At 39.2% G+C, this 144,179-nt stretch overlaps 1 pseudogene; it reads left to right on the forward strand.

Moving 5' to 3' along the window:
* The first annotated feature begins 22,927 nt into the window (after positions 1 to 22,927).
* LOC149162501 (pectinesterase pseudogene) lies at positions 22,928 to 66,485 on the forward strand (annotated as a pseudogene).
* The last annotated feature ends 77,694 nt before the right edge of the window (positions 66,486 to 144,179 follow it).

The raw sequence follows: 144,179 nt of genomic DNA on the forward strand, positions 1-144,179 counted from the left end.
GCCAACCTTACCGATCCGCTGGGGTAAATATGTGATGAAGGGTTACTATAATATGACTCAACTCCTGAAGTGGAGTTAAGGAAGTGGAACTGATGAACCAACACTTTACAGATCTCCCTTAGATGTTGCAGGACCCCCAAGAGCTAATCCACCACCCCAAGTGCCCAACCCTTGAGTTAATCTAGCCTTTCAATGAATTCAACCCCTAGTCGCTCCCATGGCATGGGAATGCATGCGACTGGGACCCTCCAGTTTCTCCCACAATGTCTGCAAGGGATAATCTGTAGCCTTTCTCAACTAGTTATATGCCAGAGACTGCGATATGTAAGCCACTTTTTTAGGGCTAGTCTCCAAACCACTGCCCATAACTTGATGAAAATTTCTGAGACAATAAATGACACAAAGACAAACCATCTAACACAAAACTTGATCAAGGAATTGACCTAACCAAGCCCAACCATGAAATTCATTTCATCAAACATATCACAAATATGAAATCTACATGTCATAATAACATATTTGAGTATATGGGTCTCGTACTTATCTGAGAATTGCTAAGAAGCATTGATGCCTTCTCACATTAGCTGCATTATCATATATTAGGTCACCTATTCATTGTTCATTAATCTAAAAATCAAAGCATGATGATAGCCATACATCGTCACAATCATAAAACATGCTCATAACCAACATATAACCAAAATAAATAACAAGGATATAACAACCATAAAAACCACATATAAACAAGTATATTTACCCATCATATATAAGAAGGAAGAAGTTATTATTAACATATGAAAAATGAAACTAGATCTAGGACTTCCATGAACCACCTGACCATAAACTAGGCCGAACCAAAACTCTCTTTCAACTATTCACCCCTGTGCCATATTCCAAGCATGAATATGGGATGTCATGGAATAAAGAAACTAAAATAAAACCAAGGTTTCCAAAGGGAAAACCACCTCAACCCTCAACCAGTGATTCCACCTCATGGTCAAAAATCACTAATTATCACTAGATCAGTCTTTACCCAAGTTGTCCGGGGCTCTAGAGCATTTGTTACAACTAGGGCTTCCAAGACTAACTCAACCCATAGTTTTCATCATGCTTCCAAAGCGTTTGTCGAACCAGGGATTACAAGACTAGTAACTCAACCCACCAAGGGCTTCCAGAGATTTTTTCCAACCAAGGCTTCCAAGCCTAGTAACTCAACCCAAGTTGTTACAAGGCTTCTAGAGCGTTTGTCCAACCAAGGCTTACAAAAACTATTAACTCAACCCACAACCAAAGGAACATGAGAACCAACCAAAAAACGAAAGTAAACCCACAACACCATGGCTATCCAAGAAATGGAAAGGCTAGGAGAAAACCACAGTCAATCTAGGTAGTCATCCATGTTAATTATAGATCATAACCAAATAACCACATACATATGCCATGTATGCCAAGACTAGCAAGGAAATCATACATGCAACTCAGTACCTACAAGAAAAACCTGTTGTAGCTCTTGATCCTGATGTCCTCTTACAATTTCCTCCTTTTCCTTTGCCTTCTTGCTCCACATTCCAAGTATGCCACACTCCTCCAAAAGTTCTCCAAGAAACTCTAAGTGTCCAAGAGTATGAGAGAGAGAGAGAGAGAATAGAAGATAGATCCACCAAAACCTGTCAAAATATTGCCAACTGATCCTTAGAAGCCTTTTTATTAATGAGGCATTTAATTTCTTCAATTATCCATTATTTTCCTTCATTTTCCTCCTCACGTGCAACCTATGACATTTCACCTTCCTTTTCTCCTAATTTCCTTTATTTTCATAAACAAATGCCAAAAATTGCCTCTTGTCTTTCCAAAGCATTTTCCATTTCCTTTTCCTTGAATTTCCTTAGCCATTAATAAATTGAAGTGACACCACACTAGGATGTTTTTCCCACCATTCAGCTTGGAATACGCGTCCCATGACCTTGGTCTTATAATTTTTTACATGAATTTTGACCAAGGTTGTTATAGAGACTAATCCTTATGATGACCTTTCTTGTGGGGCTTCTTTTTATTTATCTGTCTGTAATAACGCTAAGAAATTGCCTCTAGAAAACTATCAACATTTTCTAATCTACAAAGACACAAGAAGGTCCTCCTTGCCACTAAATTTTTTGAACTACTAGAAGAGGGAATATCAATAAAGGATGCACGTTCTTCAACACAACAAGATACTCCTCAAGAAACATTACATCATTTCAAGTTCATTCTACCGAGTCTTAGGAGAAAACTGCCACTACTTCAAAAACTCCAATAATTAATGATATTATCAAGGATTGGAAAATAGTTGAAGATATTACTTCAGATCTTGTTAAACCAATGAAAGAGGCAGCATTGCCTGAAACAAGTTCTATGGTTTTGGTTGAACAAAATTCAGTGGATGCTTCCCCTAATGCCTCTAAGACTATTCTTGGAGAATTAGGTGTTATTACTAAAACACTTATTAGTGTTTTGCCTTGTGTAGAGACAATTCCCTCATCTCCTACTGCTATTATTCAATTGGACATTGAAGAAATACCGCCTATAGAGGTATTTTATATCCTTGAGCACGTGGCTATTCTAAAAAAGAGCAGAAAAAAAAGGAAGGTGGTTGAGACACAGGTCTTGACAACAACTAACACTTGATCACCAACTCCTTTGGAGGTAGTTTAGAAAGGTACATCAACAACACCTGATGAGGAATTCAATGTATTGGCCTAGTATGAAAGGGCTTATACTATTGATAGTATGGATAAAGCAACTAAAGTGATGGAATTTATCAGGAAAAATGATGAAAGGATACAACAACTGGAAAAATGCTCTTCACGGGAAGACACCCAAATGAAAACTTAGATTTCCCTGGTCATAAGATAATATGAGTCTGAAATCAAATAGAGGGATGGTATGGTAAGTGGAAGAAGTTAATAAGTCTAAATAAAATGTTTTAGATCTCGTTAAATTCAATCATGAAGCTTATGACTTGAATCACTAACTTCGACATGAGCAACAAATTTCTTATAATCAATTAAGCACAATACATGCTCAAAAAAACTAGTAAATTATTTTCAGGATGATTTGCTTGATATGGAGAGTTAGTATGATGAATCCAAGTGCAAGGTTAATGAGATTTTGGCATGGCAAGAGGATCCAAAAAGGTTCTTTCTAAACTTTCCCGTAATCGACGAAACATAGAAGTCCAAAGTTCTTCAGTCTTAGGAGAAAACTGCCACTACTTCAAAAAATCCAATAATTAATGATATTATCAAGGATTGGAAAATAGTTGAAGAGATTACTTCAGATCTTGTTAAACCAATGAAAGAGGCAACAATGCCTGAAACAAGTGCTATGGTTTTGGTCGAACAAAATTCAGTTGATGCTTCCCCTAATGCCTCTAAGACTATTCTTTCAGAATTAGGTGTTATTACTAAAACACTTATTAGTGTTTTGCCTTGTGTAGATACGATTCCATCATCTCCTACTGCAATTATTCAATTGGACATTGAAGAAATACCTCCTATAGAGGTATATTATATCCCTGAGCAAGAGGCCATTCTAAAAAAGAGTAGGAAAAAGAGGAAGTTGGTTGAGACACAGGTCTTGACAACAACTAACACTTCATCACCAACTCGTTTGGAGGTAGTTTGGAAAGGTACATCAACAACACCTGATGAGGAATTCAATGTATTAGCCCAGTATGTAGGGGCTTATACTATTGATAGCATGGGTATAGCAACTAAAGTGAGGGAATTTATCAAGAAAAATGATGAAAGGATACAACAACTGGAAAAATGCTCTTCACAGGAAAAAACCCAAATGAAAACTCAGATTTCCCTGGTCAAAAGATAATATGAGTCTAAAATCAAATAGAAGGATGGTATGGTAAGTGGAGTATGAGAGAAGTTAAATAATTCTAAATAAAACGTTTTAGATCTCGTTAAATTGAAGCATGAAGCTCATGACTTTAATCACTAACTTCGACATGAGCAACAATTTTTTTATAATCAATTAAGCAAAATACATGCTCAATAAAAACCAGTAAATTCTTTTCAGGATGATTTTCTTGATATGGAAAGTTAGTATGATGAATCCAAGTGCAAGGTTAATGAGATTTTGGCATGGCAAGACGATCCAAAAAGGTTCTTTCTAAACTTTCCCGTAATCGACGAAACGTAGAAGTCCAATGTTCTTCAGTTTTGGAAGTCCAACATACACTTGGTCAAAGAATTGGTAAAATATGTTGAGATATTTTATAATTCTATTGCCCAATCAATCATTCAACCATTTAAAAATGCTAGAATTTTACGAGTTTATTAAGAAGAAAATATTCCAGAGGTAGAAGTACTAAAAGAAAAATGGAACAATGATAGGATAAATTTTCATGAAAGGATTGAACATCTATTAAAGGTAAATTTTGGGTCAACGTGAGAATACCTCATTAAATATCTTGGTTACCTTCAAGTAACCAAGGTCATTATTTAACATGCAACTTAGTTATTACCATCTTTGCAAGATCAAGTATATAGTTGTCAAGTTAGCATTATACCTCCCTCAGCTCCCAAGCTAGTTCATCTTCTAGAAGTCTAACAACAATGGTAAGCACCAACTGGCTTCGCATCAACAATGGTTCTTTCGAGTTGAATATTTCATTTTAGTTTTGAAATTGTAACAACATGTCTATTTTATTCAAGTTTGTTTTTTTTTTAGTTGAGAGAATTTCAGAGATATAATTGTTCTCTCTTTTTGTTTGAAAACTATTTAAATCATTTTGAGGCCCATGATTAAGGGTTCTAACTTTTTGCAAGAAAAGCCTTGTTACACTTTTGTACTTTGGTATTTCCTTAATATAAGCTCTAAACCACTTGTGGATTCCATGTTTCAAAGGAGTACAACAAAATTGGTACTTCTATTAGCGTTGTTTTCCTTCAATTCATAATTGGAATTTTTTCTCACGTATTGTTATTGATGCTTATGATTGATTGACTGAAATATTGTCACTTTTGATATATTATTGTATGCCAATTATTAGTGAAACGAAATCATATGTGAATGTTCTTATGAATTAATTCAATTAACTATTTAATTGAATTATTTAATTAATCTTCGAATTGTTTTAAATTAACGATATAGCTTCAAGATCTATATCTTTAGTTATAAGTTGTCATTTTTTTTTCACATATGTATATTAGCACCCAGGTTAATTAGGATATGATATAGTTTAGTTTATATTTTAGTTTACTATTTTCATTCAATTTTATCAATCTATTTCCATGATTTCCCTCTAGCCTTTACATCTTCTTAGTCTCCATCCATTGGAGCAACTTTCATTATGGATAACTAGACCCAATTTAAACTAGTCGGAACCACTAGCCCAAACAAAAAAGAGTCTAATTTGAGACTCTGACCGAGTGGTTTCCTAAATGTTGATAAGGTCAATTCTGACTATCAACACCTTTTTAAGGTCCTATAGAACATATACAAAATTAGTAGATGTTATTAATCATCATGATAATCATGAATATATTTGTTATTAATATTCCATAAGCATCTCCTTATGTTATAAATGTTTAAAGGCTATTTTACCTTTCTCTTCATTTGAACAATAACAACTTATTTTTAGGTTTACAATTTTTTTTCCATTAATTTTTTTTCTTAATATAAAATTCTAATTCTATATTTTAAAAATATTAAAATGAGTAAAATTGATTAATTATTTTTACAAATTTCATAGTTTATACACTATAATTATATATTTATATTTTAATATAATAACATTAATATCAATTTGATATTTGGCTTGCCTTTGATTGTGATCTAAAAAGTAGATTATTAGGATTATATTATTTATTTGTAAGCATTTTAAAGCTAATATTTTATTATATCATAAGGAAATTGAGAGTGCAAGTTGTGTTTGTTTGTGGTCTATTATTGATAGAATAACATAGAATATGTTCCAAAACCAACTTTAAATTTGAAATTGAGCAATACAAAAAAATATATATATATACAAGATAAACTAAGAATAAACTAATTCGAGGCATGTTTAGGAAGAGTGTGACAGGCATGCCTCTCCATTAAGAGCTTCTATGCCTAGTTGAGCTAGAGAACCAAAAACATTAAGTAAGAAAATGCATAAAAACTAAGGAGAATTCAAGATATTCACCTCAATGAGGCGGAGGTGTTCCTTGTAGTTGCTACTTAGTCCTAGACCTTGAAGAAACTACTCTTCAATGTGCTTGATGTGAATCCCTATCTCCTTCTAGTTCGTGGCCACCTTATCCACCATGAGAAGTGTCTCCTCTTTAGCCTCATTTATCTCCATGATAATCTTACCCAACTATATTTTGAGCTTCTAATAGAGGTATATGGTAAGAATATATTGATTTTTCCTTCTGATTATTTTCCATGGGTTAAAGACCCAATCTAAAATGTTTTCCAAAACCTTTTGAGTTTGTGGTGCATGCTCTGTCTACAACTACCATTTCCTTGAACTCCCTTATTTCCTTGCACACAATCTCTAGAATTTTCTCTGCATATGCCTTCACAATTTTTTTTTCTCATAAACAAGCTCATGAACTTGCATAACATCCTTTGTTGTTACTACCTTGGAGTCTTGCATCCTTTCCCTGACCATTGGTGGTTGCATAAGATACCAAATTATTGGATACAATTGACGCTTGTGCCTTAGATGATAGAAAGATAACTTGTGCAGATGAAGTGAGATGAAAATAATGGACAGAGGGTGAATGTGCTCTCCCTTGTTCATTGTGAGGTGAGACAAAGAGAGCACGCCACCAAGATGGAGAGCTATGAACCAACAAAAGGGAAGACAACAATGTTGAAGATGGAAACCACAACAACTTCATTATTCTGAGCTGAAATAACCCTGGAATGTTATATAACTAGATGAAAAGACAATTAAGTTTAGGGTAGGAATTCCAAATCTGAAACACCTATCAAATTTGACGGTTTTTGGAATTCTAGTACGTGTTTTGATAATTTTAACAAAGAATAATGATAAACAAGGAAATTTTTAGTGTTACCCAAATTTAAGAAAGATAACAATGAATCAACTGCTTGCTTTTAACCAACAGATTTAGTATTTTGGTATCTTGTAATTATATCTCCCGTGATGATCTGCCCGCCTTCATACATCTTACTTATCCTTTAGAGTCAAGCACCGTTCAAACACTTCACTCAACTGTGTGTTGCGTATGTGATAACATATTCATATTTTATATATTTTCCCAGTCTCTCATTCTACATGTAACCAATTCATGAGAACTATACAAGGCTAGATGAAAAAAATATCAGGGGGTTTACTATGTTACTCGAAATTAATATCGTGGCTTCGCTTCCCTTAATCACAATCCTCCTCCTCACTCTCTCTGATCAACTCTCCTCAGCCAATTATCTCTCAGACTTAGTTCAAAAAGTCTTCCACCAACCATAGCATAGAATTAGCGTGCCAGGCATCATAGTACCCATACCTCTGATGTCATATATGTAGGCCGATTCTAACATTAGTAAAAATGTAGGGCCAAAGGAAATCATTGGTGCAACCATGGTTCTCTCATCGCACCGAACCACACAAAGTTATCTTCACACTAAACAACTATTCACTACTTCGGATGAAAGGTCAAACTTCACGGGTGCTGTTAAGGATTGCCTAGAGTTCCTGGAGGGTGCCATAAGATATATTTGCAAGAGCAGGACTCAATAGCTAAACACAAGGAATATTAAATACAACAAGATCTAGATGAGCGCAGTGCTGAGTCATTAGAATGGCTGCAATTCGGCTCTCAAATATGTTAATACTACCCAGGAAATGGGAAGATCCATGCAAGAACTCGTTATAGTTATGAGCTTCACTAGTAATGCTCTTAGCATGTTCGATGCTCTGGATACATACGGTAAGAATATGGTCATATGGAGGCCTCCCAAAACAGAGAGACCATCCAATAAGTCATCTAGCACTGCAGATCATTCCCATCGTTATAATAAATTTTTTGGTGTATCAGAGGTAAATGAATTGGTTCCCAACATTACTATTTCCAAGGATAAATCCTCCATGAGCATTCAACAAGCAGTGAACAGTGCACTAGATTATTTTGAGCGGAGATTCGTGATGCATATCAACGCTGGGGTTTATCAGGAGATCGTTAGGATTACTCCCAATAAGACTAATATCATTTTTGTTGGTGATGGCATGGATAACATTGTGATTACGGGGTCTATGCGGGTGCCATCATTGCCTGGTGTTCCCTCTACATATGACTTTGCAACTGTTGGTAATACTCATCCTAGTTCCTCTTTCTTATCCTTCATATCAATTTGTAATTTTATTTTCCTGAGTTTGGTTTTGTTATAGTGTTTGATGATGGTGTGGTTTCTGGCTGATTTTAGATGCTTTGAATTCCATGCTTTAGACTTATGAACAAAAGGTGTACTAGTTGGAGTAGCTAAAACCTCTTTTATTTGTAAAACAAATACCCATTAAGTTAACTAGATTCCCTGGACAATTGCATGAACAAAATGGTGGTGCATTCTATAGTTTGAGTTGTGCCCACTGCCCCAAGCCCCCTACTCCCACCAAGGGTGCATTGAATCAAATCCATGCACCTAAAAGGGTGCATTAAATCAAATCCATGCATTTGGTGCATGGAATATGGATACTAGACCTAATGTGCAGCTTTGAAAATTCCAAATGTATATTTCCAGTTTATCCAAATCATGTAGTCTAACTCTTTTGCCTTTTGGTTCTTTTTTGGACATAATTTTTTGGGTGTCTTGGTTCTTTTTTGGTTATAGTTTTTGGTTTGTTTTGCCTGACATAGATTTAGTCTCCACTGATTACAAATCCTATGAATGACATTTGCAGTCTCTAAGTTCATTTCAAACCCAAGTTTATATGTGTTTGGGCCAGTATACAAAATTGAAATGAATGTGTAAATATAAAAGAAGAAGAGGAGAGAAATAGATACAATACAATTATAAATGTAAGAGATGGCCTATAATTTGAATGCTCTGGGTACGCATTGCGGACTATTTACTAGATATCGTCTTTAGGCCAAGGGTTGACCCTGGATATGGAAAAAAAGTCTCCATTATAGGCACTGGAGCTCCATGGCTACGAATGTGTAAATATAAAAGAAGAAGAGGAGAGAAACAGACACAATACAGTGATAACTGTAAGAGATGGCCTACAATTTGAATGCTCTGGGTATGCATTGCAGACTATTTACTGGATATCGTCTTTAGGCCAAGGGTTGACCGTGGTTATTGAAAAAAGTCTCCATTGTAGGCACTGGAGCTCCATGGCTACTAGCTTGTCCAACATGTTATTGTTGTTGTGGGGCAGGGTAATCTTTGAAATTTTTTGAGAGCAGAAAGGATTCCTCATGTAAAAGGGATGGATTAGTAGAGTGGAGGAGAGTAAGAACTTTTTGAACTCCCTTTATTAAAAGAGGCCAGAGGGTGGCTCAGTTTCCTTTAGTTTTTTTAGTTTGGTTATTATTCCATAAAAATAGCTTCTATTTCCTCTACATTCAAATTGTGGCGAAAATTATATTTTTTGAAGATTGCAATTTACATTGCTACAATGAAATTTTAAGGGTGTCTTTGTAAAAATGGCTTGTAGGTCTATCATGGTGAATTGTGCTGGCATGGCTTTGATTATGGGTTTGATTATAAGTTTTATACTTAATTTTGTTGGTTTTGAGAGTCTATAAAGAATTTTTGAATAACACATAATATTTAACTAATGAAATTTTGGCAGTTTATTAGTGAAATCTCCACTAGGCAAGGTAAGGTATTTTATTAATCAAGAAGGATTTTCAATCATGTTTACACCCTTGCAATCACTTTACAACCTTGCTATCACGCAGTAGCTTCATTCATGTTACTAGGAACATCGTGAGCATTGATGGGTCTATTTCTAGCTTCGGTGTGTCTTTGCTTCATGAAGTGGAGGCATCAGTGAAGCTCTTCCTACCTTCCATGAAGGTTTCCTTAGCGTGCTCTAAATCAAACTCTAGTTCTTTCGTAAGAGCCTTGCAAACCCAAGTACTATCTTCAGGTTGCTTGCCTTTATCATCCCCTGTCGTAATTCCACTTTAGAGCACAATGTTCATGTTAGGGTCTTCCTCACGTAGTTCAGACCTCATCATTTGTAGGTTCTGAGTCGAGGGAGGTTGGAGCGCTCCCTTGTCGCGCAGCCTTGCTATCAGTGTTGGACAATCCTCCGTCTCATGATCAAACAAGGTACAATACATACGTGATGGACGCATTGGATTCATACAATCACGAGCATAATGTCCTGACCCCCCACAATTGTAACATATCAGCTGTCTACGACCTCTTCCAGGTCCTCCTCCACGTCGGCCTCTTCCGCGCCCCTAAAATTTGGTTCACACCACTCCTGTGTTCTGGTCAAGGGGCCGTGTTTCAACCTAAACTCTATAGGTGGGAGTCCCATCCATCATCAACTCATAGCTTCTACAGGTGTGCCTACAGGTGCACTCATCATGTCCCACTGAACTACAGAAATTACAGAACAACTGTTGCGAATTCTGTGTGTACTTCTGCAACAAATGGCAGTTGTCCGTAGCATGCTTTCCTCCTATTTGAAAAATTGCGCACCACAATGTAAGCGTTGCGCGAGGCCCTGCTTGGGCCTCCAGTGTTAATGGCATCGATCCTCCTCCCACGAGGTAATTCACGAACACTGGGCAGTGGTCCTTGTCATGACCCTGACCCTTACATTTAACACACCATACCTCTTCACGCACTTCTGGGCGAGCTGTCCTGTCCTGTTTCAGACTCTGCATCTCAAGGCATAAGTTTTTCAACTGCATGTGGATCTGCTGAACTCCCAGGTTAGGATCATGTATCGAGGTCTCATGCAGCCTCATCACAATCTCCAAGGCCTCTACCTAAGTTGTTAACCTTTGCTATGACAATGCGTTCCTCAAATGCGGTGTTAGCGATGCTACAAACCATTCATAGTGTTGTCCATCCGTCAAAGTCATATTAGCTTCACGAACCGTGCACTTTAGTCTCTGATCTAATTCTTAGGGGGTCTTGCCTGGTAGCATCATGATCTCCTTAAACTCAATGATCGATTGTGCCTCTGACTTTGGCCTACTAAAGTCTCTGTTCAGCACAATTTGGATATCCGTGATCCCCTCATTCAGATTGTCATTAGAATGCTTAATATACCAGGTCAACGCGCAATCCTGCAGGGTGCTAACCAACATTGCTTTCTTTATATTGTCGTCTGTAACTCCCTATGCTTCCCATACAGCTTTTATTGTGAACCAAAACTGGTTCAGATCTTCATTTTCTACTCCCTTGAACATCGACAACTTTATCACGCTTGCCATATTGACTCACGGTGGTGGCGGAGGTGGTATGGATGAAGATGGGATTGAAGGCGGTGAAGCTAGTGGTGGTGTGGGTGGAGGTGTTATGCACGGAATCCTCTACCTTATCAAATTGATCGCACTTCTTGGTGAGACCTTCGCGAGCTCTTCCTCATACCCTCATGGAGGTGAAATCAAGGGGCTAGTTTCTAGTTCTGCACTACCTTCGTTTCTGTAAATTCTCCCACTTCACATAGCCCCGAACATTAATGTATTTGCATAATCTGCTTTTCACACAATAGAATTTTAATCCAAGTGTTCAGAGACTTAACATACTTACCTCACAATCCTTTGAGGAATCATTAGTTTGTCTCGCTATAGCTGACTGAAGTATCTACCGCGAACTCAGTAATGAATCCTCCTATAATTTGATCGAGCCAGTGATCAACAACGCACACAATCTTATCCTCCAATGCTTCCAATCTGCGCACCAACTCTATGGTCCACAAAATAGGACTATCGAGCTTGCACCTTCCTTGGCTATCTACTAACTTCGCCATCCACTCGTACATCTCAATAGGGAAATATGCAAAGAAAATTTTGTGGATCTTTGTGTACAGGTAGCAGTCTAACCACTCTTCTTTTGATAGTCACGGATTCCTGTTCTCCTACGCCACGAACTCGTGAATTCTCCTGTCCAACCAACCTTCAATTTCTTTCTTAGTTGGATTCCAAGGATACGACATCAGACATCTCTATGAAGATTCCAGTCCTAGCAATGGAACCATTTATTGGCTTATTGGGGCCTGACCCAGGTTCGGAGTTAATTAGCCAAACAAATCCTTGTACTACTGGCCCTTTTGACAACAATCTGTGGAGCACGGACTGAAGTCTCACCTGAAGCAGTGTGAGGGGGTATTGGAACTAGGTTTTCGCACCCTTGATATGTATGAGGGGTTGATTTAGTCCAACTGTGAGTGCCTATGCGCAACTTAGTTCGCACACTTCCCTGACCTGTGGGGCCTTCTCACCCTGTTATAGTCGTCTTCGTGCAGCCCTAACAAGGGGCTGTGGGGCTTTCGCGCTGCTGGAGTAGTGATCTGCACTATTTCCCCAAGTCACATCATGGATCTTACTTATCTTCTTATAATAGTTAGCTATCTTTGCATAAACAGATACCTTATATTATATTCACTTACTCAGCACATTTATATAAGTTCGTGCAGTAAATAAACAGTAAACTTGCAATTCATACCCAATATACTTCAATGCATAAAATAGGAAAAGATACACAGAAATATGGTAAAACTTCTCTTTATTAATGCTTCCAATGGTTACAGACTCAACTTGTCCTGCGCACTCAACTACAGGGGTCCGCGCACTCAACTGTGGACAACTAGGCCTCTACACACTCAGCTGTAGAGCCTTCTCCTACTCTATGATGCAAAGACATAACTCTACACTTCGACTCAATGCTTCATGGATTGATTTCCTTCTATTCTTGTCTAGATGTCTCTTTACACTTAGAGCCTCACTCTATTTATATAATCCCATGGTTCGCATACCATGGGTAGATCTCTCATACCGACACTACATTTACAAAAGTAAGTGCAGACAACCCTATGACTCTATTACAACTTCGTGCTCCGAGCCCACAAATCACGGAGTCTTTACAATAGACTTAGTCAAAACTTGGGCTTTAAGCCCCAAAACTTGCCTTGGGGGGATCCCACGCCCAATAAATCTGAAGCCAAGAGTTCTTCAAGATTTCATGGAAATCTCTTTTTCCATGCAATTCACTGCATCATATTGCCATAAACACATAATTTTCAGTGCGTAAATAAATATAACAATATACCAGTTAACTTACCTTATTGTGCTAAGCACACTTCCTTATAACTGAACAACGATCTGCATTATTTCCCCAAGTCACACCATGGATCTTACTTACCTTCTTATAACAGTTAGTTATCTTCGCATAAACAAATACCTTATATTATATTCACTTACTCAACACATTTATATAAGTTCATGCAGTAAATAAACAATAAACTTGCAATTCATACCAAATATACTTCAATGCATAAAATAGGAAAAGACACACAGAAATATGGTAAAACATCTCTTTACTAATGCTTCCAACGGTTACAGACTCAACCTGCCATGTGCACTCAGCTACAAGGGTCCATGCACTCAGCTTCAGACAACTAGGCCTCTACGCACTCCGCTACAGAGCCTTCTCCTACTCCACGATGCAAAGACACAACTCTACACTTCGACTCAATGCTTCATGGATTGCTTTCCTTCTATCCTTGTCCAGATGTCTTTTTACACTTAGAGCCTTGCTCTATTTATACTATCCCATGGTATGCGGACCATGGGTAAATCTCCCAAACCGACACTACATTTACAAAAGTAAGCGCGGACAACCCTATGACTCTATTACAACTTCGCGCTCCGCACCCACAAATCACAGAGTCTTTACAATGGACTTAGTCAAAACTTGGGCCTTAAGCCCCAAAACTTGCCTTGGGGGGATCCCACACTCAATAAAGCTCAACCCGGGACTCCTTCAACATTTCATGGAAATCTCTTTTTCCATGCAATTCACTACATCATATTGCCATAAACACATAATTGTCAGTGTGTAAATAAATATAACAATATACCAGTTAACTTACATTGTTGTGCCAAGCACACTGCCTTATAATTGAACATGTATATATATCATCTCTCAAGGGGCTCAAATTCCTTGACGTATCCTGCCATAACTGAAAACCAACTATCATACATGTCAAGTAACTGTTCATAAATATAACACATATCTACACAATATCACACAAAATCAAGGTTTATAAAACTTCCTGTATGCATTCATTTGTTTGGAATTACGATTACCAAACATAGCCAAAGGGATTCTCACCCAATTCCTTTCTTTTATCTTTACCTTGCTGCAATCGAGTCTTACTATGTATTCTTGCATCACCCAACTATTAGCTATGTAAACATATCAATTGTTACCTTGTCACGCTAATACCAAGCATGTTTCCTTCAACTATTTACACATGTCAGTCACATGTTCCACAAATCAAGGCACCATGTCTATGAATTCAAAATCAACATTTACCAAGACTAACAACCATGTCATACTCAAAAATCAACTCACATTCACCAGCCATAATATATAATTCTACAACTATCTCACACATATGTATTAGTACAACCATCATAAAACTAGATCATTTCTTCACGGAATCTTATAGACACATTATCATATCATGCAATTAATCAAACATTCAAATAACATATAGACGACATAATAGACACCAAACACCCAATCACAAAATAGATGACATAATCAAATATTCAAACACCAAGTAGATGACATAAGAAAATTCATACCCTAATATATCCCAGGGGAAACTATCACATCTACAAAATCAATCTAGATTAGTGTGATTTAACTTCAAAACATATCAACTCAAACATAAATAAGGTCATGATATCCATAATAGTAACTAGCTAACATGTTCACATCATAAACTCATAAATTGTCATTAATGCATAACAATCACCTATGCACAGTCATTATAGATTAGTACAACACAATATCACAAATATGTTGACTCATACCTGAATTTCATAACCCTAACCATATACATAGGCCAATCCAAATTAGTATGATACATATAACATCATGATCGTAGTTGTAATGACCATAACCTTCATGCATATGACCACAATGCATATAACATCCAGTTAACTACCATGCATGACTATCTCGTGAACATGAATATGACCATACCGATTCACTAACATCTATCACGCATATAAAAAAAAATAAAAAATAGAATGACAAACATGTATATAACCCTAATTCATATAACAATACATTAATTAACATACCTATATGTCGACATACAAATCTGTACAACAATATGCTCTTACCCCGAGGTCTAGTGCTCCAATCTCGTTCGATGATCTGCATCTCCTGCTTTATCTCAGCCAACACATTAGCATGATAACATACCAATGACATCATGATTACCTAATTGCATACTATGACCTTACGATGCATGTCCAACCTACTGTAAACGCATAACCATAACCATGACAATGCATGCATAACAACATATAAACACTGAGATGCATAACAAATGCATATACAACTAACATGCATTCATGACAAACACATCCCAACAACAACATTATCAACTCCTACATGGAAACACAACTGTGAAAATGACTACTACCATACATACATAACAAGCACATATACAACCTACATGCATGCATGACAAACACATTCCGCCCATCCAGTCGAAGGGGTGAACCTGGCTCTAATACCACTCTATAACACCCTCCTCCCACACTTACCCAACCTTACCTATCCACTGGGGTAAATATGTCATGAAGGGTTACTATAATATGATTCATCTCCCTAAGTGCAGTTAAGGAAGTGGAACTGACAAACCAACACTTTATAGACCTCACTTAGACATTGCAGGACCCCCAAGAGCTAATCCACCACTCTAGGTGCCCAACCCTTGAGTTAATCTAGCCTTTCAATGAATTAAACCCACAGTCACTCCCATGGTATGGGAATGCATGTGACTGGGACCCTCCAGTTTCTCCCACAATGTCTGCAAGGAAGAGTCTACAGTCTTTCTCAGCTAGTTCTATGCCAGAGATTTAAGCCACTTTTTTAGGGCTAGTCTCCAAAACACTACCCATAACTTGATGGAAATTTCCGAGACAATAAATGACACAAAGAGAAACCATCGAACACAAAACTTGATCAAGGAATTTACCTAACCAAGCCCAACCATGACAGTCATTTCGTCAAACATATCACAAATATGAAATCTACATGTCATAATAACATATTTGAGCATATGGATCTCATACTTATCTGAGAATCACTAAGAAGCGTTGATGCCTTCTCACATTAGTTGCATTATCATATATTAGGTCACCTATTCATTGTTCATTAATCTAAAAATAAAAACATGATGAGAGCCATACATCATCACAATCATAAAACAAGCTCATAACCAACATATAACCAAAAGAAATAACAAGGATATAACAACCATAAAAACCACATATAAACAAGTATATTTACCCATCATATATAAGAATAAAGAAGTTATTATTAACATATGAAAAATGAAACTAGGTGTGGGTCTTCCATGAACCACTCCACCATAGACTAGGCTGAACCAAAACTCTCTTTCAACCAGTCACCCCTGTGCCATATTCCAAGCATGAATGTGGGATCTCATGGAATAAAGCAACTAAAACCAAACCAGGGTTTCCAGAGGGAAAACCACCTCAACCCTCAACCAGTGATTCCACCTCACAGTCAGAAATCACTAACTATCACTAGATCGGTCTTTACCCAAGTTGTCCAGGGCTCTAGAGCATTTATTCCAACCAAGGCTTCCAGGTTTAGTAACTCAACCCACAGTTTTTGTCGTGCTTCTAGAGTGTTTGTCCAACAAGAGCTTACAGGACTAGTAACTCAACCCACCAAGGGTTTCTAGAGAGCTTTTCCAACCAAGGCTTTCGGGACTAGTAACTCAACCCAAGTTGTTACAGGGCTTCCAGAGCATTTGTCCAACCAAGGCTTACAGGGACTAGTAACTCAACCCGCATCCAAAGGAACATGAGAACCAACCAGAAAACAAAAGTAAACCCCACAACACCATGGTTATCCAAGAAATGAAAAGGCTAGGAAAAAACCATTTTCAATCTAGGCAGTCATCCATGTCAATTATAGATCATAACCAAATAACCACATGCATATGCCATGTATGCCAAAACTAGAAAGGAAATCATACATGCAACTCGGTACCTACAAGCAAAACCCGTTGTAGCTCCTGATCCTGATGTCCTCTTGCAATTTCCTTCTTTTCCTTTTCCTTATTGCTTCACATTCCAAGTATGCCACACTCCTCCAAAATTTCTCCAAGAAACTCTAAGTGTCCAAGAGTATGAGAGAGATAGAGAGAGAATAGAAGAGAGATCCACCAAAACCTATCAAAATTTTGCCAACTGATGCTCAGAAGCCTTTTTATTAATGAGGCCTTTAATTTCTTCAATTTTCCATTATTTTCCTTCATTTTTCCTCCTCACGTGAAACCTGTGACCTTTCACCTTCCTTTTCTCCTAATTTCCTTTATTTCATAAGTAAATGCCAAACAATGCCTCTTGCCTTTCCAAAGAATTTTCCATTTCCTTTTCCTTGAATTTCCTTAGCCATTAATAAACTGAAGTGACACCCCACTAGGAATTTTTTCCCACCATTCAGCTTGCAATATGCATACCATGACCTCGGTCTTATATTTTTTTACATGAATTTTGACCAGGTTTGTTACAGAGACTAATCCTTATGATGACCTTTCTTGTGGGGCTTGTTCTTATTTATCTATCTGTAATAACACTAAGAAATTACCTCTAGAAAACTATCAACATTTTCTAGTCGACAGAGACACAAGAAGGTCCTGCTTGCCACTAATTTTTTGGAACTACTAGAAGAGGGAATATCAATAAAGGATGCAAGTTCTTCAACACAACAAGACACTCCTCAAGCAACATTACATCATTTCAATTTCATTCTACGAGTCTTAGGAGAAAACTACCACTACTTCAAAAACTCCAATAATTAATGATATTAAGGAATTTAGACTTTTGTGATCCATAACATTGTTTAGATAATCTTCGGCGAAATCACATAACCAATCTTTTGTCGACGCGTTTCAAACCAACCAGTGTGGTTCATCGTCAGGACAAGTTGAAGAACCAATCCGGCTTAGCTTGTTTAAATAGAGTGTGCAGAGACTCCAACGGCTATATTGCCAACGGCTAATTTTGACCTAATGACCCTAGTCACACAACTAATAATTTTGTTATATTTAATTATTATTATTCTTAGAAAATAGCTAAATCAGGTAAATATATTAAAAGAATTCATTTGTTAATTTAAATAAATGTATATGTATATCTAAAAACAAATAATATATGTGATTTCGCCGAAGATTATCTAAACAATTAATGATATTATCAAGGATTGGAAAATAGTTGAAGATATTACTTCAGATCTTGTTAAACCAATGAAAGAGGCAGCATTGCCTGAAACAAGTTCTATGGTTTTGGTCGAACAAAATTCAATGGATGCTTCCCCTAATGCCTCTAAGACTATTCTTCGAGAATTAGGTGTTATTACTAAGACACTTATTAGTGTTTTGCCTTGTGTAGAGACGATTCCCTCATCTCCTACTGCTATTATTCAATTGGACATTGAAGAAATACCGCCTATAGAGGTATTTTTATCCTTGAGCACGTGGCTATTCTAAAAAAGAGCAGGAAAAAAAGGAAGGTGGTTGAGACACAGGTCTTGACAACAACTAACACTTGATCACCAAATCCTTTGGAGGTAGTTTAGAAAGGTACATCAACAACACCTGATGAGGAATTAAATGTATTGGCCCAGTATGCAAGGGCTTATACTATTGATAGTATGGATAAAGCAACTAAAGTGAGGGAATTTATCAGGAAAAATGATGAAAGGATACAACAACTGGAAAAATGCTCTTCACGGGAAGACACCCAAGTGAAAACTTAGATTTCCCTGGTCATAAGATAATATGAGTCTGAAATCAAATAGAAGGATGGTATGGTAAGTGGATTATGAGAGAAGTTAAATAAGTCTAAATAAAATGTTTTAGATCTCGTTAAATTCAAGCATGAAGCTTATGACTTGAATCACTAACTTTCACATGAGCGACAAATTTCTTATAATCAATTAAGCACAATACATGCTCAAGAAAAACTGGTAAATTATTTTCAAGATGATTTGCTTGATATGGAGAGTTAGTATGATGAATCCAAGTGCAAGGTTAATGAGATTTTGGCATGGCAAGAGGATCCAAAAAGGTTCTTTCCAAAATTTCTCAGAATCGACGAAATGTAGAAGTCCAAAGTTCTTCATGTTTGGAAGTCCAACATACACTTGGTCAAAGAATTGGTAAAATATGTTGAGATATTTTCTAATTCTATTGCCCAATCAATCATTCAACCATTTAAAAATGCTAGAATATTACAAGTTGAATAAGAAGAAAATATTCCAGAGGCAAAAGTACTAAAATAAAAATGGAAAAATGACAATATAAAGTTTCATGAAAGGATTGAACATCTATCAAAGGTAAATTTTGGGTCAACGTGAGAATTCCTCCTTAAATCTCTTGGTTACCTTCAAGTAACCAATGTCATTATTTAACAGGTGGCTCAATTATTACCATCTTTGAAAAATCAATTATATAATTGTCAAGTGAGCATTATACCTCGCTTAGCTCCCAAGCTAGTTCATCTTCTAGAAGTCTATCAACAATGGTAAGCACCAACTGGCTTCGTATCAACAATGGTTCTTTCGAGTTGAATATTTCATTTCAGTTTTAAAATTGCAACAATATGTCCATTTTATTCAAGTTTGTTTTTGTTTTAGTTGAGAGAATTAGAGAGATATAATTGTTCTCTCTTTTTGTTTCAAAACTATTTAAATCATTCTCAAACCCATGATTAAGGGTTCTCACTTTTTGCAAGAAAAACCTTGTTACACTTTTGTACTTTGGTATTTCTTTAATATAAACTCTAAACCACTTGTGGATTCCATGTTTCAAAGGAGTATGAAAAAATTGGTACTTTTATCAATGTTGTTTTCAGTGAATTCATAATTGGAATTTTTTCTCACGTATTGTTATTGATGCTTATAATTGATTGGCTGAAATATTGTCACTTTTGATGTATTATTGTATGTCGATTATTAGTGAAAGGAAATCATATGTGAATGTTCTTATGAATTAATTCAATTAACTATTTTGAATTATTTAATTAATCTTCAAATTGTTTTAAATTAACGGTATAGCTTCAAGATCTATATCTTTAGTTATAAGTTGTCATGTTTTTTTTGACATATGTATATTAGCACCCGGGTTAATTAGGATATGATATAGTTTATTTTATATTTTAGTTTATTGTTTTTACTAAGTTTTATCAATCTACTTCCATCATTTCCCTCTAGCCTTTATTCATTCATTGGAGCAAATTCCATTATGGATAACTAGACCCAATTTAAATTAGTCGGGACCACTAGCCCAAACAAAAAAAGAGTCTAATTTGTGACTCTGACTGAGTGGTTTCCTAAATGTTGATAAGGTCAATTCTGACTATCAACACCTTTTTAAGGTCATATAGAACATATCCAAAATTAGTAGATAATGTTAATCATCATGATAATCATGAATATATTTGTTATTAATATTCCATAAGCATCTCCTTATGTTATAAATGTTCAAAGGCTATTTTTCCTTTCTCTTCATTGGAACAATAACAACTTATTTTTAGGTTTACATTTTTTTCCATTAATTTTTTTCCTTAATATAAAATTCTAATTCTATATTTTAAAAATATTATAATGAGTAAAATTGATTAATTATTTTACGAATTTCATAGTTTATACAATATAATTATATATTTATATTTTAATATAATAACATTAATATCAATTTGATATTTGGCTTTCCTTTGATTATGATCTAAAAATTAGATTATTAGGATTATTATAATTTATTTGTAAATATTTTAAAGCTAATATTGTATTATATCATAAGGAATTTGAGAGTGCAAGTTGTGTTTGTTTGTGGTCTATTATTGATAAAATAACAGAGAATATGTTCCAAAACCAGCTTTAAGTTTGAAATTGAGCAATACAAAAAAAAAATTGTATACAAGATGAAACTGAGAATAAATTAATTCGAGGCATGTTTAGGAAGAGTGTGATAGGCATGCCTCTCTATTAAGAGCTTCTATGCCTAGTTGAGCTAGAGAACCAAAAATATTAAGTAAGAAAATGCATAAAAACTAAGGAGAATTCAAGATATTCACCTCAGTGAGGCAAAGGTGTTCCTTGCAGTTACTACTTAGACCTTGACCTTGAAGCAACTACTCTTCAATGTGCTTGAGGTGAATCCCTATCTCCTTCTAGTTCATGACCACCTTATCCAGCATGAGAAGTGTCTCCTCTTTAGCCTCATTTATCTCCATGATAATCTTTCCCAACAATATTTTGAGCTTCTAATAGAGGTATATGGTAAGAATATATTGATTTTTCCTTCTGATTATTTTCGATGGGCTAGGGAGCCAATCTAAAATGTTTGCCAAAACCTTTGAGTTTGTGGTGCATGCTCTATCTACAACTACCATTTCCTTGAACTCCCTTAGTTCCTTGCACACAATCTCTAGAATTTTCTTTGCATATGCCCTCACAAAATTTTTTGCTCATAAACAAGCTCATGAATTTCCCTAACATCCTTTGCTACTACTACCTTGGAGTATTGGGTCCTTTCCCTGACCATTAGTGGTTGCACAAGATACCAAATTGTTGGATACAATTGACGCTTGTGCCTTGGATGCTAGAAATATAACTTGTGCAGAAGCAGTGAGATGAAAATAATGGACAGAGGGTGAATGTACTCTCCCTTGCTCATTGTGAGGTGAGACAAACAGAGCACGCCACCAAGATGGAGAGCTATGAACCAACAAAAGGGAAAACAACAACATTGAAGATGGAAACCACAACAACTTCATTGTCCCGAGTTGAAATAACCCATGAATGTTATATAGCTAGATGAAAAGACAATTAAGTTTAGGAATTTCAAATCTGAAACACCTATCAAATTTGATGGGTTTTACAACTCTAATACCCGTTTTGAACAAAGAATGATAACAAACAAGAAATTTTTTTAATTGTATTTGAAGAGAAAAATACCTTGTCATAGAGAATTTGCCAATCAAATTACATCCCTAGGTAAGCTTATTGTGATGCTTTGATAATGGAGCTAGACGAAAAGACAACTGAGCTTGTTGCAATGCTTTGAGAATGGTGATGGGGAATGACGATCATCGCTTCCGCTGCCCCTTGTCCGAGCAACATTAACATTCTCCAACCCAGCCTAAGTCGGAGCCCCTCCCACCTACAAAGGTTACCTTCCACATATTGCAAAGATGATCTTAGTAATAAGACATGTCATGCTTAGTGATTGCATGGAGTGGTGGCGCCTCAATCCCTTCCTTTCCCTGCTCGCCCAATCCAGGTATTGATTATTTGTAACTAAAAATTCTTAAATTATTATTAATATCTTTGCTTATTATATATCCCTACCTTAAAAAGATAATAATACATGGCAATAATGAAGTAAATATTTCTCGCAGGGAAAGATTCCGTATAATAATGAATCAACTGCTTGCTTTTTAAATGACAGATTCAGTGTTTTAGAATCTTGTAATTATATCTCCCGTGATGATCTGCCCGCCTCCATACACCTTGCTTATTCTTAGGAGTCAAGCACCATTCGAACGCTTCACTCAATTGTGTGCTGCCTATGTGACAGCAGATTCATATTTCATATATTTACCCAGGCTCTCATTCTACATATAACCCATTCATGAGAACGATATAAGGCCAGATGAAAAAAAGGATGAGGGGGTTTACAATGTTACTCAGAATTAATATCGTTTCTTCGCTTCTCTTAATCACAATCCTCCTCACGCTCTCTGCTCAACTCTCCTCAGCCAACTATCTCTCAGACTTAGTTCAAAAGTCTTCCACGAGCCACAGGATAGAATTAGCGTGCCAGGCATCACAGTACCCGGACCTATGCATGTCATCTCTGCGGGCCAATTCTAATATTAGTGAAAATGCAGGGCCAGAGGAAATTATTGGTGCAGCCATGATTCTCTCATCGGACCGAACCACACAAAGTTATCTTCACACTAAACAGCTACTGACTACTTCGGATGAAAGGTCGAAGTTCACGGGTACCGTTAAGGACTGCCTGGAGTTCCTGGAGGGTGCCATAAGATATATTTCCAAGAGCAGGACTCAGCAGCTGAACCCAAGGAATATTAAAGACGTCAAGATCTGGATGAGCGCAGCGCTGAGTCATCAGAGTGACTGCAATTCGGCCCTCAAATATGTTAATACTACCCAGGCAGTGGGAAGATCCATGCAAGAACTCGTTATAGTTATGAACTTCACTAGTAATGCTCTCAGCATGGTCGATGCTCTGGATACATACGGTAAGAATATGGTCATATGGAGGCCTCCCAAAACGGAGAGATCATCCAATAAGTCCTCTAGCACTGTAGATCATTCCCATCGTTATAATAAAATTTTGGGTGTATCAGAGGTAAATGAATTGGTTCCCAACGTTACTGTTTCCAAGGATAAATCCTCCATGACCATTCAACAAGCGGTGAACAGTGCACCGGATTATTCTGAGCGGAGATTCGTGATACGTATCAAGGCTGGGGTTTATGAGGAGATCGTTAGGATTCCTCCCAATAAGACTAATCTCATGTTTGTTGGCGATGGCATGGATAACACTGTGATTACGGGGTCTATGCAGGTGCCGTCCTTGCCTGGTGTTCCCTCTACATATGACTCTGCAACTGTTGGTAATGGTTCCTCTTTTTTCTCCTTCATATCAAGTTGTAATTTTATTTTCCTGAGTTTGGTTTTGTTATAGTGTTTGATGATGGTGTGATTTCTGGCTGATTTTAGATGCTTATGAACCACAGGTGTACTAGTTGAAGTAGCTAAAACCTCTTAAAACCTCTTTGATTTGAAAAACAAATACCCATTAAGCTAAGTAGATTCCCTGGATACTTGCATGAACAAAATGGTGGTGCATTCTACAGTTTGAGTTGTGCCCACTGCCCCAAGCACCCTGCTCCCACCCAGGGTGTACTGAATCAAATCCATGCATTAGGTGCATGGAATATGGATACTGGACCCAATGTGCAGCTTTGCAAATTCCAAATGTATATATCCAGTTTATGCAAATCCCGTAGTCTAACTTTTCTGCCTTTTGGTTCTTTTCTGGACATAAGGGTGTCTTGGCTCTTTTCTGGTTATAGTTTTTGGTCTATTTTACCTGACAGAGGTTTAGTCTTAGTCTGCACAGATTGCAAATCCTATGAAATTTGCAGTCTCTAAGTGCATATCAGACCCAGGTTTATATGCGTTTGGACCAGTATACCAAAGTGAAATGAATGTGTAGTTATAAAGAAGAAGAGGAGATAAATAGACACAATACAGTTATAACTGTAAGAGATGGGCTGCAATTTGAATGCTCTGGGAACGCATTGTGGACTATGTGCTGGATATCGTCTTTAGGCGAAGGGTTGACCCTAGCTATGGAAAAAAAGTCTCCATTGGAGTCACTGGAGCTCCATGGCTACTAGCTTGTCCAACATGTTATTGTTGCTGTGGGGCAGTGTAATCTTTGAAATTTCTTGAGAACAGAAAGGATTCCTCATGCAAAAAGGATGGATTAGTAGAGTTGAGGAGAGAGAACTTTTTGAACTCCTTTTATTAAAAGAGGCCAGAGGATGACTGAGTTGCCTTTAGTGTTTTTAGTTTGGTTATTATTCCATAAAAATAGGTTCTATTTCCTATACATTCAAATTGCAGCGAAAATTATATTTTTTTGAAGATTGCAATTTATATTTTAAGGGTGTCTTTGTAAATATGCCGTGTAGTTCTATCATGGAGCATTGTGCTGGCAGGGCTTTGATTATGAGTTTGATTCCTAATTTGGTTGGTTTTGAGTTTCAATATTTAAATGATGAAATTTTGGTAGTTTACTAGTGAAATCTCCATTGGGCAAGGTAAGGTATTTTATTAATCAAAGAGGGATTTAAATATATATTTTTAATTAATTGTTGTCTTATTTTCACGATCTCCACCTTTCTCCACCTATTTAACGATTTATCTAATACCTTGCCAAGCTCATTTATCACCTTTATTACAAGCCAAGAGAAGCCAAACACCATCACATCTTCTCTAACAACATTGGCTTTGTAAACATGTCTACACAATTTTCTTTAGTGTGGACCTTTTTAAGATCTACTACACCTCCATCAACGATTTGTGTTACAAAATGGTACTTATATCAATATGTTTAGTTTTACTATAATATGCTGGATTCGTAGCCAAATTAATAGCACTATGACTATTACATAATACATTTATATTGTTTTGTGCTCGTCCAAGCTCACCCAAAAGACCCTTCAACCAAATTGGCTCTTTCCAAGCATGGGAGGCAATGATATATTCTACCTCTATAGTTGTTAAGAAATAGTTTCTTGAAGCTTTGACAACTAGCTAATGGATCCTCCTACAAGAGTAAATACATAACCTAAAGTAGACCTCTTCTTGTCCAAATCACCTATAAAATCTGAAATGTAACCACATACAGAATCACGTGTGCCTCTAAGATACTAAATCACCCATTTCACTGCATTCCAATGTTCTTTTCCTGGATTTTCCATGCCCCTGCTGACAATGCCTATTGCATTTAAAATATTTGGTCTATTACATACCACCACATACATCAGAATTCCTACTATATTAGCATAAGATACTTAAGACATGCAATCCTTTTCTTCCTTGCTACTAGAACATAAATCTGAACAAAGATTAAAAATGGGAATCAAAAGGGTATTTATAGGTTTCACATTATCACCCTAAATTTTACAAGTATTTTCTCAACACGCATGCTTACCTTATTCTCTATCTCTGTGTATTTCAATGCCCAAGATTTGTTTCGTTGCTCCTAGATCCTTCACATCAATGGTCCTAACCATTTGATTCTTCAACCTGTTGATTTTGTCCATGGTTTTTCTTGCAACAAGCATATTGTCAACATATCATGCCAAGATAATGAATATACCATTCAAACTTTTAAAGTAGACACAATGGTTATACTTACTTTTGGTATAATTCTCACTCATCATGAAGGAATCAATCTTCTTGTACCATTGCCTCAATGATTCCTTCAAGCCATACAATGAGTTTTTGAGTTTGCAAACTAACTTTTTTTTTGTTTGTTGCACAAAACCTTCAAGTCAATCTACGTATATCTCCTCATCTAAATATCCATTTAGGATTATTATTTTAGCATCTATTTACTCTAGCTTCAAATCAAGTAAAGCAACTAGTGCCAACACAATACGAACATAGACAAGCTTAACAACTATTGGAAAGATTCAATGGAAATATATACCTTCCATTTGAGAATAACCTTTTGTGACGAATATGCATTTATATCCTTCAACATTACCATCAATGTCTTTCTTCGATTTGGAGATCCATTTACATCGAACAACCTGTCTATTTTTAAGAAGCTATATTTGGTCATATATTTGGTATTTCTCCAAGGCATCCATTTCTTATTTCATTGCCACCTTCAATTTGGCATATTGATATCATCTATTACTTCTTAATAACGAGGTTCCCCATTATTAGTACCAAAAGCAACAAATGAAGTAAAATCAATATACTTTTTAGGAGGATTTCTCTCCTGTGTAGATCTTCTTGGCATTGGTTGTGGAATTTTCATATTTTCTTGAATATCTTTAATATTACAACTTATATATCATCATATGCTTCTTCTTTATTCCTTGTGTTTGTAGATCGTTGAGTCTCAAACTAAACATTTTGATTTAATGGTACATGTTCTTGTTTCAAATCATCTTCTACATTTCCTAATTTAATTAGAGAAGATTCATCACATATCAAAACTCTAATAATAATTATTTTTTGGGAAATAGGATCTCAAACTCTATACCCCTTAGCTACATCATCATAACCAATGAAGATATATTTCTTTGATCGAAGGTCTAACTTAGAATGTTAATTCTTAGGAGTAAGCGTGTAAACTTCACAACCAAACACACTTAAATTTGAATGATCATAGGGTTGACATGTCCAAACCTCTTAAGGGATTTACAATTTATTGCAACTAATGGTGATTGTTTTACAAGATAACGACCAACTATGATTGCTTTCTCACATAACTCTTATTGCAAATTGGCATTTCTAAGGATGCTTCTTTCTCTTTCTAGGAAAGTCCTATTTATGTATTCTATTACACCATTTTGTTGGGGAGTATATAAAGTGGTTATGTGTCTTATGACCTTAACTTCTTTGAAATACCTTTTGAATTGTATAAAAATGAACTCGTCTCCATTATTCATTTTTAAACATTTAAATGTTATTGTATCTTTCTTTTTCTACCATAAATTTAAATTGTTTAAATGTATTAAACACATTAACTTTTTTCCAAAACATAAACTCACATTTTTCTAGAGAAATTATCTATAAATGTTACAAAATATGACAATCCTCTGAAAGAAGCTCTAGGGGATGGCAGCCAATCATTAGAATGGATATGATAAACAATACTTTTATTAACATTATTCCCTACCTTAAACTTTTGTCTACACTATTTTCCAAATATACATTGTTTGTTGAAATTCAAATTTAGAGATTTTAAATTTGGAAGTAATTTGAGGTTTATTAGTACATGTAGTCCTTTCTCACTCATATCACCTAATCATTGATGCCATAAACAAGTGAATTCAAATTCCTCCTCAGATACCACCATTGCTTCATTTATTTGAGTACTTTCATCTAGCTTGTAAATGTTTCCCAACTTAATAGCCTTCATAACCGCTAAAGCACCCTTGGACATATTTAGTGTTCAACCTAGACCTATAAACTTATGACCTCCAGATTTCAAAGCTCCCAAAGATATTATATAATTTTTAAGTTGTAGCACAAGTCTAACATTTGTTAATGCTCTTATAATACCATCAAATATTTTAATTTTGACACTCCCAACCTCAACAATCCTATAAGAAATTTTATTTCCCATAAGAACAATTTTGCCATCAACAACTTCATATGAATAAAACCATTTTTCTTGTGGAAACATATGATGAGAAGTACTATAATCTAAAAAATCATTCTTCATGGTATTAAGGAACATTACTAATAAACAATAATTCATCAATTATACATGAACTTGATTCAACATGATTTGCCTCTTTTTTGGAGTTTCCTTTGGATTCATGTCTCGTCTAACAATAGTTTTTCGGATTCTTTGTCTTGTTACCATACGAACATCTGACTTTTCTATTCTTTCCTTTTGAACTTTATTGGATGTACCCCTTGAACTTTATCCTCTTTCTTTGTATTGACCTCTAGCCATTGCTTCTAGTGTGGAGGTTTCAATAATTTATTTCCTCCTCACCTCCTCAAACAACATTGTTCCCAAAACATAATCAAATTCAAGAGTCTCGGCTCTACTAAAGCTAATAGAAGTTACTAAATGATCCCACAATTCATGTAATGAACACAATGATATAAATGTCTTATATTCACCATCAAGTTTAACATCCATGCTACTCAATTGGAAAATAAAAATATTAATTGAATTCAAATGATTTGCAATTTTTGTACCTTCTTTCATTTTTAGACTGTATAACTACCTCTTTAGGTGGATGATTCATTAAGGACTTTATCATATAAATGCTTTCCATCTTGCTTCATAAGTTCGTTGTTATTTCTTCTTTCATAATTTTAAACAAAACATCATCTACAAGACATAATCAAATAGTGGTTAGGGTTCTACCATTCGGATCTTCCCACTCTTCATCGGTCATGGTTGTAAATTTTCTCCTCCACCCATTTAACACCTTTATTCTTGTACTAATATTTTTTTCATTTTTAGTTTTCCATAATCCAAAATTATTTTTATCATTAAAATTTTCAACCTTGAATTTCGTATTCAACACCTTTTCCATTATTCTCTACACACATAATCTCCCTCCAAATCAATTTTTTTCTTTTTTAAATATGCCATTCAAATTTATATATATATATATATATATAGATATATATATATATATATATATATATATATATATATATATATATATATATATATATATATATATATCATCATCATCATCATCATCATCATCATCTTGAAAAATCATAAATTGTGGTCTCCACTAGATTTATTTTCCAGACCAAATTAATTTTTCTTTTTATATATGCTTTCATCGATTGAATACATGCATATGCGCCAGCACACGTGCACACGCACACACACACACACACCCCTTCAAAGCTACTCCTCCTGAGCCCACTTGGCCTCATCTCGTCAATGGTTATGGTTTTGACAAATTGAGACCATTACTTTACGGACAACCTATAATCCCTCAACTTTCATGACATAATCTATTTAAGATTTTGGCAAATATCACTCTCCTCCATTTCGATTTTACCTTGTACGATGACCCCAAAAATATACTCAAACAAACTGCACCCTAATGACTCGATATTTGTGCAACTTGGACTTCTTAATGCTTGACTCTCATGACGACTCAACTTCCTCCTTTGTACAAACTTGGCCCTTATTTCCTGTGGTTATCCTCTACCTACAGGTTATTTGACCCTGACATGATGTAGCCTTGTATTTTATGTTTGATGGCTTTTTTCTCGTCATGGATTCAACATTTTCTAGTTTCTCGAGTCACTCCCTCTGCACACAACATGCTAAAAAAATGACTTTAACTTGGTTCGACTCTATAGCTATGACACCACTTGTTGGTTTTCAAAGTTTGTAAAGAACATTTAAATGAGAAAAGAAGTAATGACGCAATTCAAAATAATAGAGAATACAAAAAATATACAGGTAAAACCCTAACAATTTATCAGGGAAATCTCCATGGGTCAAGGTAAGGTATTTTATTAATGAATAGGAATTTAGAATCAAGCTTAGAGCACTTGAACTCTTGGGCTTCAGTGATAAAATAAGGTAGGCATGGTTACAAAACTATCATTATATATGTAAACCAACACCGTTAATCTAACCATCAAATAGTTACCTCAATAAATTTTAGTTTTTACATTTTATCTTAATTAATTGTTGTCATATTTTGACAACCTTGTCCAATTGTCAATAAGTTGTAGTTCGAACTTAAAATATGAAAGTACAAAATGTGGGTAGACAAACTACTTAGGAATCACTAAGCATAGAATGGATTCAAAGTTGAATATAAACATTTGGTGTGAAATAAGAGAAATAGGAAATTAACTATCTCCTTGAGAAAATGCTTTAGGGACTACTTGCCAACCTACTTTTTCTATCCAAGACTTTATCTTCTTTCTTGGTTATTTTTGGAAAGAATGCAGTTGATTGTTGGAAACTCAACCTAAACACTAGGTACAAGTCTAGAAGAATATCAATGAGATCTTATGTATTATCTTGGAGAAGTCACTTGATATCCTGCTAACGAATCATTACCCAGTCCATCCCACACTAGTCCCTAAAGGGTTGGCATCCCTCTCAAAAGTCTACAAGTATGAATAACAAATCAAATACCTTTGACAAATTTGTATATTCTTTTATGTACCTTCTGAATGAGCCAAAATGGCTATAATCACTTGTCCAATTTTGTATCCAATGAATCCACTACCATTTCTTACAATTCTTGCTGCAATGACATGGGGTGTGCCTTTTCCACCATGTTTCTTAAAACTATTTCCTAAAATGCCAAAATCGAATGTTGAATTCTTGCATGTTGGATAAGTTAATTGAAAATTGAAGAAAGGCATGGATATGGATGAAAATACCTCCTTCTAGAGAATCAAATGGAAAATGACTCTTGAATATTCAATTAACAAGTTAGAAATTCACCACTAAAGTTCAACCTAGATAAAATCGCTTGCTAGAAAATGTTGATCTAGAAAGCATCAACAATAATTAAAATGGGAGAAGAGAACAATCAAAATCCAAGATTGCTTTGAATGCAAATGATCATTTTTTGGAACAAGAATAATGTTTTTCTTAAGATTGTGGGTTGTTCAAGAGAGGAGAACTATAAAATTTATGTCTTTAGGTTTTGCCTTTTTGCATATTCTACCTTCCTCCTATGGCATTTAAATCATAACAAATTTAAATATAGTCTTACACAGTAGGAAGGGTTTAGTCAATAAATTAAATTTAAGCTCTCTCCGTGAAATAAATGACTCATAGATGAGGTGAGGGAGGTTTTTGAAAATGTAATATACTGCTAGATATTTTTTGGTGTTTTTATTTCAAGTATATTTCATTTTCTTTAAAATGGCTCTTTTATTAGGAACTAATTACTAAAACCTTATTTTCCATCCTGAGAGACCACCTAAGAAACACCTTGATGTCACCTTGCTAAAGCACCACTTTTCCACCTCGAGGAAAAATGTTCAACAAGTTCATTGCTCCTTATACATTGACAAGGAGTGATGCATTTCCATTTTCCTTACTACAAGGAGATATGATTTCTTAATTCCCTTCAATAACAAGCGATGGCCTAGTCAAGATTATATACTTTCTCATTTTTTATGGGATGAATTTGAAAATGTTTGAATTGCCTCATCTAAATGCATGGGAATGTGTACTAGACTCTCATTTCACTACGAAATAGGGGTCTAGGTTCATCCTCTCCTCTCCTCACCAAGTCTATATAATGAATTCATTCCTAAGGGGGAGAGATAGATAGAGATATGTAACTACATGATGTTGAAAAATCTTAGAAATATCTTTCTTGTTGCCATAAGTTTTCCCAGGGTAGCAAGAAAACTTTCTCTAGGAATTTTCAACAAAATCTAGTTACATCTCTCTCTCTTATGTTAAACTATGCGACTAGGGTTAATTCCAGTTTGGACAACTCATTTGATGAAGATAATTGTTGCATTAAATTCCTCTCCTCGAGCGGACCAAAATTGACCTAAAGATCACCCATTTTGGAAAAGAAAAAGTTGGAATTTTAATTTATTTACACTCATGTAAAATTGTTAAGGTCAACCTCACATTTATTTAGGCTCATGATGCCCATTCGACTTGTCTTTTCACCCACATGGATTCATATAAATATATGAGACGTCAAACCTCATTAGGAATCTCATTCACTCAACACACATCCTCTCTCTCCTTCTTTTATTGGTTCGTACAACTCAGAAGTGAAAGACCTCTCTCTCCCATGCGAAGTACAGGTGATTGTCTTTAATTGGGCTGACTACAGGACATTGACCAACATTGACTTGAGCTTAAATAACATGATATGATTGTGTTTTTGGGTGACTTCCTTATGTTTTAGTAGGCCACGGACTTTGGTGTCAAAATCAAAGCAATCCAAGCTCTTTGACCAAAGACCTAAATTGCTAAAGTTGACCATTGGCACCATTTTTGTATTGACTAAGTTTGACTATTCTAATTCAGACCGTTTTGGACTCAATTTGTTTAGTAAATAAGGCTACATAAATCCCTCCAAGACCAAGCTCCTTTGATGATCATTGTACTTCTGTACTATCTCTAGTTATGGCATTCTTTGATAATAGTTGACTGATGTTGACTTGAGCAAACTACAGGCAAAACATATTTGACTACAGTTGACTCCATTGCTTGGCATTTTTACACTATTTGGATATTGAAATTGAATGATGTACTCTTCGTGCTGAATATTTGAAGACAATCTAATAAGAAGAAGATTTGCAAGGGTTTTCCTCACAGTGGGTTTTGCCCTCGCATTTGACCAAATTTGTGTCTCTTGTCTCTTTGTTGTATTTCTATGTGCATTTTTTTTATTTGTTCTATCTATTATTGCTCTACTGTCATTGGAAATTTGAAGAAGTGAAATTGAGAAATTGAATGCTATTAAATATTGTTGAAGTAATAATTGCAACATAGAACAAGTGATGAAAAATTAACATCTTATCCCCTTAGTAATGGCTTCATTATATAGATTTGGTGATGAGAAGAGACAATGAATCTAGACCACTAGATCCTAGTAAATTCATAGTCTAGTATGAGTTCTTAGGATAATAGATGAGGTAATTCAAACTCATCCCCTCGAAAATGAGCAAATCTAGAAACTTAACCAATTCATCACTTGTTTCTAAAGGGCATTAACCAATCATTCCTCCTTGTAGCAAGGAAAAAATTGATACATTGCTCCTTTTCAATTTATTATGAACAATGGACATGTTAATCTATGTTGGAGGAAAGAGTCCTCCCACCCCCCAATACTAAGTGCATTTCGGTATGATAACTCTAAAACACACCTGAAACACATTTTACGGGGGGTGAAATGCATTTCACGAGTTTGAAACATGTTTCGCCCCTTGGAAATGTGTTCCATGCATTGTATACCATATTTATGTGCTCCTACAATATGTTTCAAGCTTAACAATGTGCACTTGTGGTCCACAATTTTGCTCAAGACCCACATAAATTGTTTTTTAATGGTTTAAAAATTGTATTTAGTTAGTTAATTTTAATAATAGTTTTAGACATTAGGGAAATTTTGAGGTAAAATTGGTCTCAAAACAAAAAAATGTACTAACAAGCTTAACTTTAAAAGAACCAATAATATTCAAGATAAATATGTCATCCTCAGGGGTAAATATTTTAGAAGGAAAAGAAGAAAACTACTTTTTAAAAATTGTATTTATGCTTATCTCTTTATAGGTTTACTCAAATGTCAAGTATAGAAACATGTTGAATGTGGAATCAAAATATTACACCCAACAAGTATCCACTCTACATACTTCTGAGTAGACCCATATCGAACAAAAATCAAAATACATGAAAAAACATATGTTCAATATGTTTTTTTTCATGTATTCTCAAATTTTCTTTTATGTGGGTGTACTTAGAAGTATGCAAAGTGGGTACTCGTTGGGTGTGGGATTTTGATTCCACATCCAACGAGTGTCTACACTTGACATTTGAGTAAACCTATAAGGATATAAACTAAAAATACAATTGAAAAATAGTTTCTTTTTTTCTTTTAAAAATTCATAACTCTTATTTTATTATTTTCTTTAGGAGGAAAATTTTTGACATCAAAATTTCTATTATGCAACCAGCTCACAAAATAGAAGAAAAGATAGACGAATGCCTTCAAAATCAGCCTCTTCGAGGGGGCAGCCTCCTTTACATTACACAAATGAACAATTCTTGGATGCTACAAATGAAAATACCTCCTTTCTATATATAGGAGTCTAAGGGGTCATAATATAATCAGATCCGACATAACAATAATAATATAAGGGCACAAAAATAACAATAGTGGGCTTCTATGGGGCACAATAATAACAATATGGAGACTACATGGGCACAAAAATATAATAAGGGGGTTGCACTAATAACAATAGGGGTTACACTAGTAGTATAGGGACCTAACATGCCCCTCTCCTTCAAAAAGTGTTGTCCTCAATGCTTGAGTAGTTCTGGATTCTTCTGTATAAAGTTATCATCCATCCATGTGGAATCTTCAGCAGGTAAGTTCTTCCACTTGATGAGATACTCTGAAATTGATCAATTTCATAGCTGTTGATTTCTCGGTTCTGTGACTGCTTCAAGTTCCAATATGATTTTTCCTTCCTTGTCAAGTTCTAGAAATATTGTTTGAACTGGGATCTTCTACAACTTTTGAATGAGTTCCCACCCTGCTTCATCATTCTTCCATTCATCCCTTGCTTTGTTTATCAAATTTGGTTGGATAATTATACCAACCTCTAGCATTTTTGCAACCATACGTTCAATTTCACTCCTTTGGGCATATGGATATCTGTAAGGCCTAATTTTTGGAGGAACACTTCCTAGAATCAAATGAATAGCATGATCATGATCACGAATAGGTGGGAGGCATTTGGGAGTCTCAAATACCTTGGAATGATTGTCCAATATTTTTTGGAGATCTAGAGAAATAGATGATTTCGATGTGGGAACCTTTAGCGAACATAATTATGCAATTACGCTTCTTTGTTCTTTCTTTAGAATCTTTTTCATTCCATTAGAGCTAATTATCTTTCCTAGTTTCCCTGTGATACCCCTTAATTCAACTTCCTTTCCTTTCGAATAAAATTTCATGAAAAGTTCTTGAAAATTAAAAGTTATTGTACCCAAGGATTGTAGCCATTGTACAACATCAGCAACACCCATTGGAATGGAAATCATTGGGCTATTCAATACATATTCTCCCATGGATAGCTTGATATTATGGCACTTTCCAGAGAAATTTATGGCTCCTCCACTTGCAATCAACACTTGACACTTTGGTGCTGGATATAGGAAGCAATTCAATTCCTTGGCTATCTTACAATGAAAAAAATTATGGGTACTGCCCAAATCAATCAACACTATTACCTTTTTCTTATTGATATGTCCTTCTATCTTTATAGTTTGAGGAGTGGTAATTTCGGCCAATGCATTACAAGATATGGTCGGATTCATTTCTTCTTTCTCTAGGGTTTGTTTCTGATGTATAGCCTCTTCTTTTGACATTTCTTGTTCCTTTTCTTCATCCTCTTCACAATCTATGTAAATTAATTTCTTCTCAACACACTTATGACCTTTAGTGTATTTTCTATCACAACTGTAACAAATCCCTTTTTCTCTTTTTTCTTCCAATTGTTGTGGTGTCAAACTTGTAGGTTGTGTAAGGCTAGGGGCAACAACACTTCCATGGTTGTGAGTGGTAGGATTCCTTGTTGCCATAATTTTTCTTTCCATCTTTCTTGCCAAACTTAATGCCTTCTCCAATGAATAAGTTCCCAAAGGCGAACCTCATATTGGATGTTATCCTTTAAAGTCCCTATGAACACATCAATCCTATGCTCCTATGGAATATCTTTTACCCTTACGTTCAACTTTTGGAAGTCCTCAATGTGCTCCATCATTGAACCCTTTTGTTTGAGATTTATCAATTTGCTAAAAAAGGTGTTGCTTTTTGTATCCTCATAATGTGCTATCATTTCTTCCGTAAAAATTTCCCAAGTGACAATTTGTTTATGAGAGTAAAGCCATCGATACCATACAAACTAATTTGGTTCCAAATATTAATTTGCAATACGTACCTTTTGTGCGTTTTGCACATTATGGAGATCGAACAATTGCTCCATCTGTAGTATCCATGTTCCAGGATCCTTGCCATCAAACTTCCTCATATCGATATTTGGAACATGGTGGGTCTTCAATCCAATGTTAGAGTCTATGAAATCATGATTAACATTTATTTTTTTCTCATCATGAGTTTCCTTTACTACCTATTCAATGTTCGTAAACATTTCTTGTAGCAATTTTGTCAAATTTGTCTTCAAATCGTCCATTTTGTCTTCCATCTTAGCTTCCAAACCATCCATCTTAGCTTCCATGTCTTTCTCTAAACCATCCATTTTATCTTCCACATCTTTCATTAAACCATCCATCTTAGATTCTGTTACTTTTTGTGAGAGTGAATTTTGTTGCACTTGGTCTCATAATTTTGATATATCATGTTGCATTTCTTCCTCTTCATCATGAGTCATGCTAGAGCTTTCCGATTGCTTACTAGGTGTTTCCATTTTCTTTCTTTGGGGCATCAATTAATGTTAATAATGCTTCACTATGCCCTTTGAATTCCTTAAAACTATTTTTTCAAACCAATCTTATGCAAAATAAAAATAAAAATAAAAAAACCACACACATTTTTTCACTTTGTAAGAGCTCAATATTGAATCTATTGTTTCTATGTAATTTCGGCTCTCTAGGATCTGAAATTGCTATGTATGGTAGTTCTCTGAGTCCTATTTTCAATGCCACCAGTCTTATCAAAATTGGATTCTGCAAGAAAGAGTTATTCCCAATCTCCTAAGATGACTTGATTATATAATGTTTCAGTAGAGAGAACTTGTACGACGTGCCACGTATCACTGTTTCGACCTTCAGATATAAAAAATATACACAGAAAATTGCAGTCTGTCCTCTTTCTATAATTTCTTATGAAATTTCATTCTGACGCTCAGAGAGAAATCTAGGATGATTTTCCCAACATCACCTGTTTAGAATTCGGGATTTTTAAAAAAACCTAACTTCCTCAGATTATATCTTTGAAAATATAGTGACACAAGATCTGAAATTTAGACCCGACCTTCACCAAGATTTCGGCCCAAATGGGTTTTAATTTCAAAGTCTGACCCTTCGTAGAAAAAAAATTATAGAAAAAATTCCACAATGACCTGTTTGAGATGAAATTCTAGAGCTTGCAAAAAACCCTAACTTGCTCAGATCATATCTCTGAAAATATAGCGAGACAAGATCTAAAATTCGGACCCGAGGTTTAGACTGAATTCTTCTCAAATGAATTTTTGTTAGCTTCTCAAACTTCGTAGCAAAAATTTATAGCGAACATGCCACGATGACCTATATAGAGAAGTGAAACCCTAGAATCCAAAGCTTTGATACCAAATGTTATGAAACCAGCTCACAAAATAGAAGAAAAGATAGATGAACGCCTTCAAAATTAGCCTCTTCGAGGTAAAAACCTCCTTTACATTACACAAATGAAAAATTCTTGGATGATACAAATGACAAGACCTCCTTTCTATATATAGGAGTCTAAGGGCTCATAATATAATCAGAGCCGACATAACAATAATAATATAAGGGCACAACAATAACAATAGTGGGCTTCTATGGGGCACAATAATAACAATATGGAGACTACATGGGCACAAAAATATAATAAGGGGGTTGCACTAATAACAATAGGGGTTACACTAGTAGTATAGGGACCTAACAATTCCCCTAATGTAGATTTCGTGAAGCTTCTAGAAATCAAAATTTTCTGTTAAAAGAGATTTTCGCTTTCATTTGTCCTCACATTTTTTGAGGCTTGAGCAAGGGTAAATTGAGCACTCAACAAAGGAAATTGAGCAAGGGTGATTACAACAATGTGGATTTGAGAAATAACGATTTCAACAAGAGATGATTTAGATTATTAGGTTGCTATAACCACCATGTTGTTTTGTGGTGTTTTGGGCAACTACAACCATAGTTTTCGACTTTTTGTGGTGTTTTGGGCAATTATATCCATAGTTTTCCATTGTTTTGTGGTGTTTTTGGACAACTACAACCATCCTTCTTGTTGTTTTGTGGTGTTTTTAGATAGCTACAATTAACACCCAGGTTGTTCCCTATGACTCCCAAGGGAATACGGCCGGGGTAACCACTAACCAATCTTTGGATTACAGCTTCTAGCCAAACTGTAATCAGAGAGGGCTCTCTCTTTATAATTTGTCTCTGTTCTGATAGTATTTTAGGCTAGCTATGTTGTTCAAACTTTTGTTTTTTGTGTTTGGTTGGAGAATGTTTCAGTCAAGATATGTATGCTCTCACTAGAATGTTATATGTCATTGGGCAATGGAGTCAGTGGTCCTTTAGCTATTTTGAGGTGCTGTGTGATGTCGTAGTGATGCTGCAGAGCAAGGTTCGTGTCTGAGGAACAAACGTTCATAAAGTGATTGGGTGGGTTGTATCCAGTTTATGCAAGGCAATCAAGAATCTTACAGTAAACTGCTAGAGAAAGACAGTGAGAATTTTGACCTAGAAGCAATTAAGAATTTCTAGATAACATTCATACATATAGAATTAACAGCTACATGAGCAATTAAGAATTCATGTCCATGGTTAATTCTGAAGACAAACATTTACAGCAGTAAAAATTGAGTACAAGGTGTAGTAAAACAATTCCTGCACTATTCTTTTTCTTTACTGCTAGTTTAGTGTAACTTGAATATGATTTGATAAATATAAGAAAGACAAGAACAAAGATTAAGGAAAAAACTTGTTATTTCATCAGACAGCACAGGAATTCTGCATCAACACATGAATCATCAGCAAGACACCATAGTTCCAGGAAATCACTGAGCTGATCTAGCTCTTTGTATTAAACAATTCTGAAGGTAAACAGTATACATGCCTCAGAGTGAAAAATTACCAACCCCTTATGCGTTACTAAGGGGAGTATATATACAAAGTTTACATAAGAAAATATCTGAATGGAGAGTAAATGCTTCATTAATAGCATGCCAACCGCTGGAGGGTAGCAGCTGAGAAAGTTAATGTTGTAATAACTTTGGTTCCCTTAGCTGTCAAAAATGGTCAGAACCTGTTGACTTGGTGGCAGTTGGAGTCGGCTGATGATACGCTGTCAAAATTTGCGCATTTTTTTACCTTTTGGGCTAGCCGTCGTAGTCCATGTGTTGAGTCACATTTCAGCTGCTTTTAATGCTGACTTTATCATGCTGTTTGTCTTGTAGTGACCTGGAGTTGGCAGTGACCGAACAGCTGAAGCTACCGTGGCAAAATTTGAAGCATTGCTTGCCACCAATCCTCTTTTGGCATTTGATGCCTCCTAATCTTTATCAAGGTCTCATCGGCCTCTGTATATCTGTAGAAATTAGGAGGAGTCTCAAAAAGATGATTCACTTCATTCTCAATAAAGAACAGGCCTTCCAGTTTGTCATACAAGCTCTGTCCTGAGGGAGGCCCTGTTTGTTCAGATGTACTGCCAGATGCAGTAATCTGATTCTCAATGTATGTTGCCATTCTGTTGGCAAATTGATCCCGGGAGACTAGTTTTCCTGCACCAGTTAGGAGGCTGGGCAGGCCTTTTGCTTGCAGCACTGCCAACTTGACTTTAAATTCCTCCACATCTGCTGTGATCTCATAGCACTTCCTCTCCACAGTTTGTACATAGTTCCTGAGAGTTAGCACCTTCTTGGCAGTGAGGACAGCCTCTGTTCTGTTGGGAATGCCTATGGCTACCAGTTCCTCCTTTTCCTGCCTGTTTAGGAAGTCTATCATTCTGTTGGCCTGCTCTGGTCTGTTTTGCAGCAGTGTTTTTGCCTTATTGATTTCTGTTTGTGCTTGGCCCAACAAGTCCATCTGTTCATGCATTGTTTTTATTGATCTCCATTGTTGAGTGATGGATTGGCCTATTTTGGCCCATAGAATCCTTTTTATGTCGGCCATGGTTGTTTCTAGATTCAGCTCTTTTTCTAAGGCCTTTATCTTGTCCTTGAGGGCCTTTATCTCTCTGCCCTGTTCTGCCACAGTTACCTTCGACTTGTCATATTTGGCATCCAGTTCTGCCAATTTTTCCTTGGCCTTCTTTATTTCATTGGCCTGGAGCTCCATTTCCTTGATGGCCTTGGTCAATTCCTCTACACTTTTGCTAGCTTCTGGAGCTGTTGTTGTTCCTGTTGCTTCTGTTGTGGGGGCCACTGCTGCCCCTGAAGTTGTTGTTGTTGTTGAAGTAGTTGGAGGAGCTTGGGAAGTGGATTCTCCCTGTTTATCTTGTAATGCTCCTTCCAGCTCTTTCTCCAAATCCCTGATCCTCTGGTCTTGCTGCATTAAGAGGTCTAATTGGTCATCAACCTGTTTTTGCTTTTGAAGCTCTGCGGTTTGAGGGTGCTCTGTGGGCTGTAGCTTCAACCTTTTCTTTAATGCATTCAGGTCATCATCTTTCTTCTTCATAAGGGCCTTCACACCCTTTGGATCACTAGGATCATGTCCTAGATCAATGATGATCTCCTCAAGAGACTTTATTCTATTGTCTTTGGCCAGAGAGGACATTCTCTCAAAATCCAACTGAGTGTTGGTATTTTTGAGTGATTCTTTCAGTTCATGTGCCATGGTGGCCTTCTCCACCAAGGTTGCATAGACCATCTCCCCAGTCTGTTTATGGAGTTCAATCTGGTCCATGGGATGTATATCTCTGGATAGGACCTCCACCCTTGTCTTCACAAAATCTGCAGCTGACTTAGGCTGCGGCCCTTTGGGCTTAAAATGGCTGAGGAGCAATTTTTCCTCCTGAATGTCATATACCGACATCAGGGAAAATTTTAAGAACCCCCCTAAATTTATAAATATAATAAATGGGCGAATCTCCTTGGTATATAGGAAAAATGGAAGGCGATTTTATCAATAATATAATATGTATATATAATTTTTTGGCGAATCTCTCACCAGGCATGGCGAATATTTTACTCAATTATAAAACCTTGTAAGATCTTGGCAAGTCTTTCACTAAATAATAAAACTTTGTAAATTCCTAGTGAATCTTAGCATAGGCTACATGCTGGTTTAATTCCCCCATTTAAATAGGCTACATTCCAGGTGAATACCATGGGTCAATACCATGTGCCATTTTGGTGAATACCATGGGTCAATACCATGTGCCATTTTTATTTTTATTAATTCTAATATTAGGGTTAATAATGGTTTTGCATGGTATTAATAACAATCTAGTCCATGGTATTTGTCCCATAGTATTTTGGCCATAGGTTTCACCTAAATATAACCCATTTTTTGAGTGTTCGTAAATATAAGGTGACTTATGGAGTAAATATAAAAAAATGTTTTATTTGTTTACCATAGCTCTCGTTTATTTATATTTTTATTAATTTACCATACCTCTTTTATAAATATGGTATTTGGCCCATAGGATTCACTTAAATAAAACCTCTTTCTTGAGCCTTCATAAATAGAACGAGGGTTATGGACTAAATATAAAAAGAGGTTTTATTTATTTACGATACGTCTAGTTTATTTATATTTTTATTTATTTACCATACCTTTTGAGTAAGTATAAAAAGACGTTTTATTTATTTACCATACCTCCACTTTACTTATATTTTTATTTGTTTACACCCTTACATGTATATAAGGTGACTTATGGAGTAAATATAAAAAATGTTTTATTTATTTACCATACCTCTCATTCATTTATATTTTTATTAATCTACCATACCTCTTTTATAAAATATGGTATTTGGCCCATAGGATTCACTTAAATAAAACCTATTCTTGAAAATGGGCGAATGGATTCACTTAAATAAAACCTATTCTTGAAAATGGGCGAATGGATTCACTTAAATAAAACCTATTCTTGAAAATGGGCGAATGGAAGGTTGTAAGTCCTAATTTCAAGGGCTAAATTTACCATTTTTACCCTCTCCCTTAAAATAAGGTGGGCTATTTGAGGTGATTTGTAAAAAAGTACTATGATACAAAATATTCGCCCACTAAAAATTTAAAACCCCTTAATTTCGCCAAAGGGCGAACATTCGCCCCTAAAATTATCCTTGACCGACATTAGCCTATCTTGCTGGGCTGGGGTTGCATCAAGAAAATGTTTATAAACCTCTACCCTCAGCAGATCATTCTGAGCTTTTATTTGTTTGAAAGAAGCCTTAGTGCTCTTGGGCTTCTTGCTCTGCTGGGAAGAGGAGGACACCTCTAAGCCAAGTTGTAAACCTTGCTCCTGCTGAAAGGAGCTTGTTCCTGTGTGCTGGCTGCCCTCCCTGTTTTTCCTTGAGCTGTCAAGGAATTCTTCAGTGATGTCTTCCACCTCTGGGGAGTCTAGCCTTTGCCTTTTGGCTCCTGGTTGCTGGGAGGATCCACTAAGAGGAGTGGACAATTCTCTATCTCTTTTTGTACCCCTTTCCTCATGTGCTGGGGTCTACAAAATTGGGGCAGTCAATGGCTCAGTTTGAGGTGGTGGTGTTTGCATTATTGGAGCTTCTGGCAGCCCAGTTTGTGGCAGGACAGTTTGCCCTTGCTGCTGTTCTGGCTGCTGCCCTGTTTGCTGCCCTTGTTGGGGCTCTGTTTGCTGCTCATTTACAGGGGCGGGCTTTTCTTTCACTGCTTCCTCCTCTGCACCCATTATCCCTTTGCCTTTGTCTGTCACTGGTGCTGATGTGGAAGGTGCCTGTATGACTGGTGCAGTCCTTGTGGCCGAGGTCCCTTCTCCTTCTAAGTGAGGCTGTTTGACGGGTACCTGTTGCACAGAGTCTAGGTCAATGGTCTTTTCAAGCTCCTTCATATTCTTTAGCATTATCTCTTCTTCAGTTAGCTTTTCAACTAAAGTACCCTGCTGCCATTCTTGCTGGTTGGCATATTTTTCAATGTGTTGGTATTGACAATGCCTATAACCTAGAAGCCTGTATTTGTTTCTTCTTGCAGTGATGAAGCCCTCAGGGTCATAAGGGACCCACCGAAAACTATATGATAGTTTATATTTGTCCTTGAGGATGAGGTCAGCATCTTCCCATCCTTATTTTTTATTCATGATGAAGGGGCCCAACTGGTGTTTGAACTTGAGGTGGGCCTTCTTTCTGGAGCTGTGGAAATGGGTGAGGTCAGACTGAATCAATTGCCTATAATATTCCAAGGCAAATATTTTCATGGGCACATACTTTGGGAGTCTGAAAGGACAGAGCTCACAGCCATAGACCCTGATGACTGTGTGTTCCTCATATAGGTACCAATCACCTATTTTACATTTTTTGGAAAGCTGCAGAGCCTTCTGTATCTCAGTTGACATCCTGGGAGGAGGGGACCTCATCAATAGGCAAGATACTGGATACACAAATTGGTCAACAAACTCACAATAGGAATAGGGTGAGTTTGTGACTTTGTGGTAGACAGAGGTCCAGAAGATAACAAACCTTCTTTCCCCTCTATAATCCAGCTTTTTGATATAGCATGGAAAATCCTCAGACTGATAATACATGAAGAGGTGATAGATATAGGCCGAGTATTTGAAGACCCCCTGCCTATCCACTGCACCCAGCTGATCGTGGATTTTGTTAGCAATGAACTTGGCAAAGTTGTATTTGCGGGCAGGGGGTTGGCCTGGGCTGTAAACAGCTAGTAATACTAGCATTGTCTCATCCACATGTTCACTGGTTTTGTATCCCAGCACATAAGCAATCATGTCCAAGAGCAATCTTCCTACTTTAGTGAAGTGGACATCTAAATAAGGAGGTGACCCTGCAGGCTGGCACTCAGGTCTCATGAATGTCCTGGTGACCTTTTGAATCTCCTCACTGGTCATCTTAGCACCAGTGTCCAGCAGATAGTTCATAGAGAATGGGAACAGCAGCTCTGTCTGATCAAAATGTAGCATTTTGTTGATGGACTCTGGATTAATGTAGAAGAGGATCCTCCCAGATGGGGTGCTGATGGCTCTGTGCTGTACATCATAGTTTTCAGCACATAGTCGAATGACTTCAGGAAACACATTTACCGAGGGGAGACAATAGTATGGCAGGTTAGACTCCCATATGCCATATGTATCATGACCATTCAGGTAGTCCTCTCTCAACTGCCTGAAGGTCTGCAGAAAGTCCCTATCTACCATACAGTCTTCAATAAGGTAGTCTTTGTCAGCAAGAGGCAAGGACTGCAAGTCTTTGTTGGGTGGATTTAGTGGAGCAACACTGAGAGCTGTGGGTGCAGGGGCAGCCATTGTATGGTTTGATTTTGAGTGATATGAGTGCACTGGTTTGCAAAGCTTTTAAGAGCTTAAGTGATAGGCCAACTGTGGACAAAGTCTGAAATGCTTTTTTATAGTGAAAAAACAGGCTTGCTTCTGCAGTCTTGGTAGGTTCACAGAGATTGTGAATTGCTAGGGGTGAATTGCAGAGGGTGAGTGAGATTTACTTTGGTGGACAAAATGATGTTGGTCTGCACCCGACAAAAGGGAACAATGCCGAGCAGCTCAAAGATAATTTCACAATTTCTGCAGCGAATTGACTGTTTCAATGCTGAATTTGTGGTTCTGGGGGCAAGCAGGTTAGCTTGGCTTACTTTAGGTAGTAGGTGCAGAGTTTATGTGGAATTCAACAGGTATTTTAATGGCAACAGAGAAATGGTATGCATGGGCCAAACAGAGGAATTACGGTGAATACCTGGATGAAACGCTTGAAAATCCTGCGGGCCGAACTCTGGAGGTTGAATTGATGAATTGGAACGGTTGCAATTTGAATTTGGAGGCCTGTAGGCGCTTTGGCAGCTGCAACAGCTATCTCTTCCTTTACGCGAAAATGACAAAAAAACTGCCCAAAACGTGACTTTAACGACAAAATTCAGAAAAAATAGGTAATTGGCGCCTTTCCGCCGATGACGTCAGCATGACATCATGGCGGGCCCAGGTACGGAGGATGACGTGGCTGCTGAGGTGTAGGCCAGGGTGGCAGGACACGGTGGCGGGTGGATAAGGTGGCAGGATTACGTGGAGGGCCACACGGCGCGGGGGCGGGGAAGGGCGCTACGTCATGCTGACATATTGATGACACAAGGGGGAGGCGGTAACAGGATGGTGGTAAGCGGGTTCCCCGCACCACCTTTGGGCAAAGGCAGTATCGGGGAGGGGGGCTCCGAACAACCCCACCGCCTGCCACGCGTCCCTTGTACGGGGCGGAAAACCACTTTCCCCGGACGCTAAAGGTCGGTAGGTCGAGGAGTGAAAATGACCGCCCACCGTTAGATCTGGGCGGCGGAGATCGGACGGCTGGCGGGTCCTCTGACGGATCGTGTAGGTTGGGGGGGTCTCGCTGGCCTATTAAAATATTCAATTAAATACTTTTGGGCAGAGAACCTTAGGGTTAAGGCTTCTTGTATGTATTTTCGGGATTTTTGGGTTTTTCCAGGGTTTTATAAGGAAAAAGAGGTTTAAGAGTGGGTTTAGCAAGGGGAAAGGGGTTTTCTGTGGCATTTTGAGCAGAGGGAAGGTGAGAGCTTAGGGGAAAGGTTATCACTCCAACCAAAGGTTGAAGCAATCCCATTACAGGGTTGACCATAGTCCCTGTTGGACCAAAGTCTCCCTAAACAACTTATTTAGCTATAGTGCCAAGGGGAGGGATATTTATACCATGTTTGGGGTTTATACACCATGGTGCTATAATAGTAGGGAAAGGGCAGTTTAGGGGATTTAGATAATAGAAGTTAGGGGTTAATGTGAGTGAGGAAAGTGAATGAGGAGTGATGTCATTAAGTGCATTTGAAAGTCACTTAGTTTAGGGAGTAGATCAAAATGAAAAGATTTTTAGACAAGAAATGTGGCTTTTAAAGGAACAAGAACCACCATAAAACCTCAGATCTTCTCACCAATCTCAATAGATGAAGGGATGTTAGTAATGAGAGTGAAAGGGGAAATTTGGGAAGTTAGACATGCTTCCTTGCTTTGCTGCAACCTGATGGAGAAGAGAAGCTTCTCAACCATTGATTCTGCTTTGTGAAATAGGTTAGCACACCTTCCATTATAAGGAATGTCACTTCTGCAACCCCATCTGCCTACCCATCTATTTGCCTAGCATTTTTTGTTTCTTCTTGGAGGGTGCACTTAGTCTTGCAGACCCTTATTTGCCTTTTCTTTTCTTTGGCTTTTTCTTTTGATTTTCTATCTACTGCTACCCTTATTGCTTCCAAGGTCCCAGATTAAGCAGTTGGGAGCCTTACTTCTCTACCTAAGCTACTTGTCTGCCAAGATTAAACAGTTTGGACAGACTTCTTTCTCTATTCTACAACTGAAAATTTAAAACATGGCATGATCCAGATTAGGCTGTTGGACCATCCATCAAAATTGAGTCCACATCAAGCTATATGCACAGATTGTTTTCTCTTGGAAATATGTGATCTTTGCATGATCAAAGCAGAGCATATTTGGAACTTTTCATTGTCAATCATGAAATATGAAACCTATTGGTATAGGTAGCTAACAGCTACAACCACCCTTGTTATTGTTTTGTGGTTTTTTTGGAAAATGACAACCATCATTAGATTTTGTTTGTGGTGGTTTTTGTGCAACTTCAACTATAAAAAACTTCATGTGGTAAGAAGTTAGCAAATTTTAATTTATTTATCATTTTAAAGAATGTTCTAAGCCTTAAGGAAATAATTAACTTTATTATTATTTGTTATCATTTTATTTAATGCAAATTTTATTTTTTTGCAACAATAAAGGCTTCTATTTAAGGTTTTACTATGGTGCCCAAGAGCAACACAAGGATATACTTATATCTCCTTTAAAATCATGTAATGAAGGTTTCAAAAATGGGAGGTGGTGGTGCATGGGAATGAATATGTAGTATGTGTTGGTAATCGATATGTAGTATGTGTTAGAAAGCTTACAAGTGTTCTTATCCAAGAGTGAAGACACATCTTTTGAATGAAAAAGGAAAGGGTTTGGATGTTTTCCCAAAGATAGTTGACCCAAAATAAAGGAGGAAGTATGAGATTGAGAAAGAAGAGGATAACGGGCCTAAACAAATAGATGATTAGCTTGCCAATGTTACTCCTCAGCCTCCAAACATTAAGCCAAATATTGTGCTTGAAGTAGGGAAGATGAGAGCAACTCAATAACAACATGAACAACCAACATAAAAGAATGTTAGGAGTTCATCAGTAAGCCATCCAAAATGATCAATACTCAAGCAAGACAGAATTGAATCAAGAGTGAGAAGGTCTATCTATGCTTGTGGTATGCCTTTCAATGTGGTTCAGTCTCCTTATTGACGAGAACTAGTGAGGGAAATTAACACAACTCCTCAATGCTTCAAAGGGCCTAATTATGAAAAAGTCCAAACTAAACTACTCAAAAAGGAGAAATATTGAAGATGTTTTAACACCTATTCATTCTTCATGGAGTATATTTAGGGTTAGTATTATCTCAAATGGATGAAAATATACTAGGCATAGGCCATTAATTAATATCATTGTTAGTTCACCAAAAATAAGCAATGTTTTTGAAATTTGAAGATTATGTAGGGGAGGTAAAGGATGCTCCATTCATTGCTAATATTTTAATAAAATCTATTGAGAAATTAGGACGTGCTAAGGTGGTACAAGTTGTCATAGATAATCCAATAGTTTGCAAAACTACAGGGTTGATTATTGAGAGTAGATATGATCAAAATTTTTGAATTCCTTGCATTTTCCAAAGTTTAAATTTCATCTTAGAAGAGATTAACAATAAAGTTCCATGGATTAAGGAACTTATTGGAGATAATTAAATTCATGACAAACCAGCACCAATCTTATTCAATATTTCATGAATACCCCGAGTTAGAGTTTTTGAAAGTTGTTGAGACAAGATATGCCTCAAATTTCATCATGTTGGGCTACGTTTTTGGGTAAAGAAACCATTAATATCTATGGTGGTGAGTTAAATTTGCAGTGAGTGGACACATATAGATTCAAAGTGGGGAGCTCTATTGCACATATTATGTCGATAATGATTTCTAGAACAATATAGAATTCTTGCTCAAGTTCACATCCCCTACATTTTAGCTTCTTTGACACAAATTTCTTAGGAGAGGTTTAGATGGTAAGGATACCATGGTTGATAAAACTATGAAAATCATTTCATATTAATATCCCCAACTTCTATTTTTTTATGCTTATTTTGGGGAGATAGTCAATAAAATCATGGTCGAGAGAGGAATCAGTTTAAGACTCCATTATACACTTTAGCACTTGCCCTAAACCCAAGATTTTAGGATGAAAACCTTACTACTCAAAGAATGGGAAGAGGAAGGCACCAGACAAAAATATAGATAAGTGGAAAATGGAGTTAAAAAATCCCTTAAGAGAATATTTATATCTCTTCTACATAGGGAGGTGAAGGAAGAATTCACTAGTTTTGTTGTTGGTTTAGATGCGTATTTAAATATATCAACTTTATATGAGAGGAGAACCATGGGTATAATTAGATGGTGGACTTGTCATGGAACGAAGTGGTGTACATATACAAAGAATTTCCATTTGTATTTTTCACAAGTGGAAATATCTTGATTCTTCATCATCGAAAAAAATCATAGCACCTATGGTTTTATTCATTCAATGAAGTGCAATAGGTGGATTTTGCAAAAGGCCGAGGATCTTGTTTATGTACATTCCAACCTTCACCTTGCATCTCATAGGGCTTTAGAATATAATAGTGAGCCTTGTAAAGAATGGGCTGTAGATCTTGAATGGCCTAACTTGGACATCTCTCTTATTGCATTCAATATTGATGAACCTAGAAGTGATATCAAAAACACTTTTACAAATCCACATTTCATCACTAAACATACATCTTATTCTATTGTCCATGATGAATATGAAGATGAGGATGATGTCTATCAACTTTTAGGATTTACTAGCTTCTATGTTCACTGTTCATAGTTCATAGTAGAAACATACAATATTGTAGTGTAGCCTTAATTCTCATATATAGAGGCTAATTTTGACTATATAACAACATTATTTATAAATAATAAAGGCAGTTTTTTGGGTTTATTGCTTTCATGATGTTACATGTATGATGTATCATTTCTCCAATTTATTTTGTGTTTCTCATTTAACTTTTATTGGGCCTTCGGCCTTGGAACTTTCTCATTTATTCTTGAATCTATATATGTATTATGTATTATAATGTTAAAAATTAAAATTTGAATTCCTTCTTTCAAATTTTAGTAAAATGTATACATATATATCATGTATGTTTCCTAGTTTTTGAGGGTCACATTTCCAACGTGTTCCCATTTTTTATACACATATACATTTCCCCATACCATGTAACTTAGTGGCTAATCTTTGTTTCCTATGGGAGAAAAGTGGTGCATCAACAAGATGACATATAGGTGTCTCTTAGGTAGACTCTTAAGATGGAAAATACGATTGTAACAATATCACTGGATTGACAAAGTCATTATGTGACTGGGCCGAATGAGTCGACTCGGACTAGGTCAGTTGTTGACATGTCTTCTCTAGAGCCATTTGACCTATTCAACTTGTTTCATCATGAAGCTGACTCAAAATTAACTTATTATGATTGAATTAGCCAAGTTTGAATAAACTGCTCTATAGCAGGAAAAACAATATTCCACTTATATGATCCAAATGTCACCATTCCAATGATCTTTGTGTTCTTCAAAATATACATTCAATATGTAGTTCACAATATCACCGTGAACTACATATTGAATGTATATTTTGAAGAACAAATAGGCATGGCCCCTACTCAATCTCAATATCTCTGGATAATTTCTGCAATCAAACTGCTTCTTTGGTTTTTTAGGAAACCACAATGTCCTCTACCTTAGTACTTTATTGGGAAACTACTTATTTCATCTTACTCCAACTCAAAGCTCCTTCTAACAAGATAAATACATAAGCCAGTGTGCATATCATCTTCCCAATCAACATCAACAAACCCATGCAATTAAAGGTTTTTACCTCCATCTTCCTCATACCAAATAGCAGAGTGATTAGTGCCACATATGTACCTAAAGATCCACTTAAAACTTGTCCAATGTTGGATAGTATTTAACATGCTATTACATATATAAGGCTACCAACCATGCTATCTATGAAACTCTTGACATCTCCTCTTCTTCTTTTCTCTTAGGACTTATGCGAGTGGACAAATGCTCCCACTTGAGATAGGGTGCAAATTGGTTTACACATATCCTTCTTAGGACTTATGTTAGTGGACAAAAATGCTCTCACTTGAGATAGGGTGCAAGTTGGTTTACACTTATTCTTCTTAACAAGCCCAAACATATTTGTTTCAAATAGTTTCTTTAGTTAATAAGCAACTTCCAATTTTGGCTCTTCACTTGAATTCCCAAACAATAATACAACCCACCTAAGTCCTTCATGTCAAACTTACATGATAATTGGGACTTGGTTTATTTAATTAGTTTTTATGGTGACTAACCAATATTTTTATGATCAACCTGTTAGAGTCGGTCTGGTCATCCCTCCATCAGAGATCAAAAATCTTTTTGCATTTCATGTTTAGGTGTCCCATCTTGCTCGATCAGTTGCATTCCGTTAGGAGCATGCCATAAATCTGTCAGAAGGATTTTTTCATTCACTGCCCCTCATGCTTTGCACTACTGGCTCAGGTCTGTTCATCAAAATCAAGTCTTAAAAGTCATTTGCAGTCTTGTTTCAGTTTCTAGGTCATTACAGTCATTTTAGTCATTAGTTCTAGGGTTACTCAAGCTGTGTCTTCACAAGGTCTAATAAAGCCAATAGGCCAGAAGGAGGTTCTTGATAAGTTGTTATTTCAAAGATTTTTATCTTCATATGGATCGATTATGACTTTTCTTCAAAACTCTGTTTTGAAGACAAGTCGACATTTCGTTTTTTGTAATAATTTTCCAAAATTTTCAGTTCTTGAATTCTTCAGGCGCAGCCCTGGTCTCCTTTGCCAAATCCCATGTCAGCTATTACTACAAAAATTTGCCAAGAAATTCATCATTTCAACCAAAAAATCAAGGAAACAAAAAGTGAGAGTTCTATTAATTGTCAAAAAGTGCCAAATTCAAAACATTAAAAAAATGAGTTTTGAAGAACCAAAAATCAAATCAATGTATTTATAATCTTTTTCTTTGAAGATGAATGTCATTCTGCATGCCAAGGTCGAAGAAAAGCATTTCAAAGTGAATTTGGGTGAGCAGTGCGTGTTTTGGAGAGAAATTGTTTGCAACTAGTCGGCGCGGTGCACAGAACACGTGGCACGGAGCACTGGAAGCGCGCGATGCACTGGGAGAAACTGCCCAGTGTTATTTTGAACGGGCGCGGTGCACTAGGAGCGCGCGGCGCACTGGGCTCTTGGCGCGGCGCATACAGTCCAAAGCCCGAAATTTCTTGAAATTTCACCAATTTGCTCATACCTTGCGTGAATTTGCCAGGTAGGGCCTTCTTCTTGATGTTGCATCAAATTTTGTAATCAGTGATGGTGGTTTATGGGTAACAATGGGTGAACACATATATCAAGCCCTCTTTTTATAAACATAAGCCAACTTGCTGTCAGGGTTTTAGAACTCACTGTTTTGCCACCAAGATTATTTCTCCTTCCCATTGTTCCCTTGTCTTCACCAATCCCTAATTCCCTATCACCTAAATTCATTATTCCCTTCTCCTACATGCTCTATCCCAAATCCTCCAACCTCACACCTCAAAACCTATACAATAATCCCAAACCCTAAACCCTATTCCCATACATCAAATCCCTCAAACCCTCTCCCATATTTCCCTATTAAATTTCTCCCAATAATTCCCATTCCTCACTATTGTTTCCCCTTCCTAATAGTCTCTATTGCATTTGTTTTTTCCCTATGGTGGCAGACTTTGGTGGCAGACTTTGCACCCTAAGGAGCAGTCAAAACAGTTTTCATATACAGCAGCATCTTTTCTTCAAGGTATTTTGTACAGCAATCATGGCATCTGAGCATTCACCGGACTATGAGGTTGAAACCCAAAGTGACTCACCCTTGGAAGAAAAGGCACCTCGGAGGCCTTATAAAGGTGGCAGACATGTTAGGGAAGAACCGACCACCCTTACAGAATTGCAGGCCTGCCCTCTTGCTATGCAGTGTTTTCAGCATCAGTCATGCTATGAGTTTTGTCAAAAGGTGGCTAGTGTCCAATTTCATCATGAGCTAGCTCGTCTGTTCGTGCTACACTTACATGGAGATCAAGCTACCTTAGCCGGTGTCACCTTCACACTTACACCAGAATTTGCCTCATTAGCTACCGGTATACCGAACATTGGTGAACCATGGCACAAGAAACAGAAGATTGACCGGCAGCATTATGAGCCATACATTAAAACCAGTTTCTTGAGGCAGCTCAAGAGAGTGTTCCCATTCTAATATCTGAAAGATGAATATGCCCCACTAATGAGATTGATTATGAAATATTTTAGCTATGAGGGACGGTTCTCTCGTCTTTATGCTTATCACATTAGGTTGCTCATGCATTTCACCAGGGTACGGATGATGAACATTCCATATTTCATTTGCCAGAACATTGAGAGGATGACCACCTTTATACAGCATAAAACCCCTCAGCAGCAACTTAATAGTGTCTATCATTTTTCTCTTATTAAGATTTTGGTGGTTCATCAGCTTGGATTGCAGGGCATCACTTGGGATGATTTCATCTCTCGTGACTTTTTCAGAGCTTCACGGGGATTATAAGAGGTTAAGCATGAAGGTGGACCTTCTCATTAGTATAAGCATCATGAGACCGCTAATGTGCCAGTATTCATCATATATCAGAGAGGCACCAGACATTTTTTTGCAGCAGCAAAACGAGTGTTATCTCCACCCGGGGTGGAAGGGGCCTCGTTTCTGACATCAGCACCACAGGTACAGGACAAAGGCAAGAGGCCAATGCAGGATGAGGGGCCATCAGGTGAACGAGAGACCGACTTCATTCTCCTTCATGATGATGATACAGATACGGGTCCACAAAGCACCAAACTTAGAGAGATCATCCAGGAGTAGCAAACAGAGATCGAAGCCTTATCCCTTGACTTGGAGAGGGCTAAGTGGACCATGAAATACTTGGAGCAGAGGAACAAACAGCTTGAAGATCAACAGGCAATCATGGAGCTACAGAACATCCGCGAGAATCGCCAAGCTGCACAAAGGAGAAGAGTTGAGCTCACGTCATTGGAGCAAGAGATTAATGAGGATCGGGAGGCCAATCTCGAGAGAGTTAACATGCACCTAGAGAGGCTGTTGGACAAGGCTGACAAAGACCATGCATTTCTGAGACACATGGCTTTCCACTACATGGCACGAAACAAAGTGTGCAAGGCCCGAATCAGGAATTTGAAGGCAAAATTGAGGAAGGCAATAAGGAAGCAAAAGAGGCAAAGGGAGCTCGATCATCTTCAGATATTGGCTGAGGCCTCTTTAGCCCAGCATAACACTTAATGAAGAAGCTCTAGCCCAAATTTCAAGAAATTTGGGGCATTTTTGGTATTTTTGGAAATTTTTGTACAAAAAACAGGGTTTTTCTCCCTATGCGCCGCGCCACGTGGCGCGCGCTTATGATTGGAGGCTCCAAATGAAAAAAAAATTATAGTTTTGGATTTTTCATGAAAAATCATGACTGTTGGTGCATGGCCAAGAAGTTTGGGCAAGTTTTGAGTCCTCAGGAGGTCAAAAACACCCTAAAAATGACCTCTCTGCCCCTATTTTGACACACATGAAGCAGTCTTGGGAGATTGAGGTTTTGGAGGGGCAAATGGGCACCAAATTCAGAAATTCCACTTGGGTTGGAAAGTAGACAGGTAGGGCTTTCCAAAAAGCACACTTGGGCTCAATTTGGACTTCAGAAAGTGCCTCAAAATCAGCATCAAAGTGGCACGACGCATACAGAAATTGGCGCGGCGCACAGAGGTTTTTTGCCCAATTTTTCACCCTCCAGCTCAGAAATTTGGCCAGTTTGACTAGTTTTGCTTTGTAATGTTATTTTTGACTTATCTTGATGTAATTGGATGAACATGATGTAATTTTGGCAATTATTTACTTGTTCTAGAGGATTCATTCAACAAAAAGTGAAAATTTAATGAAAGAATCAGTTTCCTACCTTATAGAGGCAAGGGAATGGGTTGGGCTAGTCTATATCATGTAATTCCTAAGTCATTTTCAGGGTTGGACTCTTGGGAAAAGCTTGGCACTCTATTGTACATTCTATCTCTGCATCTTTGGCTAAGGAAAGACCAGGGTTTTGCAGCATTGTTTGGGATCCATGTGGCTTTATGTTTTGATGGTGTGCTTCTCTAAGTAATTGTAAGTTCATTAGTGTTATGTCTATCATTTTCTTGCCTTTTCTTTTGAATTTGAACAAATGAGTGATTAAGGTAGAACTCATAACTGCTATGCTCTGCCTTTGAATTTGTTTAAATTTTCATGTTTTCATCTGTTTAAGGAGAATTCTTGAGACTCTCTTGCTCTCCTTAGTTGCTCACCGGTATGATGTATCCATCTCGCTCACTTTAAAGCATCGAAACAATTGCCTTCCTTGCCCCAATCGGAACTCTGCAGAAACTATGCCTCATCCCCGAGCCCAAATTTGCCTTTCCCATTTTTTCAACAAAAACCCTCAAAAACCGAATCAAATCCCTGCACTTAATACCTAGCCTAAGATCAGTTGCAAATTTAGTCATCTCGAGCCTCATTGATTACCTTTTGCCGAGATTGACCTGGAGAGAGCCCTCTCCTGTCCTCGTAGGGCTAGCTACGAGGCTAAGCGTGGTTTGATGTGGACCTAAAACCTTATCTTTTCAGCCTGAGACAAATCTAGGCTCTAACACAACCTATAATCCCATAATCATGAAGTGACTACATTGTTGCTTGAAGTAAGTGCAATGATCTGCATCACTCCTTATGAAGCCTTATGAGCCTCCTAATGAATCAGTTTCCTACCTTATAGAGGCAAGTTGTTTTGATTGCCTAGATTTTAGTGCTTTGTTTAGAATTGGTTGAAATAGCTCCTAGAATGATGAGCTCGACCCCTAGAGGCAAGGGAATGGGTTGGGCTAGTCTATATCATGTAATTCCTAAGTCATTTTCAGGGTTGGACTCTTGGGAAAAGCTTGGCACTCTATTGTACATTCTATCTCTGCATTTTTGGCTTAGGAAAGACCAGGGTTTTGCAGCATTGTTTGGGATCCATGTGGCTTTATGTTTTGATGGTGTGCTTCTCTGAGTAATTGTAAGTTCATTAGTGTTATGTCTATCATTTTCTTGCCTCTTCTTTTGAATTTGAACAAATGAGTGATTAAGGTAGAACTCATAACTGCTATGCTCTGCCTTTGAATTTGTTTAAATTTTCATGTTTTCATCTGTTTAAGGAGAATTCTTGAGACTCTCTTGCTCTCCTTAGTTGCTCACCGGTATGATCTATCCATCTCGCTCACTTTAAAGTATCGAAACGATTGCCTTCCTTGCCCCAATCGGAACTCTGCAGAAACTATGCCTCATCCCCGAGCCCAAATTTGCCTTTCCCATTTTTTCAACAAAAACCCTCAAAAACCGAATCAAATCCCTGCACTTAATACCTAGCCTAAGATCAGTTGCAAATTTAGTCATCTCGAGCCTCATTGATTACCTTTTGCCGAGATTGACCCGGAGAGAGCCCTCTCCTGTCCTCGTAGGGCTAGCTACGAGGCTGAGCATGGTTTGATGTAGACCTAAAACCTTATCTTTTCAGCCTAAGACAAATCTAGGCTCTAACACAACCTATAATCCCATAATCATGAAGTGACTACATTGTTGCTTGAAGTAAGTGCAATGATCTGCATCACTCCTTATGAAGCCTTGTCGAACAACATATTTGTCAAACCACTAGTAACTCTATCTTGGGCACTCTTTCAATTTATATAGTGATCTCTTCCATTTGAACACCATGTTTTCTCTACCTTCTATCACAAACCCTTTTGGTTTCTTCATGGAGATTTCCTATTTGAACCCACGATTAAAAGATGGTGTCTTCACATCCATATTTTTGACTTACAAATCATAAGCAATTGCTAATGCCAACATCAACATAATACATGTTATTTTGGCAATCACAGAGAAAATTTCATCATAATCAATACTCTCAATTTAAGAGTACCCATTTGTTACCAAACAAGCTTTATATATTTCTATATTAGACCATTTGTCTTACACTTCTTAAGCACTCATTTGCATCCATTGGCCTTCCTTCCTTTAACAAACTCATGCAAATGCTAGGTTTGGTTATGTTCCAAGGTCTTTATTTCTTCATACATGAATTTCTTCCAATGAGAAGTTCCATCTCCACTGAGAGCCTCTTTGACATTTTTTTGTTGGTCATCCATGGAAGATAAGAAAAACAACTAAAATTATATGATTCATAGACACATTTCTCAGGCCTCATTCACTACGAAGTGTTGGACATTGGATAAGCCAACGTTCCCCATGTGTGTTCGACATTGGATAAACAAACATTCCCCGTGTGTTTTGCGACATGGACTAACTACCTCTCGTGGATCCTTATCTTTGGCGATGCGATCGTTGGCTAACAGCTACAGGTTTTGGTCAAACAACAATCGTGACTCCCAACAAGTGTTATCGAAACGTAGGTCATGAATTCGATACACACTTGCCTTGCGTTGGGGGCGAGATTGTTGGACATTGGATAAACCAATGCTCCACGTGTGTTTCTGGACATGGACTAACTGCCTCTTGTGGATCCTTATCTCTAATGATGTGATCGTTCGCTAACAATTGCAAGTTTTGGTCTAACAACAATCATGATTCCCAACACAAAAATTCCTCAAATTCTTCCCTTGATTTAATTAATCACGCTCGGGTTTAACATTTTTACTTGTCATTAATGATTGATTTTCCTCCATCATCAACTATTGCTGCTATTCATTTATGCTCATCTAAAATCACCACGTGATATAATTTTATTTTTAATGTATTCTTAGTGTTGGTCTCCAGAAGATTTCTCCTCTTTGAAAATCATATCTCAGTCGTAGGTATGTCATTGCTTGGACGAAATCCACAACTCGTAGCCCTCAACTATTGAACATTAGTAAAGGGAAAAGGCCATTGACGTATTTGTTCCCAAGCTTTTCCCTATTCACCTTAGCCACATAAATGTATGTTTCACACTAGAGGAACCTAGGATGTGAGCTTTTTCCTATTCACCTTAGCCACATAAATGTATGTTTCACACTAGAGAAACTGTTAAATTGGCAACTAGGGCCAAACTCCATGTGGGTCATCTTATTTATGGCAGCTGATATTTTTATTGGATCCCTCTCATCGAGAGGTGTAGGATTGATCCAAAGATCATCCGATTCCGTTAAGTATTTATGGAGATATGAATTTATTTTGTTTATGTAATTATTATAAAGCCGACCAGCACATATGTAGGCTCTAGAAGCCCAACTAACGTGTCTATTCAACCTCTACATTTTTAGTATAAATAGAAGATGATTTGAAGTCATTAGGGACTCACTCTTCATGTGATATCCTCTCCACATCTTGGGTCTTTGGAGAAGGAGAGAAACTAAAAGAGTACGTTGGTCTAATAATGATGCCCTAGCTGCAGATGATGACCAAATCCAACACACGCAAATGAAACCGTTGTCAAGGTATAAAGTCACAGTCATGTGTTAAGGCATGAAGACGCAAAGCACAGTTGGCCGCAGGTATTAGAATCACAGTTGTTCTTGCAGTCAAAACAGAATCCACGTGAATCTTGGGTATAGGCATACGCAGATCAGGAAAGACTTATGTATACTGTACATATGCAGATCAGGAGTGAATTATGTATGCTGTACATACGCAGATCAGGAGTGACTTATGTATGTTGTACATACGCATATCGGGAGTGACTTATGTATGATGTACATACGCAGATCAGGAGTGACTTATGTATGTTGTACATTGATGACATTAATACGCAAAGTCTGTTGTACATTGATGCCATTATATGTTGATCTCATCGTTAGCAATACATAAGAATATATATATATACACAGGGCAGAGAGAAAATAATTCAACGTAGCAAGATATATTTGCAGGCAATGGCAATATATGTACATACGCAGGCAATAAAGATACAACGCAACAATGGCATTCAACACAGCAAGATATATTTGCAGGCAATGGCAATATATGTACATACGCAGGCAATAAAGATACAACGCAACAATGGCATTCAACGCAGCAAGATATATTTGCAGGCAATGGCAATATATGTACATACGCTGTAATAGAGATACCTTCCTACGCTATCAGGAAATCATCTTCTACGCAGTCATGGAGACAAGGCTTTATACGCAGTCAGAGGAGACTTGCCTCGGACATTCTCCTGCTCAATCTTAGATAGACAAAACTTCAAATGGTAAGCTTCAATCTTGTAGACAGTAAACCCTTCTCTGAAAGGAGTAGATCTCGGATGCCATGAATGAAGGTATGATCTTGATGTCATCTGGGATGGATGAAAAAGGTATGTGTATTAACATATATATCAATATATAAACATGTGTTGATCTGTGCTCCTACTAGCTCGTATATCCCCAGCAGTAATACATTGATGATCCTAGCATTTATATGATGAAACTGTCATTATATAAAAGATGCAACAGTAACAACTTCAAAGGTACAGCAAGCATGATCTCAGTAAAGGAGCAACAATGATGCAACTGTGATGACATCGAGCATGATGGAGGATGGGCAGCAACATGATATATTGTGGATGGACTGTGCAACGAATACATGGAGCATGGGCAGTAGCATGATGGGCAGCACAATGATATATTAGCAGGGGCAGCAGCATGATGATGATGCACATTAGTTTGAGCAGTGTTATGATGGATAAGATCATGGACATGGACAGCCGCATGAGGTAGTATGCAGTGGTGCAACTAGAGAACGAGATGCAGCATGATGATAGGTATCAGTTGAAGCAAAATGTCTTCAACTGGTCTCATCGTTATAGGAGATGATCTATGCTTAGATCTAGATAAAGTCAAAGTGTTGACCTCTGTTGTAAATGTACTCTCTCTCTCTTTCTCTGCTGAACTTTGAAGATAAAAGAAGATTTGATCAAAGGGTTTCCCCACACATTGTGGGGTTTGTCCCTGGCTTGCGCCATATCTTGTGTCCTCTTGTCTTGGCTTGTCTTCTGCGATTTTATATTTTTGTTCTATCTGCAGTTTATTGTAATGTTGATGTGATTGCTAACTGTGAAAATTTAAATAAATTGCTCTAGCATAGAACATACCTAAACTTAACATGGTATCAGAGCTGAGGTGAAGACAATGCCCAAGCAAGAGTGAAAGAGCAATCACCGAAGACAGTTGGGACAAGACAGAAGGATCAATGGGTTCCTCATAATTCACCTAGGGTGAAGTCAAAGCAGAAAATGTTATCGGAATGGCGCAGCGGAAGATTCTGATAGTCCATCTTAAGATCACTTCATTGGGAAGTTCGGATCTAAGGGTGGAAGGAAAGGCAAATGCCTTGTTGAAATAAGTTCGGCCGTTATGCGAAGGAGTGTCCGAATGGCAGAGACACATCTCTTGATGAAGATAAAAATCATTCCTAGGACATCTTCAATGATCAAAAGAATGACTGGTAATGCAGGTCATCAAGGAAATGGTCGACTCTTCCACGAAAGCAAAGAACCCCAAAATCTCTTTTATGTACCTGATCGAACCTGATGTCCATCTCGGAAATGGAAGTCAAAGGTTACACCGTGGCACTTATCGATGGAAAGGTACGTGTTTGAAAATAGATCTTTTAAATATGTTTTTGAGTTAAGAGTTGTATCAAGTTGCAGGAAGTCCACTGGGGACCATGTCCATTGACTCAACACCGGAGGTCTGTGAGTCAGATGGTGACTAGGATGCCTGAATTCAAAAAGAAGCATGAAGGTACATGTCTGAAATGTACCGAAGGAAAATATTATAAGGGGACCATTCCCCTCATACAGCAGGTTCACAGGTTTGGAACAACCCGAGGAGTTTGAGAATCATGATCAAGGAATCTCTTGTATACAGGTGGAAGAAAGCCCTCTATGGCTTGAAGAAAAACACCTCGGGCATAATATGAGAGGATGGATAGCTGTCTAATGCAGCCGAGATTCACTAGGAGTGAAACCGATCCAAACCATTACTCGAAGGTTGTGGATGATAAACCTCTCATACCAGCACCTATGTCTGACAGGTGCAGACCCTCTCATTTATAGGAGACAGAGGGAGTTGGATTCTGAATGTGGGAAGATAAGATGCAAGCTTGTGACTGCCTCGAGGATCTTAACTTTCAGAAGTTATATGGTAATGATGTCAGACCAGATTTGGGAAATGCCTCTGAGTTTCATAAACTCATTCACATTGATGTTCTTGGAGAACCTCCGTCTGGACATCTGTGTTGCAGTTAGCATGGTGAGCTCATATCTGGTTGAGCCTCACTAGATTAGTGCCAAGAATCTTCTAAGATATCTTCAGGGCACAATCTCTCATGAATTGAGATACACTGCCGGAAATATGAAACCACATGATTATTCGAATGATGAGTGGGCAGGAAGTATGGAGGATCACTAGAGCACTTCTCAGTGTTGTTTGGAATCTGCCTTGATATCCTGGATGAACAGGAAGCAGAAGTCGGTGACTCTGAGCACCACCAAGGCAGAATACATTGCTGATAGTATGGCCTTCTGTGAGGCAGTCTGGTTGCTGAAGCTCTTCAGTGAGCTGTTTATACACATCATGAATACCACTGTGAATCTCTGTGACAACCAGAGATGGGATTCGATTATTGAGGAATCTTGTATTTGAAAATTGCTCCCACAGATAGACATCAATTACTGCCTTATCTGGGATATGGTAAGTCGATGATCAAGGAGGCTCCATCACACTGAGATGATGTACAGGACAGAGCCCTGAGGAAAGATCAAATTTGTGATTTTCCCGAACGACTTGGAGTCGTCAAGAGACCTTTGTAAAAGGGTCCTGCATGCTGCATACATTGAGCTCTAGGAGCTTTGGGGGGCTTGCAGTTCTATTGGAGCAACATACGACCACAAGGTGACTCACCCTCCCCTGGTGGTGCGCACTGAAACAAGATGATTCGCTCTCTTGTGAGACAAGATGATTCGCTCTCTTGTGGGACAAGATGATTCGCTCTCTTGTGTAGCGGGATGATTACTTCTCCTGTGAGGCCTGGATTGATGTGTTCTCCATGGCGATTGTAGCAGGATTGATGTGTTCTCCTGTGAGGCATGGATTGATGTGTTCTCCATGGCAGCCTGGATTGATGTGTTCTCCATGGCGATTGTAGCAAGATTGATGTGTTCTCCTGTGAGGACAAGATTGATTAAGTTCTCCTGTTGAGGCATCCTACCCATGCAGTCTGGGACTCATGGAAAGTACCTCTCATCTGATCAATGAGCAGGGAAATGAAGTTAGGGACCATAGTAGTACCGATGGACGCATCGTTGTATCTACCGTACTCCCTACGCTAGGATGTCCTCCATTGATCTGGGATCAATGATACTAGTCTAGGACCAGTGGTAGGAGTTGTACATGCTATGACGCTGACTTCAGGTCGGCTGAGACTGGTCTGGGACCAGTGGTACATACTCCGAGACCTACTTCGTGTCAGTGCAATACTGGTCTGGGACCAGTGAGAGTGGTACATACTATGACGCTGACTTCGGGTCGGTTGAGACTGGTCTGGGACCAGTGGTGCACTCTCTGAGATTGCGATACAGGTCTGGGACTAGTGGTAGGAGTGGTACTTATTATGAAGCTGACTTCGGGTCAATTGAGACTGGTCTGGGACTAGTGGTATGCACTCTGAGACTGACTTCAGGTCAGTGGAGAATGATATGACTCATTCTCGATCAATTCTTCTTCTTCATAGTTCAACGGAGATGAGCAGAGCAGAGCAGAGCCAGCAGCGCTGAGCAGAGCAGAGCTAGCAGAGCCAGCAGCGCTGAGCAGAGCAGAGCTAGCAGAGCCAGCAGCGCTGAGCAGAGCAGAGCAGAGCAAAGCCAGCAGAGCTGAGTAGAGCCAGCAGAGCTAGGCAGAGTAGTGCAAGGCACTAATGGCAGAGATAGTACAGTCGTACATATGGATCAACGGATGGAGTTCTCCCTAGTTGAGAGGGAGTGTTAAATTGACAACTAGGGCCAAACTCCATGTGGGTCATATTATTTATGGCAGCTGATATTTTTATTGGATCCCTCTCATCGAGAGGTGTAGGATTGATCCAAAGATCATCCGATTCCGATAAGTATTTATGGAGATATGAATTTATTTTGTTTATGTAATTATTATCAAGCCGACCAGCACATATGTAGGCTCTAGAAGCCCAACCGACGTGTCTATTCAACCTCTACATTTTTAGTATAAATAGAAGATGATTTGAAGTCATTAGGGACTCACTCTTCATGTGATCTCCTCTCCACGTCTTGGGTCTTTGGAGAAGGAGAGAAACTAAAAGAGTACGTTGGTCTAATAATGATGCCCTAGCTGCAGATGATGCCCAAATCCAACACACGCAAATGAAACCGCTGTCAAGGTATAAAGTCACAGTCATGTGTTAAGGCATGAAGACGCAGTCATGGTAGCCACGTGAAGCACAGTTGGCCGCAGCATGAAGTGAAGCCGCAGGCATTAGAATCACAGTTGTTCTCGCAGTCAAAACAGAATCCACGTGAATCTTGGGTATAGGCATACGCAGATCAGGAAAGACTTATGTATGCTGTACATATGCAGATCAGGAGTGACTTATGTATGCTGTACATATGCAGATCAGGAGTGACTTATGTATGCTGTACATACGCAGATCAGGAGTGACTTATGTATGCTGTACATTGATGACATTAATACGCAGAGTCTGTTGTACATTGATGCCATTATATGTTGATCTCATCGTTAGCAATACATAAGAATATATATATATATATATATATATATATATACACAGGGCAGAGAGAAAATAATTCAACGTAGCAAGATATATTTGCAGGCAATGGCAATATATGTACATACGCAGGCAATAAAGATACAACGCAACAATGGCATTCAACGCAGCAAGATATATTTGCAGGCAATGGCAATATATGTACATACGCAGGCAATAAAGATACAACGCAACAATGGCATTCAACGTAGCAAGATATATTTGTAGGCAATGGAAATATATGTACATACGTTGTAATAGAGATACCTTCCTACGCTATCAGGAAATCATCTTCTACGTAGTCATGGAGACAAGGCTTTATACGCAGTCAGAGGAGACTTGCCTCGGACATTCTCCTGCTCAATCTCAGATAGACAAGACTTCAAATGGTAAGCTTCAGTCTTGTTGACAGTAAACCCTTCTCTGAGATCTCGATCAAAGGAGTAGATCTCGGATGCCATGAATGAAGGTATGATCTCGATGTCATCTGGGATGGATGAAAAAGGTATGTGTATTAACATATATATCAATATATAAACATGTGTTGATCTGTGCTCCTACTAGCTCGTATACCCCCAGCAGTAATACATTGATGATCCTAGCGTTTATATGATGAAACTGTCATTATATAAAAGATGCAACAGTAACAACTTCAAAGGTACAGCAAGCATGATCTCAGTAAAGGAGCAACAATGATGCAACTGTGATGACATCGAGCATGATGGAGGATGGGCATCAACATGATATATTGTGGATGGATTGTGCAACGAATACATGGAGCATGGGCAGCACTATGAGATCATGTGCATGGGCAGCACAATGATATATTAGCAGGGGCAGCAGCTTGATGATGATGCACATTAGTTTGAGCAGCGTTATGATGGATAAGATCATGGACATGGACAGCCGCATGAGGTAGTATGTAGTGGTGCAACTAGAGAACGAGATGCAGCATGATGATAGGTATCAGTTGAAGCAAAATGTCTTCAACTAGTCTCATCGTTATAAGAGATGATCTATGCTTAGATCTAGATAAAGTCAAAGTGTTGACCTCTGTTGTAAATGTACTCTCTCTCTCTTTCTCTGCTGAACTTTGAAGATAAAAGAAGATTTGATCAAAGGGTTTCCCCACACATTGTGGGGTTTGTCCCTGGCTCGCGCCATATCTTGTGTCCTCTTGTCTTGACTTGTCTTCTGCGATTTTATATTTATGTTCTATCTGCAGTGTATTGTAATGTTGATGTGATTGCTAACTGTGAAAATTTAAATAAATTGCTCTAGCATAGAACATATCTAAACTTAACAGAAACCTAGTATGTGAAATAGAGGGCTTCTTGGACTTCCAATAGTGAACTCGGTAACATATTAATAAAATAATTAGTCGCAGCAACTTCTTCAGCCCAAATTTTTTTTGCTTAATCTAGCCATATTCTCCATCATGCTTTCCTTATCAAAATTTGACTTGGTCTCTTAGCAGAGCCATGTTGCTTGAGATCATGTGGAGTTGTCTTCGAACTTTGCAATTCCCTCAAACTCTTTGAAGCAATATTCACCACCATGGTTACTGATCAAAGCCTTCACCCTCTTTCCATTTTGCCTTTCAAACAGGGTAGCGAAGATGTTAAAATTTTGGAGAGCATCACTCTTTTTCCCCAGAAAATAAAGTAAACCCATGAATTCCTTGAGAAGTCATCAAGGACAAAGTGATGAATTATTGAGAATCACCATGGAAGCGCTAATCATAAGGCCACAAATATCTGAATGGACCAGCTCAGATATTGGAACTCCAAATATCGTCTGAGTTTGTTTGCCGACGCTTCACTTGGAGTTTGGGACCCCCAAATCCTTGGAAGCCATTGGCGTTGCTCTTGGAAACGTTTTCTCTCAGTGCAAAACAATCGTGGCAAAATCTGCAACTACTCTTTTTCATCTAACTTGTATTACAAGTTGATCTGAGCATAGGGATGTTGGATCAAATGTTCTGCAATATGGTGATCACCGTTGGATATAGGCTGTGGATTATGAACATATTGCATTCTGGTGGCGATGATGCTTTGAGCATGGACTGTGGACACATCGGGACTTCATGCCCAAAATGCAAAGGAACATAAGAGGTCTAACATATCTCTTCGGACCCCTTCTTGGCGAAAGAAAATTCTGCAAATACTAACAATAGGGTGTAGCTATCCAAGGCTTCTGAAAATACTCCTGATGATACCATGGAAATTTACCAACTTTACATGGCAAAAATCTTGTCAATTATCCCAACTAAAAACGAGTTTCTGAAGAATACTTTTCACTATTATCAGAAACCTAAGAAAGGATATACGTGTTCTCACAATTACATGAAAAAACAATTCCATTAGGTCAGAAATGGTTTACAATGCAGTGTTTGCTTCATTCCCTGGCAGAAGAAAAATGGAATTGTAAAACATAGGTTTTGTTTTTGAATATAAACCCTCAGTTGGGGAAATAAGTTTATATTGCAGTTCAGATGTAGTTTCCATAGCTTGAATTTCATATTCGTCAATTCCAGTACATCTTACTTTAGAATTTTGGCAATTTCTAATTGATTGGGTTTCACAATTGCAGCTGTAAATGGCGATGGTTTCTTTGCACGGGATATTGCTTTTGAAAATGCAGCCGGGCCAGTCACTTCACAAGCAGTAGCCCTAAGAGTAGATAGTGATCTCTCTGCCTTCTACAACTGTGCCTTTCTTGGTCACCAGGATACACTGTACACTCATACTCTTCGTCAATACTACAAAAACTGCAGAATAGAAGGCACCGTGGACTTCATATTTGGAAACTCAGCAGCAATCTTCGAAAATTGTCTTATTCTGGTGCGTCCTCGTCAACAAAACGTAAGCCAAGGATCATCGGATACTGTTACTGCGCAGGGCCGAATAGACCCAGCTCAGCCCACAGGGTTTGTTTTTCACAACTGCACCATCAATGGAACTGAAAAATACATGAAAGATTACTTTGCCAACCCGAAAATTTACAAGGCGTATTTGGGTCGGCCATGGAAGTCGTACTCCAGAGTAGTTTTCATGAACTCATACTTGGGAGAACTCATTAGCCCTGAGGGATGGATGCCTTGGACAGGGGACTTTGCTCTTGACACACTTTACTATGGGGAATACCAAAATTATGGGCCAGGGGCTGCACTTTCCGGAAGAGTGCCATGGTCTAGTCAGATTCCTAAGAGAAATACAGAAATATATTCTATTAAAAACTTCATACAGGGTGATGAGTGGTTACCGGTTACAATCAATTCATCCAAACGCGAAGGCTGATTATTACATATATTCTAATGCATGGCCTCCCTGATCTGCTCTCATCCGTCTCTGTAACCGTACTGCAATTTCAATCTGACACTGATTTTTCTAATAAGTAATTATGTTTTTAAAGTTGTTTCCTTTTCAGGTTTTATCGCTGAAATACATAGAGAAACACGGATGCAGTGTCAATGACCCGATTGCTTCTGATTTGGAGGGAAATGTTCTTTGTAGTTTTCTGCAATTTGCCACTGTAGCAATTATGTCCCAACACCGTTAATTGTGGTTATATTTGATCAAGATGTCCGGTGATATTTTTTTCGCAAAGTATATATTTTATTATTATTTTGATGGGTAGTAATTACTGAAAGGTAGGATACGTTTGTCCTTGAAATTCAGAATACATAGATTAAAAGTTCATGTATTTAAATGTGATAAGTAAGATTTAGTATAAATTTTGCTGAAGGGTTATTAGATTAATTTAAGTTATTAATTAGTATAAATATGTAAATTAAATAGATGGTAAATATTAAGGTCGATGTTTTTTTAATTAATTAATATATTTATTTTTTAAATAAATTTTAATTTTTGATGTACGATTATTAAGAAAAATTTAAAATATTTTATGGACGTTAAATTCTTACCATTTATTAGTAATTAAATTAACGCAATTATATAAATTAAATTGTTGTGTGACTATCACCAAGAAAACTCTAAAATATTTGGTGGATATTAAATCCTCACTATTCATTGATAATTAAATTAGTGTAGCCATATAAATTAAATGGTTGGTAGAAATCTACATCAAATCCATAACAAACATCGAAACATTTATTTCATCGTATAACTCTTGCCTAGGCAAGGACTAATAATGTAAAATTTGTGACGAATTTTTTTTGGGTTTCTTTTTCCCTAAGCATTCAACCATTGACCATCTCTTAACTTGTCCATGTTTTAAAAAAGAGATGAAGAAACAATATTTATTAATGTTTCTGTAGTTTTTCTAAAAATTATCATACATTCCCTTGATGGGGGTGGTGGTTCTATGAATGGGAGGGCTTTCGGATCCCAACCCTTAGCCATATGTTAGCCATGCATTTTGTTACACGAGAAATTGGTGGGCTCTTAGCTTGAGGCATGATGGTTCTAGAGAATGTTATGAAGCCTTTTATGTTTTGGCTCAAGGTTGATTGTGCTCGGATGTGGTGGACGATGAGAAGAAGAGCGATGGATTCATGGGGTGGTTACAGTTGCAATGCAGACCGACGACAAAAGTAGAATGGCGAGGGAGGTGAGGAGGTAACCCGTTGGTGTGACCCTACGACTGGTTCGATGTGCATATTTTCGTTTACGACCCAGGAGAGAAATCGTCAGAGGCTAATGCGTTGGGTGGTGGTTGGTTTTCTTTTGGGTCGTTGATCCTCTCTCAGGCGACACCTATCCTGCAGAATTGGAGGCATCACCGAGGTCTTGAGTGTGGGTAAAGTGTATCTCCCTTAGTTGGTTATTTTGTCTGAGTCCAAATCTCATTTTGGTACTCACGGTGCAATTGTTGTCCAGGAACCTAGGGGGCATAGTTGGTTCCTATTTAGATGTTGGGTGGAAATTTGTGTTGTTGTGTGATCCAGGTGGATGTTGGTGGCCACCCACCTATCCCATTTGGGCCCCCACAACTGTCTCTTTCAGTTTTTTTTAGTTTCCTAAATTGTAGCACCATTTACTATTTTTAGCAGTTTTTTGGGTCCTAAACTTCTGGAGCCGTTTTGAGGCCCTGAACGACATTTTTTTGGGAAATCTAGGGTAACATCGGTCCATACCAAAAGTTCTAGTGCTGGGATAGATCTTTCTAACGAGATATTTTATGCGTCAAACGAAGATCGCATGCCAAAGTTACAACCTCAGGAAATTGATGTACCAATTTACCCAAACGAGGCCCACAATTTGGCGTTTCATCTTCTAGGGTTAGGTTTTGGGATGTTAAGGGTTTTCCATTGTTTCTCAACAATAAATAGGCCTTCGAGCCTCATTGTAACACAATTCAGAGGCATGTAGCCACCACATCTCTTCTCAGAGATAAGCTACCATCGCCTTAGCTAGTTTATTTCCATTTCTGTTTGTAAGCGTATTTCAGTATTTTACAGTAATGAAATGAAGTATTATTTCCGCTGCATATCTGTGTTTATGGTTATCTATGTATTTTATTGCGTTCTTGTTTAAAATCAAGATCAGTGGTATCAAAGCGGTTTGCTTTATTTTTGTTTTTCTTTGCATGTCCCCAACGAGGTCGGGATATAAGGAGTTAGGGCTTGAACTGGTCGAACCTTTGCAAGACCAGCCTCGCAAATCCCGACGACCTCCCATGGTGGATGAGAAGAAAGACGAGGGGGCAGGAGATCCTATCAAAATCTTTCTTGAAGAAGCGTTCGCGCGGCAAAGGAACGCGATGATGGATAGCTTTGCGCAGATCCTTCAGCGGCTACCCAGAGGCAACACATTGGCTTCCAACTGCTACTCTGGAAATGCCACACCGTTTAAGGTACAAGTTAATTTCGGAATCCCCATATTTGAGGGTCAAATAGACGCAGATGCTATAGATAAATGGTTAAATCTGCTAGAAGGGTATTTTTCTATTCATGAATTTTCGAGTCGGGAAAATATTGTTTTCGCTCTTCTCAAAGCAGCCCCCCACGTCAAGGACTGGTGGGAAAACTACTACGAGGAGAAGAATGAAAGCATAGGCTCACTATTTTCAGCCACACCCACTTGGGATTCATTCCAAGATGCCATCAAGGAGCAGTACTACCCTGTCAAAAGCTACAAGGACAAATACATAAAGTGGACCACGCTGCAGCAGGGAAGGGACCAAGATGTGCCAAAGTTCACAAACATTTTTCATACCCTTCGCACACAATTGGGTATCAAAGATTCTGATCTGCATCTAGTACTCAAATACCACAGTTGCCTACACAGATACATCCAAGAAGAGATTGAGTTCCTGAACATCTCCTCGCTCGACACGGCATACCGATACGTTGTCAAAATCAAGCAAAAGTTCAAATAGAAGAAGCGAGACTTTGGATCTGCAAATCTGAAGCCCAAAGGACAAAGCCAAGGCGGGGTGACCCAAGACAACCCGTTGATTTGAATTGGATCCATAAAGACTGTCAAAGAACTATGACTGTATCAGGATGGGACAAATCTCTAAAAAATTCCAAACCAACTATCAAAAACACCCCTGAACCAGTGGCAATGGTAGCCAGCATGGAATGACGAGGACCTCGGTCAAAGCGCGCTAACCGAGGCCCATGGAGACTGTGTAGGAGGTCAAAGTAGCCCCTGGGAGCCCCGGATCGGGAAAAGGAGGTGGATTTTGATGCGCGATTAGCACATCGTTGGGCAAACAGGGCCAAAATGGGGGAAGCTCGAGCACTCAGATGCATGGCGATCCAGAGAACTGCGGGTGGAAAAGGCAAAAAGGAGTTGAATGTACAAAGGTGGGACCCGCACTCTGGAAACCAGTGGTATTGATCGGGGTGCCCTTAAACAGTAAGAGGTTTAGGATGAGAGCGGAGCGATTCCATACATCGATCGACGCGTGGCAAGTGGAGGTGAGAGAAAATCGTCGTTGATCCCGCACTATCGATCGAGCAGGTCAACCGCGCGGGACGTGTGAATGACGTTGGATCTGGGGGACCCAGATCGGACGGCTGAGATCGCGCCCGATGGAGGAAGCAGAATCAACAAGGGATTAAGCTGCGTTTGTAAAGATTTGAGGTCCGTTTGACTGCCACGGTGGAGGAAAGACTTCATCCACGACGTAACTGAAGAAACAAACCGACGAAGCAGGCTGGTGCTGTTTAGAGGAGGACACGTGGCCACTCCCTGAGCGTTCATGATGACGCCGAACAGGGAACTCCAAGCGCAGCTGCAGAAGGTGAATCGACAGAGGCGGAAGAAGAACCAAACAAGCATGGAAACGAATGGCTAAAAGCCATGAATAGAGACAGAATACAAAGAGATAGTCCAAGAGATGAAAAAAAATACAGAGAGACCAGGATCCTGAGAGGAGGACGGAATACACAGAGAAAGAAGATAGTGAAGCAAAAGTAGAAAGAGACAAAGGGCCGAGCTGACCAGCGGCAGCGTCGAGCACCAGAGCTTGAGAGATTCGAGCCATCCCATAGAGGAATCTGTTTGGACTGAGCACCACATTTGGCTCTTTCCACTGTAGACCAGAAGGTCATGGTAGGAAGAAGAAGAGTTTTGTACTCCAGTGGCTTGGGGAATCCAAGAACCACCCTGCCAAGAAAATATGCTTCAGGGGAACTCACATTGAGTCCCTGCGTTGTAATTCTCTGCTTAAAGATACAATAAGACAAGGCCACCACTGAAAGCTGGACCGGAGATGTAGCCCTCGAGGATAGGGTGAACTCCTTATTAAAAATTCTTGTGTCTTTGTGTTTTTTACTGTATTTCTCTATTGTCTTTCCATTTAAATGATTGTGTATTGGCAATCTGATCGATCCGTTGTTTAAATAACACAGAACACACACCAACACATGAGTTTGTAATACCTTTTGTTTAATAAATATTCAACTGATATCACTCATAGGGTGATTATCAGATAAAGTGGTATCAGAGCTTTACGCTGTAAGGTTAGACAAGCTTGTGTTGGTTTAGCTTTGAATTCTCACTAGATCAAAGCTCAAATTAAGAGAAGGAGAGTTGGTGGAAACTAATCCTGAAATTCGGAGAGTCTATTCTCGGAAGACAATGTCAGAGGAAGCTTCTATGGGGCCAGACCCTCAATTCATAGAGAGTTTCCTAGCTATAAATTCTATGGTAAAAGAAATGTATAAGGACTTTAGAAAGCACAAGGATGAAGATTCATCGGGTTCTAAACAAGATAAATAATAAGATGAGTCTCATTCCCATGACCACTCCAAAGGAAAGGGGAAAGAGGAAATCTTTCTCACACCTCCTAATAGCCCTTTTCATAATAAGAAATCATCTTTGATTAAACTAGATGTTAAATTTGATTTGCCTATATATGATGGAGAGCTAAATGCTGAGAAGTTGGACAATTGGATTAGACAAATTGATGTGTATTACAGGGTATAGAACATAGACTCAGACAATAGTAATATTCAGCTGGCAAGCCTACGCCTAGGAGGCACTGCCTTGGTTTGGTGGGAAGGCAGAACCCAAGCTAATATGAAAAGACATGGTAAGACCATCTCTGTTTGGAGTGAATTTGTTGCTGCAATCAAAAAGCAATTCTATCCATTGGCCTACATGCAACAAGCCATGATGAGTTGGAAAACTCTTCGGCAATTGAAAGGGCAAAGTGTGCAAGGGTATACTCAAGAGTTCAGATAGAGAGCATTGATGTTGGGTATCTCATTAGACTCACCAGAGACTCTTTTGAAGTACATTGGTGGTCTACACAGCTACATGAGGCATACCATCTTCATGTTTAATCCCACTAGTATAGATGAGGTATCTGTACAAGCTACTCATCTAGAAGCTAGAGGAAAGAATGGAAATCCAGAAGTTGGGGGACCATTCCAACCCACTGTAAGCAAGAGCAAGGAGAAAAGAAAGCAGAAGTGGAAAGCAAGGAAGGCTAACACTGCACAAAAAGGCAAAGCTTCATGCACTCACTATAAAAAGGAGGGGCATGATGATGAGCACTATTGGACTCTGCATCCAAAGCTGAGACCTAAGAAGTCCGCAGGCAAGAAGAAGAAGATTGTTGCAGCTATTCAGAAATATTTGGGGTTAGACTCGGGATATGAAACAATCATTTCAACCACAAGTATAAAAGGTAAGAATTCTGAAGCATCTACTAGTAATTCTGCTCAATCTGTTATTGATGAAGAACATGAGAGAAAAAGACAGTGCAAACTCAAGTTTTCTTTTGGGTCAGTATTTGTAGATGAGGTTGAGTTAGACATAATTCCTTTCGATATATGTGGAATTGTTTTAGGAAGCCCTTACTTTTATGATAGAAAGGCTATTTTCTATAGAGATGAGAACAAGTATCTACTTGTTAAATATGGAATCGAATACTTTGTAAGAGCTCATAAGCTCAAGAATAATTATACTCTCATAAACTCAGGACAGATGAAAAGAATGATAAATTCATGCAAACAGTTCTTACTGATGGTTGTAAAGGAAAAGAAACCTAATAAAACCAATGTATTTGAGGGCTGTAATGCTGATCAACAAGCTGATATAGAAAAGATTGTTTCAGAGTATGATGTCTTGTTTCAAGAAACTAAAGGTCTGCCAACCAAAAAGGGAATAGTACATGTTATTATTTATAGCAAGATGTTCCATTGCCTAACATTGGGATGTACAAGCTATCTGCTTTAGAGAATGTTGAAATCAAGAAGCAGGTGCAGGAGTTGCTCGAGAAAGGGTTCATTAGGCCTAGCACATCACCATGTGGGTCACCAATCGTTTTGGTGAAAAAGAACGATGGTTCATGGAGAATGTGTATTGACTACCGAGCACTGAATAAGATAACAATTAAAAATCGTTATCCCCTTCCTCGCATAGATGATATTTTAGATCAATTAAAGGAAGTTTTTTTTTCACCAAGCTGGATTTGCACAATGGATACCATCAGGTCAGAGTTGCAGAGCAAGATGCATGGAAGACTGCTTTCAAAACAAAGCAAGGATTGTATGAATGGCTCGTTATTCCTTTTGGCTTAACTAATACTCCTGCTACTTTCATGAGATTAGTGAATGATGCACTCAGACCTTTTCTTGATGATTTTGTTATTGTGTATCTGGATGACATTCTGATTTTTAGTAAAATGTGGGAAGGACATTTAAAGCATGTTAAGAAGACATTAGATGTTTTAAAAAGAGAAAAACTTTATGTTAAATTCTCAAAATGTGAATTTGGCAAGACATCTCTAAACTACTTGGGTCATATGGGGGGGGGGGGTGAATTGAAAATAGATCCCTCTAAAGTGGCAGTCATTGGGAACTGGCCTAAACCCAGGTCTGCTACAGAAGTGAGAAGCTTCTTAGGAGCAGCACAATATTTAAGGAAGTTCATTTCTAACTTTTCCTCAATTGCAGCTCCCTTACATGCTTTAACAGGATTGAACAAGGTGTTTCAGTGGGGAGGCAAACATCAGAAAGCCTTCGACACCTTGAAAGAAAAGATTAGTACAACACCTGTACTAGCACTGCCAGATCTACAAAGACCATTTGAGATCCAAACTGATGCTAGTGACTATGCCATGGGAGCAGTGTTGACACAACACGATAAACCCATATGTTATCATTCTGAGACTTTTAATCCTGAAGTAGTTAACTATCCTACATATGATAAAGAATTGTATGAATTAGTTTAGAGTGTGAAAAAGTGGAAACATTACTTAATGGGCAAAGAGATAGTAATACATACCGATCATCAACCACTTCAATACTTACACTCCCAAACTAAGTTGCAGCAATCAAGACATTACAGATGGATTGGTTTTCTACAACAGTTTCATTTAGTCATCGGATATAAAAAGGGCATACATAACAATGTTGCAGACATGTTATCTAGACCCATTATAAATTCATCTACCATACTTAAGCATAATTCTGTGCTACATGAAAGCTACATAGAACAATATGCTCAGGATATGGACTTTAAAGATGTATATGCAACTTTGAGTCAAGGCAAAAGAATAGAAGAATTGGACTATCATGTGAAGGACCAACTCTTATACCAATGTGGGAAACTCTGCATTCCACAAACTGAGAGGGTAAAGATAATTAGGGAAGCACACACTTCTCTGATATCAGGTCACTTCGGGGTAAGTAAAATAGTTGGACAGCTACAAAGATTCTGCTATTGGGCGAAAATGAATGAGACAGTTTCTAGATATGTAAGAAGGAGTGCCAAGTGTGCCAAAAGCAAGCCCAGTAATAGAAAACTAGGCATGTACACTCCATTGTCAGTTCCTTCTCACCCTTCGGAAAGTGTTTCCATGGATTTTGTTGGAGGACTGCCTAAGTCTAGGAAAGTTCATGATTATTTATATGTTGTTGTGGATAGGTTTAGCAAAATGTGTATCTTGATACCTTGTAGTAAATAGATTATAGCTGAACAAACTGCAAAATTGTTCTTTGAACATGTATGGGTTCATTTTGGATTGCCCACTTCCATTATATCCAATCGAGACACCCGATTTGTGGGGAAGTTTTGGTCTAGTCTATGGGAACTGATGGACACCAAACTAAAGAAAATCACAGCTTTTCATCCACAAACAGATGGCCAGACAAAAGTAGTTAACAAGACAGTGATCCAATTACTGAGAGGATATTGTAGCAAACATCCTAAGCTTTGGGATGAACACTTGTGTTATGTGCAGCATCCTTACAACAGAGCCAAACACTTTTCTACACAGAGATCTCCTTTTGAGACATGTTTTGGTTTCACACCAAGGTCTCCTTTGGATTTTGTCTTTGGTAAAGATACCATGGTTGATGGACACAGTGATGTGGACAAGGCAACTAGGTTCATTGAACAGATCCAGAAGATCCACCAGGCAGTACAGGAACATCTGGAAAAGAGCTAGGCCAAGTACAAGGCTTGGCATGATAAGCATCAGATGGAGCATAGTTTTCAAGTTGGAACCAAGTCTGGCTGTATATCAGCAAGGACAAGATGCAAGGTGAAGGTAAAAAGCTAAAACCTATCAGGTATGGACCCTTCGGGATACTTGAGAAGATTAGTGAAAATGCTTTTCACCTTGATCTACCAGCTTACATGCACATCTACTTAGTCGTAAATGCAGATTGCTTGAGATTATTTGAACCTTCAACGATTGAGGACCCTGAAGAGCAGAGTCAATTACCTTCTGTTGATGACTTGCTACCTGAATATCTTAGTGAAATGCAGGAAGACACAATGCTAGACAAGAAGGTAAGGACGACGCGCGAGGGAGATGTGGAATACCTTAGGAGTGGGCTTAGAGGTTCAAAGCCGAGCAGTGCGAAGTGGATTGAGATCGGACAAGTGAGAAAGCAATACCCTCACTTAGTCTATGCTTGAAAACCAACTTTTGGTGGTCCAAAATCTTTTTCAGTGGGAAGGCCATGATCCGAATTGGATCCATAAAGACTGTCAAAGAACCATGACTATATCAGGACGAGACAAATCTCTAAAGAATTCCAAAACAGCAATCAAAAACACCCTTGAACCAGTGGCAATGGCAGCCAGCGTGGAACGACGAGGACCTTGTTCAAAGTGCGCTGACCGAGGCCCATGGAGACTACGCAGGAGGTCAAAGTAGCCCTTGGGATCCCTGGATTGGGAAAAGGAGGTGGATTTTGATGCGTGATTAACGCTAATCACGCATCACTGGGCAAACAAGGCCAAAATGGGGGAAGCCCGAGCACTCAGACGCATGGTGAGTCGGAGAACCGCGGGTGGAAAAGGAAAAAAAGCACTGAACATACAAAGGCGAGACCCACACTCTAGAAACTAGCGGTATTGATCGGGGCGCCCTAAAACGGTAAGAGGTTTTGGACGAGAGCAGAGTGATTCCATACATCGATTGACGTGTGGCAAGCAGAGGTGAGAGAAAACCGTTGTTGATCGCGCGCTATCGGTCGAGCTGGTTAACCGCGCGGGATGTGTTGAAAATGCAACAAGATGATGGAGCTTAGTGGAAAGGAGTCGCCTTCACTAAGTGGGCCCGTAGGCTATTTTTGGCGCAAAGTCTATTTTTAGACATATGGATCATGGTCTATGAGTTGCAGGATGCTATTTGTGGATGATTGGTCATGTTGGTAAAAATAGATGGACTTCTAATTTTAGACATATGGGCGGTTTCTATTTTTAGACTGCAGGCTAAAAATAGAACAGTCGAATATTATTAGCTCATAATAATATTTGGACTATAAACATTATCTTATCCTCTTGGAGCACTTCAATTATAACTCATGTGGTTGAGTTTGGTGGAGTTGATTGAGGAGTTGATGGAGTTGTGTTCAGTTTGACTTGGTTGAACTAGTTGTATTTAGTCTAACTACAAAATACACTAGTGATGAGTGATTTGAATTAATTATTAATTAATTCACTAATTATTAACTCATAAAGCAACTAAAGAATACATCAGTTAACTCAGTGCATGGACAGTTTAGTGGAGACAGGTGTTAGAGGTTGAGATTGCTATCAATTGTGACTATAGTTGTGCATGAGATCTAGCACAATCAATGGATTTAGTAATGCCAGTGAGGATTGCGTGGTTCAGCCAAGGAAATACGACTTTTCTTTAGCCATTCATCATTATTCTCTTGCAAGATTGCGCAGTGAAGGCAGGCAAATAGTGGAGGAGATTTGAGGCATCATATCTGAGCTAGTTTGTGTGTAACAGGTGGAGATAGTACTGAGTACTTGTGAGGAGTATTGTACTATATATTGTTACATGTTCTCAATCATTATAATATACAGATAGTGTGGGGTTTTCAGCTATATGCTGTCCCCGGGTTGCATATTGTGTTAATGTGCGCATGCGATTGATGTTTCATTGTTTTTAATGCTGCTAAATTGATGATCAACGTAGAGGAGGTTATGTATTATGCATGTATTCCGCAATAGTGTATAATCGGGATAATGTTTGTGAATAAGTGTCATATTATTCAAAATTTCTACATGGTATCAAAGCTGTTGATCATCAGATCTACTATTCAGAAAGTGTTTACATTTTATTTCTTCAGGCAGAGTCTGTAATTGGGCCAGGTAGCCTCTGGATTCATCCTTCCTTTGGAAGGTGAGATATCCGGTAAAAGGCCATACAATGAATCTCTGTATGAGAAATACTTTGTTCTCACGAATTCTAGATCAGAGGCGGTTGAGTTTTGAGCTGGTGGAATTCGAATTTGCAGCAGTGTTTTCTTGGTGTCAAAGTTGAAATGTCTTTCAACGGATTGCAATTGGAGTATGCTCTTGAGGGCAACTCGAATTATATTGCATGGAAAGACAGGATGGAGGCGGTGTTAGATGATAATGGGCTGAAGGAGTTCATAGAGGCTGAGGTCCCAAAGCCTATTGATGCTGCTAAAGCTGTGGCTTGGAAAAAGAAGACAACAAAGTGTCGAAGGATTCTGTTGGAGGGCGTGAAGGATCACATTGTTTCGAGCCTGCATGGAAAGGCTTCTCCATACTTGATGTGGAAAGAATTGACAGATCTATTCCAAAGCAAGAGCGACCAGAGGAAGTTGGTGCTCAAGGATAAACTCATAAACATTAAGTGTGAGAATGGAGACAGTATGCCCAGGTATCTCACGAAGTTCACCCAGTGCCGGGATGAGCTAGGAAGTGTGGGGGTGACATTTGATGATGAGGAATTGGTGATCTTGGCTCCTTGGTCTTCCGAAGAGTTGGCATTCCTATCAGGACTCTGTCAATGGTCGGGAGAAATTGCCAGGATGGGAGAGACTTTGGTCAGATCTTGTGCAGGAGGAGATCAGACGGAGCACCAGAGACAGTTCTTCATGCATGCATGATGAGGAGAATTGTGCCTTAGCGAGTAAGGCGAAGAAGGGGAAGGAGAAGGGTTCTCTTTCCGAATCCAGTTCTTCCAATGATGGGAAGAAGGTTGACAAATCAAAAGTGAGATGCTTTCGTTGTCATGAGGTGGGCCATTATGCTGCAAATTGTCCACGAAGGAAATCCAAGAAGGGATCCAGGGAAGGATCTGAAGGTGAGGCACTTGCTTCACAGTTTGAGTTGGATTTCACACTCTTCGCATGCATGGTTTCATCCATGGTGGGAATTGGTTGGTTTCTTGACAGTGGAGATTATTTCCACATGACCGGTGACAAGATTTTGTTCAGTACTTTGGAGGAGAAAGATCTCTTGATACTCATAGCGATGGGTAATGATGAGAAGTATAGTGTCTCAGGTGTAGGCATGGTTATTTTTCAGAGGGAGCATGGAGCTCGCCTTACCTTGACCGATTTCAAGTATGTACCAGGACTGAAGAGAAACTTGGTGTCAATCGCGATGCTAGAAGATGGAGGCTATGATGTAGTCTTCAGTAAGGGAAAGGTTTTCCTTAGACACATCATCACTAGACAAGTGAAGCAGATTGGTTCACGGGTCAAGAACCTATATGCTCTTGAGGTTCAAGATGCATGCAAAGCCTTGAGCAGTGAGCAACTAATGGAGACTTGGTGGTTGAGAGGGAGTGTATATTACCTCTCAACATGCAGAGCCAGAAGAAGACTCAGACGATTGTGGAGGAGCCACGATTGGTGCAGCAGCTTCAGGAGGTTGTGGAGCAGCAGAAACAAGGGAAGTTGAGAGGAGATCGAGTAGAGACATCTACTCATGCAGAGACCTCCATTAGGGGGAAAATTCGAGCCAGGTGGGCTGAGGGATCACATGCAACCATACCTCCAGGTAGGAGGTGGGGGGATATAGAGTGATCGTCCCAAGCAGGAGGGGCAGGATCCTTGAGGTACCCAACCTCTTGGATGAGACCTTTTTACGGGAGCCTCAATGTGGAGTAGCAGGAATTGACTGATTGGGTAGAGACAGATGCGGATGGAGCGGCAGAGAGAGCGACAGTGTAGGGAATCCCAGGATAGCGCATAGCTAGCAGGCTGCAGCAATGCGAGAGACGCAAGTGTTTTTCACAGTGCTAGGTGGCACAGAGGGGTGTGCAATGGTGCGAGATGCATGGAGATGTTTCAGTAGCGCAGATGTCAGAGAGGGAGCACTTTTTGGCAGTAAGTAGAGCTTCAACATCAGAGTATGTTCCTAGCCCAACAGAGTGGTCAGTTGGGAGTGTTTTTGTTCCAAGTGTTGTTGGAGCAAGTGGACCGGGCAAATATGTTTCATGCAAAACATTCTAGAGTTGCAGGATAAGGGTTGCAGATAATCCATATCTTGTTGAGAGGGAGTGTTGAAAATGCAACAAGATGATGGAGCTTAGTGGAAAGGAGTCGCCTTCACTAAGTGGGCCCGCAGGCTATTTTTGGCGCAAAGTCTATTTTTAGACTATGTCTATTTTTAGACATATGGATCATGGTCTATGAGTTGCAGGATGCTATTTGTGGATGATTGGTCATGTTGGTAAAAATAGATGGACTTCTATTTTTAGACATATAGGTAGTTTCTATTTTTAGACTGCCAGGCTAAAAATAGAACAGACGAATATTATTAGCTCATAATAATATTTGGACTATAAACATTATCTTATCCTCTTGGAGAACTTCAGTTTGAGCTACAGATGTGGCACATGCAACTGTTAGAAGCAAATACGCTTTTCTGATGGGTCAGTTGAGCTATTGCATGCAGGACTTCAGTTAGAACTCATGTGGTTGAGTTTGGTGGAGTTGATTAAGGAGTTGATGGAGTTGTGTTCAGTTTGACTTGGTTGAACTAGTTGTATTTAGTCTAACTGAAGAATACACTAGTGATGAGTGATGTGAATTAATTATTGATTAATTCACTAATTATTAACTCATAAAGCAACTAAAGAATACATCAGTTAACTCAGTGCATGGACAGTTCAGTGGAGACAGGTGTTAGAGGTTGAGATTGCTATCAATTGTGACTATAGTTGTGCATGAGATCTAGCACAATCAATGGATTGAGTAATGCCAATTAGGATTGCGTGGTTCAGCCAAGGAAATACGAGTTTTCTTCAGCCATTCATCATTATTCTCTTGCAAGATTGCGCAATGGAGGCAGGCAGACAGTGGAGGAGATTTGAGGCATCAGATCTGAGCTAGTTTGTGTGTAATAGGTGGGGATAGTACTGAGTACTTGTGAGGAGTATTGTACTATATTTTGTTACATGTTCTCAATCATTATAATATACAGATAGTGTGGGGTTTTAAGATATATGCTTTCCCCAGGTTACATAATGTGTTAATGTGCACATGTGATTGATGTTTCATTGTTTTTAATGCTGCTAAATTGATGATCAACATAGAGGAGGTTATGTATTATGCATGTATTCTGCAATAATGTATAATCGGGATAATCTCTGTGAATAAGTGTCATATTATTAAAAATATCTATAGGACGTGCGTATGACATTGGATTTTGGGGACCCAGATCGGATGGCTGAGATCGCGCCCGATGGAGGAAGTGGAATCGATGAGGGACTAAGCCGCGTTTGTAAAGATTTGAGGTTCGTTTGACCGCCACAGTGGAGGAAAGACTTCATCCACGACGTAACTGAAGAAATGAACCGACGAAGCAGGTTGGCGCCGTTTAGAGGAGGACACGTGGCCACTCCATGAGCGTTCATGATAACACCGAACAGGGAACTCTAAGCGCAGCTGTAGAAGGTGAATCGACAAAGGTAGAAGAAGAACTGAATAGGCATGGAAATGAATGGCTAAAAGCCATGAACAGAGACAGAATACACAGAGATAGTCTGAGAGACGAAAAAAGACAGAGAGACCAGAATCCTGAGAGGAGGACGAAATACACAGAGAAAGAAGACAGTGAAGCAAAAGCAAAAAGAGACAGAGGGCCAAGCTGACCAGCGGCAGCGTCGAGTACTAGAGCTTGAGAGATTCGAGCCATCCCACAGAGGAATCTGTCTGGACTGAGCACCACATTTGGCTCTTTCCACTGTAGACCTGAAGGTCACAGAGCTAGTAGGAAGAAGAAGAGTTGTGTAATCCAGTGGCTTGGGGAATCCAAGAACCACCCTGCCAAGCAAATCTACGTCAGGAGAACTCACATTGAGTCCCTGCATTGTAATTCTCTACTTAAAGACACAATAAGACAAGGCCACCACTGAAAGCTGGACCGGAGATGTAGCCCTGGAGGATAGGGTGAACTCCTTATTAAAAATTCTTGTGTCTTTGTGTTTGCTTACTGTATTTCTCTGTTGTCTTTCCATTTAAATGTCTGTGTATTGGAAATCTGATCAATCCATTGCTTAAATAACACAGAACACACACCAGCACATGAGTCTGTAATACCTTTTGTTTAATAAATCTTCAATTGATGTCACTCATAGGGTGGTTATCAAATCACTTGTCGAAGCCGCAAGAAAACAACAAAACCATGAAGCCAAAGAAGGACATAGAAAGTGGTGTGAGTTCCACAGGAGTCCCACTCATAACACAAGTGAGTGTCGGACCAAGCAGTTGCTAGTGGCCAAGTTGAAGGCTTCAAAATTAGATGCATGTTCCGACCCTGGGTCAGAACCAGACAAGGGGAATGGTAAAGGGAAGCAGATCATTGATGCGGATCCTAGCGTCACTGTTGCCACCGCCATGATCCAGAAGAATGAGCGCGAAGACCCAGAGGAGGGGGAGTGTCTTTTCCACTCACAGATGTGGGTGAAGGGTTCACCGCTGCAATTAATTGTCGACAGTGGCAGCCAAAAGAACCTCATTTCAGTAGAGGTTGTGAAGCAGTTGGGCCTACCAACTACACAACACTTGCAATCGTACAGTATCGGGTGGCTTCACGAAGGATGAGATCTCAAAGTTTGCTAACAGTGTCGCCTTCCCTACAGCATGAAGCCCTTCACAGACGAGGTATTGTGTGATGTTACACCTTTGGATGTTTTGATGTATTATTATGTCAGCCATACTTGTGGAGGCGACATGTTGTGTATGAGTCAAGGCCTTGCCCTGTCATTATTTCTTTGGGTGATTCATTATACAAGATACCGGAGGTAGCCCCACCTACCACCACCTCTTTGATCACTGCTAATAAAGGCAGCAAGCTCATCTCCCAGACTAGGAAATTCATTTTTTGTCTGGTTTGCTCCCAAAGTAAGGGGAATATCATTGCTACATCCATGACCCCCGCAAAGGGTTCCTCCACGCAACAGCAACAGCAAAGGGATATGGTCATGACAAAACATAGGAACAACTTCTCCTCACCCACAGGGGTACCACACAAGTTTCAGGTGGGCGACAAATTTTGGTTACATCTGTAGAGAGAACACCTTACCAGAACCCATCAGAAACTCAGACCACTCTGACATGGTCCCTACACCAACACCAAGGCTACAGGCAACAATGCTTTGAAGCACAACATTCCTCCATTCCTTTGCTTGCACCAATTGTTCAATGTGGACCATCGTCGACCATGCTTCCTACCATTTATGGACACATCAGAGGTTGCAAAATAGCTCACCAGAGACCCAGCTCAGCAGAAGCTTCCTCATCTTGTTAAGAAATTTACTGCATAACATAAATAATTACTACGAGGAATAAATATAAGAAAATAACTAGCAACAACCATAAACACATAAACACAAATTTTTATCTGGGAAAACCCCAAATCCAAGGAAAAACCCAACCTAATAAGATCTTATTAGCATTGGCCAAAACACTGGCCCATCTGAGCAAGTGAGCCTTCACCGCTCACCTCTAGGTCTTACATTACAATGAAGTCCTTCCAGCCTTTTATAAGCTCCATTACATATAATACCACTGGTAGAATACTATGGGTGCACAATACCATGTGCCCCAAAACCATCACTATTTAACCTAGTCAACTTTGACTCTATCCTGAGTCAAGTTTACCTAACAATTCCCCCCTTAAAATTGACTTGGGGTTCCTTGACTAACTCTAGCCAAACCTGCTAAGTGAGACAATCCCGCTCACTCTAGCTCTTACCCCCCTCAAAGTTTTTACCCAGGGTATTGTTAACTCGACATCCCCCTATCATCTAGGTCTAACCTAGACTTTACTGGTGATCACTGAGGGGTACACATGCCTTACTAGGTGTTACAGCAGTATGCCCATTTACATGCAATAATTTTGACTTCATTAATTTTTTTGGTTTTTTTTGTGTATTGCTGCTACGATTTTGATCCATCCTCTCTCAATTTGATTTGCTCAAAAACTTCTATCAAACCGCTCCAACTACGAGCCTGACGAGAACCTCATAGATTCCAGCATCGGTGGCCTCACGTAGCAAAAAATGAACAATTTTAATATTACCAAAGGTATCTCTCAACCTTCTTTAAATAGCCGCATGAATCCCGAACAATTTGTCAGCATGTTCCAAACCAATAAATATCGTAAATGCATTGCGATCCCTGGTAGTTACGACACTATCTTCTGCACATTCTCCTCAAGTTTCTTCCGCGTACGATTGTTCCACCATTATTTTCAAACCCAGATCTGTAAAAAGGATGCATTGATCTCATCGGGCACTATAAACCCCTGGCATCAAAGAATCCCTTTGAAGCCAATATCTGGCCCTGATACCAGTTGTTAAGAAATTTACTGCATAACATAAATAATTACTGAGAGGAATAAATATAAAAATAACCAGCAACAACCATAAACACATAAACACAAATGGTTATCCGGGAAAACCCCAAATCTGGGGAAAACTCCACCGCTGCTTCATTTGCTAGACAATGACTCCTCTTTGGACCTGGTTGTTTCTCATCTTCATCGTCATCCTTGAAGACCAATTGAAACTGAGCATATTCTCAGTTTCTCCCTAGTTACAACTTTTGTTAGCATATCTGCAGGATTCTGGCTAGTGTGTATCTTTTCCAGCTTCAACTCTCCATCTTCCAACATTGATCGTATGAAATGGTACTTGAGCTGTATGTGTTTAGTTCTAGAATGAAATGCTGAGTTCTTTGCAAGATGAATGACACTTTTGATATCACTGTATAATGTGCCCATATCATGCTCCTTACCCAATTCACCCATAAACCTTTGTAACCAAATCATTTCTTTACTAGCCTCTGTAGCAGCAACATACTCTGCTTCTATTGTTGAAAGTGAAACAACACTTTGGATTTTTGAAACCCAACTGACAGTTGTTCCACCTACAGTAAATACATATCCTGTAGTGCTCCTCCTGTTATCTCTGTCACCTGCCATATCTGCATCAACATATCCCTATAGATAAATATTTGAACCACCAAAGCATAATGCTTGATTTGTGGTACATTTCAAATATCTGAGAATCCATTTCACTTCCATCCAATGTTCCTTTCCAGGATTGTTCATGTACCTGCTTACAACTCCCACTGCATGTGCAATATCAGGCCTTGTGTAGACCATTGCATACATTAAGCTTCCAACTGCTGATGCATATGGAACTTTAGGCATATAATCCATGTCTTCTTGGGTTTTTGGGCATATTTCCTTACTAAATTTAAAATGGCTAGCAAAGGTGTACTAACTGGTTTTGCATTGTGCATATTAAATCTTTTCAACACCTTTTGTATGTACTCATTCTGAGACAATGTTAATTTAATATTTTTCTTGTCTCTGGTTATTCTCATACCAAGGATTTGTTTTGCAGCTCCCAAATCCTTGCAAATGAATTTGCCAATTTTATTTTGAGCACATTTATTTCCTGCATATTAAACCGTGCAACAAGCATGTCATCTACATACAATAACAATATAATATAGTTGCCATCATTTTGCTTTTTCAGATAAACACAATGATCAGAGTGACATCTAGTATAACCTTGTTCAGACATAAACTTGTCAAATTTTAGATACCAATGCCTTGGAGCCTGTTTTAAGCCATACAAGCTCTTCTTCAACCTGCACACTAGTTTCTCCTTCCCTTTCACTTCATATCCTTGTGGCTGCTACATATATATCTCTTCCTCCAAATCCCCATGGAGAAAGGTTGTCTTTACATCTAACTGCTCAAGATGCAAATCTTCAGCTACTACTAGACTTAAAATAGTTCTGATTGAAGTCATTTTAACAACAAGAGAAAATATTTCATCAAAATCAATACATTTCTTCTATGCAAACCCCTTCACCACAAGTCTAGCTTTGTACCTCTGTTTTCCTCCATCTTCTTCCTTAAACCTGTAAACCCATTTATTCTTCAATGTAGTTTTTCCTGTAGGCAACCTCACTAAGTCCCAAGTCTAGTTATGCATTAAGGAGTCCATCTCTTCTTCCATGGCTACCTCCCACTTCTTCCTGCTTTCAACCTGCATTGCTTCTTCATAACATTCGGGTTCACCAGAATCAGTCAACAATAAATAATATAATGAAAGAGAGTATCGTTCAGGGGATCTACTTATCCTAGTAGATCTTCTAACACCACTTTCAAGTGTTTGGGGTGCCTGTTGTTGTTGTGGTGGTTGTTGATTATTATTATTTTCAGGCACCTTTACTTTTTCAGTGATTTCATCAAGAACTGCATATTCCTTGTTTTCTTTTTCTTGTTTCTTTTTCTGCAACTGATTATTATATAATACATTTTCAATGAATATTACATATCTGTTCCTAATGATTTTGTGATTTTCATAATCATATAAACGATAACCAAAATCATTAACACCATATCCAATAAAGGTACATTTCTTTGACTTTGCCTCAAGCTTTGTTCTATTTTCTTTATCAATATGGACAAAGGCCTCACAACCAAAAGGCTTTAAAAAAGAGTAGTCTACCTTTTTACTTATCCATGCTTCCTCTGGAACACCACCATCTAAGGAACTTGTAGGCCCTCTGTTTATTAGATAAACAGTAGTATCTATAGCATCTGCCCAAAACTGTAAAGGCAATCCTGCATGCAATCTCATGCACCTTGCACGCTCCATGATTGTTCTGTTCATCCTTTTTGACACACCATTTTCTTGTGGTGTTCTTGGAGCTGTCTTCTCTCTGTGAATTCCATGCTCTGAACAGTACCTATCAAACTCTTTGCTGCAATATTCACCTCCATTGTCTGATCTAAGACACTTCAATTTCTTTCCTGTCTCAATATCAACCAAATCTTTCCATTTCTTGAAAGTATCAAATACATCATATTTATTCTTAATACAATAAATCCAAGTTTTTCTAGTTGCATCATCAATAAAAGTAACATAATAACGAGAGCCATCGAGAGATGATACTTGAGCAGGTCCCCATACATCTGTATGCACAAGCTCTAATTTTTCCCTCTTCTTTTCTTTCCCAACTCTGAGAAATCTGACTCTCTTATGTTTTCCATAAATGTAATTCTCACAGAAATCTAAATCAACATTCTTCAAACCTGGCAATAAATTCCTTGAGTGAATAATCTTCATCCCCTTTTCACTCACGTGTCCGAGCCTATGATGCCATAATGCTGCATCTTCTCCTTTGGAAGTTAAAGCATTAATAGAGTTAGAAATACCATTGCATAAATACAATCTACCAACCTTTTCGCCTTTTGCTATTACCAAGGCTCCTTTGGTGACCTTCCAAGCTTTATCTATGAAAGTTGTCACACAACCTTCACCGCTTAACTGCCTTGTTGAAATCAGATTTTTCTTTAGACTAGAACATGCCTCACCTTCTTTAGTAGCCATTGGTTTCCATTCTGTTGTTTTACAAGAACCTTGCCCATTCCAACAATTTTACAAGGTTTATCATCACTCAAACGAACTTGTCCAAAATCTCCTTCAACATAGTCATGAAAGTATTTCTTATCAGGTGTGGCATGGAATGAGGCCACCACCCAGGAATCAGTAATATTTTCAAAAGAAAAAATCAAAGCATCTTGTAATACCTCACCTGTCACATTTGCTTCATAATTGTTTTCTTGTTGTGCATCTCCTTCTTTTCCCTTCCGAGATCTACAGTCTTTCTTTAGGTATCCTTTCTTTCTGCATTTCCAGCACATTATCCCTGATCTAGACTTGGATTTGTCTTTCCTTTATTCACTATGATATCCTGAGTTCTTTCCTCTTTCCATTTTTCTTCCCCTAGACTCTGCACTGAAATCATTACCCGATGTCTCACCAAAGATTTGCCGTCGCATTTCCTCACTAAGGATAGCACCGAAAACATCATCAAACTTTAAAGTACTAGATCCAGAAATAGAGTTACTAATGGCCATTACTAAACCATTCCAACTTTCTGGTAATGAGCACAAGAATAATAGAGCTCTAACTTCATCATCAAAGTTTACCCCTACATAACATAATTGACTTGTCGCAGTATTAAAATCATTTAAATGGTCTAAAACAGATCCACCTTCAGACATCTTCATATTAAATAATTGTTTCATAAGAAATACCTTGTTTGAGAGCGAGGGTTTTTCATATAGTTTCTCCAACGCCTTAATCAAACCCTCTGTCGTTGTTTCCTTCGAAATGTTGAAGGTGACCGATGCTGCGAGGCACAACCGTACTGTTTCGAGTGCCTTTTTATCAAGAAGGTTCCATTCTTCATTTGTCATACCCGTCGGCGTTTTTGTTTTTCCGCCCAATGGTAGGTACAGATCTTTCTGATATAGATAATATTCCATCTACATCTTCCACAGCAAGAAGTTTTGGCCGTTAAATTTCTCGACCCTAAACTTACCATCTTCCGCCATTACTCCCACTCGAACCAGGAACCCTTCTTTCCTGTGAGTTTATCAGCCAAATAGACCTTCGGCTCTGATACCAGTTGTTAAGAAATTTACTGCATAACATAAATAATTACTAAGATGAATAAATATAAGAAAATAACCAGCAACAACCATAAACACAAATGTTTATCCGGGAAAACCCCAAATCCGGAGAAAAACACAACCTAATAAGATCTTAGTAGCATTGGCCAAAACTCTTGCCAATCCGACCAAGTGAGCCTTCACTGCTCACTTCCAGGTCTTACATTACAATGAAGTCCTTCCAGCATTTTATAAGCTCCATTACATATAATACCACTGGCAGAATACTATGGGTGCACAATAACATGTGCCCCAAAACCATCACTGTTTAACCTGGTCAACTTTGACTCTATCCTGAGTCAAGTTTACCTAACACATCTCAGGGAGGAACTCAACGCAATGGGGACCATTGCTTCCTAAGGGGGGAGGAATGATCTAGGCGGATGTTGGTGGCCACCCACCTATCCCATTTGGACCCCCACAATTGTCTCTTTCAGGTTTTTTTAATTTCCTAAATTGTAGCACAATTTACTAAAATCCGAATCATTTTGGTAGTGGGTTTCAATATTAGGGTGGTTGTTGTCCTTTGTCAAGGGCCTAGAACCCCTATCAAGTGTATTACGGGTCTACTCTGTCGGAGTCGAGGGAAATTCAGCTTGCTCCCTGTGTTTGAGTCCCTTGTCCTTCATGGGTGATTTCTTGGGCGAGTTCTAGGCCACAATTGTGAGTCTTCCCTAGTGGCTCATGAAGTTCTATCCAGCTATTGGGTTGATGTCAAAGGTCGGGGAGGTCTTTGGTGTAGGCCCATGCCATTTGGAATAAGTATGTTGGGAATCTGTGTCCAATCTTAGTGTTAGTTTTTTCCTGTAAAGTTGGGGGGTGTGGGGGCGTCTGGCCTTAGGGTGGTGGTATTGGTATTCTACAACCCTCTTGTTTTGGTACGTTGGGGAGGGAATTTGGGGTGTTGGAGTATTGCAGGGGTTGGCTAGTCTAAAGGTGGTCATTGGTAGAGAACTTCTCCTTGTGTGCAGACATGTTACGACATAGGGGGCAACTGAGCAGAGCCACATCTTTCCCATCCCATCACTAGTGGAGGTAGAGCATCTTCTTTCAGCAGGGAGCGCTTAGACAATATAGACAAAGAAGAGGAGATAGTGCAGAAACCTGCACCTTCTCCTGGCCATGTAGTGTAGGCTCCCTCCATGGAATTGATAATTGTTCAATTGCAAGGAATCTAGGCCAACTTGGATATCCTGTAGGAACACAAGTATGAGGATTGCAATGAAATGGTGGCATATTGGAACGACATCTAGTTTTCTCAATCTGAAATTCTGGAACAACTGGAAAGTGTGCATTGAAGCCAGAGATTAATTGATCATCTGCAAGTGATAGAGGCTCAATTGGAACACATAAGCTTCCATATGCATGAGAAGCAAGACTTGTTACATTAAACAGACATCATCCACATCTGCCACCTTGAAATGTCATTGATTGGTTGTTTGATTATTTTGTCAATTTTTTTTTTTAATATGGCTTCAGTTCCCTCTCGAAATAATATGTAAATGTTTAAATCTACTGCTATATATTCTAGGTCTCCTTGCCAACAAATATGGTTGGAATGAGGCAAGATGAGTTGTAGAAATTACGTATGTACTTGTTTTCATACTCGTAACATAAATTGAATGTTTTGATCGACAAAAAATAAAAATAAAAATTATTATACATTGTCTAATAAATTTGAATAGAAATGGAAAAAATAAAAATGCAAGTAGAGTGGAAAGGAGCTACTTTCTAATTATATGAAAATTCATTATAAATTTGAAGATTTCAATAAATGATAAAATTAGAAGGACCAGTCAAAATCAAGAGTAAATAGAAATGAAATAAGAATGTCTCATCTATTTGACTTATAGATTTATATATAAATTAGCTAGAAATTTGAAACATAAAAAATAAAGAAAGTTTGCATATAAGAAGTTATGGTTTGTTATTGTTAATTTATGTGAATGATGTTATATTATTAACAAAACATAAAAAAAAAACTTCTGATAAAAATATAATAATTTCATAAAATAGTGACATTTTTTTAGGTAATATCATTTATTCTTACCGCTAGACAAAAATTATGTAATGGGTACTATGCTTACCACTTATTAATTTAGCCACACATATCAAATATTTTTTAGTTTTGCAAAATGTAACTTTGAGAACTTATTTTTCTATTTCTTACAAATTATTTTATTTGCATTTATATGTAATTTTATTAGATATTCATTTAGAGATGTTATTTCTCTCTCGAGGAGTAACTAGGGAGAAACTGAGAATATGCGCAGTTTCAATTGGTCTTCAAGGATGACGATGAAGATGAGAAATAGCAAGGTCCAAAGAGGAGTCATTGTCTAGCAAATGAAGCAGCGGTAGAATTGCTACAATCATTCTCCAAGTGGGAGATTGTTGGGTGTGGAGCATGATTATTTAGAGGTCTTTGTTTTAGTCAAATGTATAACCCAGAAAGATTGTATACCTCTCCACGTGGGGGGTGCTGGGGGATTGTCCCCCCCCACTCGGCGGGGGTTCGGGGGGGCTAATCTCCCCTGGCTAGGGGGTCCGGGGGCCAGTGGTCCCCCTACGGGGGTTTTGGGGGTAGCGCCCCTGAAGCTAAAAACAAATGTAAAATTGCCTTGTAAAAATATAGTAATTTCTAGTCAATATGGGTTGTTCATTAAGCGGATGATCTGACAGTAGAATTTATGTTTAGTTTAGGGTTTTATACCCTAGAAGGCAACCTTTCTTTGTATGAGGGCATTGTATTGAGGCTGTGTAATAGATGTGTATTCTCCGAGCGAGAAACAAATAGGTGAGACTGTGAGAAAAAACAGAAAATATTACAGCTGTTGTAGGTTGTGTCTCTTCATTTTGCTGGTAATAAAAAGGAAGGACTAGCTGTTCGAGGTGGACGTAGCCCAAACTGGGTGAACCACGTATATTTGTGTTTCTCTAATTTTATGTGTTTGTGTTTTTTCGCATATTATATATCTTACATTTCTCTATCATAAATAATATTTTACAAGACGAATATTGAGCAATAAAGACAATAATTTTATGTTGTATTTCATTTGAACTGGTTTCGAAGCAAAGCATGGCTCCATTTATTGCTTGAGCTTACCAACGCTCCACCGATGAAATACAAAGGCATGCAGTCCGCAAATTTTTATAATCAACGTGATAGCTTCTTGCATTGTTATGGCACCACCCATGTGCCCCTTTCTGAGAAATCTAGAAGCAGCACAAGATCAGTCAACATCCAACTTTATAAGCTTTTAAAGCTCGGATAATATCCATTTCTCCATGGGGTTCATTAAAAGCTATGATGGTGTCAATCCTCCCCAAGTAGATAAATTAGAGTGGCATATCCATCTTCTATGTGATTGGTCTAATCAATGGATAGATTTGTGGAAGCCTATGCTGACGGGATCATGGATGTTCTTAGAACGCTAGAGGCTAAGCAGTCAAGTAGCATAGGCGTTTATGGTTTTCTTTCTCTCTATTGATGTGCGACAAATTGATTTCTATTGATGTATATTGATCCGTGCCAAAGTCATCGACCAATTGAACAACAAATTGATTTCATATGTATACAACAGTAGCCATTTCTAGTTCACAGGGGCCGAGTCTAATTCAGTGTGTTTTTCTTTTGCCTTTGTCGTAGCATTGGCACCCAAGGCAGCAGTAAGAAAACCCAGAGACCATATAAAAAGCTCCTGCAGAGAAGAAACCTACGCCGAAAACCTGGAAGAAGATGCATGTACAACATCTTTATCTTCAAGCTTCTCGAGCAGGTCCACCCTAACATTGGCCATGGGAATCATGAACTCCTTCATCAATGTCGTTTTGAGAAATTGGCGGGCAAAACATAGAGACTTTCTTGTTCCAACAAGAAGCCCACCATTACTTCCTGGGAGATTCAGATTGCTGAGGTTTGCTCTTCCAGGTGACCTTGCCAGGCACGTCGTTTCAAAGGGGACCAAGGTCGTCACCAAGCTTGATTTCAATTATTTTTCTAAGTTAAAATTGATAGTGTCTTTTGACACCAGCTACGCTCTGGATTTTAAAAATTGGCTTCAAGTTTTGGTATTTCAATTAATTTTATTGCATGGTTCTGATATGGGCTGCTCTTGTCACGTTTGAAGTTTATTTTTCACCAAATCTTTTGATCTACTTATTTATTGTTTTGTGGGTTATGGCTGTAAAAGTTTTGATGTACTGGTTCTACCTGTTTCATATTTATCAATAACGAATGTTTATGAATAATAATATCACTTACCGGCCATATGTATTGCATGGGCAGGCTACGCAGTAGATTTAATGTAATAATGAATTCAGTGGCTTGTAGATAGGAACTTAGGACCATATTCATAATGTTATGTTAATCAGTTTGCAGTCAATCAATTTGCGTGCAGTGAATAGATCACTTATCAATTTACCATTATAATTTTCTTTATCCGTGAAAGTTACTATTCTTCCATTTCATTCGGTGTTGGTTCAACTAAGTACACTGAGGAATCCATCTCCCTGTAAATACAGATTCTCATAAAATGGAATTCTGTCAACATGAAGTAATAGTTTTCTTACTTTCACTAATCACATAATTCATCTTTTCAATTCTTCCTTTCAAAGAATGAATAAATGAAGTGTGCTCTATTGAGTTGCTCCACTTTCATTTTAGCAGTAATTAAAAAAAATGTTTGGGATGTACATATCTCTCAATATTGTAAGTTCATATCTCTCAATATTTTTACTTTTCTGTTCAATTGTCTTTCCATTTAACCTAATATTTTTTTTGATGTGGTCAAGATGGATTACAAGAATGGTATTTGCTCGTAGTATTTACCATGGTATTTGCTTTGCTTTTTATAGAAAAAAATAAATAAATGCTTTGAGAAGATTGGAGAGAATTTATTAAATCTTTAAAAGGGAGAGGAGCAAGGCATTTCCATCATCCTAGATTTGTCTATTTTATTGTGTATTTGTTGAGAACTTGGCGTGGCTAGTTCCGCCTTAATACCCGGATGAAAACACCATGTTGAGATTTGTTTAGCGAATCCACCTAGGGTTCACAAGTGTGCTACAATATTTTAGCTTAGTCATTTGATGAGCAACCATTCATGCCATTGGAAGGGGATTCATTATTATTTGTGTTGGCATGCATCGTTTCTCTAATTATTAATAGAAATAAGTGGCTGCAGTTTTCATATTAATTTATGTTCCGTATTGCATTTCAGTATTTGGTGAAATTGTCATATTTTCCTAACTAGGATTTAAAATAGAACATTATAGTATTCTAGATCTCTTCATATTTTTCCTGTTTGGAATCTTACAATGGTATTAGAGTTTGTTTGAAGGTTATAGAGTATTGTAGTATAGTGGGGGGGTAATAGGGGGTACAAAGGGAGGTACCCCATATTATCCCCCCTAGGTATACTACAAGCACACAACGAAAACACACATAGCTACGACCACAAAGAACAACAGACACAAAACACATCTAAGGTTATTCAATTAATACATAAAACCACATGAATTTACATAACATCAAGCAACTACAACTACGTACAATTTGGACTTTGTATCTCGATTATGCAAGACTACAACAAACTAGAAAACTACTACCACAAGAGTATGCAACCATAGTTGCGTACAACTTCAACTATGCATCCTCATATGCCTAATCATCTACGTTTATACACAAAACTAAGTCAGTTATTTTCCCTTTCGATGTCAAATAGGTTGAAGTGGTGGTGCCCCTTCAAGTCTGAGCAAGTCATGTCAGTGACAGTGAGGTGAAATTCGGTGAGGCGGTGTTCGGTGCGTTGACAGGTGGTAATTATTTCCAACACTCCCCCTTAATTACGACTGATAACTTAACCATGACTTAACACAACTTAAACATGCATGTTGGTCTAAAGCTAGGCTTACAATGACTCAAAACTTGGACGTCAACTTTTGGGCTAGATTTCTTTTTCCTCTTCTTCCAAATTATGTATCCTTTGAATTGCTTTATCTTTTCCTTTTGGTGTAGGCTTCAAATTTCAGTTTCTTCATTTGTTGTTGCAGTATCGTTAAATTTGTGTTTATCATAAAAACGTGGACAATCATTTTAGGTTGTCTTGAATGTCATCTACTTCTTCAAAAATATGTTTTTATGTGGACTACAACTACTTTTTATCCTCTACAGTTTGTTCTTCATCATCAATCTTCTAATTATCATTTTTCCACAACATAAGTTCATGATCAGAATCTAGATTAGGGGCAAAAAATTGCTCAAATATTGAAGTGCTCTAAATCTCTCAAAACCTAAACGGTTGCATCCGTCTCGATGATACAATCCTAAAGAAACTCATTTCACTCAAAACGGAGTTCGTATGAGAAAGTTAGAGCCTATTGTCTGTTTTGTCAAACAAGGAAAATTTTGTGGCTGGGATGCTAACTAGGCATTCGTACATCCCAGTCAGCAAAAAAATATTTCAATCAATATTCATTGGAATATTCCTAAAATATTCCCACAGGTGGCTCAACCAGGTTGCGACAAGTGTCTGCATGTAATTGGTCAAAGCGCATTCGGTGGACCAATGAGAGGGTGACATGTGGCAAGCCCGAAGGTCGCAGCTCTCAATGGTCATTTAAAAGTTTATTGGCAGGCCAAAGAGTCAAACTCGTGACCTCACCTACACAAGCCCCATGCGCCACCGTTATACCATGACTATGTTTCTTAATAAACATAGGGCACGTTTTATATTTGAAGGTTAATGCACTGAAGTTTGGAGGTAAGGCTAACCTTAACTGCCACATGTGAACGCTAAATCTTAACCACTAACATTTAGTGTTAACTGCGCAGATTAAAGTGCTAAGTGGAGGATTAGTGCTAAATAAACTGTGCTTATCCACTAATTAATTTCGTATTTACTTGGCGGTATATTTCGTGGGTCTACTAAATTTGGAATTCCTTTATTTTTGGCAGAGTTAACTGGAGTTTCTCTAGTTTTGGTGGAGTTTTCCTAGGGAAAACTAAAGAAGCCATACCTTTGGCATATTTTGACCAATTTTGTCTCAGAAAGAGTCATTCCTAGATGATTTGAATGCTAAGAACACAATGGAATAGGTTGCAGAGGCAGAAAGACACTTATGTGTGTTATTTTGCTATGTTGAAGTTTAAGGAAGACTAGGGCCACTAGGAGAGGAGGTCAAGCTTAGATCAGCTGAAATCCAATTGCAGAGCTTGGAAAGTAATTTTTGGGATCTTTTGGGTCTTCTAGATCCAATGGAGTAGGTTGCAAATCCATTGGAGCATTGCAAGTGCATGTAATCAGAGAATTGACCATTAATCCAAAGAGGGCCTAGCCATTGAAGTAGGTCCAAGGAGATGTAGCCCAGGAGGGGTGAATATCAGCTTTGTGTTATGAGTTTGCTATGTTTTACTTCTCTACATTTTATTTGTTGTATATGTGTTTTAAACAACTAATTAATCTCATAAATTGCTCATAAAAGACACTCAATACTTGACACATAAATCCTCACATTTTGTTTAATTTGAGACGATCCTAAACACATTTTTAACATTGATGAGGGATCTTGCATAGCATTAACAAGCTTGCCCAACATTTTAGATCAAGTTGGAATTAGAGCATTGTTAGGTCATTTTAACCCTGAGATGGTTTGCCAAGGTTAACTAGAAACTTATCTATTAGTTTTGTATTTGTGAAAGGAAAATTTAATTGTGTGCAAGTTTATGTGTGTAATTTGAAGAAAATATGCTCCTTTTTTTAGAAACATTTTGAAGCTTTGTGAAGCTTTTTAATGCATTACAAGTTTGATGGCGGCTTCAACAAGTGATGTTTCTAATCCATATTCCTTAGCAAGACTCTTTGATATAGAGATGTTGCAAGAGCTAATCATCATGAGAGATATGGTGCAAGAGATGAATGAAGATAGGAAGGAGAACACTATACTTCAAGAGGAGTTGATAGTCATGAAGGAGGAGAAGCAAGAGCTTCTTGAAAATATGCATGAGATGGAGATTCAACTTCATGATGCCAAAGAAACCCTAGCCAAGTATGTGCATGAAAATGAGGTATGCAATTCAAGTTTATCTTCAATTTCCTCTCAAAATTAATGTTTTGGTGCTTTTGAAAGACACACTAGAGGAATAGGGTCCAAATTATTGACAAAGATGGGTTATGAAAGTAAAGGGTTAGGCAAACATGCACAAGGCATAGTTGAGCCAATTGTTGTTGAGGAAAGGCCTAGGTATTTGAGTCTTGGTTATGGACAACATGAAGGAGAATGCTCCAAAGACAAGGAGGCACCTGCAGGTGTTCCAAGAAGGACTTTAATTACATATTCATTACCTCAAGCTTGTGAAGTTTGTGTTCATGAGGAATGCAAAATGTTTATACCCACTTTACAAGAAGATGCTCATAAGCATGCAACTAGTGGAAATGGAAAACAAGAGGATGTTGAAAGCTCTAAGGTCATTGAAACCATTTTTGGTATTCTGAAGACAACCACTACCTCATCAAATTCACCTCCTTAAGAAGGTGAAAACGGTGAATATGCAAGGTATAAATCTGCATTTAATCAAGTTTCTTTTGATTATTATAAACATGGTAAATATTCACATAAGATTTGGAGAAAATTTACATGTTCCTTTTGTGGTTTGAATAACGATATTGTTTCGAGATGTTGGAAGAGGATATCCATATACATGAAACTTTCATTACAAAAGAGACGAAAAGCCAAAGGTCCATTGGATAATGGAAACCATGTTGAAAAGAAGATGCAAATATTTTGCACTCATTGCCATAAGTAGGGTCATCTTGTAGACAAGTGTTGGACTTTGCATCCAACAAGTCATCCATGACATTTGAGGAAGGTGGAGAGGGATTTTGGAAAGAATGGAAAAGAGGATTCCATAACTGATGTGGGTTAGGATGATACAAATGATGAAGTGCAATTGAAAGAAGCACCATTGAAATGGTTTGGAAAGAGATGGTTAGATTTCTTAACCAATTAAGGCCTTGCATTTCTTTTGATAATTGATGCAAATATTGCCTTATTGATGTATTTCCTTGTTATTTGGATGCATTTTTTTTCTGTTGATAGTATGTTGCATATTGCATGAAGAAAGATGTTGGAAAGTAGAGTTATGTTGACTCACTTAGATGCAGCAAAGATGGAAATTTGCAACTACAAATTTGCATGCAGGTTTCATTCGTGAACTTGCATGTTTATGCTAGGAAGGTGTTCGAAAGTGGAGTATGTTGACTCATTTTATTGCAGCAAATTTGGTCATTTCATCTCTTTAAGTACTCATACATACCAATGGGATTCTTATACTTGTGATTGTACTTGTGAGAGAGTTGAGAATTGTTATACATGCATGAGAGTTTGTGTGTGTGAACAGTGAAGTTTTTTATAGTTTCATTGTGCTTGAACATGCATGAGTGATTGACTTGTCTTGGTTGATTGCTTTGTTAACATGTATGTTGTCAACTTGAGAATGTTGATCATTTGCACATGCATGAGTGTCGGCTTGTATGGTCGATTGATTGTTACATGTATGTTATATCGACTTGGAAGAGTTGATTTTGTCTCCAAAGATGAAAGGGAGATGTGACGAATTGTTCCATGAGAATGTGGAATTCTTGTTGTAAATCGTCAAGTTGTTGTACATGCTTTTGCTTGACTTGAAAGTCAGTTGTTTGAAGAAGCATGTTTTGTCGACTTGTGTTTAGTTGATGATTTATACACCAAGATGTAGGAGTACATGGCGATATTCACATCATGTGACATTTGTTTCTTTGAAGAAGCAAAAGTAAGAGGTCGTCAAGTTATATTCTTGCATGAGTGTTTTTCAAGGTTAATGGTGTTTCTTGTGACAAGATGACGTAGGATTTTGGAAGGTACACGCTTGAGCAAGAGGCTTGTGATTAGCCTTCATTCTCAAATCATGACATGCTCAGCATATTAAAACTAGAGGATGATGGAATCAAGAAGCGAAAGTGAACAAAAAATGCCAAAAAAATTTGTTTCCCTTGTAAAATATCAAGTGGTCTACAATGTGATTTGATGTGTTGACGCCAAGAACGAAAGAGGTGGAAAATGCATGCTTCCAGATATGGAATTTGGAACTGTGGAAGTAAAATAATGGTAATTTCTTTTCTCGTTATTACTGATATTTGAACTCATTGTTGTAGTTTCTCAAATGGGCTTAACTTGGAAAAGTGGTTTCCAAGGAGAAGCTTGCATCGAATGCCTGTTGCAAAGCAGGAATATGATTCTCAGTGGGAAGGCCATCAGTCAGTTTTCCAAGCACCAAGGGATCACTTTGGTACAACGGGGTGTTTAATCAGCAAGAAGCCAGCAAATGTTGGATTGGGTCAACAGCAAAAGGAAAACATTGGTTGAAGTGCCAAGCCATTTGCAAGGAAAGGTATGTTAGTGAACCCAAGTGGTTGTCATGGATATTCTTCCAAGTAGAATAAATTGATAGAACTTGGGAAGGAGAATATTATTAAGCTCTCATCAAATAACCAACTTTTGTGGGTCCAAAATCCTATCAGTGGGAAGGAGTGACCGGAATCTAGATTAGGGGCAAAAATTTGCTCAAAACTCAAAGTGCTTGGAATGACTCAAAACCTAAACGATCACATCTGCCTCAGCATTATGATCCCAACGCAACTCGTTTCACTCAAAATGGAGTTTGTATGAGAAAGTTAGAGCCTGCTGTCTATTTTGTCAAACATGCAAAATTTTGTCACTGGGATGCTGACTAGGCATTTGTACAACCCAGTCAGCAAAAATAATATTCCAAGGAATATTCTTGGAATATTCTCAAAGGTGGCTCAACTAGGTTGCGACAAATGACTGTATGTAATTGGTCAAAGCGCATTAGGTGGACCAATGAGAGGGTGACACATGTCAAGCCCAGAGGTTGCCATGTTCCCTCTCAAAGGTCATTTAAAATTTTATTGGCAGGCCGAGGAGTCGAACCCATGACCTCACCTACACAAGCCCCATGCACCAACATTATGCCATGACTATGTTTTTTAATAAACATAGGGCACGTTTTATATTTGAAGGTTAATGCGTTGAAGTTTGGAGGTAAGGCTAACCTTAACCGCCACATGTGAATGCTTACTCTTAACCGCTAACATTTAGTGTTAACTGTGTGGATTAAATCACTAAGTGGAGGATTAGTGCTAATTGAACTATGCTTATCCACTAATTAATTTCATATTTACTTGGCGGTAGATTTGGTGGGTCCGCTAAATCCAGAATTCCTCCATTTTTGGCGGAGCTAACTGGAGTTTGGAGTTTCTCCAGTTTTGGTGGAGTTTTCCTAGGGAAACTGAAGAAGCCATATCTTTGGCATATTTCAACCAATTTTTGCTCAGAATGAGTCATTCCTAGATGATTTGGATGCTCTGAACACAATGGAATAGGTTGTAGAGGTAGAAAGACACTTCTGTAGATGATTTTTCTACGTTAAATTTTAAGGAAGCCTAAGGCCACTAAGAGAGGAGGTCAAGCCTAGATCAACTGAAGTCTAATTGTAGAGCTTAGAAAGTCATTTTTGGGGTTTTTTGGGTCTTATTAATCCAATGGACTAGGTTGTAAAGCCATTAGAGCACTACAGGTGCATGTAATCAGAGAATTGACCAAAATTCAAAGAAGGCCTAGCCATTGAAGCAGGTCTAAGGAGATGTAGCCGAGGAGGGGTGAACTCCTTTAACAACTTTGTGTCATGATTTTGTTGTGTTTTACTTCTCTACATTTTTCTTGTTGTATATGTGTTTTAAACAACTAATTAATCTCATAAATTGCTCATAAAAGACACTCAATACTTGACACATAAATTCTCACATTTTGGTTAATTTGAGACGATCCTAAACACATTTGTAATACTGATGAGGGAACTTGCATAGCATTAAAAAATGTTCCCAACATTTCAGATCAATTCATAATAGAACTTTATTTCTTCAGGACTCCAATGCATTAAAATTTCATTGACATTTTCATTTTCTACATCATCCATGTTGTCTTCAACATTCATTGCCTCAACTTCTATGCAAACATCATCAACACATGGTGTTTCAACACATGCTTCAAGGAACTTTAATTCTTCTTCATTTTTTTTTTGTTTCATCTCGATTTCTTCTAACATCTACACACATAAAATCATTGTTAAGTTTATACCAAAAAAACATCTTCAAAACTATATTGGTTCTGTTCATTCTACTCTGGAATAAGATATTTCTTCTCTTCTTCCTTTTTTGACTATATCGATACCTCATAATCTTGATTCTCCACCTTCTCTTCTACAAACAACTTTTCTTCCACTTGGTTTCCAAACACAAGTGGGTTTCTCTCTCCAAATAGCATCATATCAATAAGTCATTTTTGTTGCATCATATGCAACCATTCATCATTAGTTAATTGTTCTTCATCAAAGTTAACATCAACAATTTCAATTGTTTGATTCATTGAACCAGATACTGCTCCATTGGCAACATTATCTATGACAAAATCATCTCCTACTAGTAACATGCCATCAACATTGTGATCCACTTTTGAGTGGGATTCACCAAACCCTTCATCTTTCTGTAGATTCACTTCTGCAGATCCATCTTCATTTTCATCTTCAATTGCTACTACAATAGGTTGTGCAACACCACTATATTCGACTTGATTACTCACCCTTGCACCAAAAGTCCTTTCAAGGATATCCCAAGCCTCCTTTGTTACCTTTTCATCTGCAATGAGGGGAAGAATGTTATCATCTACGCATTCCTTTATCCATTTTAATGCCAAGGAATTTTTTTGCCTTTTAGCTTCCAACTCTTTCAAAAAGGCTTCAAACTACTTTGATTTTCTCAACCTTTTATATTTTCCCATTTATTTAACGAGAACACTACAAGTACTATGCTCCTTTCACACTAACACTTCCACTTCCAAATGAATTTAAAGCTCATCTTCTTTCTTTCTCTAGCTGCATGCTTCTTTACAACACAGCTTCTCCAAATCAACTTAACTCTTTGGTGGCTCAATTCACAATGACAAACAATATGCCTCAACGTTCCTTCTAGATATGGCCATATCTCTACAGGATCACGACTTTCTCAACAGGCCAAGAAAATTTGTATCACATCTAAGAAAAAACACCAGCTACAGAGATATCACATTGTAAAGTACTTTATAATTCCATGCATCTAAACTTCATTTGCCCACCTTAAAATAAAAAGATGAATCTAGTCAATTAAAATCATGGTGGGGATTTCTGTAGATTGAAATTATATTTAACCTAGACTAGGGATTGATAGCTCCATTACAACAAAAGGAAAGAACTAAATATATCAAAATAGGAAACTTCAATACACAACGATTTTGGCTTAAGACAAAAACTAATATGGCATATGACTCAAATGTTTGAGTGGCGGTATACAAATTACTTACACTAACGGCACTGCAATGAATACTTTGTCTCCAATTAAGTTTGTACAAACTACCATAGTAGAGATTCTTCAAAATCAACAAATTAAGTACTGTCTTGCAACATGATTTTCGGAAAGTCAGGAACAACCTTCAGAAAATTTCAGGTTGTTATATCTATATATATATATATAAAAACTAAGAAACGCTATAATAAAATTCATCATAACCATGCTTTCAATTGTAATCCAATGGACAAACAATTCGCAAAAATATATCCAAGGAACAAACTCTCTGCAAAATAGAATAACATCTGAAAATCTTGACAAGTCCTCTAATATCGGATGTGTAAAGAGTCGATTGTCCTAGCATGTGTTGCAGACCATGGCGAAGATGCAAACATCTTCGAACCATATAATCTAGTTGCCAATCAACTAAAACACAAATAACACACAAGCATAAAACATACAACACATGTCTCTCCTCCATGAGTCTCCACACAATCTTACTCAAATGGCTATTCTTTGAACCAAGCAACAACTCCAACCTCACTCTCGTTGGTACTCTTGGAACCTCTGCACTGCAATTGCAAACCATAAGCCAAATGACCCGAACCAATTCCAAACTCCATGTTTGGCTTTACACGATCAAGGCAAAAGTATTTCATAGGTTACACAGACCATAGTCCAATTTTGTTCATTACAATAGCACAACCACCTTGTGAAAAGCTAAGCTTCAATGAAGGTCCTTGAATTCACTAATTTATATTTAAAAATGTGTGTTTATTAGCTTGCAGGAGGAACATAAACTGTCACACTATTTACAGTTGTCTAATACACCACCAAAAAATGTCAAACATGGCCCCAGTGTGTGACCCTGAAGCTTACTCCTCTCCTCAAAGTGAATTTTTAACAAGTAGTCTAATTTTGAGCACCAATAGCTAGAGATAAAACAACAAATCTAAAAAAAACAAACTCAAACACAGCTATTGTGTATCTTTTGTAGGAATTGCTCAAAAAACATTTGGTTGGGTGTTACGCAACTCACTTAACATATAACGTTTCTCAATAAACTCAACTCACTTAACATATAACTTTTCTCAATAAGCTCACTTAAGATATAAAGCTTCAACACAACTCCAGGTTATTGGTTATATATGTGTTCAGCTCCTAAAGTGCAAAAGAAAATTTCAAGATAAACACTCACATAATAGACACACTGACCCATGTATCACAGGCTAACTCATGTACACAGGCCGCTCCAGCTTCAAAATTTCTCTACACGGTTCACTGACCCATCCACACATGCACTTTGTCCAACGGCTACACACAACAATAGTTTCTTAAATTCTCTCATCCTCAAATCTTATACCTTGGCTCTGATACCAAATGAAGGTTACATAGCACACAATGAAAACGCACACAACTACGACCATAGAGAAAAACACACACAAAACACAATTAAGGGTGTTCAATTAAAAGATAAAACCACACATTAATTTACATAACATCAAGTAGCTACAACTGCGTACAATTCAAACATTGTATCTCTGTGCAAGACTACAACAAACTACAAAACTACTGCTACAGGATTATGCAGCTACATCTCTGTACAACTTTGACTATGCATCCTCATATTCCTGATCATCTACTTTTATACACAAAACTAAGTTGGTTATCTTCCCTTTTGACACTAAATAGGTTGAAGCGGTGGCACCCCCTCAGGTCTGAGTAGGTCATGGCAGTGATGGTGAGGCGGTGTTCGGTGAGTTGACAGGCGATAATTATTTCCAACATTTTTTTCCTACCAACTTGAGGGTTTCTAAATTGCAGCTAAAGAGAATTAGTTTGAGTGATTCTCCTTGATCACCCTAACTAAAGATCTTGTCAATTACGGTGGTTCTCCATAGCCACCCTAGTTTACCATTATCGAAAATTACTTTATCCGTTATTGAGCTCAATTCAATAGATCCAATATTTAGATTTTTCACACCTCTCCAAACTAAAGGGGAAATTTTTTTGCCAAGGGCTTCATTATCCAAGTACTAAGTACTTAATCCCATTAATTGATGTGCAAATTTTGTGATTTTAATTTCACAGTAGTCGTTCCAGGGAACAAGGTGTGAAGATATGATTCCTCACCAATAGTATTGATTATTTATGTGTGTTATTTCCAATGTAAATTTCTGGAGGGTGTATTTAGCGAAAGACTGAATGCCATCCCTTTTGCAGAAGCCAGGTTCCATAACTTTGTTGACACTTAAATTAATTGAGAGAGCCATGAACTGTTTTGGTTATAGAAACTAAACCTTATTGTTGAGGGTCAAACACATCTTGGCTCGTATTCCTATAATGCAGTGTGTCAATGAAGATTGGTTGATGGGATTGTCCAGGGCACATCCTTGATTTCTGAAACTATGGGGCCATAGTGCAGGTGTCTAAACATCGAGAGGCCACGCAATGCATCACCAGTGATTAGCACATGAAGGGAAAAGAGACGAGTAGTACCATGGCTTGGGCCATAGATTGAATAAGTTCGTGAGGGGGTTATATAGTGGTCATGAGGGCCATATATTAGATACGTTGATCAAAGGAGCATCAAAGTTCGTGGTGTCACATAGTGAATGCACCTAATATAGAGTATCGAGAGACCATATGTGCTGGACTCCAAGGTTGTGGGCCATCGATCCATCGCAGGTGCCAAAGTTATAGTGAAGGAGCACAAAGATGAGGGCCATATGCTTGTTGTGCAGAAGTTGGGAGGCTATGAGGCCAGAGACATTGCTGCAGAGGAGATCCAGGTCTTAAGGCACTGCTCTAGGAATCATAAGGAGGTAATAAAAAAAAATTAAGAAGGGTCTCTTCAGATACCATTTGGGTCGCTTGAGGATCCAAGTCATTAGAGGGTTGAGAAAATTCTTGGAGGCATCCTATCAATCTTCATATTTCATTTTATCTCTGGGCTTATGGAAGATGGAAATTGTAACCCTCATTTATTTAATGGAGTTGCATAACTTCTCCAAATTTTCACATGTTTACAAATTGTGGTTTATTTTTAATGAAGACTCTTGTATGAACCATCAAAGTGTGTTCTTTGGTTTTTTAATCATTGACCATAGATCTAGTGGTGTTGCGTGAAAGGTGAAAGATGTGGTAATTTATGGAGGTAGTTGTGTTGAGATGCCAAACACAACTACTCTATGTATGAATAAGAAGAGTGTCACAAACCTTTGAAAGGGTGAGTGATCAAGCAATCAGTGATGTTTCCATAAATTCTCAATATTCATCACAAAGGAAGTGTTTTGGTTGGCATAATAGAGGAGCACAAAATAGTTGTTAATTAAAATAATGCAAGGGATGGACTGATGCAGTAGAAGATCATATTTTTACTTGATAAAGTCATAAAATATGCATCATTCAAATGTTCTACGTTGAGCCTTTTCATTCACTGGTTATGGGGTAATAATATGATACTTCTAAATAATGCATCCACTATATCACTTAAGTTTGTAATTGTTTCGAGCCTTTAAGATATATGTCATTCTTGTTGTAAGTTTTGCTAATAAAAGAGGCAGTTGCATTCATTTGAGAGCCACGTAGTAGTTTCTAGGATGGATCATGGTTGTCACTATTACATTGGGCAAGGGGTTTGTGAAATTATTCTTACAAAGAAATCCATGCCTAGTAGCTTCTATGTTTGTTGAGAGCATGATTCAATGAAGGCCATTTACACGGTGGTTGTGGTGCTTTTCTTTGGGTGGACCAACGACAGTGGAGTTATAAGTGTTTAATAGAAAGGGTTTGATATTTCTCAAACACATATTTATATTTATAATATTGTAAGGTTTACCAAAAAAAAAAAAAACAAACAAACAAACAGGTTGTGTGTTGGGGAAACTTGTTATTGGAGGAATATGTGTGGAAAAATATTTTGGGAATTAAAATAATCATTGTATATTTGTTGGGGGGGGGGGTGGATTTTATTTGTGGGCAATGATCTAGTGTATATTCCCTAAGGGATATCATAGTATTCTTACATATGTTTTCCCACTTGTTTATCGTACAATATCTAGTATGTGGGAAGATGGGTTTTGAGGAGTCCCTAGAAAGCACAAAGAAACTTCTTGATGGATTAGAGAAAATATGAGATCCTTTAGGTAGTAATACCTCCTCAGACCAAAGAAAAAGTCAGAGAAGTAGACCTTTCTCGAAAATATTTCATTCCATACTGTAAGAGTAGCATCCATGAGAAGGACAGGGAAGAGAGACTAAGCTCTTCACACTTGGATCTGAGTTGTAGCGAACGAAGTCAGTAATAATCCTTCATAATTTGGAGGAATTAGACACATGTCTTGTTAGTTTTTGTAGCATCATATGGTGTTCTAGTCTAGAAACTTTGTGGAGAGGCTAAAAAACAGGAGTTATCCAAAACCCATAAATTGTTTCTGGATATTCCACCTAGAGATAGCTCAATTAAATTAATTGACCATCATTTAAATTTTTGTAAGTTTAACTTAGGAAAACTTGTTAATTAATAGTAATTAATTGACAAAGGTGAGAATTCTCTAGAAAGTCACATGGATCGACTTGGCCATGATCTCAACCATCGATTAACTTTTAATCATGGTCATTGGAATCCCTAATAGAGATTATAAGAGGAGGTCGATCGATAGATGCATGATACACCAGTTACAAATACTCAGTGATCTAAAAAACTTGATTTTCCAATGTAGGCGATTCAACAAGAGAAATCAAGTCAAAGATCGAGTAGCAGGTGGCATAGGGGTAGTATAGTAGTATTCCGGAGGAATTTCTAGTTCTGGAAGAGTCAGAAGAGGAGGGTGAAATTATTCTTTAGGAGGTTGCATAGGAGTTACATAGAGCCTCAATTGAGTAGTTCGATTCAACCAGAAGTAAGGTCGATTTAGCTTCTAGTGGTTGGCAAAATTTATAGGAGGTCAGGAGAATCACTTCTAGAGGAAGTTTCCATATAGTATGAATAGGAATGTGAAAAGGGAGCATAGAGGGGCCTGCGCAAGGGTTTGGAAAGCCAATTTCTGAGGCTCAGTTTTTTGTGGGATTTCTTGAGGAGGAGGGTAAATTCCCTTAGATATTTTGCTAGTTTTTCTCTTAGAAAGAAATTCCAATTTAGCGTCATTTTATTGTACTCATAATTTCTTCTACACCACAATAATAAAATCCTGAGTTATTGCATCGGTTTTCCCACATCGGGTTTTTCCAAGGACAATTGTCCAAAAATAATAGTGTCATTTTTATGTGTGTTTGCTAGAATTTCTCAGTTCCTATTTTTTCTTCTGTGGTATTTTTTATGGTGAAGAAATTGCAGTTTGAATCATTCATTGTTTGTCATAGAAAATAAACTTCATAATTAATTTACAGTTAGAAGAATAATTTCTAGTTGCTGCATTTCAAGGAATTTTCACATGGCATCATAGCATATTTGATGCATAGGAATCTTAGAGGTGAAAGAGAGAAAATTTCATTATTCAGAGGGCGCAACATGCCGAATTATTTGTGGTTGTGCAATTCCTAGCCAAGAAATGTGAATTACTAGACAGCGTTCAATTTTCCAGTGGCAAGTGGTAAGAAATTTCAAATCGTCTAGAGAAGTGATTCCAGTAAGAAGAGGGAGAAACAAGTCAATATTTTCATAGAATATATTCTTAGTATCAACACAAAGGGTTTGCAATAGTTTTCTAGTGTAAATTCAATGTCAGGTGGAAGAGAAATAGCACATAGTTTTATATTTAGGATGTCTTCAGTAAACTCTCCAAAATTCTCTAGTATGGTAATGGACAGATTTGATATTCATGGGGCTTCATAATTGTCTTCTAGACTGGAGTGACGAATTTTCATGCTTAAATAGCTTAACTTCACAAGGTGTCTGGTACATCAACTGTGGAGCATCAATTCACATGATAAGGGTTAAGGTTTTTTTCTCTAGCTACAATGAACAACAGATGGACTTCAAGATTAAGATGGGAAATAGGACCAAGTGCACTCTAGTGGGGATATGTACCATTGATTTTTAGACGGAATCACGAGCAAGTACAAATGCTACAGATGTAGTGCTTCTGTCAGGGTAGTGCGTCTATCAGGGTCAGGTATAAGATAAGGGATATGATTTCCACTTTGTAGGGAAGGAGGTGTATGTTAAACACTCGAGCTGGAAGAGGATGAAACAGATTGGAGTTCGAAGAAATAGGTTGTATATGTTACAACTCGATTCTCCAATCACACTAATAGACAACATTTAGTATCAAGAAGATCAGTTTCAAGAGATGCAGTCAAATTCAAGAGTAAGAGTTGCAGACTAGGGGTAGTCAAATGTTGAGGAGTGCAGAGAAATGTTGACAGTATAGTAGGAGGCTTAGTAGTAGGGTCAACAACAACATAGATTTCTCAATGGATAGTGCAAAGGCTAGTAGAAATCATGTGCTCAGGAGAAAGGGAGCATAGAGACACAATTGATTTGATATTTTTTATGCTTCTTAGTTGTGGTAGTTGAAAAAGCAACAATAATAGTTGAAAGGGAGTGTTAGTTGATTAGCAGTGTAGATGTTGAGTTGGTAGCAGTACAAATTGTACAATGTAGTGTCAGCTGCAACACATATTTATCATGTTTCAACTACAGTTTCTGGCAGATGAATCAGAGTTAGCACAGTTGTTGGTGGACAATGGCAGGTAGCTACAATTTGCAAACATTAGCAAAGTGTGTGGAGGATGTTGTAGAGACAAGTTGTTGTGGCAGATTTTGCAACACTAGAGAGAGAACACCTTCCTCACTAAGAGGGAATGTTACTATTTGTAGCATCAGTTGATGTTATACTCTCAAAATTTTATGGAGAAGCTAAAACACAAGATTCTTCCAAAACCCAGAAATCGTTTCCAGAAATTCCACCTAGCGATAGCTCAATTAAATAAATAGACCATCATTTAATTTTTTCCTAAGTCTAACTTAGGCAAACTAGTTAATTAATAGTAATTAATTGAGAAAGGAGAATTTTATAGAAACTCACATGGATCGACTTGGATATGATCTCAACCATCAATTAAGTTTTAATCGTGGTTGTTGGAGTCCCGAATGGAGATTATAGGAGGAGGTCGATGGATAGATGGAGGATACACTAGTTGTAGATACTCAGTGATCTGGACAGTTTGATTTTCCAGTGCAGGTGATTCAACAGAAGAAATCAAGTCAGAGATTGAGTAGTAGGTGGGAGAGGGGAAATATAGCAGTATTCCAGAGGAATTTCCAGTTCTGGAAGAGTCAGAAGAGGAAGTCGAAATTATTCTTCAGGAGGTTGTGCAGAGCCTTAATTGAGCAGATTCAGCCATAAGTGAGGTCGATTCAGCTTCTAGTGGCCAGGAAAATTTCCAAGAGGCTAGGAGAATCAATTCCATAGGTAGCAACAAGTAGGATGTCATCTTCAGAGGAATTTTCTAGCTAGTTAGCATAGGCTTGCGTAGAGGCAGCATAGAGGCGCCTGCGCAAGGGTTCGAAGAACCAATTTCTGAGGCTCAGTTCATTGTGAGATTTATTGAGGAGGAGGGTAAATTCAATCTGATATTTTTTCTAGTATTTCTCTAAGATAGAAATGCTAGTTTGGTATCGTTTTATTTTACTCATAATTTCTACTGCATAATAATAATAAAACACTTAGTTGTTGCATTGGTTTTCCCACATTCGGTTTTTCCAGGGACAACTGTCCAAAAATAATTGTGTCATTTTTATGTGTGTGTGCTATCATTTCTCATTTCCTATTTTTTCTTTTGCAGTATTTTTTATGGTAAATAAATTGCAATATAAATTATTCGTTGTTTGTCATAGAAAATAAATTGCATAATTAATTTACTATTAGAAGAATAATTTCTAGTTGCTTCACTTCAAGGAATTTTCACATGTCTATCCAAGGTGGGGCAACCATAATGGAAGAAAATCAATTGGGTGCTCAAGCCATCCATGCTTGCTCTAATTCAACCCAAATTTTGGTAGAATTCTTCTGAAGAGGTCAACCTCACAGTCACCTCTTGTCTCAGCAAGATCATATCTTTAACATTTCCACTACCACCTTACAATAATGCTATCATGAGGGAGACATTACAGTTGATAGTAGAAACCCTTCAAAGGTTGGACAGCATCATCTTTTCTACCTTTAAGAAGAGGCACAAAATTCTATCACTCATGGAAGAATTTAGCTTTGGCACATTCATGCTAAATTTGGATTGTGATGACTTAATCTTTCATATGATTTAGTTTTTTCCTTGACAATACAATAGCTCATATTAACAGTGTCAAAATAAGCATGCAAAATATTATGTCCCTGTTCTTAGGTGGAGATGTTGACATTTGCAAACAACTAAGATCCAAATTATTGTCCATTTGGAGGAAGGAGCTAATTTTATCACCAGTTGCCTACAAACTAGTTGAGAGGATAGTCAAACAGAACATAAAACTACTTAGAAACGAGTTGACAAGGAGTAACTAACAAGGATTGGTGGAGACAACAAGAATGAACTAAGGAGGAAGGGTGTATGCTTTGTATGCAAGGGACCTTGGGCACTTAACCACTCATGCTCAAGTGTCATGAAGGAGATAACAAGAATAGAGCAGGAGGAGACTCTTTCCAACCATTTTGATGAGGATTCTTCTAATATAGTTGATTCTATTGATCTGTGGTAGAATATCCTTGGAGGATATGAGTATTCAAGCAGCAGTTCACCTGAGAAGCAAAATATTTTTTTGACACAAAATACCCTGGGGAAGACATTCAAAGATACTTGCAAGGTGAGTCAGTAGTGATGGACCAACATGATGAACATTTATAGGTGCATGGGTATGACATACATGATGATTATGATACAGGTGTTGTTCTTGATAGCAACTCGCATAGATGACAAATCAAAGGATTACAGACCAGACTCCAGAGATTGAAGAAAGAGAAGTATACATTGGTTCATTTTGTCTAAGTAGCGTGTACACATAGTTCTGCAGAAAAAAAAGCACATATACGTATACATGCACTCTCACAAGAGGAAAAGCGCGTACAGGTTGTAAAAACAAGGAAATTCAAGAGCAAATAATACCAAGGGTCAATACCATGGTATTAGCCCACAATATTGAGCGAAGTGACGACTATTTGGTCCTGCCCAAGAATACCATGGTGTTATAGACATTTTTGTGCCTTACAGCATTGAGCATGAAATGTCCATAATCTAAGGGATCCAAAGTCCCTAAACATGTTGTTCCTACCCCTAGAGGAACAAGGCTAATAAACCACAGCAATTCACAAAAGTTCTCCACCAGAAACTGCTCAAAAACAAGTCAATTCAGGATCATTTCAGTGGCTACACTAGCTGTCTGCGCTGAATGTCAAAGCCAACACTGGCTACCTGCGTTGAATGTCAAAGGCAACACTGGCTACCTGCGCTGAGCGAGAGTGGACATGTGGCAAGCCCATTTCTCAAGGTGTCAAAACCCAGGAAGCTTCCAAAATGACACTTGCCTCAGGGAATTCGACTGGTGATGAGTAAGAGGTTCCAAATCTCCAAGTGGAAGCAAGAACCTCCAAGTGGAATCAAGAACTGATAGAGGGAGAGGACACTAGTCAGATCTCAAGCTGACTCATCCTCTCTCCAAACATCTATATATGGATCTCTCCTCCATGAGATCTAGAGGCTGGAATTTTGTTATTGCAAAGAATTGTTGTTGGTTTGAGATTGGAATCATTGGGTGCTTAATGCTTTGAAGGGGGTGAAGATAGGAATTCCATTTGCTGGGAAGGAGATGCTGGATTGGAGCCCTCTGGGTTGTATCTCTTCCTGAACCTTGTTATTCATCAATAAAGCTGTCTTGGTTTCTCCTATATACTGATGTGTCTTTGATGTATGATTGCATTAGTGTATTTGGTTTATTTCTAATCCTAAACTAGTTATGAATGTGAATATCTGTCTTTGTGTAGTGTTCTTCTCTTGTCGCAAGTAGCTGTTCTCTTGTGATCTTGCAGGAACCCGTTGAAGCTGGACAAGCAAGAAGGCAAGTAGTTGTTCTCTTGTGATCTTGCATGAACCTGCTGAAGCTGGGCGAGTGAGAAGGCAAGTAGTTGTGAACTCCCAAAGAGAAGAGAAACCAGATCGAGGGACAAACGGAAGACACCGGTAAGTCTACTTATCTCTCTTCTTTCACATTTCATAAAGGAAGAAGCCAGCGTAGCTGTCCTTGTTTGTTGCTAAGGCACTATCACACCTTAGGTGGATAGGATCGTCCTGCATAGGCATTTTTCCCCACAACAAATTGGCAACTCCGCTGGGGAGATATGTTTAGTCATTTTATTTGTGTTTCTATCATTGTTTGTTTCATAGACTTGACAGCAACAATCGAACTGCATCTGCTATTTGTAGGAATTTACAGGGTAAGTTCCTCAGAAAGAACACCAAAAGGACACCGCTCACAACCAGATCACAGATCAATACACCAGTATTTTTGACGTGGTTAAAACCCTCAAAGAGGGAAATAGTCCACGGCCTGCGCCAACGTGGCTACTACAGGAAATTTATTAATCAAAGAATGAAAATTTACATAAGCTTCTCTCATGCACGAATTACCCGAACAATGACCCTCCATGCGCTTTAAATAGAACTCATGGACCAATCGGATGTCAAGCCACGGATCAAGTGTCGGTAATACCGAGGAGAGAGTGAACCGTCGAATCACTACATATCGTGACCGTCGGATTGTAAGTTACAAAATGTACAACGGTAAAGAAACACACTTTACCTAACTCTATACCTAACTCTACACTAGACCAAGTTGAACTTAACTATATCCTATGTGTCGGAATATCCTAACATCCCCCCTTAAGAACAACTTGGGATAGGATTGAAGGATTTACAAATATGACACAATAGGAGAAGGAAGGAGGCACTAGAGCCTATCCCCCCTTAGTGACAACTTCCTGAACTCCAAGCATATATCGAAGTTTAGTGAACTTCGCCTCTGTGAGAGCCTTTGTGAAGATGTCTGCAACCTGATCATCTGTTGAACAATATTGCACTTCAAGAACATGGTCATGAATGAGCTTTCTGATGAAGTGCATGTGTAGTTCAATGTGTTTGCTGCGCTGATGCTGGACTGGATCTTTGCATAGCTGAATGGCACTTTGATTATCACACCAAAGTGTGGTTGGATGCTGCTGCTCAAAGCCAAACTCTGATAGGATCTGACGAAGCCACAAGGCTTCCTTACTAGCTTCCACGGCACCACGATACTCTGCTTCTGCTGACGAAAGAGAAATGGCAGCCTGTTTCTTACAAGCCCATGTAATAGGTCCTGAACCAAGACTGAAGACATAACCGGCAGTAGACTTCCGATCATCAGGGTCACCAGCCCAATCAGAATCAGTGAAACCAACTAATAGAGGAGCTGCTTTGGCACTGTAATGAATCCCAAACTGTACTGTACCTCGAACATAACGAAGTATTCTTTTAGCTGCTTTCCAATGACTTTCATGGGGATTTTGTATAAAACGAGCAACAAGGCCAACAACAAAGGAAAGGTCAGGACGAGTATGGGTTAAATACAAGAGTTTTCCTACAAGTTGACGGTATAAGGTAGCATCAACTTCAGGAGAAGTACAAGAGACTGAAAGTTTGACTCCAGACTGAAAGGGAGAAGGGGCTGGCTTACAGTCTTCCATGTGAAAATGACGAAGAATATCACAAGCATACTTGGACTGGGAAAGGGAAATACCCTCCTTGGATTGCAAGACTTGAAGATCGAGAAAATAGTGTAAGTGTCCTAAGTCTGTCATGTCAAATTTCTTTTTAAGGCTGGACTTCACATGGTTTATAAGGTTGAGATCACTACCAGTAAGGATAAGATCATCAACATAAAGAACAAGGATGATAAGAGAGTTTCCCACTTTCTTGGTGTAGACAGTATTGTCAGAATGACACCTAGAAAAGCCAGATTCTAAAAGAAAGCTATCCATTTTGGCATACCAAGCCCGAGGAGCTTGCTTGAGACCATAAAGAGATTTCTTAAGTCGACATACAAGGCTGGAGTCTGTTTGGATGAAACCAATGGGTTGTTCCATATAGATTTCTTCATGCAAGTCCCCATGCAAGAAGGCAGATTTAACATCCATCTGATGGACTTCCCACTTTAAAGAGGCAGCAAGGGAAAGAACAAGGCGGATAAAGTTCATTTTGGAAACAGGGGAGAAGGTTTCAGTGTAGTCAATGCCTTCAACCTGTGAAAAGCCCTTAGCAACAAGACGAGCTTTATGTTTATCAACTTTCCCATCTGGTCCATACTTGGTTCTGTAAACCCATTTACATCTAACAAGTTTGCGACCCTTTGGTAGAGGAACAAGATCCCATGTATCATTTGTTAACAATGAATGATATTCTTCATTCATAGCTGCTTCCCAATGTGGATGGCCTGAAGCTTCTGCAAAAGTGTCAGGATCATGATTTACTGGAGCTTGAGCCAGTAAAGAAGAGGCTCTTTCAAACTGAGAACGTGTACGTTGCTGATCTGTAGGATCACCGGCAAGATCACCTGTTGCATCCCGAGTAGCACGGACCCATCTTGGAAGTTGAGGATCCTGAGAAGGTGGGGGAGGATTGTCATCCTCACTTTCATCATCTGAAGAAGAAATTTTTTCAAAAGTAGAAGAGATAGGAAGAGGTGGCACATCCGCCGGACTAGGCTCGCAGGCCGATTTATTTTCATCAAATTTTACATCTCTTCTAATGATAACATTTTTGGACTTAAATGGAATAATTCTATAACCTTTTACATATTCAGAATATCCAACAAAAGTACATTTCTCACTCTTAGGTTCTAAAGCTTTATGCTTTTCATCTGGAATATGGGCCCATGCTTCACTTCCAAAAACACGAAAGTGACTTACATCTGGTTTAATGGAACTCCAAGCTTCTTCTGGAGTGATATTCTTTAGAACCTTAGTAGGAGTGCGATTTATTATATAATTTGCACAATTAATTGCTTCGGCCCAAAAACTAAGACTGAGTCCTTTAGATTGCAGCATACAATTAGCCATTTCCTTTAAGGTGCGATTTTTCCTTTCAGCTACACCATTTTGTTGTGGAGTGTATGGAACAGTATGTTGCATTTGAATTCCATTTGCGGTGCAAAAGTTGATGAATGTGTTTTTAACATATTCTCCACCATTATCAGTTCTTAGCTTAAGAAGTTGATGTCCAGATTGTTTTTCAACAAAGGCTTTGAAGGCCAAAAAAGTGTTAAATACTTCGCTCTTGAGTTTTAAGAAGTATACCCAAGTGCGTCTGGAGAAATCATCAATGAAAGTTAAGAAATACTTGCAGCGAGAGAATGAAGCAACAGGAAGTGGACCACATAAATCACTGTGCACAAGCTGTAAAGGGGCTGAGGCGTGCCAAGAGGCACGTTTTTCAAAACTGTCCCGATGATGTTTTCCGAGTACACATCCGGAACAAACACCATCTCTGCAAGATACCATAGGAAGACCTGTCACCATATTTTCTTTACATAGATGTTGAAGGGAGCGATAGTTTAAGTGACCAAATCGCTCATGCCAAAGTTTGCTCACTTCATCATTATGAGCAACAAATACTGAGGGAATATTTGATGACCCAAAGTTGTGAAACTTATACAACCTTGTGGAATCATCAGCAAGACCAGTAGCTAGAATCTGTTTAGGATCTTTTAGATCCTTGATTACAACATCATGAGGTGAAAATTCAACAATTTTACCTTCACCTGAATGAGTTATCTGATATACAGATAGAAGGTTGCAGGATAAGGTTGGAACACATAATACATCATTAAACTGACCATTGTCTAGATGAACAGTTCCAGTCCCTACAACATTAAGAGATCTATCATCACCAACATATATATTTTTGGTGTTACAATCATTTAAAGAAGAAAACATGGCTTGGTTTTTGGCCATGTGATAAGAGGCTCCAGAATCAATGAGCCACTCATGAGAATGAGAAGAAGAAGATACATTTAATGCATAACCAGACTGAGATGATTAACAACGACATGCAGAAAGTGCCATTCCTGAATATGAAGTTGAAGTTGAAGTTGAAGAATGCTCCACATGGATGTTATGTTTCTTCATTGCGGCTTCCAAGGCTTCCATCTTCTTAATGTTGGAAATAATACTGAGAGGGGGGGGGTGAATCAGTATTATCAGAACTATAAAACTTTTTCAATGCTCAGAAACATATACGCTACTTTCGTTAAGAGAACCAGCGTGTACACGCAACTGTGAATAAAGAAAACAGCGTATAACTAGAAATCTTATAATTCAGTCAGTTTATCTTCAGTTAAGTGCATGAGGACATTATTCATCATATTAAGAGTAAGCAGATGCAGTAGAAAAGATCACGCAGAAACCATACACGTGAACACCAAGATATAAGGTGGAAACCCAATGTGGGTGAAAACCACCTGCTGCAAGTTGTCTCTATCTTTCTTTAATATGAAACTTCAATTTACAATCTTTTTGTACTGGTGCAGCCTTATACCAGTACGCAGGCTACAACCTGCAGAAGGCTACAACCTTCTCTCGTTCTCCAAACTTCCTTGGAAGGGAGCTCCAACCCCCCCTTTGCTCTTGTACTAGCTAAGATACTAGTACGTAGGTGTTGACCTACAATCTTCTTTCTTTCAGGTACCACCTTTCATACATTTTCAGACTGGATATTCCTGAAGCACAACATTACAATCTGTAGACCACAATTCATTCAACTTTCACAACAGATCATTGAAGCATAAAACAACCAATACTAGCATCATCAACCTTTGAATCACTGAACCACTGAACCCTGTCAATCACCAGATACCAGAACACAGAGCAGTCTACAGAACTCTGCAATAACAGTCAGATCCAACTGCAAACCCAAAAAAAAATCAAGCTTCAAGAGATATACGCTACTTCAATGAGCGAAACCCGCGTATACACGCGCTTTTACCTAAGCCAACCTGCGTACAGATCTAAAAATAAATTCTCTCAACTTGCAGCTGTACCAGACATCAATTAGACCCAGAACATAATATTGCGACAGTATGCAGATCTAGAAATACGCATAATCAACCATATCATAATTGTGCATTTCAAACCATTAGATCCCGATTTATCCTTAGATCTAGTCTTCCATCAACCGATGTGATTTCTCCTTAGCTCAGATCAAGCAACCCAGACCCTGCATATCAGATCTCTTTCTCTTTCAGATATTCAAGCCTTGTCAAAAGATGATATTTTCTAATGATCTTCTTCTCCTTATATAGCCTTAGGCCTTGCTCAATACCAAGAGCCAAAACCATAGTAACACAGTACCATCAACTTCAAAACTAGGGATCGACACGCCCGTCGAGACACAATGGTCCGAAACCATAGGCACAACTTCCAAGGACTAACCGCCATGGACCAAAGGTACTTTTCCACATACACGCGCTTTTGCTGAAGCCAACCTGCGTGTACACGCGACTTGGGCTTAACGAACCTGCGTGTATGAACTTCCTTGGCATGCTGTACTAGGATCTGTCTTCTGATTAAGTTGCCATCACCTGTACCAACCTCTGAGTACCTGTACCAACCTCTGAGTGAGTTGCCATCAAGGACAACACTTGAATCATAATGCCAACACTTAAAGCATTTAGATTCTATGTGGCCATCTCGATTACAAAAGTTACAATGTCTATCAGTCTTCTTCCATTTGTTTTTATTGGTCCTATCATTTTGCTGAAATGATCTTTCATTTTGAGGCTGAGTTTGCTTAGGACCCTTGTTTGGTTTAGGACCATTATTTTTAGGAAATGACTTCTTAGGATTCTTTGAATTTGGTTGCTGCTGGGCAGTGTTGTGCTCTACAACAACCCCCCATTTCATATCATCTTTATTTATAAATATTAACGTATGAAATGGGTCCCTTTAAAGTTTAATTGGTATCAATACTTTTATTGTTCAAAAGAGGTCCGATAATCAAATGAATTCATTTTATAAAACCCTTTTTGAAAAAACCATTTAAAGAAATAAGGCAAATCTTTGTCATTGCGATAAAGCGATCGCATATCGCAATGACACAAGAAATATAAATAAGCGGCACATTGATTACCCCCGATGCGATATCGCAATCGGCGATCGGCAATACTCCATACACATCTTAAAAATGCACATAACATAAGCTCCGACGCGGCGATATCGGCGATCGGCTATCGGCGATACTTCGTATGCAGTCAAAGCATCTTAAGTCATTTACTCCGATCCGATGCAATTGCGCAATCAGCAGTCGGCAACATCCCATGCACATTAATAAGGCGCCCAGGTCTTACCCCCGATGCAATGTGATAGCATCGTTCAGGAGGATCGGCAATGCACTCTAAATGTACCTTGTTATATTTCTTCACATTAATCCGATGCGACATCGCAATCGGCATTCGGGAGGATCCTATGCTTATGATTATATAATACCTATTCTCCTAAAGCGATGTGATATCGCTATCGGCGATCGGAATTTCAAAAGGCATAGCTCGAAGATCTAAAGTATTATTGATATCCGATCGATAGAGCACGGATTTCAAAAAAGCTGTTAAATGGAGGGATAAGGTGATGTATTCGTATTTAAAGTTTTGCCCCTTCGATTAACGATCACCTGCGCTCAACCGCCAAAATATCCATTACACGCTTAAGGGAGTCATTCAGCCGGATAACGGTGTAATAAGCATTTAAGGGGTAGCAGGCCTTAAACGACCATTTAATATATCTGTAATATCTTCTCATTGATTGGATCCGCAGCCATTTTTGAGAGTTAATCTCTCGGCACGCTTCCATTGATATATCTCTCCCACCATAGGTCCTCATTATTTTATTTCTATGTTACGGTTTTTCTTGCCTTTGTGCAGAATTCATCTTTCAAGAGAAGCCTGAGCAAGATGGGAAAGAAATCTAAGAAGACCGCGGGTTCCACTGCTACATCAGTTACAGGACAAGCTGCCGCAGATAAAAGGAAGGGCTTAATATCAGATACTACAAGCACGGGTCTTACCAGAGCTACATGGCAAGGCACGTATAATCTGCTAGAAGCTGAACAACCAGTGGTAACAGTGACGGAAGCTACTGCGGATCCTACTCGCAAGTCTGATTGCACTCTCAAAGACTTAGCCGACTCTTTCCTTCACAGGATAGCGGCCATAGAACAGATTCTCCCCTACACAGACGTCGTGCGATGGGCAATTGAGGAAATTCCAATCGTCGACATAACTTTTAGCACCAGAGATGGGAGGATTTTTGGATCGTTCAAGCCAGAGCATCTAAGGCAAATGTATCATTTGCCTGAGCCAGAGAAAGTGTATAACAAGACGTTCCTGGAGAAATTTTCAAGTGATAATGAAGTGGAATCCGAACCCATCCGGGATTGGAGGCAGAATCCAGCCAAACACAAGCACGAGTCTTCTGGTAAGTACTCAGTCGATTCTTTCACTTCTCCCTATTGCTATGCGGGGATAATGATGTGTAGGCTATGGGGATTACATGACTCTGCTAACTTTACCATAGAGATGGTTCCTCAAATGGAAGCAGCAGTAAACACCACAATTATGGATTGGGCCACTATTCTCTCTGATAAGCTAGCCGTAGCTGTTCGTGATTTTAGAGCTAATTCTGTTGTCACTGAAAGGAAAATTCCCCCGTTTTATTACAGTGCATATATTTTAGATACATTATGTTTCAATTCTGAGTTTCCCGTCCTCGGTTGGAGGTGGACTGCCCAAGACCCCTCACCCATTCATATATACCACCAAAAATTGTGGAAATATTCTTACAAGCACCATTTGTACCAAATCTGCAATGGATTTATGGTTCCCATTCATTATTCTATTTTTGATAAGCCCATTCCCAAAATCTCCTATCTAGCTTCCTTTGATTTACCGGCGGTAGCGAGTTGGTTTGGAGAAGAGAGATTTACCTACATTAGGGTTTTCGACAGCCAAGCCAATCCGCATGTTCTCCCTTTGTATATTCCAGATAAACTGCTAGCAAGAGAAATCGCCTATCAAATTATGGCAGAGAGTACTACACAGACTCTCAAGAAAGAAAAGAAGAGGGGCTGGCCCTCTTTTCCCTTGAGAATTGGTGTCTATACTCTGCATGATCTCAAACATGCAGAAAAGGAAGCCACAAAGATTCAATCCTTAACCCTGGCCACTATCCCAAATAGGCTATATGATCCAAAGAAAACTGCCTATACTGCATTGGAACAGGCCAAATTAACAAAATTTGACCATCAAGAAGATTGGTTTGACGACCTATTCGTTTCAGTCGAAACAATAGGTCAAGCTAAAGAACTTGCTCGATTGAAATATAATGATGAACGGTTAACTGAGTTCAATAAACTTAGAGAGCAGAGGTTGCAAACTATGCCTGTAGATTTACTGGCAACAACCCCAACGACATCTTCAAGCGAGCCTGGTCAGCAACAGTCAAGCAAGCCTCCTGTTATAACAAAAGATCAGAAGAAGCAACAGGAGGAAAGGAAAAAGAAGCAATAGGCAGAAAGGCAGAGAAAAGAACAAGCGGAAAGGCAAAAGAAATAACAAGCAGAGGAACAGCAGAAGAGGGAACAAGAGGAGAAACAGAAAAAAGAACTGGCAGATAGGCAGAAAAGGGAACAAGAAGAAAAACAGAGGGAAGAGCAAGAGGAAAAGCAGAGGAAAGAGCAGGAAAAAGAGTGGAGCGAGTCCCAAGCCGAGAAGCAGAAACAAACCACCATTGATCCCGAATTGCTCCAACAATGGAAGCAATTTGACTCTATTATCAGTGGAATGATACGGACACCTCCAAAACAAATGACACACAGGACATCACTTCTCCTTAGGTTCTAAGCGGAACCAGCGGCCCACCCATTTCTAAGGATGTTGAGGTAATTCCTAAAGACCCTTCCGATCAAATCGTTCTCCAGGTGGAAGATATTCCTCCCTTGGATGTTTTCTACAGCCCAAGACATAAAGCAGTTGTAAAGCGATCAAGGAAAAGACGAAGGACTGATCAACCTTCTATCTTTCCAGAGCAAACAGTCACGGGTAATGTAGTATGGAAGGAAGAATTGGACCCCTCCGATGACCTAACAAAGTTGTCACAGTATGCAGGTGCCTATTCTGCAGCGACTATTGATAAGGCATCAGAGGTAAGTCTTCTACTGAAGACTAAGGACCAAGAAATTTTTGCACTACAGGCAGAAGTGACCGATGCAAAGCAGAAGGCAGCACAAGCAGAAGAGTAGTTGCTGGCACAACAACAAGTGAATGATCAATTAACCCAGCAATTGCAGGAAGAAAGGCAAAGGATTGACCAAAATGCAATCCAGAAACAAAAGGAATTGTCGGAGGCATTGGCACAGTTGAGGACAACAAATGAGCTGATGATGAAAACGAAGGACGAGCAAATAGCTCAATTGTCCTCACGGCTCAAAGTCATAAAGGGCACCCAAAAAGTGGAGGATTTCAGAGCAGAGGCATCACAAATAAACAGTGCGTTAATATCGCAGATTAGGCTCCTATGTCATCAACTCCTTGAGGCAAAACCATTGTGCGAGCTAACTACATCAGTATGTCAGCAGGTAGAGAAGGCCAGGAATGAGTTAGACCAGGCTGAAGAAACCATAATCGCATATCTTGATTGGCAAGATTCTGATGTGGGAAAAGCAGCGAATTTACCTAGAATCCAAGAAACATACAAGGACATACTCTTTACAGAATGGCACACTCAAGTGATGAAAGCAGAAAGGGCGGCTTCAAGATGTAAATTCACTGCCAGCAATATGGTTGATCTGGTCAACAACACCCTCTACTTGGCAAACATGATCTCCCAGTGTACACCTGGAAGCATAACAACAACAAATATGATTGAGCAAACAAGTTATCCTGACTTAGAGGAGAAGGGGAGATTAATCGCTCGGGTTAACACTTTGACTTTCGATGCATATTAGCTCTTTCTGATAAAGCCACACACACAAAGGTCTGCCCTCAAGTGTTTAACTGATGCACTCAGGTGTATAATTCCCGATATCCAAGATGCCACATACGCTGTTCAGCTCAGTTCGCGCCTCAAAAAACCGCCTGAAGTAGAGCCAATGCTAGCGATAAGTCAGCTCAGGTTTAAAGGCAAAGAGCCTACCTGATGAATCATTGTCGCCGATTGCCAGATCGCTAAGGAAGATAGGATGAATATTTATTGATGCCAATTGTTACACAGTAATTTGTCACTGCCTTCCTGTCAGTCACCCTGCTGTGCAGAGAATTCATAATCACTAAGCTCCTGCTTTCTGAACTGGCCCAAAAACCCATTTTTCCAAAGTTTTGATCATCAGTGCGTCTGTTCCTAAAATATCCGCGATGACAGGCGCCCTGTAGTGTATTCCGTGCGCTGCCAGCGCGGAAGGACATCACTTTTCTGCGCTGGTTCACAGCGCGCCTCTCCCGTGTACTTCCGCGCTGACATGACTGTCCCAGTTATTGAGACGCGGCGACAGCGCGACAGTTTCCTAATAATCCGCGCTGATCCAGTTTGGGCGAATGTGTTCAAACAACCAGCCTTCCAAATCACTCCAGGCTTGGTTGTTAGCTTTGTGAATGACGACTCCCTTCTATGGCATGTCTGTTCGACCCTTTCCAACCACTTCCCTTGAAGATAAGCTCATCCTTCCACCCTTTTAGGAGACTCCTTCCCCTATATAAACTCTCACCATTACCATGAGCAGCTAGTTAGACATAGCTTGGAATAGCTTGGATTGTACAGAGCTTGTAGTGCTCGGATTGCTGCTATAGGTTTGGTGTGCTAGGTGTGGAAGTGATTGATTGCTTAGGGAAGGTTGTTTTGTGTTACTTGTCTTGTGAGAGAGAGTTGTTTGTCTTGGGAGAATCATCCCCAAAGGTGAATGCTTGAGATACATGCTGACTGGCCCCTCCTAAGAAGGTTACCGACGTCAGAACATTTGGTTGTACTCTTCTCTATTCTGATTAATAATAGATGACTGCTATTATTGTTCCATTCTCATTTGTCTATGCCATGGTTAAATGTGAATTACATCTTTTCTGACCGATGTATGGTTGCTTTTACTAGATTTCACGCTTGCGTTTGTTTCCTCTTCGTGTGTGCAGGTATCTATTCGCGGAGATCGCGGAGGATTGTGACCAGCCGAGGCGAAGGAGCGAAGGCAACATCTCTTCGTCAAACGACAGCGCGGGAATCCAAGTAGGTGCTCTTTACCTATTGTTTAATCGTAATTAGGAACATGCATAGCAGCATTGTGTGATTGTTGCTAGACCCCTGTTGGGCTAGTAGGGATTGCCTCTATCCGTAGAGGGGATTTACCTCTCCAACAATTTGGCGACCATACTGGGGATCAGCCTTTTTGTCTCTTGAGTCCATTTTTGTGTTTGACTTTGATTGGTCTCTTTTCCGAGTTTTGGGATTGTCTCTGTGCTTATGAACTTTCTGGGCACTCCTGAGAAGTGTCTTAATTGTTAAAAAGCTCTTGCCTTTGGTTTGGGAAATTTTATTTTGGCCTTGCTTGTTTTTTGCTCTCAGCGCGTTTTAATTCAGAACAGTCGCGCTGACATCGCGGCCCTGTTCCTTTGGTATCCTTTCCATTGCGCCTGTACGTCTAACAGTCGCGCTGACCTCGTTTTCTGAGACATCGCGCTTTATTTGTGTCCTTCCGCGCTGACGTCGCAAAGTTGCTACAGGCCTCCTCTTGTCAGCGCCGAGTTGCTGAAGGCTACCCGCGCTGATCCTGTAAAATTCATTTTTGACCAAATTGGCCTCCTGAACCTGTTGCTATGACTATCCCTTCTTCTCTCCACCTGTTTGATGACTTGCTCTTCACTGTCTGAACTCTGAACTGCTTGATTGCGGAGCTTGGTTCCATCGGGTTCCGTTTTTGTTCAGTTTTCTAGTTTTGCGAATACCTTCCCTTTTGCTTCCGCTGCTTGGCTCGTGTTTTCATCATTACTCTTAAAGTCGCTGGATTGTGTTGAGTCTCTAATTGACTGGTTGTGACTCTTATCCTTCGGGTGTTCGCTTTTCTCTATTGATTTCGCGCTCAAGCCCTAGGACATCTAGAGGCCGTGTGTGTGTCAAGCCTACCGTAGGAATCTTGTTTGCTTGTTTGACCAGCCGATTTCAGATTTGTTTATGCACTTGTTCAGTGATTGTTGGAGTGTTTTGGTTTGTGTTTCCGAGTGGTTTTTCGCTTCCTCCTTGCTTGCAATCCTTGCTTGTCTTGCCGAGCTTAGATCACATAGCTCGTGCAGAACTTAGTTTTCCTTTGATTTGGAAGCTTTGGTTGAGTGCTTTGGGAACTTTGTGTGCTTTCATTAAGTAGTTTGCTTGGTGTTCCAGTTCCTCCAAATTCATTTAGATGCTTTGTGTCATTGAAAGGAAATCAAACTAGTAGCTTTGCTTTAAAAAATTGAAAAGGAAAAGAACATTTCGTTGATTTGCATCTTAAAAAGAAAAAGTTTCCTTTCCTCGCTTTAGTTGCATCAAGTTGCTTGTTTGCTTATATTTGTTTTGTTTGGTTAAAATTCTTTGCCCTCTCATAGCTAGAATTCATCGAACAAAATGAAACTCTTTGGCATGTAGTTTGCATCTAGGTAATTGTGAGAGAACATACGATAGAGCTTGAAATCGAAACTTAATCTCAAGATCAACTGTAAAATGAACCAAATAAATCTAAAAACGCATTGGAACTAAACGCAAACATCTAGAGGTCTAGGTTAGAGGCGTGTTCCGGCGTCTTAAAACATAGTCACTGTTGTTTCACATTAGGTTGGGTGATTCCTCCTTCTGTGACTCGATAGTGGTCTAACACGGACTGCGCTCCCACGTACCGTCGCGTATATAGGGAGACCCCATTAGGCTCTTATCCTTTATTCGTAGGAAGCCGAGTCTGCCGCCTTGTGAACCGTAACGCACCGAACACAGCATTCGGGAAGATTGACTGCAGTATGGAAAGTCCTTGGCTCTCATATGATTGTTGAGGTGTATAAGCAGTTTTACGGGTTGCTTGGTAAACCTTATACCTAGAGTCTCCAGAGCAGTCACTTTTGATCCTTTTCGGACTCCCTAAATGAAAAGGTGCCTGTGAGCGTCTTGTCACTTCGTGCTCATTAAAAATTCGAAGGAGACTAGAGTCATCTTTTCGTCCTTTTCTCGACTCCTGAAACATGAAAAGGTCAAGTTTGGTTCTTGTGTCTTAAAATTAATTTGGCCACGATAACATCACCTGCTTAGATCCTGTGTGCGTTACCTTGAGTAGGTTTCGTTTTCGTTTGCTATGGCAACTTTTCCAGGATTCACTAACCCAGGTTCCCCCTCTGATGGGAATCCAGGACAATTCCCTCCTCTTGGGAATGTTGGTGCTCCGTACATGGCGACGTTGTCCCTACCAGGGTTAACTGTCGGGTTGCCTGTGTGGTTGTTTTCAACCTCTTTGGTCTCTACCGTATCGGCTGTTAGTCCATCAGTCCCTCCACCTGAACAACATCATGTTGATCCAAAGGTGGACCTCTCCCCTTCGACGCCTACTTCTACGTCCTCATCTTCTACTTCGCCTGGTGAAAGTCTTGACTCGACTAACCAGGTGGCTAAGAGGAAGAAGAGGAAGACCAAGAAGAAGAAGTCCCCTAAGGGAGAGCCTACACACACAGTCCCCCCCTCAAGTCCAGCTATCCACTCCAGTACACATGAAGTCGGGTCACCTTCTGCTTCTCCGTGGAAGGTTAAGTTTCCTTGTCGATTGTGCAGGGAGGACCATCTGCTTCGTGATTTCCCTGGAATTTCCAGGGTATTAGAAGTGTGGTCTCACGATCCGGCCCGCCCTTCATCGTCCACTGACGATCACGGCGATGCTGCCACATCAGTTGGGAATGGTAAGGAGAAAGGGAAGCTTCGAATCCCCTGCCGACTTTGTGAAGGCAAACATCCCCTTCACCTTTGTCCACTCATGGATAAAGCCTCTGCTATGTTGGAAAGTCTTGCTGCTCCTCCGAATCCATTCCCCGCTGGTTATCAGTGTCTTTCTACAGCTGTAGATCGCGCCCCTATTCACAAAGAGATCGCTTCAGATTCTCCTATTGTCCAGGCACCTCTTCCCGAACCTGGCTGTTCCCAGCCTGTTCCAGACCCGCCGTTGGTCGGAAAGGGTGTTGACTCGAGTTCACCTCCTCTCAACCACTCTGTTTCGGAAGAGCAAAGTTCTCATGTTCTTCTCGTCTCCTCGGATTCTCCTGAGCTTGATAAAGGTTCTCCTGAAACCTCTCCGGAGAATTTAGATTCGGTTCTTTCCGAGCAGGGGGGCAACCATATGGTTCCCCCACCAAATAGTTCGGTCATCTCCTTTGATTGGAGTCGTTTGACTGCCCCTCCCCTTCCGTCCCATGTGCCTTTCTGGGTCACCGCCTATGCTTGCAATAAGGCGCTGCCTGGCACTGTGTTAGACGAAGGAGCATCGGTTAGTCTCATGCCCGTTACTACTTGGCGAGCTTTGGGTTCCCCATCGCTCGTACCTGTCGCGCCGCATCTCACCGCGTTTGATGGAGGAACGAGTCAGCCATTAGGGATCCTCCCGAAGTTTCCTATTACTTTGGGGGGCAAGACTGTCTATATAGACGTCTCAGTTACCCAAGGTTCTCTAGACTTCAGTCTTCTCCTTGGTCGCGATTATGTGTATGCCATGGGAGCCCTTGTTTCTTCACTTTTCCGTGTGGTCTGCTTTCCACACGACGGAAGAATCGTGACATTCGATCAATTATCGTTCGTTCGTCCACAAGCCCCTCCCGCGCATTCGTCTTTCCCTCCTGGATTTCATCCACAAGTTGCATCTGCCTCGCTGCAAATCAACTACGTGGCCACCCACCCCATGGCCGTACCCAGTGATGACACCATCGTGCATAGTGTCCTGGGGGCATTAGGTCCTGATTTCCAAGATGTCGGCTTTCCCTCCGGAGCCACTTTCTTGGGGGCCTCCACTTCCCGTTCATTATGATGAAGTCTGGTCGGAGCATAGTTCACTTTCCTATGTCAAGCTCCTTAAAAAATGAAACTGGGTCTAGTGGAGCATAGTTCCTGTTCTTGTGTCAAGCTCGTTAAAAAATGAAACAAGGGTTATGAGGATAGTTCTTTTACTGTGTCAACCTCATTAAAAAATGAAACACCTCCCTTTCATAATCGAGTCTTTTGATTAAGATCTCGTAAAATACAAGTCGAGTCTTTCATAGATCTCGAGAGTGAACCTTCATTCCATCCACTTTGTTGAATGCAATGAAGCTTGGGGGGGCATGTACCTTGATTTGCATTATTATGCTGGGGGCATGCGAACTTATAACAAGCATAGTTTTTCGTTTCAAGCTTGTGTAAACATGAAACCGAATCCAAGCAAAGTTCTCCACAGTTCAAGCTTGTGTAAAAATGAACCCATACCCGATTTACATCTCGTGATTGCCATTTTTATCGGCTGATTTCTGTTCGATGAGCCTTGGTTGTTTCATTCCATTGCTACCATCTCTTTGGCTGATCATATGCTCTCACTTGGTTGTTTTTCCTTTCCTAGGAACCGCAGCAATGAGTGGTTTTATTAGCCAGCCTCTTAACCATTACATGTTTTGAACAGTTCCACCATTACCGGAACCAGTTGCTACCTTTGATACCACTCGTTCCTCTAGGACGAGTCTCCTTTAAGCTCTTTTCTGACTCATAAAATGTGAAAAGATTGCCGAGTATTTTTCCCTTTTTGACTCGTTAAAGAAAAGGAAAATGGAGGTCTACTTTCAGCTCTTTTCTGACCGTTTAAAGATGGAAAGATTGCCGAGTTATCCCTCTTGACTCGTTAAAAGTAAAAAAGAGGCGGTCGTCTTTAAACCCTTTTCCGACCGTGTAAAAACGAAAAGATTGTCGGACCCTTGTCGTTTCCGGTTCGTTAATGGTTACGAAACGACGTGATACCGATTACTTTTCTACTTTTTCAGATCGATATCACTACTCATGAAAAGTACTCCTCAATCGTAATGATCAGGCGGTTCTTTCGAGCATTGTTTTATACTTTTTCGGGCTCGAGAGACAAAACTGTACGAAAAAGGACCCCCCTGGAGTCTCCTTTTCCGCAATCTTTTCAGACTCTCGAAACAAGAAAAGATGTCGAGTTTTTCCTTTGTCAGGCTCGTTAAAAACTTAATGACATCAGGCATTGTCGAAATGACGCACATCAAGCATATGCTATCCCCGTCAAGCTTGTCATCCAAAAATAATCAGGGTACCTGCCAGAAATGGTGGGGAAAATGGAACTATGATTACAGTCGTGTCGGCAGTACGTCGCTCTTGAACATGGCACTCCGCTGCTTCATGTCTGGGTGGGGTCATCTCATCTTGTTTTCACTAGCCTCCATGGGTTTGGGTTATCCTATTTGGCCTCTCATCTGCTCATTGCTATCATCACCATATCCTCTGCTCATTTGATGTCAAGTACTGCCAAACCCATTATAGTGCCACCATATGTTCAAGAGAAGTTGACCTCTGCAACATTACAACCTCGTCTGCTATCTCACACAAATCATTTTACCTCTGTCTCACGTCGATGATGTGGGAAACATCATGGTCCACCTTCGATCAAAGTCCTTTCCCGTCGACTCCAACTCATTATCCGGGAAGGTGACTTAGAGACTCCCTTCAGGTGCCTTGGAGCCTGCATGCCTCAATGGCAGGTTCCTCGTGTTCGACGTAAGGCTTACATCACTGGCCTTCGATCGAATGATTCCGTGGGTGTTCGACGCCAGCTCATTGATTCACACGCCACGGATTGTACCTATAGTACCTTGAGGGCCATTGTCATTATTGGTGGTACCTCTCGCGTCTGTTAACAGTTTCCATCATTGACTGGTAATCAGACGATGTTCATGCATGTTCGACTTCAACTCATGTATTCACATGCTTGAACTTGTACTTTGTTCGGGTCGAGATGGAGCGCAAGACCCCGGATCCCTGTCTGTTACGGTCTGGGCTGCGATTTTGTGGATGATCATTACATGACTCGTTGATGGATGGCTGTGCCCATACCTAAGTCTTCATGGATGGCTGTGACCATACCTTATCATTCTTTTTGGTCTCTTTAGCTGGGTGGCTGCTGTGGAGCACCTGGAAGGTATGCTTTTTGATAAGTAATCTAGTGGTTTTTCAATGCTATTTCTAATCTCTGCTGCATATTGAGCCTAAAAACATAAGGGTTTTGGTAAATTGTGTGAAAATGGGCAAACGAAGCTTAATTACTAATAATCGATGTTTTCTATGCAGAAGGACGCGGAAATAGGGGATTATCGAGTAAAAACGAGAAGCGCAAGGAAAGTAACTGCTGCCCCGTCGACAGGGAACCGGATGCGGACAAGATCAAGCAAAATTGGAGCCGAATAACCCAGGAAAAGGACGCAGGATATCGTGACGGAGAACGCAAGAAGGAAAGAGGAGACCCGAACGAATAGCGAATCCCTCAGGATCTTCGATCCTGAGGGATCGCTGCTTTAAGTTTATCTTTTGTATCTAGACATCTCCGTCATTTCTGTTATATAAAGGCACCACGCCACCGAGCGTGGGGGACGACTGTTATTATAATTAAAAAACTCAGAACGATTTTGATCACTGAGCTTTTGTAAGATCTGATTTTGTACACTTTTGTTAATGCAATCAATATAAAGGATTTGGTGTTCACTTCGTTTCTACATCTGAAGTAACTCTAAGCAGTGTACCATCGTAGCCAAGGGCCCAGCTCCGACGGTCACTCGCTGTTGTATCATACGGTGATTTGTGTGGTTTGCATATTTCTTTCATTACAGTAATCCGATATCTCTTTGTTCTGATAGACTATGTTTCTTAATTAATATTTGAAATCTGCATAAGTTCTTTAATTCACGTCTCTGTATTACACAAACTGAATCTATTCGAATTGCATTTCTACAGCAAGATATTGGGATGAATGTTATCATTATCGGATTCATATGAAATAAGTATTTATGAGGCTTGAAGATAATATTATCTTGTTCAGAAACACAGTCACATCACACCTTACTCTCGGATCACTGCAGTAGTATAGACCGTGTACATACTTTGGGGTTTGCTGTTCCATTTGGATTTGTTGTTCCATTTGGAGTTGCTGTTCCTTTTGGATTTGCTGTTCCTTTTGCGTTGCTGTTCCATTTGGGTTTGCTGTTCCATTTTATATGATTGACGTTTCCTGTTTATGATAGTTTGTTGTTCCATTGCATTACTGTTGTTCCATTTCTTTACTGCTGTTCCATTTCTTTACTGAATTGTTGTTCCAGTTTACTTTCGCCAATCTGCCTTTATTGCTTTTGCGTGATAGCAGGCCTAAGGCTGTCGTGAGCCCAGCAAGACGCTGCCTAGCTCCCTAACCTATAAGCCCATGCTTTGGTTTTCTTTCTTTATCAGTTTCTAAAGGGAAGGGTTATTGGTTCCGTACCCTTGACTGATCATCTGCCTTGTGTGATTTCATTTCCTGAATTGATTTAGTTACAGCTTAGTGTTTGTTTCCTTTCAAGTTATTAGAACGCTATACTACCGAGCACTACTTGGACAGAACAGCCTCGGATTGAGTTACTCCTTGCAAGAACAAAACGATCCCGGATTGACTTAATAATGTGGAATAATTGGTGGTGTGAGAGACCCTAGTTATAGCTCTACATTTTGGCGCCGTTGCCGGGGAAGGAGTAATAGCCATTTGTCCTTTATAGAGTAGTGCGCAAATCTGCTAGGAGGGAGTTGGATTTTAAAAACGGAAGGTAAGAACCTGCGTACGGAGCATGTAAAAGCCCTGCTCCACCGTCCGCTCTCTTAGTAGAATTGCCAGTTAAATAGGATTTAGTAGTTTAATTGGAGTGCATGACTAAGCAGAAAAAGTTAGAAAAAGATCAAAAGCCTCCATCCAAAGCCAAGGGGCCGGTGACCCTTGGACGAACGACCTTTATAGACGAAATCTACAAGAAAGCCGACTCTCAGCCATCAGTGGGATATAAGAAAGCTAATTCTAAACAGCCTACTAGTTCCCTTCAGGCCTCGGGATCACCATCCGAAGCTTTTGCTGAGGTGCATAGTCGAACAGGGGAGCAGGATTTCCAAGAAATTGAAAATTCGACTCCTGGACCACTGCACGAAGGGACCCAAAGTAACCTTTGTGAAGGAGAAGGAGAAACAGGGGAAATTGAGGAACCTAGATCTCCTATTGAATTAAACCAGCCTTTGAATAGCCCGGACAAGGGAAGCACTGCGAAAATCCTTGTTGAAGGAATCCATTCACCGCAGACAGTTGGGGCCATTATCATCCCTGATCAAGGGAGTGGTGTCAAGACAATCCCTGTTAAGACTACCCCTCCTCAACCAAGGAACACTCTCTTGGAAATTCCTGAAGATTACTGGCATATATTTGATCCCATGGCGCAGAATCAGCCAAACACCCAGACCTCCACATTGCAATATCCGATAGTAGATTCTGCAGCAAATGCACCCATGAAAGCCATCCCTCTCCAGCATATTCCCACATTTCATGGCCTCACATCAGAAGATCTGGACGCATTCTTGTTCGAATTTGATGTATTATGTAGAGGATATGACTACACCACCGATCCCCAGAAACTGAAACTGTTCCCCTCTACATTAAAAGGGGCTGCGTTGAGATGGTTTATGGGCTTAGGTGGTGGGGTTATTAACAATTGGGACCAAATGAAAGAAGCCTTTTTAAAGAAATACCAAGATTACTGTAGGTCAAGGGAACTAAAAGATGAAATCTTTCAAATGTCAGCCAGACCAAACGAAACCTTAGAAGAATATGTGGAACGTTTCCAATATAACTTGCAAAGATCCCCTTATGCATCACTACCTCTGCCTGACAACGTGTTGAAAAATGCATTAATTAGAGGTATGAGAGAGCAATGGATCGAAACGTTAAATGTCATGGGGAAAGGAGACATTTATCAGGAAAATTTTGCTGATATCATTGATCTGTGTATCAGGAGCTCAAGAGGCAGCACGAGGATAAAACCAGCGGAATATGATCGCTTCCCCAGAGATAACAGAACGTTAACAGAGGGAGTAACACGGGTGGAACTTGGAAATTTGCTAGAAAATTTTAAAACTGATATCCTGGGAACACTAACTACACAACTTGACATTGTGCAGGCCAAACAGAAGCAAGCCGAGGCAGAGCAAAATCTAGCCATCTTTTGCCCACGATGCAGGAAGAAGCACAGCCACAAAGAATGCCCGCTGGATACAACCCAAATATGTGCTATCTGCACCAAGGACCACCTGACCGAAAGCTGCCCTTCACTTCCTGGTCTGAAGGCAGTATACAAAGAAGCAGAAGAGGAGTCAGAACCAGCATATTTTGTTAACTAGCGTCGTCAATGGCAGCCTAGGCAACCAGGTATGTTTTCAGACCCCTCCTCTTCTTTTCAACCCCCGCAGTTCAACACTCAGCAACAGAACATGTGGCAAAATCAGTCCCAACCCCCGTTTTCAAATTGGTCACCTCAAATGTTTCCTACTCCGAATCCTTGGATGTCCCAATTTGGTTGGCCAAACTGCCCTTACCCTCCACCATATTGGCAGAATAGTTCCTATCCTCCACAGTGGACCCCTTCCACTTCGCAAGGCTCATCCTGGCAGACAAGCTGGCCAAGACCGACATATCAGCCAGCAGGATCAATCCCACTCCCTCAACCAACTCTGCCAGCCTTACCACAAAATTCCTAGTCTAATCTGAGACCGCAACTCCCAGCCCAACCCAACCCCAATCCTAATAATAGGCCAGTCCAATCCATTCAAATCATAGACACATCAGAGATTGAGTCTGACCTAAGGGAGTGCAACGATCTTCAGTTAAGATCGGGACGAATAGTAGAAACAGAGGGAGACAAAATGGTTCATATTGAAAATCAGTTACCTGTAGAACAACCCCCACAACGGAAGGATGAAAACAAAGAACAAAACAATAAACAAGCAAGCACATCCTCTCCTCCTTTCCCAGAACGATTAGTCATATCTCGACCTATACAACCTCCATACTTTGACATTCTGGGAGAATTACAAAATTTGTATATAAAGATTCCATTCCTCCAAGCTATACAAGATATTCCTATATATGCGAAAACCATAAAGGAATTATGCATCAAAAAATCAAGGAGGAATACAAATACTAGTCCCTAGAGTCCAAGTAGTTGGTACTTTATCTGACCTATTATCAGGGAAGGAAACACCTATCAAATATGAAGATCCAGGGAACCCAATTGTAACCGTTCAAATCTATGGCCAAACCCTGACTAACGCTCTAGTCGACCTCGGAGCTGCAATCAACATTTTGACAACCTCCACCTGCCAAAAGCTTGGCATTACGTCAGTAGAACCTACCTCTACTCTGTTAGAATTGGCAGATCGATCTGTGGTTCGACCAGAAGGCACTCTGAATGATGTCATGGTTTCCGTAGATTCATGGGAGTATCCCACAGATTTCCTGGTAATTAATCCTAAAACCCGACTAGATGGACATCCGTTAATCCTAGGCAGACCCTGGCTTGCTACTGCCGATGCCTACATTGGCTGCCGGCAGGGAAACATGACTATAGCTAAAGGACCCAATGTCAAAAATTTAATTCTGTACCCTCCAGCTCAGCCAAGCCTGCCAATGATTAAAACTAACCCTTATCCTGTATCATATCTCGCTAACAACATCAGATCTCCATTAACCATACAGAAGGCGTTAGACTTCAAGGATCAAACAGAAGACGACGCCATTAACAATTTTATTAGTCAAACTGAAGCTAGAAAACATATGCAGTGTCTTATGATAGAGGCAGCATTTGACAACGAGCTAGAAGAAGATCCCTTAAAAGATCCGCATGATCAGACAATACCAGTAACTGTTGTTGCTAATACTAAAGTAGTGGAAATTGAACCTGGTAAAACTCTGAATATTAACGCCAATCTTACACCAGATCAAGAGATAAAACTTGTTAATCTGTTACAAAAATAAAAAGATGCATTTGCGTGGGATTACCCCGACATGAAGGGGATTGATCCTCAATTATGCACCCATCACATTTATATAGAGAAAGACGCAAGACCTGTCCGTCAGCCATAAAGGAGACTCAACCCGCACCTAAAAGAGATAGTGAAAGATGAACTTCAGAAGCTCTTAGATGTTAACTTTATTTACCCTATCTCTGACAGTAAATGGGTCTCTCCCCTTGTGGCGGTACCAAAGAAAAACGGAAAATGGAGAATCTGCGTCGATTACAGGGAGTTAAACAAGGCTACACAAAAGGATCACTTTCCCCTCCCATTTATAGATCAAGTATTGGACACGTTAGCAGGGAAGAAATTTTTCTTCTTTTTGGATGGCTTCAGTGGATATAACCAAATCCAAATTGCCCCTGAAGACCAGGATAAAACTACCTTTACGTGCCCTTGGGGAACGTTTGCCTATCATGTATTACCCTTCGGCCTATGTAACGCCCCTGCTACATTTCAAAGGGCTATTCTCAGTATTTTTGCAGATCTAATAAACGATGGACTTGAGGTGTATATGGACGACTTCACACCGTATGGGGATGAATTTGATCCAGCTCTGGATACCCTGGAAAAAGTTTTACAACGCTGCATTGCTACCAGACTCTGCCTGAGCCACGAGAAGTGCTACATGATGATGACAGAAGGAATCATCCTAGGGCACTACATTTCAGCAGCTGGCATCCAGGTAGACCCTGCTAAAATTCAGATTCTTTTGCTCATCCCTACCCCCACTACTCAAATAGAGGTACGTAGTTTTCTTGGATTTTCTGGATATTACAGACGTTTTATAGAACATTATTCACGGATTGCAGCACCTCTGTATGCTCTGACAGGTAATGTCGATTTTTTGTGGACAGATAAATGCGACCAGGCTTTTAGAGAATTGAAAAAGTTGCTGTCAATTTCTCCAGTCCTTCGAGGACCAAACTGGAATCTGCCATTCCAGATCTCATCGGACGCCTCGGATACAGCAATCGGTGCAGTCCTAGGACAAGAAGAGGATAAGAAGCCATACGCTATTTACTATATTAGCAAGAATTTATCCTCTGCCGAACTCAATTATACTGTTACTGAAAAGGAATTTTTGGCCGTAATCCATGCTGTTAATAAATTTAGGCATTATATTACAGGTTACCCTGTTGTGTTATATACAGATCACTCTGCTATTAAATATCTAGCAAACAAACCTGTCACGAATGCTAGAGTAACTCGATGGTTGATCCTGTTGCAGGAGTTTGACATCACAATTAAGGATCGACCCGGCAAGGAGAACCCTGTAGCCGACTTCCTCTCAAGAATACCCAAATCAAGCGAAGCAGCAGCCGTGGAAGATCAATTCCCTGACGAACATCTGTTTGCCATTGCCGCTCGCACACCCTGGTATGCTGACGTCGCCAATTACCTTGCAGTGGGTAAGTTACCCAAACACCTAACCCCTCAGGAACGAAAACAAATTGTTCAAAAAAGCACATGATTTTCGTGGATTGGAGACCATTTATTCCATACAGGGGCAGACATGCAAATCAAAAGGTGTATTCGAGAGGACGAGATCCTAGACATCTTAAAGGCTTGTCACAGTGGACCATGCGGGGGGCACTTTACCGACAAGAGAACAACACACAAGATACTACAGGCAGGGTACTATTGGCCCACAATCTTTAAGGACGCGTAAAAATTTGTGCATGCCTGTGATAGCTGCCAGCGAGCAGGAAAACCTGGTCAAGCTGATGAAATGCCTCTGAGACCACAACTGGTTATTGAGCCATTTGAACGATGGGCTCTCGATTTCGTCGGACCCATTAATCCACCCTCAAACCAAAGGACATACATCTTGGTAGCAACAGACTATGTTACTAAATGGGTTGAGGCTGAATCATTAGCTAGGGCTACAGAAGATTCGGTAATACAATTTTTGTTCCATTTGTTTGTACGTTACGGACTTCCAAGAGAAGTGATTACAGATGGTGGACCACAATTTGTTGGAAACAAACTAGCTGCAACACTTAACAATTATCATATCCAACATAAGATTACTACCCCCTACCATCCGCAGGCAAATGGATAAGTAGAAAACAGTAACAAGATAATTGAGTCAATCTTAACAAAGACCATCGCATCACACAGGCGTGATTGGGCTGCTCGGCTACCTGAAGCTCTGTGGGCTTATAGAACCACATGGAGAAGTACGACATGCTATTCACCTTATCAATTGGTGTTTGGGAAACAACCAATTTTTCCTATCGAATTTGAGATCCAAACACTACGAACTGCACAAGAGGTCGGCCTAGATCTGAATGAGGCACAGATCAATCGACTACGACAAATCAACGAATTGGATGAGGTTAGGCTCTCTGCATTACAAAACACAGCATTAATCCAATGGCATCGAGCTAAGTGGCACGATGCACTTATAAAGAATAAAGTCTTCCATGAAGGAGACTGGGCTCTGTTATACGATTCTCGGTTCCAGGACTTCCCGGGGAAACTCCAGACTCGCTGGCTAGGACCATATGAGATCCAAAAGGTGCACGACAATGGGACCCTCACTCTGACCACGATTGATGGTTCTGGACATACGTTCAAAGTAAATGGCCACCGAGTTCGTCTCTATCGAAGACCCCTTACTCGGGAATCCTTTTGTCAACAGCTTCAGCAAGATACTGATTTGGAGATCCTAGGAGAGGAAGTGAAATCTTCCTCACCCATAACTTAAGCAATTTGTTTTTCGTAATTTGTACATAACATCCTGTATATATGTTTTTTTCATCTTTTGTTTGCAGTATTTTGGTTACCTTACTTCGCACAGCACTGGTTTGATTTTGCTGTTCCTTTTTAAAAGGAACAGCACCCGTTTGATTTTGCTGTTCCTTTTTAAAAGGAACAGCACTTTTGTTGTTTTGTTGTTCCTTTGTAAAAAAAGGAACAGCACTTGTTGTTTTTGTTGTTCCTTTGCGAAAAGGAACAGCACTTTTTGCTTTGCTGTTCCTTTGCGAAAAGGAACAGCACTCTTTGCTTTGCTGTTCCTTTGCGAAAAGGAACAGCACTTTTTATTTCGCCGTTCCTTTGCGAAAAGGAACAACACGTTTGTCTTTTGGAATTTTTGTTGTTCCTTTGCGAAAAGGAACAGCACGTTTGTGTTTTGGAATTTTTGTTGTTCCTTTGCAAAAAGGAACAGCACTTTGGCGTTTTGGAATTTTTGTTGTTCCTTTGCAAAAAGGAACAGCACTTTTTGTTCTGCTGTTCCTTTGCGAAAAGGAACAGCACTTTTTGGTTTTCGCTGTTCCCTTACGAAAAGGAACAGCACTTTTTGGGCTTTGCTGTTCCTTTGCAAAAAGGAACAGCCCGTGTGGATTTTTGTTGTTCCTTTGCAAAAAAGAACAGCCCGTGTGGATTTTTGTTGTTCCTTTGCAAAAAGGAACAGCCCGTGTGGATTTTTGCTGTTCCTTTGCGAAAAGGAATAGCCCGTGTGGATTTTTTGCTGTTCCTTTGCGAAAAGGAATAGCACTCTTTGTGCTTTGCTGTTCATTCGCAAAAAGGAACAGCACTCACATATTCCTTTTTTCAAAGATGCAGAATGTCGTTAATTCCGCTATTTTCCGCAAGACGAATCATCCACATGCTCAGACACCATCTATTTGGACGTCTTGCGATTATGCTCTCCTAAATCCTTTAGATATAGCAATGACATTATGCAATGAACTTAAAAGCATGTTATACTGAAACCTGCATATCATAAATCGCTATTGTTTTAACAGTCAGCAGATATAAGAAGATAAGAGGAGCGACACTAACTTTCGTCTTTACTGTCATTATCTTGTTCCTGAACCATGGTTTGGCAATTTTTATCATGTCGATTTCCCTAAAAACTTCCTTGATCATCATTGAGGAATATGAGCAAACATTTATATCTGTCTGTTGGGATTGTAAGACTTCTTCCACCATTCCCCGCTCTTAAGGAGTGCGGAGCCACCCTTATGTGTAATTGAACAAAGAAAAAGAAGTGTACTGCAAAAGAAGAACAAAAGAAAAAATAAAAATAAAGATATGAAATCGTCAAATGCAAGATAGGGGGTCTCATTCAGAGCTAGCCTACCATGATCATAAGGATGGAAGCGAAGTGGCATTCCCATTACGGCCACCACACCAGGGATATGGTCCAAAGGAAAAATAACAAGCAAACCTTGGAACAGGAGGTCTCATCACGAGCCGACCTGACCACGTTTCGTGCCTACCTTGTGAATGGCATTATGGTTATCTGGTCACCAAGCCAGCATAATGGCCTGCATTTTGACGAAGCACTCTTCAGTACATACACAAAGGATAATGGTTCCGGAGGGTGAGATAAACAACTTTGCCAAGGTTATGAACACCTGTTGGCAGTAGAGCTCTGTTAATGGCATTGGAGTCGTAATATTTACACCAACAGGTATGATATTTAAGTCTGTTTGTCTTTTATTTCCTTTGCATGTATCATATGTCACACCCTGATATAATTATCGCATGAGTATTATCACCAATCATGGCAACGGAATTGACAATGACTACTGGAGACTTCGTACGGTTGACAGACGTCCAACCCTCGGTTCCTCATTATATCACACTGGCTTATCTTAAAAGCGATCCATTTTTCTGCCTCGATTTCGGTACTTCACTGTCTTTTTACAACATGGCATAATTTCCATCTGCTGTACTTTATGATTTGACTCCCGACTGGCTGTTGCTCCTCTCTTTGACGGCTGGGGGCAGCCTATCAGATCGCGGGGGGGGAGGTGACCTCATTACTCCAATGGTTACGTGGCTGCACATCATTCGGGCAAAATAACAACACGATTTAACGGTATGATGATCTCATTCTACGGACTGCCACCCACGATCTTTCTCTTTGATGCATGCTCTACGAAAATCCTTCCTAAAATAGCATCGAGTATGCTCTCTGTTCGGTAAATACTGCGGACAGTTGCTGTTCCATTCCCGAGTTCATTTCTGAGAGTAAGCTATGGGCGGGAAAACAATCCGAAGAGAACCGCACAAGCTGATCGCGTCTGATGCTGCCCGCGAAATTCTGGAAAATGCAGGATGGTTGAATTACTTCAACCGCCTGCAAGAATCGAACGAGGCTGTAGCGTTGGAATTCCTGCAAAATCTGCAGGAAAACCACTCTATAGTCGGAGGAAAGCGGATAGAAGTCACGGAGGACATCATTGCAGAAACCTCAGGATTACCAGCTGTTGGACCCAGATGGGAGCTGAAGAAGGAAAGACTGCAGAAAGCAATGGAAATTTTCCAAAGCGAAGGCCAAAGTTTGACAGTCAAAGGGAAAGGAGTTCTGCCGACGACACTGGGGGAACCCTGGACCGAGCTGGCGAAAATAGTGCAGAGCTATATCACCTGCGAGGGGAGGAAAGATGTGGTAAGGGCTCGTCACTTAAAACTTCTAGCTGTTTTGAAGGGAAAATGCTCTGTAAATCTCCCTGCCTTTTTAAATTCATTATTACATGATGCGGCCCGAAGTTTGAAGAAAGCTCAGCACACAGAGACGGTTGTTAGCCACCACGGACTGATTCGGCTCATAATAAGCCACAGTCTTGCCCAACAACAAGACACTTGGGAGGAATTGGTTGAAACAGTCAAAATGGGACTGGCTTTACCTCGAACCTCCAGCACACTGGAACGTTCAGAAGAACACAAGGAGCCAACAGCAGAAAAGCAGGCTGTTTCAAAACGAAAGCAGTCCTCTAGCACGCCGGAACAATCAGAGAAACGTAAGAAGTCGGCGGCAGAAAAACAGGTTGTGTCGAAACGGAAGCGATCCTCTGATACGCCGGAACGACCAGAGGAACCTAGAGAACCTGTTGGCACTCCCAACCTACCGGAAAGACCCAGGAAGTCAGCTCGATTGGTTCGAATAAGGGGAAGGTTGGAAAAGATTCAGAAAACTGTGACCCAACCAATCGAAATCGAGGACGAACCTTCGGAAGAGGAAGGTGAATTACCTGAAGGAAATGCTGAGCAATTAGAAGCTGGAACTAACCAGCCAGGAGAAGGAATTGAGGAAGAAAATGCACAATCTATGGGTAGCCCATTGCAAGACCATCTAGGAGAAGAGGAATTGGCAGCAGTTCTGGCCAACATGGGAGAATACGGCCAAGCCTCCAGTCCAGGAGGCATCCCTGACGGTCCCGCAGAAGAAGAGTTACCTGAAGAAGGGCATGCAGAAGAAGCAGGGGAAGGAAACCTGCCCGGTAATGAAGCAGAAGACATCAATTCGGGACAATCTGTCCCCAGGGCACCAGAAGATGTTCCGGGAGAGGAAGAAGGAGTAAAATTAAAGGCCAAACCCTCTGTCGAGGCTAGGGAAATTGCAAAATTGAAGAAGAAGCACCAGAGGATGCTGGGCACGATAGCCAGACTTCGGCAACAAATCAGAATGTTGAAAGCCAGTCTGAGAATACAAAAAACTGCAAGGCAAAAGAAAAGGACCACGGCAGCAAGAACCCCGAGGGTTAGGGTTCGTTTTGAAGGACGAAACCCCATCAGGAGACCTACTGTTGAGGAACAGTCCGCTGTTCCGAATGTTAATGAGGAACAGGGTGCTGTTCCAATAGAAACTGTTGTTCCATCTGGCCCGGAGGAACGAATGGACATTCCAATGGAACAGCAAGAGGCTCCGGCGGTAGGAAGACCACACCAACCCTTTGTTCGCATCAAAAAGGAGACGGATAGCAAAGAGGTTCAAACGGAAACACCCCCCTCGGGTGTAATTCGGGTCCTAAATTTGAAACAACGTAATAGGAAAGTCCAGGTTAAACTTCTAGCTTCTACGACTGCCTGGAAAAAAGACCCGAAAACCAGGACCTTGCATAAAATGATGAAGGAAGCCCAGCAGGAGGCCGAGCAGTTGCGAGAACAAACGGTCCCCAAGGAAAGATATGAGGAGCTGCAAAAGCAACTTCGAAACATCAGTCAGTCTGAAAGCCAGGCCTTTGAAGGATGGCAGAAGGAGCAGGAAAAGGTTGCTAAGGTAACTCGTCGACTAGATAGTGTTGTTAAGCAGATGGACACCTTGTGTTCCTTGTATACTGTTGTTTTGACTTGTAGAGCCCCTGCTAAAAATTATGCTTTATTTTTGCTTGAACGTTATTTGAGATTAAAAATAAAAGTTGTTAGGGCAGGAGCACCCATCCATATCAACACTGTTAATGATTTTATAGATTGCTGCAAGCACTATGGAGTTAAAGTTCAAAGATTGTTATGTGAATTCTACTTGCACAACCTTGTCTTAGACCAGGAAACTGATTTGAATCCTAGCCCTTTCGTTGGCGATATACAATTTCAAGCCTTTATCTCATTTGGGGTGAATCAGTTAAAATGGTTTAAAGCTTACAACATCTTTCAGAGGCAAGAAAATAGTTTAGACCTTTGGATACGAGCTGAACCTAGGGACCCAGCAGCACTATGCAGAGAGCATAGGAGTATGATGAGGATCCCAGGTGTCATGAAGATATTAGGTCCCATGCATGAAGACTTGATCCGAAATGGTCTGGAGTATTTCCTGACTATTAAAGACCAGGCCTTCCATTCTGCAAAGTTTTGATACCGAACCTCTAACCCAAACATCCAGCTCAGGGAACCCTTTAACTTTGAGAATTTTGAATTGGCTGCCAGTCGATTGAGTCTCTATGGGGAACGGATTCTGCGAGCAGGCCCATTTTGGTTGGGATATCGGTTTCGCAGTCCAATTGTTTGGCATCCTGCACCTGGATATCAGGCTCTATATGAGATGCCTGCAGATCAGTTAGACCAGTTCTTTGACCATCTAGTTGCTAATCGTGGTTGTCGGCCTCTTCGAGAGATCCCTTCTCCGGCCTACTCTCTCACAGCCCTGCATGTCAATTACAACGTTTTCATGAGGACATGAAACAGGGTAAGCAGGGGGGTGTGTGGAGCACCTGGAAGGTATGCTTTTTGATAAGTAATCTAGTGGTTTTTCAATGCTATTTCTAATCTCTTCTGCATATTGAGCCTAAAAACATAAGGGTTTTGGTAAATTGTGTGAAAATGGGCAAACAAAGCTTAATTACTAATAATCGATGTTTTCTATGCAGAAGGACACGGAAATAGGGGATTATCGAGTAAAAACGAGAAGCGCAAGGAAAGTAACTGGTGCCCCGTCGACAGGGAACCGGATGCGGACAAGATCAAGCAAAATTGGAGCCGAATAACCCAGGAAAAGGACGCAGGATATCGTGACGGAGAACGCAAGAAGGAAAGAGGAGACCCGAACGAATAGCAAATCCCTCAGGATCTTCGATCCTGAGGGATCGCTGCTTTAAGTTTATCTTTTGTATCTAGACATCTCCGTCATTTCTGTTATATAAAGGCACCACGCCACCGAGCGTGGGGGATGACTGTTATTATAATTAAAAAACTCAGAACGATTTTGATCACTGAGCTTTTGTAAGATCTGATTTTGTACACTTTTGTTAATGCAATCAATATAAAGGATTTGGTGTTCACTTCATTTCTACATCTGAAGTAACTCTAAGCAGTGTACCATCGTAGCCAAGGGCCCAGCTCCGACAGTCACTCGTTGTTGTATCATACGGTGATTTGTGTGGTTTGCATATTTCTTTCATTACAGTAATCCGATATCTCTTTGTTCTGATAGACTATGTTTCTTAATTAATATTTGAAATCTGAATAAGTTCTTTAATTCACGTCTCTGTATTACACAAACTGAATCTATTCGAATTGCATTTCTACAGCAAGATATTGGGATGAATGTTATCATTATCGGATTCATATGAAATAAGTATTTGTGAGGCTTGAAGATAATATTATCTTGGTCAGAAACACAGTCACATCACACCTTACTCTCGGATCGCTACAGTAGTATAGACCGTGTACATACTTTGGGGTTTGTTGTTCCATTTGGATTTGCTGTTCCATTTAGAGTTGCTGTTCCTTTTGGATTTGCTGTTCCTTTTGGGTTGCTGTTCCATTTGGGTTTGCTGTTCCATTTTATATGATTGACGTTTCCTGTTTATGATAGTTTGTTGTTCCATTTCATTACTGTTGTTCCATTTCTTTACTGCTGTTCCATTTCTTTACTGAATTGCTGTTCCAGTTTACTTTCGCCAATCTGCCTTTATTGCTTTTGCGTGATAGCAGGCCTAAGGCTGTCGTGAGCCCAGCAAGACGCTGCCTAGCTCCCTGACCTATAAGCCCATGCTTTGGTTTTCTTTCTTTATCAGTTTCTAAAGGGAAGGGTTATTGGTTTCGTACCCTTGACTGATCATCTGCCTTGTGTGATTTCATTTCCTAAATTGATTTAGTTACAGCTTAGTGTTTGTTTCCTTTCAAGTTCTTAGAACGCTATACTGCCGAGCACTACTTGGACAGAACAGCCTCGAATTGAGTTACTCCTTGCAAGAACAAAACGATCCCGGATTGACTTAATAATGTGGAATAATTGGTGGTGTGAGAGACCCTAGTTATAGCTCTGCAGCTGCGTCCATTCCACAGACCATTTTCGCATGTCTTTTGGATGGCTGCGCCCATGCCTAGACTGCATGTACTTGATTGTCAGAGATTTTCGATCCTTCCTAGTGGTGTTCCAGTTCGGCGTGTGTTGTAAAGCATTTCACCCCTCCCATTCTCTTGGTCTTCATGCTTTAGGGGGCATCTGTTACACAGTAATTTGTCACTGCCTTCCTGTCAGTCACCCTGCTGTGCAGAGAATTCATAATCACTAAGCTCCTACTTTCTGAACTGGCCCAAAAACCCATTTTTCCAAAGTTTTGATCATCAGCGCGTCTGTTCCTAAAATATCCGCGATGACAGGCGCCCTGTAGTGTATTCCGTGCGCTGCCAGCGCGGAAGGACATCACTTTTCCACGCTGGTTCACAGCGCGCCTCTCCCGTGTACTTCCGCGCTGACATGACTGTCCCAGTTATTGAGACGCGGCGACAGCGCGACAGTTTCCTAATAATCCGCGCTGATCCAGTTTGGGCGAATTTGTTCAAACAACCAGCCTTCCAGATCACTCCAGGCTTGGTTGTTAGCTTTGTGAATGACGACTCCCTTCTATGGCATGTCTGTTCGACCCTTTCCAACCACTTCCCTTGAAGATAAGCTCATCCTTCCACCCTTTTAGGAGACTCCTTCTCCTATATAAACTCTCACCATTACCATGAGCAGCTAGTTAGACATAGCTTGGAATAGCTTGGATTGTACAGAGCTTGTAGTGCTCAGATTGCTGCTATAGGTTTGGTGTGCTAGGTGTGGAAGTGATTGATTGCTTAGGGAAGGTTGTTTTGTGTTACTTGTCTTGTGAGAGAGAGTTGTTTGTCTTGGGAGAATCATCCTCAAAGGTGAATGCTTGAGATACATGCTGACTGGCCCCTCCTGAGAAGGTTACCGACGTCAGAACATTTGGTTGTACTCTTCTCTATTCTGATTAATAATAGATGACTGCTATTATTGTTCCATTCTCATTTGTCTATTCCATGGTTAAATGTGAATTACATCTTTTCTGACCGATGTATGGTTGCTTTTACTAGATTTCACGCTTGCGTTTGTTTCCTCTTCGTGTGTGCAGGTATCTATTCGCGGATATCGCGGAGGATTGTGACCAGCCGAGGCGAAGGAGCGAAGGCAACATCTCTTCGTCAAACGACAGCGCGGGAATCCAAGTAGGTGCTAT

The sequence above is a fragment of the Pinus tabuliformis genome, chromosome 5_2 (assembly GCF_031772625.1).
Source record: "Pinus tabuliformis cultivar Carrire ecotype Pingquan chromosome 5_2, CPIR1, whole genome shotgun sequence".
NCBI classification, from domain to species: Eukaryota; Viridiplantae; Streptophyta; class Pinopsida; order Pinales; family Pinaceae; genus Pinus; species Pinus tabuliformis.